The 118,649-nt window shown below is 48.4% G+C and overlaps 6 protein-coding genes and 1 long non-coding RNA gene across 24 annotated transcripts; 3 read left to right on the plus strand and 4 right to left on the minus strand.

The window, feature by feature from the left end:
• Window positions 1-14,158: 14,158 nt before the first annotated feature.
• On the minus strand, window positions 14,159-22,884 carry MRPL22 (mitochondrial ribosomal protein L22). 2 transcript variants are annotated; one of them, XM_087753655.1, is made up of 8 exons: window positions 22,815-22,884; window positions 22,685-22,730; window positions 20,663-20,798; window positions 18,638-18,703; window positions 18,025-18,102; window positions 17,129-17,198; window positions 15,699-15,927; window positions 14,159-15,569 (listed from the first exon to the last, which is right to left on the minus strand). In XM_087753655.1, exons 1-7 carry the CDS (start codon window positions 22,840-22,842, stop codon window positions 15,716-15,718), a joined length of 636 nt encoding a protein of 211 aa, XP_087609781.1. In that variant the 5' UTR covers window positions 22,843-22,884; the 3' UTR covers window positions 14,159-15,569; window positions 15,699-15,715. The 2 variants fall into 2 exon arrangements, with proteins under 2 accessions (XP_087609781.1, XP_009465117.1); XM_009466842.2 differs by having other exon boundaries at window positions 14,159-15,927.
• Window positions 22,885-22,900: 16 nt separating this feature from the next.
• GEMIN5 (gem nuclear organelle associated protein 5) lies at window positions 22,901-46,577 on the plus strand. Of its 7 annotated transcripts, none has more exons than XM_087753623.1 (29): window positions 22,901-23,147; window positions 23,399-23,577; window positions 24,643-24,824; window positions 25,337-25,488; window positions 25,701-25,832; window positions 26,022-26,154; window positions 26,627-26,786; window positions 27,408-27,620; window positions 28,264-28,349; window positions 28,861-28,955; window positions 29,596-29,732; window positions 30,926-30,999; window positions 31,383-31,564; window positions 31,666-31,805; window positions 32,254-32,425; window positions 32,688-32,915; window positions 33,424-33,537; window positions 33,985-34,113; window positions 34,704-34,799; window positions 35,076-35,213; window positions 35,756-35,903; window positions 36,026-36,145; window positions 37,012-37,222; window positions 37,846-38,103; window positions 38,761-38,923; window positions 39,559-40,135; window positions 40,582-40,678; window positions 41,354-41,462; window positions 45,951-46,577. In XM_087753623.1, exons 1-29 carry the CDS (start codon window positions 22,991-22,993, stop codon window positions 46,175-46,177), a joined length of 4,809 nt encoding a protein of 1,602 aa, XP_087609749.1. In that variant the 5' UTR covers window positions 22,901-22,990; the 3' UTR covers window positions 46,178-46,577. The 7 variants fall into 7 exon arrangements, with proteins under 7 accessions (XP_087609749.1, XP_087609750.1, XP_087609751.1 ...); XM_087753624.1 differs by having other exon boundaries at window positions 25,704-25,832; XM_087753625.1 differs by having other exon boundaries at window positions 23,399-23,553; window positions 45,951-46,576.
• CNOT8 (CCR4-NOT transcription complex subunit 8) lies at window positions 43,956-52,175 on the minus strand. 4 transcript variants are annotated; one of them, XM_087753639.1, is made up of 7 exons: window positions 52,154-52,175; window positions 50,078-50,277; window positions 48,235-48,428; window positions 46,601-46,762; window positions 45,630-45,774; window positions 44,842-44,952; window positions 43,956-44,508 (listed from the first exon to the last, which is right to left on the minus strand). In XM_087753639.1, the coding sequence occupies exons 2-7, from the start codon at window positions 50,192-50,194 to the stop codon at window positions 44,359-44,361; spliced, it is 879 nt and encodes a 292-aa protein (XP_087609765.1). In that variant the 5' UTR covers window positions 50,195-50,277; window positions 52,154-52,175; the 3' UTR covers window positions 43,956-44,358. The 4 variants fall into 4 exon arrangements, with proteins under 4 accessions (XP_087609765.1, XP_087609764.1, XP_087609763.1 ...); XM_087753638.1 differs by lacking the exon at window positions 52,154-52,175 and adding an exon at window positions 51,671-51,772; XM_087753637.1 differs by lacking the exon at window positions 52,154-52,175 and adding an exon at window positions 51,615-51,690.
• LOC148056140 (uncharacterized) lies at window positions 46,654-48,222 on the plus strand. Of its 3 annotated transcripts, none has more exons than XR_015703831.1 (3): window positions 46,654-46,792; window positions 47,190-47,328; window positions 47,642-48,222. It is a non-coding gene; the product is annotated as an uncharacterized LOC148056140 (long non-coding RNA). The 3 variants fall into 3 exon arrangements; XR_015703832.1 differs by having other exon boundaries at window positions 47,645-48,222; XR_015703830.1 differs by lacking the exon at window positions 47,642-48,222 and having other exon boundaries at window positions 47,190-47,439.
• A 974-nt stretch (window positions 52,176-53,149) lies between the features above and the next one.
• On the minus strand, window positions 53,150-71,748 carry LOC148056141 (uncharacterized). Its single transcript, XM_087753656.1, has 9 exons — window positions 71,639-71,748; window positions 67,547-68,066; window positions 67,192-67,269; window positions 64,648-64,706; window positions 63,748-64,129; window positions 59,392-59,981; window positions 57,603-57,805; window positions 55,690-56,335; window positions 53,150-55,160 (listed from the first exon to the last, which is right to left on the minus strand). The coding sequence occupies exons 2-5, from the start codon at window positions 67,640-67,642 to the stop codon at window positions 64,039-64,041; spliced, it is 324 nt and encodes a 107-aa protein (XP_087609782.1). The 5' UTR covers window positions 67,643-68,066; window positions 71,639-71,748; the 3' UTR covers window positions 53,150-55,160; window positions 55,690-56,335; window positions 57,603-57,805; window positions 59,392-59,981; window positions 63,748-64,038.
• Window positions 55,840-70,971, plus strand: FAXDC2 (fatty acid hydroxylase domain containing 2). Of its 2 annotated transcripts, none has more exons than XM_009466837.2 (11): window positions 55,840-55,949; window positions 56,085-56,205; window positions 58,755-58,819; window positions 59,951-59,998; window positions 62,831-62,922; window positions 63,026-63,129; window positions 63,864-63,985; window positions 64,312-64,517; window positions 65,466-65,571; window positions 66,646-66,812; window positions 68,027-70,971. In XM_009466837.2, exons 4-11 carry the CDS (start codon window positions 59,951-59,953, stop codon window positions 68,181-68,183), a joined length of 1,002 nt encoding a protein of 333 aa, XP_009465112.1. In that variant the 5' UTR covers window positions 55,840-55,949; window positions 56,085-56,205; window positions 58,755-58,819; the 3' UTR covers window positions 68,184-70,971. The 2 variants fall into 2 exon arrangements, with proteins under 2 accessions (XP_009465112.1, XP_087609761.1); XM_087753635.1 differs by having other exon boundaries at window positions 55,856-55,949; window positions 56,076-56,205.
• On the minus strand, window positions 69,182-118,231 carry LARP1 (La ribonucleoprotein 1, translational regulator). Of its 5 annotated transcripts, XM_087753634.1 has the most exons (21): window positions 117,682-117,808; window positions 116,358-116,729; window positions 101,105-101,131; window positions 87,079-87,140; window positions 85,351-85,416; window positions 84,379-84,550; window positions 83,639-83,770; window positions 83,297-83,440; window positions 82,422-82,584; window positions 81,992-82,136; window positions 81,593-81,767; window positions 80,554-80,723; window positions 79,898-80,251; window positions 78,577-78,700; window positions 77,762-77,967; window positions 77,560-77,666; window positions 77,023-77,174; window positions 76,574-76,718; window positions 76,229-76,338; window positions 75,583-75,710; window positions 69,182-75,010 (listed from the first exon to the last, which is right to left on the minus strand). In XM_087753634.1, exons 2-21 carry the CDS (start codon window positions 116,389-116,391, stop codon window positions 74,789-74,791), a joined length of 2,838 nt encoding a protein of 945 aa, XP_087609760.1. In that variant the 5' UTR covers window positions 116,392-116,729; window positions 117,682-117,808; the 3' UTR covers window positions 69,182-74,788. The 5 variants fall into 5 exon arrangements, with proteins under 5 accessions (XP_087609760.1, XP_087609757.1, XP_087609756.1 ...); XM_087753631.1 differs by lacking the exon at window positions 116,358-116,729 and having other exon boundaries at window positions 84,379-84,547; window positions 117,682-118,231; XM_087753630.1 differs by lacking the exon at window positions 116,358-116,729 and having other exon boundaries at window positions 117,682-118,230.
• Between the last annotated feature and the right edge of the window lie 418 nt (window positions 118,232-118,649).

Raw genomic sequence — 118,649 nt, forward strand, 5'->3', positions numbered from 1 at the left:
AAAGGAAAAAAAAGTATTTTACTTAAAAGCATATGATATAATTGACTTTTTCTGCTGTATTGTTGAAGTGAGAGCCGATAGCCAGTGCTAAAACAAACAGTGAGGCTGGGCAACCCCCAGGGCCGGTCCCAGAGCCCCGCAGCAGCCCAGCGGCAGCCCACCCAAGCCCCCTCCTCTCACCCTCCCAAATATTTCCCTCTACAAACTCAGGGCTGTTATTACACCAGTCACTCACTTTTGCCAGGGCAGCCAGGACTCCTTGGGAAGCTTCTTTGTGGGCTCCCGCTGCCTTCAAGCCTCCAGGTTAAGAGATGACTCCTCTCTAGCTGCAGGGGAGCACCATGGCTGGTGCCTTCTCCCTACCAGCCCCAGCAGCTTCCCACCCCAACAGCGCCCTTCCCTGCGGGGCAGCTGTGGGCAGAGGCTCTCAGCCCCTAATCACAAACCTTTTCACCTGGTTTGACCAGGTGCTTCCTCAGAACCAGAGTATTTCAAGGAGAAAAGGCATTTAAACAACAGGCACCTGGTGCACCTGCCTGCTTTGTTCCGTGTTCATGCCCTTTCCTTGCAGAAATCACAGCAGATTTTGCTATTTGTTCCCTAAGGCTTCTGAGATCTTTGTGGCACCATCTACCATCTTGAATCATAAACTGCTTTATTATTTGCTGCTTCAGGGAGTGTGTAGCCAAGTCCTGCCTTGGACTGCTCTTTTGATTGTCCCTCCATTAGGTCGTAGCCACTTTTAAATGAAAACCCTCACAGTTTTTTGTTTTAAGCATGCGTTGAACTGTTCTTGCTGGAGAGATGTATTTTCTCCGCAGCAATGGAACTTGTTGTATTAATGCAAAGCGGCCTTTTGTGTAACAAGTACATGGTAACCCTAACACGTTTCTATAGTATGTCTCAATAACTAGGTCATATACAGCAGTAAGAAAAATGCTACAGATCAGATTCCCATCTGCCATGCCCCACAAGGGGAACTAACAGCAGCATTTTATGAGTAACTTGATCTCAGTGTCCAGTTTTACATCTGAGAACGTATGTCCATATTCAGAAACATATTAAAGCAAACACTTAACTCCACCCCTGTCAGTTATCTCCTGCCTCTGCCTTCCTGAAATGAGTCATTAACTGCATTTCATCTGTTCAGTTCCAAAATCCTCAAATTCAGCTGCAAAAATGGAACCCCTTTGATCTTAGATTGCCGCTGATTCATAATTGATAACCCAGTCTGGAAGGAAGGGAAAAGCTTCATCCCCATTAGTCGTTCCACTTAATGCGTTCTGGTGCTTCAGTTATGCAAAACCCAGCTCTCAGGGTCTGACTGCCTTCCAAAATGTGAGTCAATGGGGGAAAGAGAAAAACCCAGATTGAATTATTCCAGCTGTAAATCTTTGTAATAGCACAGACGTCACGAGAGCTATATCCAACACTGAACAATTCTGTTTGTTTTCCGAGCTGTTGCTTTGTAGAATTCCTAAGGCATCCATTAATGACTTCAGAGAGCTCAGCAGAGAAGGACTCATTCCCCCTCACTTATATTTTTTTTGGTCAGGTCATTAGGCTGCTTGCTGTAATGACCCTTTTTGCCCCAAGGCACTAAAAGCCTTGCAGTAATATATGACCTGGTAAGCGAGTAAGCGAGAAGGAATAATTAACACATGTCGTTTTGCTCTTTATTTTGTAGAAAAGAAACTGTCACTTCTTTCTGAAGATGTTTGAATTATAAATGTTAAGAATATGAGCACCGTGAAGAAAACAGGAACGTGCAGACATCACTGGGCCAAAGCATGTTTTTCTACTGGGAGATTTGACGGAAGCAGGACTACAGCAGGGAACCCAGCTAAAAAGGCACATATGCCTACATCACCTCATATGAATAACCAGCAAAAATATGTATATGACTGTACCTGTGTTCTGTCACCCAGCAGGTTGTTGGGCTTAAAGAAGAATCATTTGACTTACATTTCTCTTAGACAAAACTGTACAACCATGCAGCAAATCCCAGGAATCAGGGGGAAATTAAAGACCGCAATTGCACAGGTGCTGTTCAAACGAGAACTGATTTTAAGCACAGGACGTCCCACTGAAATCAGGTGGATCACCTGTTTAGGACATTTCGGTTCCATAGTTCTCCAGAGTTCACCCACGTTGGCACAAAAAGAAAAAATGCCGTTTGATTTTCTACTGGCTTGTGTCAAGTGACTGACGGACTTCATGCTCGAGGAAGATGTGAACTCCAGTTGAAAGTTTTCCTGGAGCAGGACTCTTTTCTAGAGGTCATCACAGCTTTTCTTTTTCAGGTGCTTAGAGGATCTCTGCTCTACCTGTCGCTGATTTTCTGTAAACTACATTCTCTTCCACACTTGTGCAACTTGCTCAGCAGGTCCTGACACTGCTGGGAAGCCTGGGAGATAGGCAGAGTGCAAAGGCAGAACCTTCCTTTCTGCAGCAAACTATGCTAAAGAAAACCAAAAATAATTTGCAAGAGAAATTCACATCTTTTCTTTTCTCTTATGTACAGTGAGTTTCCCACAGTGACAGAGTCGAGTCCAAGGCTTAGAGCAAATGGAGGAAACATCTTCACATTGCATTTATTGCCAGAATGCGTCAAAGCCATCACATAACCCTCCTTGCATTTTCTGGTACATTTTAAGGGCCAAGCCATTAACCTCTTACAAGGCTAAATCTATTGAGTTCTCCAGGCTTCCCTTGCTCTGTTCTTACTTCCCTGCCAAAACCCTTTCAGTACTTGGAAATTGCGGGATAGACCATGTCCTTTATAAATAGACCGATGCTACCTGTCCTCACAGACCATCCCCTTTTTCCTCTTCCCTCTTTGTCATGTGCTGCAACCCTCCCACCGTTACTTTTGCCCTCTTGGCAGCCTCATTCCCCCCCAAATTTCCCCTTATTTCTCAAGAGAAAAATATGCCTCAGCCTTACACAAGCAGTAAACTGTCAGCTTGCTTCCTTGGGCAGCGCAGACCCTTCCCCACGCCCCCGGGTAGGGGCTGTCCTGCAGGCGACAGGGTTCAGAGCTCTGGCTTTGCTGGCAGACTTTGGGAATGCCGTCTCGTGGCCAGCAGGACTGGGACCATTGATCCCGGGCCAGTTCTTGCCTTACATTTTGCCTCTCCTGCTTTGCTGCATGTTCTCCTGTTGTTTTGATTTTTCACAGATACCTGGCAAAAGAAAAACAACCCTGCACCTCACAGACGTTTTAATAATTCATATTCAACTTCAGTTACTGCAAGTTTAATAAACAAGTACTTATTAGAATACAATCATTTCTTCTTAAAGCAGGCAGTTTTTAGGAATGAAATCACAATAATTACCTCTAAGAATATGTATGAATAATAAACATTCAGTCCTCCCGGTTTCATTGTTTTGTTCATTTGCATGAGAGCCTTCCCCACTGTTCCCCTTGCCTTTGCTTTAGCAGAGACTTTGCTTTAATTGGACTGAATATTCAGCTGGGTTCAAACCCAAATTTGTATGTAGAAAGCTATACATAGCAACCAGCTCATCCTGGAATCCATTAAAAATAACAAGAGGGATTGAAATGAGATTATTTCAAGAGCTCTCTTGCATTCATAGGAAAACAGATTTATTGCACTTGCAGAGAAGCTCTCCCAGGTAAGGGAGATGCAGGCGATATCATTGAGTCCTCCTGGATTTTCCTCTTGTTCACAAAGCGGAACCATGCGAATTTCTGAGCTAATTTCATACCTGAAAAATGGCTTGCCATGCACTGATACACCTGCTATCCACTTGTATACCGAGACCGATTTTACTTTAAGCACAGTGACATGCCAACACTGTCCGTCTCTGCCACCTCCTTCCTTCAGCCCTCCCTTGGGACGCTTTGCAGGCCCCCATGAAATTCAACGTAGCACTAAATGGAAGCAATGGAGAATACAGTAGCCCGTACAAACCTAAAATAAACCAGATGTTGTTAAGTGGCAACGACAATAAACACACCTGCAAGAGCCGGGAAAGCAGGTTGAAAAGCTGACTTAACTCTCTGGAGAAGGTAAGCCCAGCAGCCTCAGCATCACGCTGCAGCCGGGGGGTTGATCACATCCCTGCCACCCACCCTAGCGAGCACAGCTATCCTCTCACGGGGCTCCTATGAAATTTGGGCTCACCGCATAAAAAGCAGCATGTTGCCTGAAAAGCAGACCACAGTGCCAAACTGCAGCCTGCCACCTCAGCTGCCACCGCTCCTGGAGGATACAGGCTGTGTTTTCATTCCAGGGGAGGTTTTTTGTTATTTCTCTCACTTTAAAAATTACTATTTTCATAAAAAGCATTTTTCCTGCACTCCCACTCACAGCAAGAAAATGGAAAAGTGACCTGGAGACTTTAAGTGTCTCCTTCTAGCACTTGACAGGAGAAGTTTCCCAGTAAGAAAAAGAAACCCCACCGTAACAAGATAATGAATTGGGTTTGGGGACGTGTGTTGTGGAACTGTTTAATGGAAGAGAACACGGAGTGAGGACAATTTTGACTTTCTCAGCAGGGAACAATAATACCTTTGTAAGTCAGAGGCACACACCTCAAAGCTGTGGCTGAATTTTTGAAGGGTAAGTCCTCCACTAAGACTTGCCTTGCTGGTTGCCCTGCAGTGGCCTCATACAGCCGTCCCAGAAGAGGCCTTGAAGTCACCATCTCCAAAGGCACAGGCTCCGATGTGCCTCCACTGAGACAGTCTGCCTTCCCGGCGAGGATGTACGTTTAACTCCAGGGCTACAAACAGAGGCCAGGGTGAAGAAGCAGCATGTTCTTCTGTGCTGGGTAAAGTACGGCCTTTCAAGTTGCTCTTCAAAAGAGAACATCTTCCTTTGGACCACAGAGGCATACGCAGCTCCAACTTAGGTTACCAGTGAAAGGTCTGTGCTCGGAGAGACCGTGATTAGAGGCCAAATGAAACAGGATAAATCTGAAGTGGTTTTGAGAGCCTGTTTTACTGACTGTCACACACCCTTAAGCATTGAAAGTCTGTTGATCCCAAAAGGTTTAGGCCACTAAACAGAAGTCACAGGAGCCAAGGTGGTTTTCTTTGAAATCTTGCTTCTAGTTGCTTACAACTTCCAGCTCTCAAACAAAATGAGCTGAAGCTGGGCTCTCTGTAGATAAAGGTCTTACATTTGCACTACACCCAAAGAGCTCCCAGAGCTCAGAGTAATTCCTCTGCACCACGCAGATTCCTGTAGGAGTTAATCACTGTAAAGCACCGTGGGGTCTTTTGGTGAAAGGCACTAAAGAAGTCAAGTCCCGTTTTTTCTTACAGATTACGCATTTCAGGTGTGGTTTTTTTTTTTTTTTTCTAAAAGCAAACTGAAATGAATTGAACATTAGTGTAGCTCAGTTCTGTAGCAGATCCTTTGCTGATATAAATTAATAGCTCTGACCCATATTCCTAATTCACACCTTCTTGCCAAGCCAGGAACAGATCTTTGGTGGTGAAACACAGACAAGATGACTACCGTTGACTATAGAAGCCATGGCTCCAACAAGGTTAAGGACTCAACAATTCACTTTCATTTTGATAGCCCTTATTCCAAGTCTAGAAGAACGAGGCTTTTACTTCAGTATCCTAGCGTTTGTCCACTCTCCATATGAACTCACAAGCATTTTATAAGAGCCTGTGACTTGTGTCTTCTGCTAACTCATTTTCCCTGGTGTACTGGCACAGAAGCATGCTGGGCAAATGCCAAAAACAACCCCAAAAAACCCAACAAAAAATGATGACCATGTTTGGATCTAACCTAGTTCGGGAATCCCTGGGATGCAGGGGAATTTGAACTGGCTTCCCAGTTCTGGCTGTGTAAAAAAGCCCTGGCTTCTTTTTAAGCTTATTTATGTACAGATCAAACAAACAGACTTCCAAGTGCTTTCATTTAACTTTGATGCCAAACTTTGATGTCTTCACCATTTACAGTAATCATTTTTATGTGCATTTAATATTATTTTTTTAGTCCAAAACGCTACACATAAAAGACCAACTTCATTTGAAATATGCAGCATTTTTGCTATTTGAAAATTCTGCATTTTTAATTTGTTTCTTATCAGCAGAGTACTTCTGGGGCAAAGAGAACATCAAGTTTTTAATGCCTTTCAGTTGATTTAAATTAATATTTTATGTTTGTATTCAAAAGAGCTGGCTAATAGAAGGGCGCTGACATTTTTTCACACTCTTTCTCTGGCATGTGTTATATGCAAAGTAATGGTTATTTCTCAGATGTTTGGTGCTTTATTCCATGATGGAGTCCCCAAAAGATGACATTTCCACACAGTTTCATCCCTTGAATCATTGCTCAAAAGCCCCGTGCCCAAGCTGGGGAGGAGAGGTAGCCCAACCTCTCAAGATTAAGATTTAGATGGCAATACATCAATCCTTTGCTTTAGATGCAAAGGCCTACCTTTGTGTGCTTGAAAGCCCTGTCCCCCCAAACCGAAGCAGGGGAGCGTTTCTCTCCCTAGTTCTCTATTTCTGCCAAGCTCTTTCCCAAGAGCATAGAAAGACAGAGATAAGAGGAAAGCTTTTAACGAAAAGGGGGCTGAACGATTTCTATTGCATTTAATAACCACTTCATCACTGTCACTAGATGAAAGTGTACTGTTCCATAGCTGACAACAGTGGTGAGGTAGAGGATAGTCTTCGATTAGGAAGCTATACCCCTCTCCTTTTAAAACTGATGGAGGAGGACAATATTGAAGTTACCTTTTCACTGCTGAACACTCCAGCTAGCTTTAATCTAGGTAGCTCAGAGGCTGGTAGCAATCTAGTACCAGCAGGATGGAGCTCAGTTTGTTTTTATCATTGTATTTATCAAAATTAAGGTCAGAGTGATGCCATGGTCATATTGCCCAGAAATCTTCCAAGATTCTGTTGTGAAGACAGTACTAGGTGACTGCTAAGGAAGCAGGGAATCATTTTCAGTAGGCATCTGCTATCCAGAAACCGGCCGAGTTAACTTAGTACAACTTAAACACTCAGATTTAAACCTACAGGATTCACTAAACATAAAGATGAACCCTGGGCTTCCAAAACCAAAAACAGCTTTTTAAGTTGGGATTCCTGCCGTGCTGCTCCTGTTTGGAGCACAACAACTAACCTTCAGCTCCCTGAATCAAGAACATACCTTCAAGCAGTTAGAATTACCACTCTGTTCTCAACATACCCACATATCGTACCAAACGTTTTCTGTCTTTGTGTTTGCGTGTATACACTCTGATAGCCCTAAACTACCCTGTGGGCCTGACTACTCTGAGAATTTAATGGGCACACAAACTGGGTTTTTATGTTCCTCAGTTGAAACTACTGAAGTCAACCTGGACCAGCTGTGCAAAGGAGTCAGCAGAAGGTCACCACCCGCTTATGCAAAGACCTCACCGACAGCATCATCAGGAGGAGATTTTTAGAAACGCTCTGGAAGCATTAACTCTTCCATCACTTTGGTTACCAGGAAGGAGTTGAACAGCTCAGAGAGGAGTCAGCGGAGATGCAAGCTCTCAGACTTTCCCTGCTACAGTTAGCACAGTCACAGCCAGGACCTACAAATAAAGTCTGGAAAAGGAGGGAACTCAGAGGAGGAACGTAATTACATAGCTGAGTCCCACACAGCAGACTGCTGCAGTGTTAGCACCGCATTTTTACGGAAAGAATCCATTTATGCCATTATCCAAGAGGATAAAGTCCAGGGGAGAAAGTTTTTCCTCTCTAGGGCAGATGAAGGAGGAGGAGAGCACTGAGAAGCAATCATTAGTAAAATAATTGGCTGCCTGCTTTGCACAGTTGCCACAAAATGTTTACGCTGTCAGTGCCATGAATGTGTTGGCTTGCCAAAGCCACAGCTGTGCCAAGGAACTGTCTACTGCTGGGGCTGCTGTTGCATTTCACCTTGTAGGGATAAGACGCACCCCTGGGTCATCGCCTCTATTCCCCTGCTGTCCCAGGCACCATGTCAGGAAAATGTATTATTAGCCTCCTTCTGAAACCTAGAATTTTGGCCCCCATGATTCTTACCAGGAACAAATATAACATCTCAAACCTACTTTTAAGAAATGAAGATACTATGCTGTCTGATAAAGGATCCGAATTAAGTTGTGGGGGTTTTTTTGGTTTGTTTTTTTTTGTGGTTTTCGTGTTTGTTTTGTTTTTTGTTTTTTTTTTTTTTTTAAAAAGTAGTAATAAGTTGAAAGCTGCTGTGTCAGAGAACAAGATGACCTGTTGTTTTTTCCTGCTGTAGACAGAAAGGAATGTCTTATGTTCAGGGACAATGATACTGAGTTTATTGTATTGTGCTGGAGTGGGGTAGAAGTGTCACTTCATTAAAGTATTTTTGGTAGCTTTTCTCCCTCATTTTCCAGCTAACTTTAACAAAGCACACCTTGAAGAAGGAAGGATGCCTTTGTTTCGTATCAAAGATGATGGACACAGAAAATAACTCCTAAGAGACCCAAAAGGGGTTAACTGAGCACAGGCAGTCATTGCAAAAATTTCATGAAGAAGTCTCATTTATCAGAGAGAAATCGTATTAGAGAAGGATATTGTCTAGGAAGGAAAGACATGCACCACACAGTAACTTATTCACGTACTTCATGTGTAAAGAAAGCTTCTAAAGAGCACAATCCTGCAAGATGCTGCAGGCAAGTTACTGCTGCTCTCTGTTCCGGTGGTGTTGAGCACACTCAGCACGCTGCAGGATTCACCTCCAGTGGCTATCTGATCCAAAAGCCAAACTGTTAAATGAATAAAATCCCTGCGTGCTAGATCAGGACATGAGAAGATGGCCTGCGTTGCTGAGAGATTAAGATTATCTAGTGAATAAATCTAGCATGTGATAGATAAAACAAATACCCATTAAAAATATAAATCTCTCAACACTAGGAAGAAAAATACATTCCCAGCACAGACTCTAAAAGCTTTCAAAAAGACAGGCACACCCAGCATCATAACAGATGGAGAAGATGAACAATAATTGCTTTCCAAGCATCCATCCCCACAAAAGTAGCGAGCACAGGCCCCCAAAAGAGATAGGTAATAAAAGCAAAAGAAAAATGAAGAGTTATCTTTGAAACACCTAGGACTTGATGAGAACAGGTGGCAATCTCTGCTTTGAAATGCGACATACTAGAGACAAACCCAGACATTTCTAGCTACTTAGCAATAGCTTAGTTGGTATTGCTTTGGTCTCAGACAGAAATTTTCATGGACTTCTGTAGGTAACAGAGGTGTAACCGCACCAAACTTCTGACCCTTATTCTTGACTCCAGTCAGCGCAAGGTAAATCCAAGTTCCACATCATTTTGTCCCTACCCTTTACTGACTTTGGAAATCACCTTCCCCTTCAAAGGGCACCACAGTTCCGGCTGTTTCACACTCAAGTGTCTCCAGGTATGTCTTGGTCAAGAAGGTGCCATTTGTCTTCCCTCATTCAACCATCCGCAACCACATTTCTACATTTACCTAAAGCCCTGGGCACACTCAGGATGAAAGTTAGCAACAGTATTATTTAAAAAAGGTTGCTACCCACAGGAATCTTGGGTGGCTTCCCCAATTCACATGGTCAGGGCAGACAAAACATAGCTAAGGCATATGCACAGATATACCACTATAACATAGTTCTCCCACTACTATAATATAAGCTCTATGTAGAAGTCATCCCTGGTGACTGAACCTTTCCAGCTCAAGGTGCGGTATCTCGTCTTTTTCTCTCAAGAGCCACGTTACAGGCTCCAACTCGGGGCACCTCTGTCACAGCACAGACTGTTGCAGGTTGCTTCTGCCCTTGCTCTGAGCTGGCTGAATACGAACCCATCCAGGTGGCCTCCAGCCCCAGTACTAACCCGAGCAAAACCCTGAGCCCAGTCCTTCTGGGAGGACCCTGGCTGCGAACTCAGGACTGCCTTCCCCTGCCTGTGCAGTCAAGTTCTTCTTTATACAGTCCAACGTTCAGACTCACTGAATAATAGTGATGCATTTTAGGCCTAAAAGAAACAGAAAAGGACTTTAAGCCAGTGGAGAGAACCATAACCATAAGGAAAAGCTGAAAGCTAAAGCCATGTAAGTTACGATACAGCACATTGACAAAAAGCATTTAGCTGCTGGAAGAACTACCACAAGGCAGGTGTCCCACCTCCGTTCTGCACCACAGTGAGGTTCAGCTACATCCCCTTTCTGGTGAAAACGTCCATCTTCTCTGATTTGCAGCCCTTTTAAGAATTTTCCCGTACACCTTGCTGTACTGGAATGATTCAGGGAATTCAGACTCCAGAAGACAGAGGGCAGCAGGATGAGGCTCATTATTAATGACTGAATCATCCATTTGCGGGGGTTTCTGGGTTTGTGCCAACTCTACTTTCAGAGTTTTAGGATGCCCACTGCGTGAGGGAAGTAGGACTTCTGCGCACTCTCTCAAGCTGTTCCATTACACCTGATTTATAGCATGACACTACTTGTTCTGGCCCATAACCTTCAGCTTGTAAACTACACAGGGGAAAAATCTACTGAGTTCATCTTAATGCACTATTGGGAATTTTAAGTGGGAGAAAAAAGGCAAGGAATTGGGGGCATCTAGAAGAGCTGGTTTCGAACAGCAATCCTTTAATGGCCCAGTGCAGTGCACCTCACAGTCCACTCTGTTTTCGTTTAATTAAAAGTTTTAATTTACATGGCCAGCATACAGTAAGGACCTATGTTTGTCTTGCTCAGAAGGAGATAATCAATAGGAGAGATGTAGACACATTTCACTGCTTATTACCTGCACACATTGATGGGGTTTACCACAATAGCATGTGCAAATGCCTTTACTCCACTCTTAGCTAGCCTAAGAGTTTGATTAGTAACAGAAGCCAGAAAACTGTTTTGCAACTTTTCTATTAAGAAAGAAAATTATCATCTACATCACAGAACAATTTCCTAGTGGTAAAGGAGTCCTCATTAGTGTATACAGAAAAGCAATGAGAGCTGGAACACAGGTGCCACACGTACTTACTGCAATTCTGGTGAGCGACCTAAAAAGGACCCAGGAGTTGCATGAACACAAGGCTGAACGCGAGCCAACAACATGCTCTCATCACAGATACAGCAAACTGCATATTTGGCTCCATTAAAAGCATGGTCGGCAGACCGAGGGAAGTTATCTCCCTCTCATCAGCGCTGGTGAAGCTGTACCTGGAACACTGAGCCTGGCTTTAGGTCCCTCACTGCAACAGAGATGGGGAAACTGGAGAGGGTGCAGCACAAGGGCTAGAGAACTAGATTTATGAGAGGCTGAAGCTGGGCTTGTTCGTCCTGCGAAAAAGGTGGTTAGCGGGGTGATCTGATAGCAACAGGAGTTGCAATAGGATAGTCAACCACTTCTCAGTAGCACCAGGCAACAGAACAAAGGATGAGGAAACAAGAGAGTACAGCCTGGGAGGCCCACGCTGGCCTCTGCAAGAAGTTTCACAGGGAGAGCAGCACAGCATTAGAAGAGGCTACCAGAGAGGTGGCTGGATTTCCAATAGTGTTAGACAAAGACACAGGTGACTTGATGCAGCGCTGACAACGGTCCCAACTCCAAGCTAATTTAAAATAAAAATATCGCATGGATACAAACATGGTTTAAGCCTGCATTTCATTATTTTTGGAGGAAAGAAAAAGGGAGTGAATGAAGGTCCACATATGATAAAATTAATTTTACTACACAAAACTTGACGGCTGTACTACTGTGCGATACACAGAAAGAAGTAGCACCCACCGATGCAGGAGCTATTCAGATGCTCTGCCCCACATTTTGTCTTTAGTTTCAAGAATGCTCTGTTCAAGTGTATTACATAGACTTTCAGATTAATTTCCTCAGCTAATACTGAGGTGGATGCCTAATTTGTGCAAGATAAAGTTACACTCTCCTTGGCTCGTCCTCTTCAATGGCAGCCTGCCCTCTGTATTAGAGTATGACTTCCTTGAAACAAGGAGAGAGGGTTGATGTTATAGAGCAAATACAAAATTAGCTCTGCATTTGCTGACTACTCCCAAGAGATACCTTGTTCCTTACTTTAGTCTAAGTATTCAAAAGTCGGTTCCTGAAGCTTTCCTCTCCTTTCAAGTTATTTTCCCTAGGTAAGGCTGCAGCAAACAGTAATTTGTGTGATTATTATTGCTATTAGTCTCTTATTTTGTTTAATTAGTATTTATTTTTAAATTACAAGGCTGAAGTGCAGCTGGATAGATGTCATTCAGCAATAAAGGCTTGTTCTTTGAAAAGCTAGAAATGAGGGCATTTTCAGCAGGACTATAGCTCATCTAGTGAAGAACATCACACTATTTCTATGGTTCACTGAGAGTATTAGGAGTAACCTTATTTCTATTTAAAGGAGAATTCTGTTTGCAAATGACTTTCCAGCATCCCAATGGCGGATTTTCACAGGGACTGGGAGGAAGGAAGCAGTGATTCCTATTGTTCCTTCACTCCCATGACTGAAGGCTTTCCCAAGCATCTCCGCAACACAGAGGTGGCCGCACTGTTACACACTTCCCGTCTGTGCAAAGAGGGGTAATTAGATTCACACTGCGTGACCTTGGTCTAGTCAAGTTCATGCCAGGTACAGCAACACAGCTGAAGCACTGGGCAGAAAACGCCTGTCTGTGCCCAGGTACCACCCAAGTCCTAACATTGTCCATCTCACCACAGCATTTTCCAGTATAGACCTGACCAGAATCAGGGTCTCTAACCATCCAGTCATTGTCTATCACACTCACACATCTCCTCCTCCGTCTTCCACGTTTTCAAAAAAGCTGACAACCCCTTTATAACCATATTCAGTCTCTCCTAACTCTACCTTTGATGAAGTACCTCCTCAATAACTGCCCAGGAGTTTTAAAAAGGAAGAAAACCACATCCAAGAAGACATCAGGCTGTCTGACAGAAGTACTTCGACTTTCTCACTGAACACTTTAAAATGTTTATGAACAAGCCCAACAGCAGGTTTTTAAGTTTTCCTCAACTAAATCTCACATTGCTGAGCACAGCTCGCAGTTCTGCTCTCTTTACATTTCCCTGAAGCCTTATACACCTTCACACATACTTTCTCCTCCTCCAATTTCTCTAACATCAGCACATACATACACAAGTGGTGAGTTTACAGTGCCCCCAGATGTTGCTAATAAAATTAGCATCAAGTAGAGGCCTAGGTGCCTCTCCCCCTCCCTTCTGGTGATGGCTCATTTAAGAATGTTCTTTTATTGGTGGTCACAGTAATAAATAATCTTCTGCTAAAGACTTGTTGCAGTTAGCATGGAATTTTCTGTCTGAATCCATACCAAATATCGAAGTGTAGATGTACTAGTTACCAGGAAAGCACAGCAGAATCAAAACCCCCAAATTTTATTTATATATAGAATTGACAGCATAAAGCTTTATCACTAGATCTTAGTGAATTTGAAAAAGCTTCAGGCAGGTTCCCATACCAATGTTCTATCACAGAAACCACTTCAGACACTCTTACCCTCCCACCAGTGAAAGGCAGGGATCAAGCCTGTTCAAGCCCCTCACCTCACCAAATCTCCCATCATTGTACTGTTACGGCCACAGCTGAGGAGCTTTCTTCGCCAACACCATAAGGATCCACTATGGGTTACACATCTTTAAGGCAGAAAAGGGTACTAAGGAATAAGAGGAATGCTGAAAAGCATGTCAAAAAAGTCTTCCCACTTACTGTTTTGAGAAAGAAAACATGAATGACAAGCAACAGCCTTGCTTTTTGACTGAAAAAATTTAAAAGCTCAGGTCTGTGTTTAAAGGAGTGTCAGGGCCACCTGCTGCATCGTAAACACACTGGAAAAGACATCAGTCACATTCTCATTTCTCTCCCCGTCTCCAGATTCATAAGTAGAGCTACGATATCTATAAGGATACAACCTTCTCTGGAGGTCCAGAAGGTATCCAAAGGGAAATCTACAGCATGCAAGGAGAAACAGGTACTGGAATAAAGTATCTGGAAGACAGGTTTTACATGCTTAGATGACAAGCGCTTATTAAGCTTGCATTATTTTGCAATTCCTTAGTCTTCTCCCAGATCACTGACCCTCAAAAAGATGAAGTCATTCAAGTTTGCTACAACTTGTAAGAGATGCCGTACGACGAAAGAGTTTAACGGGAGCCGGCACAGTAAAGCACAGCTGTTTATCATAGCATGCCAGAAACAGTTCTTCAAACACACAACAGGGACCACAGAGATAGACAGTTTTATCTGGAACATACCTTTCAGACAAAAGTTACCAAATCGTGGCTTTAAAGCAAGTAATGCATTTGTAAGTGCACTGCAGAAAAACAGATTGCAACCAAGCACCCATTAACAGTATCGAGCCATGCATGTACTTCTTGTGTAACTTCACAATCCGCTAGCGCTCTTTAAGATCATAAGACCCTTTCTTTGGTAGCAAAAAGAAACAGCCATATGCCACCTTCATTAAGACAACAAAGATAATTTGTTTGCTTATAAGAACTGTCCCTTTGCCATCATTCAAGTACTGATCAAAGTAAAGACGTGTAAGAAAGGCTACCACTAGTTGGTGCGGTAAAAGGACCCAAACGAGGTAAGCAATCTATCTCCCATTCTCATGTTCCCAGAATGGAAAAGAAAGGTCTAAATATCAGACATTTGCATAAACAAGCAACTGCTCATTCTTTTTATGCTGATGCTCGTGACCTCTGGCCATCTGAGTCGAAAGCTTAACTGGGTGAAACGAGGTTCCCCCTATTGACCTCAGTCTTTTTCCTCTTCAAAGTAATGATAAAAATGGGATTGTTTTCAGAGAACTGAAAGCCTGATTTGTATATGCAGCAAGCCATTCCATATATTAAATCCATTGAGCATTTTACTTGCCTCAACATTATAAAAACAACTTGTTTCCAGACAGTGCAGAGTAATTAGTTCACTCTTCCCCAAGACAAGCTTTTCTCCGTATTGTGCCTGTTACCCATACTGAGTTTCCACAGAGAACAGCCTGAACTCCATGCACATATCAGACTATTCACGCCATGATCAGAATCAAGAACAGTCTCAACATGCTGTAAGTTTTCACTGCCACTTCCCTCTCTGACAAACTAAACATTGCCACCTACCGACTCAGTCAAAACCTGAACTTTAAATGATTTTTTTTTATTCCCCACTCCCAGACACAATGCCTAAGATGCACAACAGAGGCTGTAAGGAAAAAGCATTACGACCCAGATAAAGACATCATAAACTGATGCCAGATAATCTCAACTATTATTGTTGCTTGTTTTGTTCCACTGTTGTAGTGCCTTTAAGATGTCAAATTTTAGTAATTTTAGTCCAAGTCCTGTTCTTGCAACATGACTGTCAAGCACTTGTTTTTACAATAACAGACCCAACCATACCTGACAGACAGCTGCATGAATTTGAGGACAACATAGTCCCTTACAAGCTTTATAATGGCACCGTATGTTCCAGATTTGCTAGTCCAGGCCAGAGCATGAATGCTGTGGTCCAAGTAACTCAGAAAAAGTACCATCTGTAGCTGCTTTTCCAAGATTTTTCCATACCTATGGCTTGACAAATAACAAAAGAGTTTATGGTTGTTCTTGCATCATCCAGCTCCAGGAGCACCAAAGATATAACTAAAACATGATTTTAATTATTCTGTTATATAATTACATTGTCAAACAAGAAATACCTACACAGTCACAAGAGTTTGTTACAGTGTATTAACAAGGGTTCTACTTCGCAGATGCTGCACATATTCTTTTGCTTGGTCAAAACCAGTCCTTGGTGGCTCTGGAGGCGGAGGAGGACCTTCCACCAGCTTCACAAAGTAATGGCACCTGACGATTTTCATGATGCCAAACATGCCTTTGCCATGGTAACGAATCCGCTTCACATAGCGGCCTCTGCCCGTCATTGACTCAGCTGAAGGAAAAAGGCAGGGAGGGGAGAGAAGACTATTCAGTCAAGAATAAACTGCTGCCCATCTGCAACTGAAACACTGTCTTGTCAGTGTATTTTTCATGACTGCATCTGAAAAGTTAATTCTATTCAGGATTCTCTTCTCTGTCTTTCTTCTATTACATTTAGCAGATTACTGCTATAGAGGAACACGTGAGTTGAATTAACACTCTTCAGGAGCACCAAAAAGGTGAATTTAGAAAGCATGCATGCAAAGATAAATAGATAGCAAAGGACAAATCCAAAGGAAGCTACACTGAGCACTTAAAAGATTATACAGCTCTTCTGAAGGTGGTATTAATTCCATTGCTTTTCAGTAGTTTGTCTCATGAATTCCTGTAGAAGTCTTACAGATTTCATTTTCCCTCCTTTCTCCCTTTATTGCATTCATTATAAGTATTTTCATTATCTACACATCCAGTCCTGCACTAGGAGATAAACATCCTTATGGCAGAGGCCTGGAAGGCTCCAAAGAATTCTAATCAAATCTGCTCTACAATCCAGGTTACTTTAAGCTTACGAGGTCAGCTTAATAACATTTATACCATATTTGGCAAAATGGGAATTTTTTTCTTTGGGCCTAAAAACACCTACAAGTAGACATTTCTCTAACATTTTTCTAGGCAAGAAAGTGCTGTAGTTATTACAAGCTTATCCTGTAATCATCTATAACAAAGCCTTTTTAAGAAGTCTGTCAATATTCATTTTGTTTTATACTGTTTCTAAGGGAAGTTTAGATTCCGATCCTGCAAAGCTAGCAGTACTAGCCACGGACAAAGCTTCCAGCATCTATCTTCACTGGCAACATTAAAAAGTAATAACAGTTTGCTTTTCGTTGTCTAGTCTTGTCAGGCAGCTTTCTCTTCAGGACTTTGTTTTCACATAGGGAGCAGAAACTCCATTCTTAGATGAATGCATCTTAAAAACAGTGCATCCAGCAGATGCCAGAGGAACGCTAGTGGGACACCAGCTATAACAAACTGATGGCTGAAGGCTCAACAACCACACTAACTTCAGTTGTGCTGCGAGTCGGAAGCACGTGCCTTTAAGTCTACTAGAAACTATACTCTATTCATTTCTGCTGATTTGAAGCAACAAAACCTGAAGGAAGAAACTTTTTAAGGTAGGATGACAATTTTCTGCATTAAAATATGAAAAAAAGTACCTATATGTAAATTTGATTTGAATTCCACATTGTGTTTTTTTACAGCCATTTCCTGAGCTTCTAAAAGAACCTGTAATAAAAGGAAAAGAAATGGAAATACCAAGTAGGAATTTACGCAACGCTACTTCTTATCTCTGGATAACATGGAAGAAATGACAAGTTTAAGTCAGTTACAGAAAAAGTATTCTATAGAAGAGATCAAAATCGTTAAAAAGACAGACATCTTTTACATAAGCACAGTCTCTGCATACAGACTGAAAAGCTTCAGGGCACCTTTATTACAGTTTTCGGGGAGGAAAGAGAGTGGAAAAGATGGTTCCCATCAGCATTTGTCAGCCTTCCATCCATAGACCTTTGCCTAATTAGACATCAGACTAGAAACAAATTCCAAGGTGGACAAAATGAACTTAGGCCATTCAATATTTACAGCTAATACAGGATACTTCATCATTATTATGCCGGAAATCAATGCTTTGGCCAAGAAAATGAGTAATTTGAGACTCCTAACGACTACAGTGTATGAAGAGCTTTCATGCCTTCACAGAACTCAGTCCTTTCCTTGATGATATCCTTTATCTCTTACGATTTTAACAGCCAAAGCACATAGATGTAGCAGCCATTAATGACAAGGATTCTGCATTATTTACCATGAACTTAACACCAATCACTGGTAGAGAGGGTACCCACATGTAATTTATTGCCATCACAAGTTAATACAGCCAGCACAAGTGACCTCTGGATATTCATAAGTCACAACGTTACATAACTGCTACAAAAATATTTCGTTTGAATGTGCTCCCAAAAGGCTTAATAGAAACATCTCCAAACTTCTGGTGATAGGTATTGATTTTAAAGTTTTCTTGAAATTAGGAGTGTTAAAGAATACTACTACATACCTCTTTGATTACCTTTGCTCCCTTTTTATCATTAAATTCCAACTGAGCAAGAGCCTGATCAATGGACATTCCTTTTATCTGCAATCAAAGTGTTAAAGTTAACTTCTGCAATTACAAGTATTTCCTTTCTCTTATTCGGAAGACAGTATTGAAATTATTTTACCATTTTAAAGAGCAAACCAAAAAGGCTTCAGTTTCCTAAATTACCCTTTCTTCAATGTAATATCTTACATACAGAACTTCTGAACTTGTAATGGCTAACTATTGAATAAATCTTGATAAAACATCCGATTTTTTTTTTCTTAAAGAGAAAAACCAGCACATTACCATCCTTCCAGGTTCTCCTTACCATCTACTACTAGGCAGAAACCAGCACGAAAATTCTTCCACAGTGCCTAATCTGCATATGATCCTGAGTACACATTTGAGAGCATACTAGGATAAAGCAGCTAAACCAAACTACAAACAACTATTCGCCTGCACAGAGGTATGCTCCTCCCAGACTCTATTATGAAGATGCTGCTTAGATTGTGATTGAATTAGGCTGTTAAAGCAAATACAGCAATTAAATTTTGCGTTCTAACAAATACAGTACAAAGTACTTTTTGCTTACCAGTTTTGCCAGATACCACATCTTATCTTTGCTATATTTTATTTCCCTCCGACAGTGATATATTTCCTAGGTGCAAAAAAAAAAATAGAGGATGAGTAATTTTGCTGTGAAAACAAGAATGGAGCATACATGTCTGCTCCACAATCTATATTCGTACTAGGAATAAAATAAGTAAGACTCCCCCTACTATACCACAAACACACCAGATCAGGCATACCTTTGACATTTGAAGCTGAAAGCATTATCAAAGAAGTAGCTAGCACACAGAAAATTTTAATGCAATCTTATGAGAATTAGTTTATAAACAGAAGTCCCTGAAAAGGATAATCAGAAGATTTTTCCATCATCTTTTCTTTTCCTCCTCCCCACCTCTTGAAGCAGTCCAAGACTGACATGCCCATTCAGTCTTAAAAACATTACTCTGCTGTCAAGTCAGCTTACTGGGATAGCAACTAAACAATATTACCAGAATGAACTTAATTAGCTCTTCAGAAGTGAAGAGGGTTTCAAGTTTGATTGGCAGGAAGAGCTGTCTCCAAAGACCCATTTAACATTATTACTGTACCAACAGGGACCAAAACTAGCTAGTAGAATTTAACAGCAATACAAATGTGAAAGAGATGGCATTCTTTATGAACAGGTAAAAAAACAGATTTAATAAGCGAGTTGGTCGATAACTGCATTTTCACATACATTGCATTAGTCAGCACAGTACACAGCATGTATTTCTACGTCCTAGGCCATAACGTTCACAGAAGCGATAAATGCTCAGGGCCCACAAAAGCCCATGTCCAAAAAAACTCTATTCTTTTGAGATGCAAGTACTTTACTTAGCTGAGCAGCATGCCTAACAGAGGCCACAACACATTATTTCCCAGCGAAGAACAATTACAAAAATGGAATTCCAAAATATCAGTTCTCAAGACTGAGAAAATACTGAAGAATTCACCTAAAATTCTCCCAGGCTGTGGTACAGAGAAAGCAGCACTGAATGGTCCCTTCAGTGATCAAATATACAAGTTATCAGTCACACATGAGAACTAAGAGGCTTGCTTCTGCTCACATTTAACCTTACTTCCCAGTTATAAAATGATCAGTAAGAGGGGACAGGGAGAAACAGGCAGAAACCTGCCATTACCAAAAACTAATCTGTTATGACTGCATTTAAGAAGATGACCACGCTACTTATGGTGACTCTTCCAAAAGCTGACTTGAACAGCCAGCAGAAGGCCCCACACCGGGCATACAGGTAACAAAAGGATTTTAAATTCTTTGCTTCAGTTTATGGTTTAGTAAAACACAAGTTGTGCAACAGACTGAAGAAACAACCCCACTCTACGGTACAAAACAGTTTCCTAAGAAAAATCTCCTGCCACATCTGACTTGCATGTCTCTCCCTGCATAACTTTAGAACCTCTCAGTCCATATTAAACAGTTCAAGTAACCACTATGACAGAAAACAACCTCTGAATAGTTCCATCAAAGAGAGCACACAGCAAGAGGCAACACATTATCAGACCTCAGAGATCTATAACGCAGAGAAATGAAGAAATGAAAAGAGCGTGCACTCTATGGTACCTACATCAAACAGGCACCATTAGCTCCACTACTCAAGGAAATTTATATTTATATCTTCGTGCACAGAAACAACAACATAATCACGTTTTTTCTAGTTATCTACTGTCAGTACAAACAGAACAAGTGTATAATGATACATCCTTGGTAACTTCTACCTCCTTGTACTTCAGAGACTTCTGCAGAGGATGGCACCTCTGCAGTTTGCATCACACATTAGGTAAGTGATCAACTACAAGCAACTTGAAGCTCCAATACAATTTAGAAATGGAAAACATTCAAAGTGATGTTAACTTTTACAATACAAATATGCCAAACTGACTAAAATCTTAAATAACAGAAGAATAAGCTATCCAACTAGCACCTTGTGGAGTCACCCAAAGACAGTGACAATCTGTTGGGAAATTGCTAAACATAAACAGGTAAGGAAATCCACAGGTGAATACTTACAGCTGGTCTGCGAGGCTCTCCAGGCAGCTGCGGAGGGTAAACAATCCTGTTCTTTTTCTCCCACTTCCCAAATTTCTGCAGAGATGTGCTTGTGTGGATGCATGACAGAGGAAAAAGGCTACCAGATGCCAGCCACCTGCAAGACAAGACCACAGTCTTTGCTGCTGAGCACAAGAGTTCTTTGCTCCTGCCCAGTTTATCTGGAAAATTGTGAACTTACCTGTCTTTATCAAGAGAACTGACACATTTGACTACTCACAAAATAAAACTGTTCAAGTCCTCTATAGTTAATGTTGAAAGGGCTTTTTAATTCAACGAGAAGTCTCAGACTTCCTAAAGCAAACCATGAACCATAAGACACGTTTCTACAGCATGAGGTTGCACATTGTGTGACCATCTGGGGACACTTCAAGACACAATCACCTCTTTGTTCTTATGGGGGGTTCATTACTCACACAAACAATTTGTATCTTTTCCAGAACCAGCCGATACTTATTTAACTCTTACCAACAATATTTTTAGCAGTAAAAATTTCTAGTTTTTCAAGAGACTTAGTACTAAAGAAGTATTGGAAGTTTATAAACATTCATCTCTTCTGATATTTGAAAGGGAAGATGTTCTAAACTACTTTCAAAATGCAGTCAGGTCAATATAAGACAGCCAATAGCAAAAAACTCTCATTTTCAGTCAGTTCACTCACCTTAGATTCAGAAAAAACAAGCTACATTTTGCCCCCTGCTGACTAGATAAAGCAGTACTGGGCAGCCGCTCGTAGCTACAAGAAACAGATGAGTTCAAGACCAGATACTGTGAGCTTTAAGGCTTGTAACAGCTTCGTGTGGGTGGCCACACTGCAAAGCATTTTAAAAACGACTGGCAAACAGAACACGTTGATTCGTTTCAAGAGGACATTGTACACCTTAGAAAGTTTTCACTTCCTATCAATAGGGGGTAGCATAACATACAAGTTTAAATGTTATGCAATATTTTTTCAGATATTTACCAAAACTGGTTTATTTGCTTAATACTTAAAAATTTTACTCATCAAGACAACAAATCATCATCACCAGACATATCATCGATTGATACAGGAAAATATTTGACAAGCACATGAATATTATTTTGCAATTTAGCAACTTAAGCACTAATGAATTAAGTGTTGTCTTCTTGGTATTAGCAGAACACATTAATACATTCAACAAAGGAATCTTACGTTCCCTCTATCTTAAAGTAATCCAACCTGATGCAAAGAGCAATTCTATTCATCATAACTTTAGGAAAAGCAAGAGGACACAAATACATTGTAAGCAAAAGAAAACAGCGATAAGCAACAAACAAAAGTATATTATATATATGGGTAAGTAAGTGGAAGAGGAAAGAGAAAAGCTGAGCACCTTTCTAGAAAGAATCATGCATAAGCACTAAGTGGGAGATGTACAGACTAGAACTGAGTAAAGCAAGTGATTAACACGTAACTCGGTTCCACTGCAAAGCACAGGCAACACAAGCCTATTCCTTCAGCGACAAAGGTCTCTGCAATTTAATTCCACAGACTCTAGCAGACACCAAAGCTCTGTGCCTTGAGAATCCACACCAGCCTTTCTTCTGAAGTCAGGGATACAGTCAGCAGTGACCAACGCTCCCCCAGCACAACTCTGCCATTCCTCCAGGCTGAGGGGGAAAACCAGCAGCTACAGAAGAGCAATGACTGGGAAGAACGCAGAGAGGAGCAATAGGTACTGTGTTACTGCGACCGGCACCATAAAGCGGGAGGAAACCTGGATGCCCGGTAGAAAAGGGTCAGGAGAGAAAGAGGGACACTTCCATCGTGCCACAATCTCCAAATACATTGAAAGACGGAGGCACGGAGCGACCTGTTCCCCACAGCTCCGGGGCAGGCCGAGAAGGCCGGGCCAGGCGACCCGCGGAGCCTCCAGAGCCGGTGACTCCCCGAGCGAGGCGGCCCGACCCCACCGCCCGGGGAGCGGCCCTTCTTCAGGCCCACGGCAAAACCAGACTCACCTCTCCGGCCGCGCCCAGCCGAGCAGACCGCACACCCAGGCACTACCTGCAAGGAAGCAGCACAGTGAGCCAGAAAAAAGCAGGCGGGAATCCCCAACACCCCCGCTCCGCTCCGTCCCCTCAGATTCACCCGCGCCGACCGCCCACCGCGCCGCCATCTTCCCCGCCTCGCTTCACGGCAGGCGCTCTCGGCGCACGCGCCGCGAGGCGCCATGTTTGCGACGCTTTGCGACGGCGTTCGCCGCGATTGGCGGCCGCGCCCGGGCTGGGTGGCGTGTGGCGGGAGGCGCGGTGCGGCCCGGGGCGATGGCGGCGGCGGTGGTGCGGGTCCTGCCCGCCTCGCCCAACTGGTACAGCAGCCGCTGCAGCGACGCCAGCAGCGACGGCCGCCTCTTCGGCTTCGCAGCGAGGCACCGCGTCTGCCTGCTGGATGTCGGTGGTGCCTCCGCACCCACCTTTTACGGTACCACCACGATGCGCTCCTGCGGGAACCTCGGGCCTGCCGGCGGCCCTCCCTGAGCCCCCCGGCTTTTATAGGAGCCCCGCGGGGCCGCCCCCTCCGCCGGGAGCCGCCGTGCGCCGCTCGGGCACGTGGGGCGGCGGGAGCCCCGGGGCGGCGGGGGGGGGGTGGGGGGGGGGGTGGGGGGTCGGTTTTCGGAAGGTGCCGTGCGCTCACCGAGGGTCCCGCCGCGGTGTCTCTTGCTGTCGGTGCAGGAGAGCTCATCGGGCACACGGACAGGATCTCCGGGTTCGCCTTTTGTCAGTGCCCCGGGCAGAGCAGCCTCTGCGCCAGCAGCTCCGACGACGGGAGCGTCAAAATCTGGGAGACGGCGGGGCTGGCGCCGGTGGCGGAGCACGGCCTGCACCAGGTGGGGAGCCGCGGCACCGAGAGGGTGAGACGGAGAGGGCTCGGGGGGCGGGGGTGCTTTTAAGTCTTGCACACAAAGCAGGGCGATGTTACTTTAGCAAAGGTGATTTTCAAACGCGGTGAAATTAAAGCCGCTGAATGCTTCTGGCCAGCGTTTTTGTTCCAGCCTTAGGGCTGCAGCGTTGCTACATCGCCTTAATAAGCTGTTGGGTAACATCAAAGCCTCAGTAAGCAAGTATGTTTGCAGTGCGCGCTCATTGCCTCCAACCCAGCTCGCTTAAAATCTTTTCAGCAAGTTTTTGAGGGAGGGGGTTCTGCCCCTCTGCTCCACTCTGGGGAGACCCCCCTGGAGCCCTGCGTCCAGCTCTGGGGTCCTCAGCACGGGAAGGACATGGAGCTGTTGGAGCGGGGCCAGGGGAGGCCACAAAAGTGATCAGAGGGATGGAGCACCTCTGCTGTGAGAAAAGGCTGAGAGAGTTGGGGTTGTTCAGCCTGGAGAAGAGAAGGCTGCGGGGAGACCTCATTGCGGCCGTTCAATACTTAAAGAGAGCCTACAAGAAAGATGGGGATAGTCTTTTTAGCAAGGCCTGCTGCAACAAGACAAGGGGTGATGGTTTTAAACTAAAAGAGGGTAGATTCAGACTAGATATAAGGAAGAAATTTTTTACAATGAAGGCAGTGAAACACTGGAACAGGTTACTCAGAGAGGCGGTAGATGCCCCATCCTTGGAAACATTCGAGGCCAGGCTGGATGGGGCTCTGAGCAACCTGATCTGGTTGTAGATGTTCCTGCCCACTGCAGGGGGGATGGACTGGATGGCCTTCAAAGGTCCCTTCCATCCCAAAGCGTTCTATGATTCTAAGTTATTGTTCCACACAGGACAGGCTAAGAACACACATTTGAACAGTTACTGTGACTCAGGATACCGTAGCGGCAAATACCGCAATCGTGCCAAAGCCCAAAAGAACTGAAACACTGTATTACAAACTGAGCTGATGCTGGGGAGCACTCGCAGATTATTTTCTGCCTGTTACTCTGTGTTAGATGGCAGTAAGACAGCTTTAAATGTATTCAATTCTCTTCCTTCAGAACGCAATCTCGGCGTTGCACTGGTCACCTCTTGTGAAAGATCTGATTGTATCCGGTGATGAGAAAGGTATTGTTGTTTGTTACTGGCACAACAGGAGTGACAGCCAGCAGTTCTTCCCGGAGCCTCGGACAATTTTTTGTCTCACTTGTTCTCCTCATCATGAAAACCTGGTGGCGATTGGGTAAATATTCATTACGGTTTGATTTCCATTCTTCTGCAAGAACCTTATTGTGAATTTTTGCTACACAGTTGTAAGGTTAATTTTAAGAGGTTTTGGTGGCTGTTTTTTTCTTCTGGTATACAACAAATTAGAAATAACATTTAGATTTGATAGACCTGCAAGACAGAAATCCATAACAGCATAAGGGTCCAGGTTTGTTTTGCATCTTTGAAGTTTCTTAAAACTGTTATGTTTTAATTAGACTTGACTGAAAGCTGTATTGCTGATGAATTGCTGTCATTCTTGAAGCCAAACGTACTGCTTGCACTTCTTGAAAAGGCAGCTGCAGGTACACCCGTGCTATACTGGAGCTCCTGTTGACCATTAGTCTGTTAGTCCCATTGCTGCTTGTGATTTGGCTTCCGTGCTGTAACGCAGCGATGGTGATCCTGGTAAAGAGCTCGGAAATCGAGTCAGATATTCTTCCACAAGGATCCAAGAATCTCTTTGTTAATTTAAATCTCTCTTTTTAGCTACAAGGACGGCATGGTGGTTATAATTGATATCAGCAGGAAAAGAGAAGTACTTCATCGACTAAGAGGCCATGACGATGAAATACACTGTCTGGCCTGGTGCCCTGTCCCTGGTGAAGAAAGGTTGCCTGCTTGGCAAGATGAGCTCCAAGGTATGTAGAAGTGATTAATAGTTTGTGATTTTTAGTTCATGTAAATGTCCTTCTAGAGAATTGAATTCCTTACAGAAAGTCAGTAAGTAGCTAAGCAGAGGCAACCGATAGGTTCAATAAAGTATGTTCTGATACAAATCAATATGTTTTCAGTTAATTTTTATAAAGCTTTGAATTTCAAAGTATAATAATGTGACTTCAATGGTATTCAGTAGTTCCTTCAGAGGAAGGCGAAGTTCCAAATGGGGAGCTGACACAGGACACAACCACGAAGAAAGGTTGTTACCTGGCTTCGGGAAGCAAAGATCAGACCATACGAATATGGAGCTGTACTAGAGGCAGAAGTAAGTAAGATTAATAACATGAGATAAATAACAGTATGGTGGAAGAGCTCTTCTCTAACTGCAGCCTTCGTTTGCTAACTTGGTAGTTTAAAGCATGGGGAGCGTACTTAAAGCTTCAGATTCACAGGACTTCTTTTTCTCTCAGGATTTGGATGTACTAGGTTTAGGTGATCCCTCTTGGTTCCCTAGGTGTAATGACTTTGAAGTTGCCACCCACGAAGAGAAGAGGTGGAGCTGTTGATCCTGCTGTTAAAGAGCGCATTTGGCTGACTGTTCACTGGCCGCCTGGTCGTTCCACAGAAATTGTATCCAGCGGTTTTGGGTAAGTAGGGCACACAGCAGCCTGCAGACCGTCAGTAACTGTAGATTCATGTATTAATACTTAAGGAAGAACTGGGTAGGAAACGTTGACGCCCCCTTCCTCTTTCCTTCCCAGTATAACTGGAGAGAAGACAGGCCAAGAGTTGAAGTGGGAGTTCAGACTTCTAGAAAACTACTGTTTGTTCCATAATTTGTCTGATAATCTAACTGAGTATTGACTGCTAATGGTACTAATTGTGGTTTTGCCCATCTGCTGGGAGAAGATGACACGTCAGTTTTCAGCATGGTTAACTATGGATATCATTTGTAGGGTAGTGTTTGCGTGTGTGTATCTGGTATAGGCACATGGAGTGGATGTGTGTCTAGCTGTATTACTCTTGCACTTGCAGCATGTATACATGTAATATAGTTTATATATAGCCTATATTATTCTTTTGAAGTGAACAATGAAGTACATGCTTTAAATTTTGCAGAGGAGAACTGCTGCTCTGGGATTTGACCCAATCTGGAAAACGCAAGTGGACACTTCTAGGATCTTCAGAAGGACAAAATCACTCCCGTATTGTCTTCAATCTGTGTTCTGTGAAGCATCAGGACAAAGAGCTCCTTTTTTCCATTTCAATGGACAGAGATGTAAGAACCATTTATAAAATTAACATAAAAATAGCAGTACCTATACAGTTTAACTGAGCAAGGCTACCCCTTTTAGGGCCACATATTTTCTCTTGAAGTGGGTTTATTGCAGCATTTCATAACATCATTGCTTAACATTTGTTCTGAGCACAGGTTGTGTAGATTTTTGTTAGTTTATAAGCTCAAGCTCTTACCATGGTGGAGTGAATGATCATGACATTCTGGACTTGAATGGTGAGCATTTAGTAAAAGGATCTTACTGTCTCTTTTTTCCTGTATGTTTCATTTTATTTTTCCTTCTTAAAACCATTTACTCGTACAAACCAAAGGTTTGGGGTTTTTTTTTAACTTTTTGCCTTTTACAGACAGCAGAGCGCCTCCTATTTTGAAGTCAGAAGAGGACTGTAGTATCAAAATACAGTCATTTTGTCCATTCCATTACAGTCTTCCAACTATTACAGCCCTGTCTGTGACATGTAATCCTCTGGGTGCAGATCGCATACTATGTCAAGCCTTGAATTTGACCCTTCCATTTTCCGTCTCACTCGTGCTTTGTTTTTCCATGTCAGACCTGTAGTCACTCTACATTTAACCATTCCTTGTTCCTTAAATTTTCTTCAGGTGAAGTGCTGGGACCTATCAACTCTCGATTGTAGCTGGACCATGCCCTCGCTTGGGGGATTTGTCTATAGTCTTGCCTTCTCCCCTGTGGACACAGGCTGTCTTGCCATAGGTGTTGGAGACAGCATGATCCGGGTGTGGAATACTTTGTCCATGAACAATATTTATGACGTTAAAACCTTCTGGCAAAGCATAAAGTCCAAGGTTACAGCAGTAAGTGTGCTTTTGATTCCCTTTTTCTTTTCCATGTCTCTTCTCTTTTCACTCCATTTTTTTTCTTTCAAGAACATTTTTCTTTCTCTTTCACTCTGAAGAAGGTTTTTCCCAACTAAAAATATATAAAGCCAAGCTGTTCCTTTTGTACTTGATTCATTTCGTATACAATACATTTTAGAATTTGGCAACAAATTTTTAGACCTTTTTACAGCCCTAGATGCTTGCATTACCTCTAGTGAAAATCAGGTGAAGTCCAGCTGGCTGTTACATTACTCTTTCACTTTTGTCTTCCTTTGTGATCCTTCCTTGCGTCATCCATGGTTTCCCTTACTCTGCTAGGAAGTTTGACATGCACAAGTTTTCTCATCATCCTACAATATTCTCTATTTCTATTTTGTAATGTAGATGTCAAATAGCATTTTAATGATTTTAGTCCCTTTCATCTTACCCCGTGATGGCTGGTAGAGGGAAGCCTTTGATACTCATAGTGATGTGATCAAATCAAGTGGCTGTAGTTAGAAGGGTGGGTATAAGGGATGATGCTTGCTCATTGGTTTCAGTGCTTTCCTTTTGTTTATTATTTAGAAATAAAGTGTCTGTAGCTTGTGTCATTATGGGTCTCTTTCTATTTTGCTTGCAGTTAGCCTGGCATCCAACTAAGGAAGGCTGCTTGGCGTTTGGAACAGATGATGGAAAAGTTGGCATATTTGACACTTTCTCCAGCAGGTAAGAAAGTAGCTTTCAGATTCATTAGTGTCAGATCCTGCTGCTATGTTCCCCTGCGTAGGTGGCGTGGTCTTTCCTGAGGCATACTTTACCGTTAGACAAGAGTTGGATTAAATTAAAACTAGTCAAACAGTTGGATTTTCAGTGCATCTTTTAATCTCTCCATTATGTCTGCTAGCTTCTAAGGTAACCTTTACTTAAGGAAAACTTAAAATTGCATGACCAGAGTTCACCTGTGGGAGGGCATCAGTCAAGAAAAACTTTAGCCAGAAGGACATTTTCAGAGAATGAAGAGCAACAGGGAGGTGAAGGTCAGGACAGTTCTGTTATGATTTTCGTAGTGTCCTACAGGAGATGTTAAGGAAGGCTTGGTTGAGCCATGGCTTTAGTTTGTTAAAGCACCTGGTGTCTGTTCTTACCACTGGAAATATGTTGGTTTTATTTTTTTTTTCTTTTTTTATTTCCCTTTGCTGAAATCTGACTGCCCCTGCTTCTTTATCTTCCTGCCCAGTGCTAAGAATAAGCCACCTCAGATCTCCAGTACTTACCACAAGAAGACTGTATACACATTAGCCTGGGGGCCTCCGACTCCTCCTCTGTCTTCTGGTGAGTCTTCCAATGCCTTGTGACAAAGCAGGACATCCGTGCAGAGCACGCAGATGCCACGAAGTTGGTATGCCCTCCCTTCTTAGGAAAAGGAGCCCCGTTTGCTTGGTAGCAGTCCTTTCTAGCAGCTAAGAATGCATTCTGCTTGAAGAATTGTTCATAGTTTCACAAGGGACCAAAACAATCTCTTCCAGTTTTTGAATTCTGGTAGCTTCAAGAAATAGGTGGGAGTGGCGTACCACACCGCTGTGCTTACTTCAGGGTGTTACAGACCAGCACAGGCTTTCTTAACTGCGTTGGATCAAATATGGGTTCCTTAGCTCCAGAAGTATGTTTCTACCATTTGAACTAAACAGAACAGCTCCGTTAGCTCTTCTTACACAACTTGAATTTTTTTTAAGGAGCAAACTTAAAGAGAATTTTAATGCTTGCAGTGATTGTGCTATGGAGAGAGCTGTTGGGAGAAATGAGAGGGCCTTTCAGAGGATTGTATTGTGAGAATTTCTTGCTGCCGGATCACAGGCAATTGAAGCATTTATATAGTCTTTTAAAACACTGTTTTGATTTATAGTGGGAGTGATTACTTCTGGGCAGACTGATGAAGACATAGTATATTTAGCTTTTTTTCTCTGTTGGACAGGAGGAGACGGTGAACAGCCCTCTGTAACTTTATATAGTTGTGCTGGAGAAGGTATTGTTTTTCAACACAACCCCTGGAAGCTTAATGGAGAGGCAAATGACATTAACAAAGTCATCCGAGACACTAATTCAATCAAAGTGAGTATGATTTTGAGGGGATTTTATGGATTCGTGGTAACGATGTCATAGTTTCTATGGCCTTGTAGTTGTAGGTTTCTGGTTTTGCCTTCATGATTTATCTGTAACAAATAAAAAATCTGAAACCCGCCGTCTCCACAGATGAACTTCAGAGACACCTCTTGACTCAAAAACTATTTAAACCGTTTATGTGTTTGCCTCTGAAAAAGGGTCTTTTTTTCCCCCAATGTCAACATGGCACATCTGTTCTGGCATCAGTTACTTAATTTTCTACTGTGTAATTTACTTAACCAGAAAAGTTAAGTTGCAGTAGAGTCTGGTTTTAAAGCTGTGTGTGGCTATTTAAAATAATTAGTTCATATAGAGCTTTCCAGTTCCAAAGCACTTGAAGTAATATCCTGGATAACATCAGAGCTTAGAACATGTGGTGGGCATGCATGAGTTAACTACCTCAACTTCTCTAGTTGTTGTTTCAAACGTTAACTTTTTCTTTTTTAAATAAATTCTGCAGTAAAGGCAGTCATGATTTTGCAGGAGTCTGTTTCCCTTTATGCTGCAGCTAATGCAGAGTGGTTGGTGATAACTGACCATAGCATCTTCTCAAGTACGATCAGTCATTTCTGAGTTGAGAGTACAAAATAAGTGAAGCGGGTTAGATCTTCAGTTGCTTTAAGTCAGCGTAAGTCCACTGAAGTCAATCAAACTATATTGATTTATATCAGGTGGGATTTGGCTTCTTCCTTGAGTAGAGGACTTACTGGGGGTTAAGAGACTAATGTCACAGGCGACAAAACAATCATTTTTAGGTATCTAAATTGTAAGCTTTCATCTGAATTAGAAAGAATAGAAGTAATTACAAGTAAACTGATTTCTTTTGAAAGATGATAGAATTTGCTTGCAATGTCTGGGGCTTTCCAAGGAGCATAAGGAGATCAAGCATCAGGGTCCTCTTGGAATCCAGACAGACCTCCTTTGAGGCATTTCACTGAACTGATAAAAATTACCACTGGTTCTTGCATCAGTTCATTCAGTCCTTAATTGCTCAAGCTTATGTCACTGCTACAAAATGCAATGGACCCTTTTGTGACTTTGCAGACTGACTGCAACTCCGTGCAGTTGCCAGTCTTGCTCTGTTGAATGCATGCAAGAGAGATTTAAGAGGTTTTGGCAACAGTTGTGTCTTCTTTCTACAGCACAAACTGCCTGCGCGTACTGAGATCAGCTGGAAACCAGATGGCAAACTCTTGGCTCTTGGCAATGAAGATGGGTATGTTTCAGTTGTGTATGTGCTGATCCTGACTAGAATCACTGTAGCAAAGCAAACATACTTTTTGTTGCCCTGGTTTGTCTCTGTTCTTTCACTGCCCGTGTATTTGACTTGTGATAATACAGTATTCCTTGCTATTATTTGGTTTAGCCGCTCTTGGCATGGAGGATCCACATCATGTTAAATGATTTTTCAAGGATCCACTCACGGTTAAAACGCACTTTTGCTGATGTACTAAACAAGGGTTTGAGTTGAATCCAGAAAAGAAAAACTCTTTTAGTTACTCTGTTTCATGTTCTGTCATTCTTCTCATGCCGGATAATAAAAAAAATCCCATTTTTAGTGACTGGTGGTTTTCTTACATTGTTGTTCTCACATTTCAGCTCAATTGAAATATTTCAGGCGCCAAACTTGAAGTTGCTCTGCACTATCCAGCAACATCATAAACTGATTAACGCTATTCGTTGGCATCACGAGCATGGGAGCCAGCCAGAGCTGAGTTACTTGATAGCTTCAGGCTCAATCAATGCCACTATTTATGTGCATAATCTGAAGAGCGTCGTAGGTAACGGTTTGCAGATTATATTCCAATTCTTGGTGTCTTGTTTTGGTTTACTCATGGTTTGTCTTGCTGGCCATACTTGATCCTTTTCTTTTTTCTTTCAGAGGGCACTCCAGAAAGTCCTTTGACAATAACGGAGCCTTTTCGAACTCTGGCTGGGCACACAGCTAAAATCACAAGTCTTTCTTGGAGCCCCCACCATGAGGGAAGATTGGTATCTGCTTGCTATGATGGCACTGCACAGGTATTGCTCCACAGCCACTCAGAAGTGTATTTCTTTTAGTTTCAAATCATCCATTCTACAGTGGTTTAGAATCGAGCTGACTAAACAGCAAAGCTGCTCTTGTGAGGTGAACTACTGAAGTACTGCAAATTTACCCTTGGTAACCATCTCCTGGTTCTGGATACCTGATGTGCAGGTATCCCTATGTTTTTGTTTTGATTTGTAAGTCCAGTCATTATAGTTTTCATCCTGACACTTTTGGATCCTTAAAAAAGAAAGATGTTCTGCAAATGTATCGATGCAAACAAAGGAAGCCCTGAATTTTCTCCATTTGCATGTTGGTATTTGAAATACCTGTGCAAATGCCCTGAAAGAGAAGCTCCTACAAGTGCAAGTCACTGAAGAGAAAATGCAGAGTATTAGGGGAAGATGAGACTCTGAGTAATTGGATTTCTTTCTTGTTTATAAGGTATGGGATGTTATGAAGGAAGAGCCACTCTGTAACTACCGGGGGCACCAGGGCCGCCTACTGAGTGTCCAGTGGTCACCAGTGGATTCAGATGCTGTTTATACAGGAGCAGATGATTTTTCTGTTCACAAATGGCACATCTCAAAGCAGGAGCACACACGGCCTCCTCAGGGTAAGTATATTCAAACAGAAGATCCTTTCCTGAAGATGATGTTGGAGCTGGGAAAGAGAGGGTTGCCATGTTGAAAGGGTATGATAAGTTCTTATGCTGAATTCCAAATCTGCCTGCTACCTCTTCAGGAATAAACCGTGCCTAGGTTTAAATTGAGTTGTATCCGTATTTGGAAACTAAATGTTGATCTTGAGAGACAGACAGCTAATACACTAAAAATCTGTACAGATAATATCAGGGTAACTTTTGCAACCTTTTACAGGCAAAAAGAGTATAGAATTAGAGAAAAAAAGAAGTATGCAACCGAAAGTCAAAACCAAGAAGAAGAAAAAGCCCATAGGAAAGAGTCCAGCCAAGCAGGATCTAAGTGATGCCGTGAATGGAGATGAGAGCGCGAAGGAAATGTTGCCAGAGGAAAATGGAGTGTCGGACCATGAAGGAGAAAAAGAAGCTCAGGAGGCAGAGTTGCCCAATAAAGTCTCCATGACTGGTAGTAATCAAATCATCTCAGTTCAATGGTTCCCAGACTGTTTAGCCCTCAGAGCATCACTAAGTTTAATATTTTCATGCAGATTTTCTCACAATATGGTTTTATTGAAATAGTCCACTTGAAGGAAGTACAGTTCTGGAATGGCTTTCATAATTTTCTGAACTAGTTTGGGACTAATTGTCTTTAAATAAGAAGATTCTGGCCTAACGAACAAAGTTACTGTGTTTGGCTTAAACAGTGTCATTTTTGATCAGTGTTGCCTTCTGGTGATAAATCTTAAAATATTGCTGGACCTTTGTTAGTGTCTGTTGACATCTTATTTAGCTTTCTGACAGTTCTGTAATGTTTTCTTAATATTTCCTTTTCCTAAAAAGCTATTAAGTTCTATGGCAAAGCAAAGCTTGGTTTCTTTATATTTTGAAATTAATGTAGTAGAATGGGAATATGTCAAGTATTCTGCTATGCGCTTTTCCATGTATTGTTTTTCCTTTTTTTTATCACTCCACAGTGTCCAAGGATACATCTTCACCTGCATATGATTATTCTTCATTCAGCTTGCCAAAGCCTTTTGTGACCCAGAAAGCCATTCCTGTGAAAAAGGATCCACCTAAAGACAAACCAAGTTAGTATGTTTCAGGGACTTTTAACAGTCCTGCATCAAGGCAGAGTTTCTCATTCTAGGCTTCTGTTTGGCTGCAGCTTCCCTTCCGAATGTGACACCAAATAAGTGCCAGAGGAAGAAGAGCATGCTTTTAAAAACTTAAAGGTTTTAAGTTTCTTCTTTTATTTGCCCTGCTTGTCAGGTCAATTGAGTAGTTAATTTAATGTGGGCTTAGGTACTGCCTTTTAGTTGCTAGTTTCATTCCAGGTAAGATGGGCAGAAAAATATGCAAAGTGATCAGTGTTCAAAAGTCAGAGTTGTCATAATAGGGATGCATGTGGCACTTAAACATCTGGGCTTTGTTTTCCTGTGTGAGGAAGAGAGGGTTTTAGAATACGTTAGAGACTTCTGCTGTAAGAGACTCTTACAACTGTGCAGCAGTGACTAACATGTGTCTGATTTTTTCAGCTCCTGATGCCTCTCTGAAGAAGAGGAAGCCTCGTTCTATTCTACCCTTCAGCACATTCATGGATCACAGATCAAAAGATGAATTGCATCAGGACTGCTTGAGGCTGGCTACATGTCTGAAAAACAAAGGTATCAGTCTAATACTAAAATACTTACAGGGTAGGTGCTCTAAAGTATTCAGAAGCATGTGTCTAAGGACTTGACTTTGACCACTAGGCATTATTTTTTTAAAATCCTTACCTTTATCAAAGTGTGTGACTAGTTGAGGTCTCTTATCTAACTTCTCTTGCAGTGTTTCAGCACTCTCTAGCCGCTCCAGACAGGTTTTGAGTAGGCTCATATGTTGTGGAGATAGGGTAAGATTGTCTGCCTACGTGCAAAGTGTTTTTCACCTTCAGAAGTATAATATGAGCAGAAGAAAATAAGCTATGAGGGAGATGTTTGTATTCTCACAGTATTGTTCCTTAGAGCATGCAAAGGAACGTGCTGTGTTTGATTTAGAATGAATGTTCTGCACGAACGTGGTCCTTCTAATCAAACTTCGATGCAAGTTCTAAGTGTTGATCTGCAAATTGTTAAATCTGCTATACAGGAAAGAAAGCAGAAGATACAAGCATTTGCCGACAGTTGAGTGTAATGGAGTGGTACAGTCACTTGACAGGTCCCAGTTCCCAGAGTTGTACCAAATCTTAAACATTCATTCTTTTTATCTGGTTTAGATAATAATGAAGATGTGTCCCCTGACCTCAAGGATCGCATCCACCTGGGGCTGTTCGCAGACAGGGCTTCTCTGCACAAGATGATTGATGTGGAAGGTAAGTGGAATAAGGAATCCACTTTGACAATATGTCCATTGTAACTGTGACATTCAAGGAATGGGAAAAATATTTGCATTTTCTTTACTATGGATTAAGAATGCAGGTCTGTGTGAAAAGAAGAAAAGACCTATTTTTCCCAAATAGTTTTTACATCTTTCAGATGCAAACCTGCAATACCTTAAACGTGAATAATCTCATTTTGCCAAGTTATTGTACTATGGCAAATAATGCTGTTGCACTCATGCTGATAGGAAGTGTGTTTGCTTCCAACAGGAAAACATCACTTGGAGAATGGGCATCCAGAGCTCTTTCAGCAGCTTATGTTGTGGAAAGGAGATATGAAGGGTGTCCTCCAGGCAGCTGCTGAGAGGGGAGAGCTAACAGACCAGCTGGTAGCAATCTCACCCATGGGTATGTTTGTTCTTGTAACACGTAAGCAGATGATTAGCTGCGAAGGGTAGCCTCATTCTGATTGTTCTGGGCTGGAAACTCATGGTTGTTCCAGACTGGAAGGAAGCTGCTTCTTTAACTGCCTGATAACAGAAATCAAACACAAAGCATATCCTATTATGACAAAGACCTGGGTGTTTCCAGAAGCACCCTTAGGTTGGGATAGCAGGAAGTAGAGTGGTTTCCTTTGGGACTTCTTGAAGGAGCAGGCCCATCCTTCCAAGCACAAAGTTAGTTCTTTGTACTATGTAGCAGTCCTTCCAGCTTGCTGTTGGTTTAAATATGCTTTGAAGTTATTTTACTGGTAGTCAAGTCCTACAGTCGTGTTCAAGCCCTGGCTCTGCCCTGTTTCATTGCCTCATTGGCTTGTATTAGGATGGTTAAGAAACTAATCTGGAGCAGAGAAGAGGTACATGTTGAAGAAACCAGTGATGATGTCATCCCACAGGAATTCTTCCAGTTTTAAAACTTTGCCTCCAATTGTATTGCCTTCTCTTTTGCAGTTGGATATCAGGCCTGGGTTTGGACAGTAGAAGCCTTTGTGAAGCAGCTGTGTTTTCAGGAGCAGTATGTGAAGGCTGCCTCCCATCTCCTGTCCATCCATAAAGTGTACGAGGCTGTCGAGCTCCTGAAAGTGAACCATTTTTACAGGTCGCTGTATATTTATGTCTAGGATTTGCTCTTGTTTTCTGGTGGGTTAGATTTGACATTTTCGTTCACTTTTTGTGCACAGTCAATTAACTTTTCTGTCTGGTTTCTCTTATGTGCATTAGGGAAGCAATTGTAATTGCTAAGGCCAGGTTGCGTCCAGAAGATCCAATTCTGAGGGATCTCTACACCAGTTGGGCAGCTCTGTTAGAGAAAGATGGTCATTATTCCATGGCCGCCAAATGGTGAGTGTTACTGGCAAGAAGACAGAATTAGTTCCGTGCCTGAAACAAAGAAGGTTCTTGGTTTTGTAGCAGCTGAAATCTGTTAACCAGTCTGGTCGTTATTTGTCTGAGGTGCTTTCTGGGCCTGATCTCACTAGACTCCCTCTGGAAGCTCCAGAGGGCAGTTCAGAGCAGAAGGTCCAAGTGCCACACTACAGCAGAGCCATCTCTTTCCATAGACATTACTGGAAGTCTTTGAAAACTAGTCTAGCAAGACTAAGATTAGGATGTATATGAGAAGACTATGTGATGTTTCCAACCTTTCCGCTGGAAATGTGCAGCGCAACAGTTCATCTTGAGTTTCTTGAGGCCTTAGCTAATAGCCTAATCACTGGGTTATCTTCCTCCAACTAGAGTGTTTCAAATTTGTGACTACCAAAATTACTAATAACACTTGAAATATTTTGGCTGGAATAGTGTCCTTTGCTTGATGCTGATTTCAGTTCTGGCATTTTTGAGGGTGTTTACACTTGTGAAAGGATTCGGATGAAATCCAGAGAAATGCAGTAGGGATAAACTACTGCAGATAACCTTTGTCTCTTGAATCTATTTATTTCTATTTCTCATCCAAGTCGTGCGTGGTGTGGACACCACCAGAGGTTTCAGTCCAGATTATTAGGCTTTGTGACTTTCCATGCATAGCTTTGCAGCAGGTCAGGCACCATGTCCATAGTACAAACATTGGTAAAGCAAAGTGATGAGAGCTCTGAGAACCTGTGGAAAATGCAGGTTTATCTTCATTTTATGTTTGTGCTGTTGTGTTGCCATACAATTTAAAAACCATATCTTAGCACTAATCAAGCTGATTTACTTTTATCTCTTTTCAGTTATTTGGGGGCTTCCTCACCCTATGATGCAGTTAAGGTGTTGGCAAAAAAGGGGGATGCGACATCCCTTAAAACTGCTGCTGAGCTTGCGCTGGTGTCTGGAGAGGAGGAGTTGTCAGCAACTTTGTCTTTCAGATGCGCCCAAGACCTGCTGCTATCGCGGAACTGGGTGGGAGCTCAGGAAGTCCTTCAGCAACATAAAACTTTATTTGTGAGTCTGGTCGTTTCCTTTCTGCTTTCTTTAGCATTGTCTCTCTCCAGATTAACTTGGTTAACTTGGCATCACTTCCCATATGTTAATAGCCCACAGGTAGTCCTTTGAGCTGGTTTTGCCTCAAAATACTTTTCTAGAAGTTTATTGCAACGACCCTGTGAAAAAGCACGTGCCTTTGCAGAGGCAAAGGGCCCGTGGTGGGGAGCTCTATGCTTGTTAGTTATCTCAGAGGTAGTTGAGAAAAGTGGGATTTTTTTTTAAGTATGCAATACTGATCATAAGAAGAAAGAAGTGAAGGAAAGTATTTGCTGTTTACATTAAAGGAACACATGAGCTAACCGTAAGTCCATCTGCTGGAGGCTTAATCCAGAAATTTGTTTTTGTGCAGACTGAGAAGCAGAAGGCTAGCTTAGCTTATTCTGAGGTTTCTTTCTGACCTTAGAGCCTCTGAGTCTATCAGCATTGTTCTATGGTAGCTGCAGTTGTGAAACAGTCTATATCACCAACAAGCTGCTACTAGCCATGATGTTCTTAAATTTGTCTACCTGCTGTGGTCAGTAAGGGATTGTTTTTCTTTTAGCAGCAGCTCAGTGCTCTTTGTTTTGTTTTTCTTGTTAAAGGGACAGAGACTTGTTTTCTGCCTTAACGAACTGCTTTGCAAGTGCCTTAGTGAAAGAAATCCCTGTAACCGAAAGAGCCTGGTGCCTCCCTGTTACCACAGCTGGGAGCTGAACAGAGAGGCCTCATTTTTTGACATGGTGGTAGAAGTGTGGCAGAATGTATTGGGCATGGACACCGCTGAGCAAGCCACATGTGCACGGGAGCAGCTGCACAGTATTGAGCATCCTCCTTCTACCAGCAACACACCCCCAAAGCAGGTAAATGGATTTAGATCTGTACACACGCTGAGCTTTACTACGGCATACGCAGTGAAACACAGCCACTTTGTGGTGTTGTGCCAGCCATTCCCAGCGGACTGATGTCTGCACCCTGCTCCAGGATGAGGTTTTAGTCTGGGAGAAGTAGATGACATGCAGTTTCTGCATTTGTTTCTGTGCAGGGTAAGAACTGACATGTGGTGTCAGTGATGAGCACTGCGATCACGGAGAGGTGCTGGCCGGGTGGGAGTGATTGGCATAGCTGAGTCTTGGCAGCGGTTCAGGGTTTTGTGTTGAACTGTTAGGAGAGGCAGGGCTGCTCGTTGTTAAAATATCCTGAAGCTGAGAAGGTCTGTTCGTAGGCTGGTGCTCCTGCAGCCCTTCTCTCTGACCACAGTGAGTCACTGACCTTTGGTGTACTCCCAGCTCTCATCTGTTTAGCAGGACACATGCAAGCACAGCTGCTGATTTTACAGTTACAAGTAATGTAAAAGCACTGTATCTCCTGCATGAAGGAGACTATGTAAATTGCATTGTCGTTAAAATTGCTTTTGGTTAAGTCACGTGCTTCTGGGCTCTTCCACGGCGGTCATAAGCTGTGAGTAATTCACACTTTGCAGTAAAACTATTAATCATGCTCTCTGGTGCTTCCTGTAGGTGCTTTTCCGTATCTCCCATGACCTAACCCTTGCAGCCCTGAGCTATCAGACTGCTACCTGGGATGAGGCAGTGAAAAGTATTCTTGGAGCTGTGACCCGCAGTTATGATGCTGGCAATTTCACTCTGATGCAAGAGATTTGCAGTATCATCCTTCCTGAAGGTGAGTCTCTTCTTGTGTATCTCCTGGCACTGACCGATGGATCTTCCTTGTAAGCCCAGCTGTGTGTCCTTTAATATTAGTAGGGATAATAATGTTTGGAAGGAGCAAGACATACACATATATATGGAAACCTGTGGAATTTGGCTAGTGCAAGGGCCGTTGGGCAATCAAACTTCCTGCCTGTGGAAGGAAGCTCAGCAGTGTCAGCTGGTGTCGGTGATGTAGGAAACTGAGCAAATTCTGTTCTGTAAGGGAGATGGGGACATTGGAAAGCTGTGTTCATCTCGTAGTTACAAATCACTCCAACCGGCCCTTCCCTTCCTTCTCTGCAGAGTATGCAGTGTGTTTATTTTGCGGCTCTTGATCATGTGAATTATCTTGATGTGCAGCTTGGGACCAAGGAAGTCTGCTGTAGATGATGAAAACATGCAGTCTCATGCTAGCTAGAAAACTGAGCGTTGTGTTTAAAAAGATGCCAAAGATGTCTGCCTTTGCGGTTCTGCTTCCTGCACCACTCTGCCAGCATCTGAGTAAATCTCTGCTTTGGGTCTCCAGGATAGCCGTTCATTTACCAGATCTGGTCTTTTTCTTTGGAAATCTCTATAAACTGTTTGTAATCCTTTTGTCATTATTAGGCTGTGATAACCTAAGACGCAAACTGGACAGCACGAATTCTGAGAGCATGGACGCTTGCAGAAGTTTGGAGGGCTTTGTGGCTTACGAACGGCTGTATGACCTGTGGTGGAACCCACCCAAAGACTCCCTTGTCTTGCAAAAGGCTGTTTTGGATCCTGTGCTGTGTCCCAGTGAGCAGACGGCTCTTGAGAAGAGTTACGTTTCAGGTCAGTCCTCCTCTGAAGAAACTCCTGATCAAACTGCAGTTGAGATGGATGAAAATCTCTGCAATACAACTGAAGTTCATAGGTGTGAGACAGAAAGTGACTCAAGAACTAGCTCAGTCGATTTGGTAGAGGGACAGTCAAAATTGAATGGCTGCGAAGTGCTTCTTTCAGAAGAGATTGCTGCTTTACAGAACACCCAGAGAGATATAGCTGAGGTCCAGCAGATTTTAGCAGATATGATCCGCCAGCACCAGCAGCAGAGGAACAATCTCCAGGAAAACACAAATGGAAGCACCCAGGAAAGCAACCTGCAGCAGAGTTCAGAGACTGAATCAGACAAACCACGCTCTGACAGCAGCCAGATGAATTGGTAAGCTTGAGAACATGAATGAATGGATTGAAAAGCATTGCTTTTTTTGTGTGTTTGTGCAGCAGTTTTCTTGTTTAGCTCAGATTGCCTCTAATCTCAAGCTTGTCACCCAGGGACACTTCAACATACAGCCCAAAAGTCTTGCGTTTCCCTGGGGCTGAACTACCATGTACATAAACCTGCTACAGCTGAATAACTTCCTGATACACAGGGTGTGTTGGTACGGTGAATAAACAGGGCAGCTTGTAAAAGGGAGGATAATGAAAAGGAGAGGCATGATCTAAGAGGTCTGTCTCTTTGTCAAACAATTATTTGGGACTTTGGCAAGAACGAGCTAGAGCGTTTAACACTTGTCCAGCTCTCTTCTGTGCTCCCTGTACAGGAGGGAGGCTATGCAGTCATTTAAGCAAAACAGTTACTCATGACACCTGCTCTTTTCTTGACAGTAAAGATGAAGTAAAGGAACCAATTACGCTCCCTGAGCTAACAAAGCAACTTCTAAAAGCAAAGCAGAAACTAGCAGAATTTCCAGACAATTTAAAGGTAAGTGGCATTGTGGTTCTGAAAAAAAAGAGAGTCTTGTTTGTAAGGGCAGCCTCATCACAGAATCCCTTCCATACAGAAAGTAAGGAACAGTGACTGACTTTGTGATCCTATGGCAATTTTGAGAGAGAATTGACACATGGCATCGGGGTGACATTTTTCTTTCAAGCGTAACTTTCTCCGTGCAGTTGGAAAGTGTAGGTAAAGCTCCTGCATGGGCAAACTCAATGGGATATTCTGTATGCATCTCTCCCGTGCATTTTAAAAGTAATCCCTTGCTACTTAGAATTACGTATGCAAAAACAGTTTTGATAAACAGTGAAATCAGAAATTTAAGGTATAAAGTGGCCTTTATAGATTAGGAACTGCAGAAACTACACATCACATGTTTGAAAGCAATGTTTCCTAGGCTGTCTCATCCCCTCTGCTCTCTAGTCAAGTAAAGGTGGTGATTTGATAACTTGATGATAACACGGTGATTGTGCACGAGGGGGCAAACCTGGTTAAATGTGAGCTAACACACTGAAAGAAGAGGGAAAAAATGCATCTGACTCATGACTATCTGTTCCAAAGATACTATAAAGCAGTGTCTTTAGAGAGCTGGCTGCCTGAATATGTTGCAGTTGAACAATTATAATTGAAAGAGCAGACATCACCTCGTTCCTTTTTTTGCAGGTCTTCCCGTTCCCCGACGTGCTGGAATGCTGCCTTGTCCTCCTTCACATTGGATCCCGGTGCCCTCCGGAACTACACGAACAGGCGCTGGATCTCCTTAGGAAACACGGTAGCGCTGATATTTACAAAAAGGCTGGCAGGAGGTTCTTGACGTGACATTTTGAGACCAAACTGTCTCCCTTGAGCTGCCTACAGCTACTTAAGACCAAGGCTGTTCTTTCTTCAGGAAGGCTTGTTTTGATGGTTGTGGTTACTTTGGATAAAACTACAAAAAATCAGGTTTATATACAGGCTCACTTGTGGTCATCAACTAGTACTACTTCAGGAGATTGTGTTAGAAAATTGAAAAGCAGTAGGTTGTGGGCTTGAACTGTATGCAGGATTTTTGTATAGTCTTTTTTTATTTGTTGGAAGTTATCCTAATGAAAGCTCTTGCTACTTACATGTAAGAGAAACAGTTTTGAGCAGCTATATCAGTCTTTCAGCAGAGGAGGAGCAGTAGCTGCCCTCAGGAAAAGAAATGGTTTCCATAAGCAAACTGACCCTTAAGCCAGTACTGTTCTTAAAAGCATTGTGAGTTTATTTTCCCTCCTTTAAATAAAGTCTTCTACCACCATGATATGGCTTTTAATTTGATGGATAGAAATCAGTATCAATCAAGGGCAAATGCATTAAGAATAAGCCTGGTTTGGTTTTTTTTTTTTGTTAAACGTAGTACATAAACTCAGTAGATAAAACAAGTGCGTGCTACGACTTAGCTTTGCGTGGTGAAGCCACCTGTACATAAAAGGGAGGGCAAGATCTTCTATATTTGTTTCCAGCACGACTAGCAAGAGAGAAGGATTTCTCTAGGTCAAGAGAAATCCCTGCTTTTGGCAACATCCATGGCTGAACAAACTGCTTTCTGCTACAGTGATGGTAAATTTGAGGTACTATCGCATTCTCTGGAAGTGCCAAAAACAATCCTAGATTCTGGAGTCTTGCCCATGCAACATTTTGACCGGTCTTACAGCTTACCTGAAGGCTTTGTCTGTCTTGAAAGAACAAGGCTGCATAAGCCTTAGTGAACATAGCCTCTATCTTAGTAATTTCTAGAAGCAAGTTTTTAAATGCAGCAGCAAAGTTCATAGTAGGATGGGGGGGTCATGAATTTAGAAAGTTTGTAAGTACAATAAAGATTATTGTTTAAGAAAAAAAGTAGGAGGGATGGATTTTTCAGATGGAGCTGTTCCAGATTCTTCCAGCCAAAATGCAGACCTGCAGATTTCCTGCTCCAAAAAGGAACGCCTCAGAACAACTTGAAGAGCAGTAGATGAAGGCCAGGGGTTATACTAAAAGAAGATCCTTCGGTAGATGTGTTAATCTGGAAAACTGTTGCCACTACAACTTGCTAAATTCCATACAAAGTACGTGAAAACCAGGAGGGGGAGCTAGCGCTTAACATTTTAAGCAAGAACCACTGGAGTTTAGATGGAGCAGGAAAACTTCACGCAGAACAGATGAGCAAAAGAGATTTGTCACTTTAAGTGGCTATGCTGCACTGAAAGAATGCTCCACAATGCTGCTAGCTGTGCTGAGAGACGAGCAGAAAGAGAACACAAGACCCCCAAAGAGATCTTAAGCTCAACTTTCATCAGCTACTGTACAATAAGCTCAAAAGCAGATTTTACGAAGAACTACCCCAGTAGCACATCATAAGTGGTAAAAGAAACTTGAGCAGCTTTGAGCTCAAATATAGATTCCAAAGCCTGAACTCTGAGCATTTTAGTGCTTGATGGAAAATCCAAAACAAGACCTGGTTTAAAAAAAATTTATTTTACAAAAATTAAAAAACAAGTAGTATTTACAAGCATTTTAAATACCAGCTCTAAACCTCCACTGCTAATAATGGATCGTTTAAGCCTGTTTAAAATGCAAGACAAAGTCTTACAATTTTAAGTTTGCCACGTCTAAAAGGGTTTCTGGTTTTGTTTTTTTAAGAAATGTCATTACAGAGCTGTTGGAAAAGAAAAATACTATAGAATAGCTCATTTTTTTAAAAAGTCAGAATCCCAAGTTGTTCTTCCATCCTCTAACTACTTTTCAGCTTTTATAATGAAGAGAAATGGAGCTGTTTTGTCTGTTGTTAAGCATATAGTAAAATTAGGGGCTGGAGAAGCGGGGGGGGGGGAAGAGGAACAAATATTTATCCATCTGCTGAACTACTTGTGTTGCAAGGAGAAGAACAAAATTTGTAGGTTAAGTTGAAGAAAACTGAAGTAAGAGTATTGGTCCAATCCCCTGTCAAAGGTCAACTTTTAGGCCTCTTAATCCATTTCCAGAACAGTTTATTCATACCCATAAGAACTAAGCGGAGGCTCAGTGTGGGTCAAACCTGTACCATACAGAATTAGAAACTAGGGAGAGCTGATCATATCAGCTCCAGTAATATCCATTCCCGTTGTTGTTAAAGCAAATCTCTGAATATTTTTAGCTGCAAGGATCATTTTTAATGTCATCCGTTCCCAAACCTCTGCAGTGATCAAAGGGAGCAATTTCCACAGACTACACGAAGATAAAATAAGCAAAACATGAGGTGAAGCAGTGACCCTCACAACATGCAGAAGTTTTAAAATAAGCTTTATAAAGCACAATTAGCAAATTTGTGTGCATGTCTGTGTCCATTTCCACTGGATTTCCAGACCCTTAGCTCTACTGAATATTCTACCGTTAAGTCTTCCTTGCAGATTCTGTACAGTATAAAGAGGAAAAAAACAGAGGTATACACCGTAGGTTCTGTCTTTTGCCCTTGGTATTAAAAAGATGGCAAACCACAAATGCTGGCATTAGGAATTCAGTCAGTTCTCTTCTGGGTTTCAAATGAAGATGCAGCTCTTCAGCAAAACTGCAGGCCTTCTGCAGGCTGTATACTGTAGATGCCTTTTGTTTGAAACGCTATTAGGGAAAATGGCTGAGGACAGCAGCTGCCAATATGGTAACCACGTTCTGCTGAGGGGCACCGCTTATCACGGCTGCATGTTGTTGATAATAGCCAAAATGCTCATTTTCTCTTGGGCCGAGTCCACATCTTCATTTTGTTTCTGAGCCACTCCTGTGCCAAGGCCATACAGCCGCCCACAATACTTTGCATCATCAATTGTATCCTCAAAAAACAACTGCAGATTCAAAAATAAAAAAGGGAAGAAACAGGTATTGTTTAATTGTGCCTCTAAATCAGAAAGCTAATGTTAATTCAACAGCCTATTTGAAGTCAGCCACCTCGAAACTGGAGCGTGGGATTTAAAATAAGCGCATGAAAGAGGAGTAAACAGAAGAATTCTGTGCCAATATCAACAATTCTGATTACTGACAGTTTGAAGTGTGATGGCCACGAGGCTAAAAAAAAAAAAAAAAACAAACCCAAAACAAAACAAAAAACACATTGTGCATGTTGACATTTATGGATAGGAACTGGAGAAAGACCCCTAAAGAAGGGGATACCGCAGTACCTCTTTCATTCTGAAGAATGCCATTCCCGTGAGAAGAGAGTCCGATCCTGCCTGGTGTTGTCGTCCAATTCGCTGCAAATCCAGCTGATCTGCCACTTCTTGAAGGCCACCCTGCAATGAGAACAGAACAGAATTTATTTTGGAAGATCCACCTCTTAGCAAAATTGCCACGCTTCTCCAAAACATGAGGGCAAGCACTGGCTACTATGAATCGGTGCAGATTCCAGCAGTACACACACACACCAGCCATGAGTGAAACACAGTGGCAAATATTGTTCAAGAACACATAAATACTCCTCACAAATTTAGGTAGCTTGCTTTCCTGCTGCGGATACTTGAGATGACTGTGGGCACATTGGTAGGTTACAAATGCTGGACCTTTCCCTCCCTTTTCTCAAACAAGGCTGTGATTCAGTACATAAATTACTTTCAACCCTCCAAGTGTCTACCAGTTAATCAAGTCACGTAATAGTTCATGGAAGAAATACTCTGCCTTGCATAGGGAAGATAAACATTCTGTATTATAATGAGCCCTGAAATTACTGACACACAAACCGGAAGGTTATGGGAATGTCCCCTATATAATATACATATTAATAAGTCTAAAACCAGGGAGGCAGTATCTATTGGATACAAACTTAGTCATAGGTGCTTCTATGTGACTACTAGCTTTTAGACACGTCCCAGTTTTAAGACTTGATATAGGCAGCAGTTCTGTCATTTGGGTCACTGTACATTTACAGTGTTGATGCCCATCCATCAGTTGCTTGCTGGAGAGATACAAGTACCTTGAGGTTTTTGCAGCTCTTCATTAAGTACTTTACATCATAGATAGATGGGAAGAAAAGGTTCAAGATATGGAAAAATTCGTGTTCCTCTTCCGGTAACCTGGAATCTGTCAACAGCTTCACCATGTAGCCAAAGTCATAACCACTGAAAACAAAAACATACAGAAACCAGATAAGCAGGCAGCACCTATACTCCGTCAGTAGCAATATTTCATTTTTCACAAGAGTTTTACATGCTGTAGCTTTCAAACATTTTCTCACATTCATAAAACTCCTCTGGCTCAGAGCCAGAGTTCATCCTGACCATCTATGTCAATGTAGGACTTCTGAACGCTCCCTGGGTGCCTCCGCTAACCTCCTGTGGAACAGCTAAGCCATTGGGAAGAACATACTTCCCAACACTGCAAGTTTCTGTAGCTATGGGCAATACGGAAAAGCAGGAAACCCTAGAAGCGTCTGTTGCCACCACCTCCTCCTCCTTCCTCAAGTCCTTTCAATGGACTTGCGATGATATCAAGGACCAGAGGCTTTGTAGTCAAGTTGCCTGAAACACTACAAGAAAGGTATCTTAACTACAGAGATTTCTTCCTCTATGCAAACACAAGATGGAAGTTGAGAACACCACCACCATTGTAAGGAAAAAGAAAAACCATCCTTTACAATGCACACAAGTTCGTAAGTGTAGAAATCACATTTCAACTTGTTAATAACTTCTTCCATAGAGGAAGACTGTAACGGTGAAAGGATTTGCAAGAAAGGCATACACAAAATTCAGAACACAGTAAGGACCAGTACAAAATGAAGTGCCAAGTGTTCTTATCTCTTAAACATGGCCTTTGTATCTTTAAGCTTCTTTTAAGAACTGCAGAAGCTGCTTAAAATCTGTGTCAGTCTCCACGGACAAAAGCAGCAGTATTTCAATCAAAAAGAGATTTCTCTCTTCATGGCATCAGTGACCTTCTCGGACCTACCTGTGGAAGGACAGCCATTTCACACTGTCACTAAGGACGACCCCAGATGTCATAAGCAACTCAGCAAAATGCAGGGTATCAATCCCTTCTTCTTCGTGCTTCTGGAACTGCAGCCCAGAGCTGGCAAGGAGGTCTATGGAATCCTGAGAGTACATGTCCTCGCTGAAGGAGAAAAGCAGCTTTGCACTCAAGGTACTAACAAGTCAGGTTTATTTCCCCCCACACTGTATTTCAAAAATTGGAGAGATCAGTAGGCTATCTCTGGGTTCCACACTTGTCTCTCTAGAAAATTCAAACTGAATCAGTTTTAATACCACTACTGCAGCCTCCTACATACATAACAAGCTATTCTGCGATCGTAGCTAGTTAATAATACTGTTGCTAGTGCAAATTCCAAAGAATCCACATCCACTGTACTGTATGAAAAAATGTACTGTATGATGTTTTTCAAAACATCATTTCTGCAAGGTGAAAGGAAGCACCACAGATGACAACAGAGAGAAAAGGGGAGTTCTTCCAAGTAGGAAGACGTGCAACTCTAAAGCACTGGGCATCATTCCTGTCTACATTTTTCTTTTGCACTTCACAGCACATGCCACCGTATCATCATCTCCAGTTCCATCTGTGGGAGTAAACAAAATTGCCTAATACTTGACTCCGGAAGGAGGAGAGGGATGAGTGATGATACACCTGGTGGAGAGCGGAGCAGGAACCTGACTTCTGTACTGGTTTGTTTCGTTTGAGGCCAGTGGGGAGGGTAGCAGATGGCAGCACACAGAGCAAAATTCATGCCAAATATGGTAATTGAGTCAAATGAAGCAATCACACTGTGAAAACCACTTCACTCTGATTTCAATACTTTTAAGAGGCTCACAAAGTTGTGGAAGTAAATATTGCAACTTTTGGGTTCAAGAACTGTATGATCTGCACATACTAGCTATGAATTTTTGTAATGTTTTCCAATGACAGTTCCATAAAAGTACTGATTTATTTCCTACAAATGTGTGTTTTTGACAGATAAACCCTCTCTTTATTTCCCAGCAGCTCTAGTGGTAATTATGCTGAGTTTGTCTTTACAATCACGGGGGAAGGGATAATGAAACTTGTTTCAACTGTAACCCAGGATATTGCAGTATGGAGGAGATGAGAACAACTGCCACGCTCCATTTACCAAGACTCATTCTCCTGAAGAGGTGTGACGATTACACCATTCTTTTTAGACCCCAGTTGATATTTTAGCATGGATCTGTAAAGAAGTATTTTCCTTTTTGCTCAAAACAGCACATCCATTTCTTTTTAGCAGAAAGAGATGGATATTTATATATATATATATAAAATGTATAAAGTTTAAGACTATAACATTGTTGCAAGGAAAAAAGTTTAAGGTGCATACCATTATTGGGGATAGGCTATTTATCACGGGAAAAGGTGTTAAGGATAGGATTTTAGTATGGGTTGACTCCAGAAATATGGCAAACGCCTGTCCTGCCAAAATAGGTTCCCACATAATCTGTGTTAGAATCCGAATTTTTATTGCTCAGAACCAGGCACTGACAAACACCTGCATCTGCCACAGGAAAGCATCTCTTCAGCAGAAAAGAACAGGTGATTATTCCCTAGCTCAAGAGACTCACGTAAGGTTGAATTTGAAGTTAAACTGCCAGGTGTTGATGCCGGAAGGATATTCTCCTTTCTCATTTGTGAAAGTCAGACCCAGCTGGATAATTTTCAGAAGGTCAACGTTACACCGAAGGAGCTGATATTGATAGTCTATGGAACTGCGGAATTCACCGATTGGCCTTACAACAACTCCGGGAAACTCTGTGTCCTAGGAGAGAAGGAAAAAATCTTGTTTCACCACTTGCTCTATTAGCAGTCATTATTATTAGCCTACTAGGAGTCTATTCAGTTCCACACTTGCAGCACTGCATTCTGTGAATTCTTATGTAAAAATAACTTTTTTTTTTTCTCCTTTTCCATATATTCATACAGATTTTAAACTGCTACAAGTCAGACACTAAGAAACCCCTACACAATTTGTTAATTATTGCATTCATTCGTTTATTACAGGTATCCTTTCTTGCAGTTTTGTTTTACTCCAGAACAAAAATGTTGTAAAGTCATCCAATATGCACTGTTGCATAATCTAAACATCTCTCGCAAAGGACTCCCTCATTTTCCCTAAATCTACTAAAATGGACTTTTTAGAATTTATTCAGTGTTCCCTCATGCTCTAAACACAAGTTAAATTTAGCACTCTGACCACTCCATTTGATAGTCCAGATAGCGATAACCTTCACCGTTTTTGAGGAACAGCCAATGCCTACATTAACGAAAACTCCTGCCAATCAAAACAGACCTTAACAGCAGAGCAACCACCTACGAGATGAAAAACATTTTACTTGGCCAGTGATTGTGTGCTATCTTTGCTGAAACCCAAACTTCTAGACTATTTTTACTCTCAGATCAGGTCACGTAACTTCTACGGACTAGTGCATATGCAAAAAACTTTCATGAAGAATCCAGTGCTGTGTATCTGACAAAACGTTTCCCTTGCTCAAGATCTTTTTGCATCCACTCTTAACAGCAGAGCCACTAAAATATGTCATAAGCACGCTTTCAATGAGATCAAACAGAAGCAAGAAAGCTCATTTCCCATTGACATATGATAACGAAATCATATTTACTTAGACAACGGCGTTCTACACTGAAATACTATGCGCTCTGCAGGGGCATGTGGTTTTATGCCACACTTTTATTAAGGACTTTTCATACCTTGAAGTTTAGCGTTGCTAAGCAAAGCTGGCATAACTTACAGTATCATAACTAAAACCAGTTATTTATGTAACTAACTGGCTCCTGCCAAGCAGATACAGACTTTTAAGAGAAGGAAGAGATTCCTCCCACCTGGGGGAGATTTCTGGTCTTCCTAAACAAAGCTTTCTGAACACAATCATACCAACAGCCAGAATATTTTGCTTCCCTAAGAATCAACATCTGACCTCGTTAAAAGGAGGCAGCCCAGCTGACCAGTTGTCACTTGCGGGCCTTTTGTCCTACAGGACCATGGCATCTTCCATAACCGAATGGAGAAAGACATTCAAAGGACAAATACACTGGTGGAAAACTAAAGATTTAAACCCAATTACATTACAAGGATTTAAACCCAGTACATCTGACCTGTTTCCTTTTTCTGTTGCACAAACCAATACATTACGAATAGCTAAATATTAAATGAATCCAGGTTTTTAACGTGGTCTCTCTCTTCCCCATCTTTCATTCAATCCAAACTCAACACTACTTGTATTAAATTCTGGAAAGCTTCGACTGAACTACTTTCTAGTTTTTCACCACTTAACCTCTAGCTCAGTTTGACTGGGGGTAGGGGGAAATCATTTCTCACTCAAGAATCAATTTATTCCCCTCCCCAAAAAAATCCCTTGACTAAGGCAATTACGTCAAGTATAAAATATTTACCATCGCAATGTAGCTGTAACTTAGAACAATCTCTCGAATTTTCCTCATCTCTTCTTCCAGGTTGTTGGCCCATACTTCACAGATAACCTGGCTGTTCTCTGCAAGGGCTGCTGGCATCTTGCAGGGACCAGAGTAAAGACAGCTGATGTTGAATTCAGATGACAGCGTAGAATTGCAAGCTGTGCGATCTTATCAGTGTGCTGTGTTAAACAGATAAATAAGTAATGCTTTATATGAAGAAAGATCTACATATAAGAACGAATGCTCTGTTGGAGACAGTCACACTTCAATTTTCATCTTCAAATAGGCCATTTAAAGTTTACACCGAGTTTCTTCTTGCTTTTATCACTTCCTATAAACATGCTGAATGAGAAGAAAATCTATAGCATCTGTTCAGGTTACAAGAGCGAATGCACAATTAACAGTCCAGTTATTTACAAAGAGTCATTGCCCCTGTCTTTATTCTCCTGGCATAAGCTCTGAAACTTTGGGCGGAAGATGTACAAGCACAGAATCCTCACATTTAATATTCAGCTATTGCGATAGCTTTTAAAAGCAGTAACAGAATGCTTTATACACTACATAGAATCCTTTAGGTTGGAAAAGACCTTTAGGATCATTGATTCCAACCATTAACCTATCACTGCCAAGTCCACCACTAAACCATGTCCCCAAGCACCACATCTACACATCCTTTAAGTACCTCTAGGGATGGGGACTCAACCACTGCCCTGGGCAGCCTGTGCCAGTGCCTGACAGCCCTTTCAGGGAAGAAGTTTTTCCTAATATCCAACCTAAACCTGCCCTGGCGCAGCGTGAGGCCGTTCCCTCTCGTCCCATCGCTTGTTACTGGGGAGAAGAGACCGACCCCCCCGGCTCCAGCCTCCTGTCAGGCCGTTGCAGAGAGCGATGAGGGCTCCCCTCAGCCTCCTCTTCCCCAGGCTGAGCCCCCCCAGCTCCCCCAGCCGCTCCTCCCCAGCCTTGGGCTCCAGCCCCTGCCCCAGCCTCGCTGCCCTGCTCTGGCCACGCTCCGGCCCCTCCATGGCCGCCTTGGGGTGAGGGGCCCAGCGCTGAGCACCGCATTCGAGGCTCTCCGATGCACCTCGGGAGGCGCTGAAGCAGGGTGTTTCAGCCGATAGGAGCGGCAGCCCCAGCACCTACGGCCGGGGCAAACCGCCGTTGTTCACCATTTCCCACAACAACACGGGCGAGACGACCGCCCCTTTCTGCGGCCGGGGCTCAGGCCCTGCGCGCCCCCGTACCGGGGGCCGCCTGCGGCGCTCGGAGGGCCTCCACCCACCCGCCACGGCTCAGCCCGCCGCGGGGGGCGTCCCCCGCTCCCTCCGCCCGCCGACCACGGCCCCCGGGCCTGAGGACCCCCTCAACGGCGGGTCCCGCACCTGCTCGCGCGCCGCCGGGCCGGGCCCCGCCGCTCGCGCTCCGGGAGGCGGGCCGCCCGGCCGCTCTAGCCCTCACTCCCCCACCGCCACTCGTCTGCTCCGGCGCTCCCCATCGCCGCTCCCCGCCCCCACGCTACCTGCCCGGAAACCGGGGCCGGGCCGCTGCCTCCCGCGCACGCGCGATGCCGCCTACCGGCAGGGGCGGAACTTCCGCCTTTCCCCGCTGCGTTCTCGCGAGAGCTATGGGAGAGCGCCGCAGGCGGGGCGCGCGGCGGGGGTACGTTGCTGCGCGCGCCTGTCCGCTCGCGGCCGCGCGCGCGCTCGGGCGGAGGGGAGGGGCAAGGGAGGGGGCGGAGCGCCACGCGGGGCTCTGCCCGCAGTGCGCCTGCGCAAAGGCTTGCGATGATCCGTCTTCCACCGGCCACCCCCCCGCAGTCTAATGGACTCGCCCGGGCTCCCGGCTCTGGGGGCGGCGGGCGAGTCCAAAGTCCGCGGACGGGGGGGGATAAGGGAGGTGGGTGCCCTTTTCTCCCTGAGGGGACAGGGGCCTCGAGGCTCGGCGGGCTGCCAGCATGGCGGCCTGGGGAGCCCCCAGCAGCCCGGTCGCCTGGGACGGGGACAGTGCCAGGCCCTGGCTGAACGTCCCCAAAAGAAACAGCACCCGTCCCTCCCTCACCTAGGGCCCCTTCGGCTGCGGCCTCCATCGGGCCTGGGCTGCTGCGGGGCGCGAGTCTTCCCACGGGCTCACCCAGCCACGGCGCGGGGCAGGACGAGGGTGCATTTATCGAGGCCTTGAGGGCAAAGCGCTGCTCTCCAGGCACGAGTTGCTCCTACGCTGCGGTGCGCAGCCACCTCGTTAGTTGAGGAAGTTCTGCCTTGGAAGTTGCTGTTCAAGTACCTACTGTGTCTGCACACTTTGAGGCTGACTTCTCCTGTTCCAGAAATGCTATTTAAATTACATTAGCAACAGAAGTTTGTATCTGGTAAAGCAGCATAACATAACTTCTTGAGTAGCATAGCTGCCAACACGTGCTTTGCTGGCTGATGCTGATGGCAGATACTGAGTTTATTTGGAAGCTTGTCTACTGATAATTAAACTTAGATAGTATTTCCTTTCTTTTAGACTGCCAGCCTTCTGGACAGGGTTGCATCTCTTACAAAATACCGCAGTTCTGGTACTGCTGCAGAATTGTTACCTGCCAACCATTTCGGAGTCTTTCTTCTCACTGAATGTCAGCTCCTTGCCTACCATTTTGATACAAGTATCTGGAAAAACAAGTCTTGGTGCTTTTTACACTTCAGACATAGTTCGGTGCCTCAGCTTTGGTGTTCATACCTCAGCAGAAACATAACTTTTAGAAAAGGAGATGTTTTTCCAAGTACTTCTATCAAGTGACCTTTGTGCTGTCAGCATCTTATGACATCCCATTATTGAAGGTTATTTTGATTCAAAGTTTATCTTCATAGATGATGTTTATCTTCATAGGTGATAGTTACCATTTTGCCTTCTCAGCTCTGCAGTCTCCTGCGTTGCATAATTTATATATTATGCAATATGCTAGATTGGCAGAAAGTAATCACCGTTCTTCCCGTGGTCACTTGAGTTTGGGATTTCGTGCAAGAAAACATACATTGTTAGCAGGTAAATATAGCAGGTTAGATTACAGCACTCTGTAGATACAAGATTAGATATTTTTTTTTTCCCCCTAAAGAGTTCAGAGTAAAATACATATTTTTCATGCTCATAAACCCGGCACTTGAAGGTGCGTTGTATCCAGGGAAAAGGGAGGATGCATCTTCTCAGGACACCGAAAATATGTGTGCCTTGCTACTCTAATAAAAAATGTATTGCAGGAAATAATCACTTGTGATAAATTATGCTTGTAATGTTTGCCTATAGTTTAAAAAAAAGCTATTCGAGGATGTTTACAAGCACCAGTGGTGAGAGCGGGAAATGTATTTTGCTCAAGGAGATCAGAATGTGTTTCCTCAATCATGGCTAATTCTCATCGTGGCTAACAGAGATGAAGAATAGCTGGAAAAGGCACCCTGCTCTTTAAAAAAGTCCCATAGTTCTTGTATTTGGAAGTTACCAAACTTGCTTCCAGGTCCAGCACTCCAAAGCAGGTTCCTGAAGAGTCCTCACACCTCTGTATGGTCCTGTTAAGACCACAGTAACACAGTGCGTGTCTGCAGACCTGCTACATCCTACGGTGCCAGAGAGGGCTTTAGCTCAACCTTTTCACGTTAGTCAGCTTGAGCTGCACGTCCCGGATTGTGCCTCGTTCTAACAGTTGTGCATTTCCTTGAGGGCTTAGTAACGGCACCACGAATGGTAGAAAACCTACTTGTGGAAATCGTAACACGTGAATTGAGAGTTAAAAGATGCAACCGTTGCTGGACGTGTTTGAACCGTAAGGGCAAGGCCGTCATTTACGTTCTCCTAACCCTTCCGTTGCTCCACAGATGTTTCCAAAAGCGTACGGCTGCGGTACGAGCTGGTGGCACACGTGTGCCCTGGCAGATGGTTAGAAATACAGTTCAGAATGCAGGGAATTAATGATTAGGGGAGGTGCGCTAAGTTCAGATTCCTCTTCGACGTTAGAGGAGCCATCAGTGTGGGTTTGTACAATCCTGAAAGAGAATTCATAGATTTTCTCCTCCTAATGTTTTTTTTCAAACAGCAAAACGGACAGTGACTATTACAAAAACTGTGGAGAGTGAACAAAGAGAAGTTATTTTATGAAGTGTCTGGTCAAAAAGCCTTTCTGCTGAGAAGAAATCAGACTTCTTGCATGCCTCAGCAGAGATTGCACCAGCGTTGGAGGGTTTGTGGTGAAGACGCCAGTGCAGGGCACAGGCTAGCCAACAGACAGAAGCAGCTTTTAGATTACTGCCAACCTGCGCTAGGTACGGACTTGCAGCAGAAGGTAAATTGCGTTTACATCCTCCTGACAAATATGCTGAGCTGTCTGTTCCTATTGGGTATAAATATTTCAGAGATAACCCGTGTCGGAACTGAACAGCGATTAGAAAGAAACACTGAGGTCTCTGAAATTCACTGGCTTATCACCCACTTTTGGCTATTGGATGAACAGTCCACCCAGCGCAAGCTCAAGTTCAAGTAAAGACCAGCTCGGGACAACATTCGTGTGGCACTCCTCTTGAAATGCCAGTTTCCACTTCCTCCTCTCCACATGTGTAAACAGTTTGAAGGAATTGCATTCCTCCCTGTTGAGTCTGCTGTCTACGATAAATAACATGTAGTAGCGATGGCTAGGGGTTACAAACTCTTTCCCCACTAGGGAATAGCTAGGATTGGTCAAGAGAAAGTGTCAATGAAAACAGTAACGCAGTCTTAAATCAGAAACGAAGCAAGAGTGAGTGTTTACCGCACTAAGAGGACAAACAGCGCGAGGCTGGGAGGGGAATTCTGGGAATACTCTCCATCCAGAAAAAAAGTTAACTGATAAAAATACAGATGTAGGGGTGGGTACGAGAATCCAGGCACAGCCAACGAGGCACCACCATTATTCGTGTTTGCCGATCTCTCTGCGACTCCAGCTGCTGCTCACTTGAGATGCCGCTTACCGAACAAGAGCCTGCGTTGCTTCACCTGTGAGCGGCCATAGCAGGCTGAGGCAGGTGACATTCCTTGCTTTTCCTTGTGGGGAAACATAAATCTGGAAAGTTATGGTGAGTAACACCCTCAATTCTCAGAGCTGAGTTCAAATAGGGCACTGTATACTAGGTAGGTAACACCGATGGGGGCCACATTTGCATAATAAAGACCAGTACTACTGCAAGTTGCATCTTGCTCTCTGCAATATCATAATTACAGACTTTATGGTCTGTAAACCTCATATTTAAAGACAACTGAGCCCAAGCACATTCTAACCTGTTTGCATCTTGTCCTAACAGATGGAACCAGTTCCTGTAACTGGTTGAGGACACTATGTAGCAACAGCATTGCTGTAATTTATAGATTTAGTGCAACACAATGAAAACTGGACTGCTGGTTTTTTGCCAAATTCCACAGTAACCCTTACCTCTTTTAACAAATACACCTTTGACCCGTTTGGTTGCACTGGCACTAAACATTTTGTGCTCGAAACATGAGTTAGCACATTATAAAGACTACTTATCTTTAAGGCGTACGTGGCTTTTTTTATTCTCAGATACAGCCATTAACTCCTGATGAAAAGCTCTTACCTGCAGAGATGCACGCCAGACGTTTAACTGAGTGACAGCATGCGCACATGCACAGGGAAGACTGCCAGTACTGACAGTGACATGGCACCGGCTTCACATGACTCGTCTGGGAGGGGACAGCCAGCTCCTGCTTGGAAACACCCCCGCCGCCTTTCCCTAAACCCTCACAAAGCTTCCACAGCAGTCCTGAAAGGTGAGGAGTTGAACTCTGGGCTCTGAATAGACACAAAGGACCTCTCCTAAGCTGCCATCAGCAGGAGGTGAGCAAAGAATGGGCAGCCAGAGTTCAGGGGTGTAGTAGCTTGAAGAGATATGATTGCTAGAAACTTTGAGGAAATAATTAAAAGGCAATGATGTCATGTGTCTGTTTAAAGTACGATTGTAAGCTTTTCTAGGAACTGTGGTTGCTTTCGGATCGGTGCAGTGCTTGGCACAGCAGGACATCCACCAAACACGACGTCTAGCCCTGTGTCTGTCCGCACAGCGTGGCTGATGTGCGACTTTTCAGGTGACCAGGTAAGCTGTCCTTACGTTTTCCTTTCTATACATTCTGTACTTTCACGGATAGTCGTAGCCTTTTCTCTCTCAGGCGCGGTTGTTTTCCACTGTCAGTGCACTATAAAGGTTGGTTCCACTGAAGTAAGGTCTACAACAGAAGATGCAAGCAGGAGGGAAAAAGGAATACCAAGAAACTGTGGTGGGCAGCCCGTCCATCGCAGCAGACGTACCCTGTTACTCAGCTGCGCCTGCCAGCAGCAGGACAACGTGGCTGGTGTCAGAAGAAAGACAGAATAAAATCCAATACTGGGTACAATACAAGAAGCAGCGGGCGCTTGTGCAGCCTCAGCTTGGGACTGACTGGGCAGCAGAAATGTAAGGGGACAGCAGAGGTGGGACGTAAATAATAAAGTAAATGTTAAAACAAATGTAAAAAATCTGGTAGTTCTTTCCTTTTCAGATTATGTTGAGCATTTTAAAACATGACTTAGACAAACTAGCTTTTTCTGATACCTGAAGGGGAAAATTCAGTGAAGACAGGTCTATGACTTAATGAACAGTTGTTGGACAAACGAGGAAGTACATGGAAATAATAATAATAAAAAGTATTAGAATTCTTTATTGACTGGTGTATGTTTCCCCTTTAACATCACGAGACTGATTGGAAAAACAATTACTTTCACTTTAGGGTTGAGAATTTGGTTTGGATCAAATTTTGTGTTAACTAATTTGAAATAACTGAAAAGGAACTTTTTTTTTTTAAAAAAAAAAAAGCACCAGTTCTAGCTAATATTTGGAAATAGCTGCAGGCAGCTGAGATCTTTGCTGGTGGATTCAGGGCAGTATAACTTGCCAACGTGAGATCAGTGCCAAGCAGTTGAATAGCTTTTCTGTTTGCCGAAACAGCCATGGTTACACGAATGCTTTTTTAATGTATTTGGTGCATTCTGAATCAGAAGAGACATTATCCAACAAACAAAGAGTAGGTAATGAGATGCTGGGGAAAACCTAATCCATCAAAATTTATCTTGTTCTAATGTAAATAACATAAAATTTTGTCCTGTAAATGTGACTTAATAAAGGTAGTGTACTGTGATTTTGGGGGAGAGGGAGGTAAGCAGACGTGGCAGTACTGTTTCGAACTGGATGTCTTTGTCCAAGCAAGACTTCTATCATAATTTAATTATTTTAAAAGGAGTACTACTAGAAATGTGATTATAATTTTAACTCTTTCCTAAACTCACAGAATATGAGACTCAGTCAAGGAATGGCTCTTTCTCCTCCTAAAAGCTCAAAGCAGAGTCACATTTATGTGAAATTTATTTTATGAAAGGCAGGTCCTGCTTGACTAACCTGATCTTCTATGACAAGGTGACCACTTAGTGGATGAGGGGAAGGCTGTGCATGTTGCCCACCTGGACTTTAGTAAAGCCTTTGACGCCGTTTCCCGCAGCATTCTCCTGGAGAAACTGGCTGCTCATGGCTTGGACAGGCGTGCTCTTCGCTGGGTAAAAAAACGGCTGGATGGCTGGGCCCAAAGAGCTGTGTTGAATGGAGTCAAATCCAGTTGGTGGCCGGTCACCAGTGGTGTTCCCCAGGGCTCAGTACTGCGGCCAGCCTCAAAAAGGAATGGATTATTCAAGCTTGACGTATTTCAAGCATCAGTAGCATTTCCTTAGAGACAGTGGGCACACCTACACTGAGAGGAGCTGTGTGACAAGATGGGCGTATAGGGCATGTAACGTAAGATAAAACACATCGTTGTGATCAGAAGGTGGTTTGGAAATGAAGATGAAATTAATTTGTTCTGTGGCAAGTTATTTACGCTGTTCTGTTCAGGCCAGCAGGTTATTTGTGATTGCTACTTATAGGTATTCTTGATCAGATATGTTAGAGTCCAACAATATTTTTTCAGTAAGGTCGTGGTTGGCAAACTGGGTATAGCGGAGAAAAAAACCATACAGAAGATCTCATAGACTGGCTGTAGTAGCTCACAAAGTCTAATAGCGAGGAGCTCCGGATCTGGGGAAAGAGGAGAAGTCCTAGGACACTGTGACTTCCTTAACACATTCTCGTTTTAAGCAATAGCACCTTAGGGCACCTCCCAAACTACTTTTTTTGGCCAGGGGAGACAAAGTTAACTTGTTTATTTTTTTTTAAGGCTGCTACCAAAAGTTAGCGTTTCCCATAGGAGTGCATACAACCCTAGTGTCGAAATAGGGGGTTGGGAGTTCGGGCTCATTGTTTCAAGTTTCAAATCACTTTTTGCCTGATTTTTTTTTTTTCCTCAGAACCGTTTAACATCAGTTTTGTCCACTAAAGTACATAGTTAGGTGGACTGGCCTTGTCCTTTTCTGTCCATGAGTCAGCAGGAACCCAAGCAGGAAGAAGGTCCCCAATTTTTCTGTCTCGTGCCCCTTGGCCTGCATACTAACGTGTAACGTAGGGAAGCAAAGCTGAAAACAAGGGTAGATAGAGAGTTGCATTTGTAAGAATGAACCCATAAAGCTATCATTTCAAAGCTAAAGTATAACCTCCTGGCTAATACGGGGACTTCTTTTTGGCAGTGTATTCCTCCTTCCTGAAACGCTGCAAGAAGAGTACTCCCAAGAGGCTTGCTAGCATCATAAAGGTAATAGAATATCATCTTTCTAATGAATAATTTTCCAACTGTTTTCCTTTGTACCTTAGACAGGTGCCTTTCTACCTTCTTTGTACTTTCCTTTTTATCTTAGGTAACATAGTTTGCCGGTGCTTGAATATTCCTCTGCATATGAAAAGCGAAATGGATTAACTTCGGCAATCCTCAGTAATCTGGCCTTCATATTATTAGAATTCACGTGTTTGTTCTTAAAGACTGGATGAAACCAAGAACACCTTAAGGAATGTTTTGTTAGCTTTTGCTAATTATAATTTATGATAAGAGAGCAGCAATATAAAAACAGCGACTCAATAATCCCTAGGACAGCCACAGTGCATCCTGAAATACAGAGATCTTTCCATGGCCATGGACAGCAGTGAAGCCCCAGCACCTACTTAAACCTTGAGTTTGATAGGGTTTTTTTACCAAAGCCGGCAACAAATAGTCAAGCCAGAGCCAAATGCAGGGAGATGTGTTACGAGGTGGCCACCTGTCCATTTAGGACTTTAAAGGCTCAAACTGACCATAGCAGGACTTGAAGTAAAGATGATTTTCTCACTTACCGTGTTCTTACAGTTCCTCTGCCACGTGAGTGAAGGCTGTGTGAGGCTCTACTGTGTTAATTCTTCGTGGCACAAACTCACATTGTTGTAGTCGGATTTTTGTTTTCATCCTTGTTAGTTGAACAGCATGCCATCATTACGGAAGAGCGCACGTCCCATACCGTCATTTCCTTGCAGTCTGAAGGGCTGCAGTTCCTCCTGAGCACAGTGTATTTCTGGGCCAGATCAAGGGAGGCAGCCGTGCCACGACACACCAGTGCCACGATCAAAAGCTGTGGTTTCGGCTGTTCTCCCGTTTTTCTGTGTCACCCCTGCATCCCTGTTAGTCTTCTGAGACAATACTAACTCATCAGGAAATAAGGGGATTTGTCTTCTCAAGAGCCCAGCTTTGCTCCATGGCCAGCGTGAAGGAGGGGGCAGGACAGGACAGAGCACAGAGTAAATATTTTACAGTTTTGCAGCTGAGCTCAAAGTTGAGGGGATTTGCTGTTGTCAGCAGTGTATTCTTCCACTCTCCAGCTGTACAAGGTTCACTTACTTAGATCACCTCTTATTTCAGATGAAAAGAGACTCTGGATATTCCACCATGGCTGAGGAGCAGAAGCAGGTAAAGGCTCAAGGTCATCTTTTAAAGAACGTGTTATGCAGGTGCTTTGGAAGACTGGATGTGCTGAATCATCTTCTAAGAGAAGTGACAGACACATCCACGCTCTGACCACTTTAGCACAAGTAGGAGCTCATCTCTTATCACTACAGCAACATTTTCCCAGCATTTTTTCCCTTCCAGTGGACTGCAGCTACAGCACCAAGTGGTGCAGGGCCTTTTATCTTTGCTTGTGTGGCAAGAGACCACAACACTCGACTGTAGCCAGAAGCTGTGCCACCTAACTGGGCCCAGTTCTCAAAGCGGTCCTGCTAAACAGTATGCTTTCCCAGCTGATGTGCCCTGGTCTCTTTACCTTGCAGGCAGCAACCCTGTTCTGCGCTTAAGGAATTTGCCAACTTGTACAAGCCCTTTAAGGGCAAGATCTCAAGTGATCCATGGATCAGAGTTTGGAAACTACTGGGCTGGGGCTGTTGGCATGAAGAGAAACAGGGTGTTCACACTTGGGCTTGATGAACGAGACTTCTTTTTTTCCCTATGTAAACGTCTCTGCTTCTACAGCTCATGTAATTATACTGTGTGGGATTCATTCATGTAATCACTTCAGCACATGCAATGAAAACGCAGCCTCAAAACAAGACAGTTTCTAGCCAAAGGGCATTTAAAATAGCTTAAGTGCTGAGCTTTAGCTACTCTCTGTCCTGTCTCAAAGCAGGACATACACAGTGTCTGATGAGTATCAGGAGTTAATAGTTTTTGAAATTCTTTGAGTTCTTCAGCTGGAAGGTGCTAAAGAACCTGAAATACTCTTTGATCTAACTAAAAACTCTGACACTTGTAGGACATCAGAGTGTTTCTTTGGTATGTTCGTTCTTCAGCCCAGGAGAAACAAGGATTTATAGGATATGATTCTCTTAAAAAGCTCTAAGCTTTTTATAGCTTTTGTAACCTTTTTTCTAAAGAATATGTAGATGGTGTTCCAGGGTCTAACGATTAAGAAAGTTATCTCATGGCAGCATACATGAGGCATAACATGGATGCAATTGGAAGTATGAAACTGCTAAGAGAGCAAATCTCCAGCCCAGAATCCCACGTGCGCTATCCGAAGCTGGAACAGATGGCTTTCGCCAGCCTTGCATTTGTAGTTCAGTACACCCAGCGATAATGCTGGCAACTGATTGCATTGCTTCTAATATAAACCCATAGGGTTCACAAACATCAAGCTATAGGGCAAGAGTCCTTTAAATTACTTCCTCCCCAGTTGCTAACTTGGTTAAAAAAAAAGATATGATAGAAGCAAACGTTTGTTTGTTTTAATGAGGAAAGTTCCAGTGTTAATGAGCAAAGTTCTGTCCTGGGACAGATAAATACTGCTGACAAGTCCCGGGCGATGTTTAATACTCTGTAGCTGTTACAGAATCTTAAAGAAGCTCTTAGCACTGGAAGCCGTGTAGAGAGGATTCCTCTACATTGCGTGACCCTAAACACACCTGCATTCGACATTTATTAGCGAGCTGTCTCTCTTGTTTGTCCTCTCTGACAGGAGACAGGCAGGACGGCAACTATGAATCATACTGGTTTTACTCCAGTCTGGTTTTGCAGCACAGCACCCCAATGTAATGAACAAGACACTAGCTGGTTATTACACAATATTATTTTCGAATTGCATTGATTACTTTTTTAATCATTTATCCTGCAGATAAATGTAATACATATGCACCAAGTAAAACCCAAATTAAGATTCCTGCACTCCACAGCCAATTCCAATTTGGGCTGCTCTAAAAGACAGATAGTTAATTAAATGTTTGTCATATATTTGATAAATAACTTGTTTTTGAATATTTAAATGCTCAAATACTGCTTTCTGAATATAGTTACTCCTGGAATCAAGAGGTCTTACTGGTAATTTTCTGACCCTCTTGCAGTTACTTTGTGTAATTAAAATCCTCACTGTGATAAAAGTCATGCTAACATCACAGGTGCCCTTATGCCGTACCCAGGAGTATTTCTTTAGTAGATAACATTTCCATTTAGAGAACTTTATACTTCTGAAAAGTTGAGTATTTTAGCTCCTTGTTAATGTGCAGTTGTTCTATACAGATGGCACATGGTACCTACTAGCCAAGTTGTACTCTCAGTACTAGAGCTGAGTTGTACCTGTGGTGGCCTAAAGGCACAGCAGAGCGAATTATGCAAGGAAAGGTAATATCCTGCATTAAACCTCTGTTACACCTGGGGGGAAAAGGCAAGCTTCTGGGCACGTGAGCCTGACTTCAGAATCGGTCTTCAGAGCAAAGAAGAAAGTTGAGAGGAGTGGTTCTGGATTAACTGGAGCTGTTAATCAGCGCATCTGAGCACAACAGTTCCTGACTACCATCGGGAGAAAGCATACTACATACTGGGAGGGAGAATATACTGGTAGGGTGAGGGAAGCACTGAGATGGAGCACTGTTCCTTACCCCCAGGTCTTCCATGCCTACTGCTCCGAGTTATCCAGAAGCCCCTTATATTATAGTCCTCCAGGTACCAAGAAGCTTGCCCAATAAACATGGGGAGGGGGAAAAATAATCAGTGGTCCTTTCTCTCCCTGTGGTTATTCCAGAGAAATTCCATGTCAGTGACACTTCAGGTGACATGGCAGATGGATGTGGGTGTACTCCCCACCTCAGCTACACCCAATATCCCATAACAGCTTTGTTATTACATTCTTTAGAGCGTTTGTGAAACAAAACGGGCCATCATAGGACTGCCTCGACCTCCTGCATTTCAGATAGATGCAAAAAATGCTAGCGTAGGACACAGCAGCACATGCTTACTCTTGTTGCTTGCTCACAGGAAAAGAAGCTCTGGGATGCCCTGAAGATCGCTGCCTGTGCCCTTGGTACAGGCCTGCTCATATTCACTGCCTTAGTGAACTCTGTTTCTTGGTAAGGTTGTTCGAACAAAGGGGCTTGGGGAGAAACTTTTCTGCGGAGAGGGGAAAAAGTGGATGATGAAAAGATGGGCAACCAAGAACACTTATTCCCACAGGTACGTGCAGAGTATCTGGGACACTTCAGGGCATTTCTGGCAAACAGCATGGCTGAAGTTCTACTACCGGTTTGAGGGAAAGGAGTGGACAATCTTCCTCCTCGGTGAGTTACTCAGGTTAACAACCCTCAGCTCTAGGAGGAACTATCCATGAATTCCATCTAAAAGGGGGACACGGAGATGCCTTCCCAAACTCGCTAATCCTCCCACTGAAAAAGCACATGTAGGCTTCAAAGCCAGCCACAGCTGATGTAGTGCAACTGTGCTGCCCTTGGTGCATCATTAGGCCCCCTATACAGACTGAAAATTTGATCTTTTTGCTGCTGCTGCAATGGCTTCCCTTTGAAAACACACTCTCTGCTCCTGTGAGAACTGACTCAGTAGAACTAATTACTGAAAATTAAAATTAGTGAATTTTACTCTTGCTGTAGCACCTATAAAACTCTTCCCTGCCTGTGATTAACAGCTGGTGAACAGGGCTGGTAGGGACGGTCAAAGGTCCCAGGGATCAACTTGACCTGATCCAACTTGTATTTAAAACCCACCCATGACAGAGATCCCCCAACCTCCCAGAAAAGCCCTTTCTTAGCCTCAGTTGTGCCAAGTTTCAACCTACAAGACACTTGTCCACTCTAACCTCCTCCCCATTCCCCAGGTCTTACCCGGGTGTCAGAACCTACCCATATTCCATTTTAAAGCCTCTCAGGGCAGGGGATACGCACCTGGCACACCTGGATCCCGGCAAGGTCCTCTGGATACTATGCCACTGTATTTTGTTTCCGATTCAGCCATAGCTCTCAATTTATTCACACATCTCTGCCCTTTCCCCATGCCACAGGAGCTGCATTGGTTCCTAGCCTCGCTTTCTGGTGCTTCAATGGAATCCTCATGGTGGCTGATGTAACAGGGAAGCCAACGTTCATTACTCGCTATCGCATTCAGCTGGGCAAGAACGATCCTGTAAGTATTTCGCACTCTGCCTCTTCTGCTGGCTAAACACTTCCTCCAGTCTCTTAGGCTAGGAGCGGGGAGAAGAACCCGTTACGCTTTTCTCTTACAACCAGATAGGATTCAAGGAGAATCAAACTGAGTCTTGTATATCCGCTGCAGAGAGGAAGGCAGTTCTTGTAATTAGGCTACTGATCAGATCTGGATTGCCAACTTGTTAAAAAGTTGATCCCCAAACTGACACAGAAACAGCCTATGAATCTTTAAGCTCTTTATCCTCCCAACTCAGAGCCACATTGCTTCTGGTGTAGCCTCAAGTCCTAACTTCTCTTTTGCAGGTGGACACAAAGAAGTTGCGCCAAGCCATCTACACAGCGCTGTGTAATCAGTTCTTTATCTCCTTGCCCATGCTTGTCCCCATGTTCTACGTCATGAAATGGTGGGGCAACACCTTCAGCAAGGAATTACCCACCTTCCACTGGTTTCTTGTGGAGCTAAGCATCTTCACCTTAATAGAGGAAGTTCTCTTTTATTATACACACAGGTGAGCTGAGCACAGAAACAGGACTCTCTGGTTTTCCCCCATGACTTTAAGCTTATACCTGTCTCCTGCAACCGCAAGGGTCCTAGTCCCACCTCTTTCACCAATCTTGTATTTATGTGGGAAGACTCACAGGTCCTGGAATCCATGCTCACAACACGAGGCTTGGGTGCTGCAACGCTGCTGGTAACTCTAGTAAGCAAAAATGGGTAAAATTACAAAGGTGGAGCAGCTTAGAGGCTAAGAAAAAAAACCAGAACAGCTAGCTTCACACAAAAGCTGTAACCCAACATTCTTCAAAAAGAGGAGAACAAGACTGACTATCCCGAAAGAAAAAAAGCTCAAGAGGTCAGTGACTGATCTCCCGGTCGCTTGTACGGCACCTGCAAAACAGGGCCTGGCTCCTGACGCTGCAGGCTTTCTGAGCACTGACACCAACATTAAAGGCAAAACCTAAAGCAAGGAAGAAAAAAGCCTGCAGGGCTGTGCAGGAGCAAGCACAGCATTTTCAGAACTATGTAGGTTTCCCTTTTGGACAAACGCACACAAAAAAAACCCCATAAAACAGATTTCTTCAGGGCCCACAGAATCTAAAATTCTGCCTCTAATAGTTGCCAGTATGTAAAGTCAAAACAGTGAAAATATAAAGCGAGTCTTCCCGTCAGAAGTGCTCCCAGGTTTGAGCAAATCAGTCATTCAGGGACTTTGATTTACGGGATTTATCTGGATGCAAGTTTAACATCAGTCAGTGGATGCATACGTTAAGCGAGGGCCCTGCGTTAAAGAAAAAGAGAGGGAAGCCAGGAGTCCTACGCTCCTATTCCAGCTGCTCTAAAATCTTTATGTTAAAGAAGAGGCACGAGCAAGTCCCCAGCAGAAATTCTGTTAGGTTCCTCTACGTTCCCTTCTTATGGAGCTGAAAACCTACATTTCTCTGTTTTCTCTCCTTAGGCTTGTTCACCTCCCACTCCTGTATAAGCACATTCACAAGAAGCACCACGAATGGACAGCCCCCATCGGCGTGGTCTCCATTTATGCTCACCCGGTAGAACACATAGTAAGTGGATTCCCCCCCAGTCGCTGTGCGGAGTGTGATTTCTGTGGGCTGAGGAGGAGTGATGAGAGAAGAAAAGCAAACGTGCCCTTAGACTCTTCTTTCTTGGGAAGAGAAAGCTAAGCTGCATTGCCAAGGAGCCCAGCTGTAGGAGGGCTGCAGTACCTGTTTGTGTTGAACTCCACTGGCTTTAAGAGCACAGATCCGAGGGCCTCCAACAGATTAGGAACTGACTGAACGGTGCTGCCTTGTGCCCAGAGAGGGCTGGGAGCATGGACGAGGCTTTCAGCACGAGCTGTGACGCTTACACAACCCAGGTTGCTGCATGGAGTCAGAACTCTGTCAAGATTTCCATGCTGGTGGCTGGGATCAGTGTTCGCAGGAGTCTCCCAGCGCTGCTCCAGCCCAGGCTTCTTGTGCAAACACATCCCACCTTCAGAAGCTTCCACCTCTCCATACCATCCCCTGGTACCCACAGGGCTGGGCTGCAGCACCAGCTCTGCCGGTATCCCTAACCGGCAGCCTTTGGGCAGCAGAATGACTTTTTATATTCGAGAGCCCAGGGAGCCTAGCTGGGGCAGGAGGCTCAGCCCGGGCAGCGACAGCCGTTTGTGCCACTGGTAGGACACAACAAAGTGATGCAGCTGGGGTCACGGCATCACTGCCTGTGGCTGCACGTGGCCCCGGGCCAGGGCCCGTTGACGGCTGGGTGTCCCAGAGCAGCTTCAGCGTTGCTCCGAGATAAAGCTGAAATTCAGACCTCTGACTCCAGGGTGATTTACTGGAATGACGCTGCCCTCGCACCCCTGGTTCGGTCTCGCATCTAAAGCTCTACTACAAGCTTAGGGAGCCTGGGCTGCGACTGTGTTTTGCGGTGAGTAAAACTCAGTTAGCTCAGAGTAAATTATTTCTTTGATGCTTACATAATTTTAGTAAGGTGTTTGCAGAGGGGTCTTCCCTTTATGCTGTTTGCGCAAAACTAACGCGATCTATCACCCGGGTGAAACAACTCAGCTCCTAGAGGAGTCAGCTTGTTGTGGATGGATTAATGAGGTAGAGTTTGCTTCTCATTTCTAGCTCTCCAACACCCTGCCTGTCATGACCGGCCCGATGATCATGGGGTCTCATATTGTGTCAATCTCAGCGTGGTTCTCCCTCGCTCTCATAACAACAAGCATTTCGCACTGCGGCTACCACCTGCCCTTCCTGCCGTCGCCGGAGTTCCACGACTTCCACCACCTCAAGTACGTCTGGGCACCGCTCACCCTCCCCCCCTGCCCCTCCTGCCTGCGCCCGGGCGCTGCGGAGGGGCAAAGCTCCTTTCTGAGGGCCACGGGGGTTTGCGTAGCTCGGGTACAAGCAGAGCAGCCTACCCAGTTCGCTCGATAGCGGCTGAACGCTGCCAGTTCTTGAAGCAGTTAAACAGAGAGCGGGATTTCGGAGGACTCCGGCCCGCTGCCCACACAACTGCCAGCCGCCGCGCTGCCACCCACCCTCCTCCATCAGCTGACTTGGAAACTTTCTCCAAAGCACAAACACGGCAGCTGGGGCCGGGCGTTTCAAGTTTCCTAAGATTACATGGGAGGGAAGACAGCACATAGTGTCTGAAGCAGCAGGTATCACCTGGACCTTCCCCAGCCAAGCACAGAGACGGTTCTCTGCAAGGCTCTTCCTAGAAGTACAGCAGGCACTGCCCGTGATCTAGAATAAAGATAGAGCAAGGGCAAGTCACACAGCTGAAATAAATTTGCAGAGAGCCTCCCTGTCTGTCCCTTTCCCATACCCTGGGATTAATAACACCTTGCCCAAACAATTGCGATTAACCCTTCCTGGCAGAGATTCCCAGCCTCCTCCTACACGGGAGAGAGCGGAGCTGCAGCAGGTTGTTTAGGGATACATACCACAGCAGCAGAAGCAGCGTTCCCGTCTCCCAGATGTGCACTAAATTCATGGACATATTCCCTTGAACACGGTTTACCTCTCCTGTGGAAACAGCCCGCGTGGCAGCTCTGTCACCACCCGAAGCACGGTGCCGGTTCTCGTTATCAGTCATTTCCTCCGAAACTCGGCTCATGCCAGGGCACGGATCCCCGCAGAGCTGAGATGCGCTCTGGGCAGAACGGCTGTGCCGGCATCCCAGTGCTGGATGCACGGCAGCTCCGCATCCCGGGGCCGCTGGGTCCCGGGAGCACAGAGACACGGCAACGTGGCTGTCCGGCTGCTCCGAGCTGCCTGGGGAGATGGCTGTTCAGTGCCGCCATTTCTGGGTAACGACGGCACCAGAGAGGGAAGCGGCCGGAGAAGCTTCACCCAGGCTTCGTTAGAGCGGCGAGGGAGACGGCTGCAGTGGCAGAAATCGCGTGGATGGATGATCAGGGCTCTGGAAGGAGATGGAAATGGGAAGCGCGAGGCAACCGCAGTAACTTCCAGTGATGTTTATTCTCTGTTCGGTTCCCAGGTTCAACCAGTGCTACGGAGTCCTGGGAGTGCTGGATTATCTGCATGGAACGGATACAGCGTTCAAACAAACCAAAGCCTACGAGAGACACAGGGTCCTCCTCAGCCTGACACCACTCTCCGAGAGCATCCCCGAGGCACCCAAGAGGGCAGAGTGAACCCAGCAGCCTGCCGTTCTTGCAGAGCGAGAGACAATGATTTATGCCAAATAGTATTTTAATTGGGAAACGAGTTATTGTTCACCTGTAACAAAACCCAAAGCTGAACTTAAACACGCTGTTTGAGATGACTGCACTTTTGCTGCCTCTTATTTTCTACCTAGGGCACAAAAAACCCTGCTATTTTCAAAGTTTAGAGGGCTTTTTCCTTCCTTACTTGCACCATTCCTTGGTTCTAGCTGCCTGCGCGTAAGCCAGATGCGTTCTGGGCCACCTGGCTTTGGGGAGGTCCTGGGGAGTCCTCCTTACTACGGTTTTAACGCTTCAGTTTTCACAGGCCACGCTCTGGCCTCCTTCAGCAGCATTCTATAGAAATACCAGCAAGGTAACTACCTAGGATAGGAATTAAACCACTATTTTTCTGAGACTCGGAACACCTCAGATACGGGATGCAACCCCATGGAAAGTCAGTGGGGCTGCAGCTTTAGAAACACTCTCCCCTGCACACGCAGCAGAGGCCCGACTTCCCCGGGCAGTTTTTTCTTCACGCAAGAGGTCGGTACAGGTCTGAATTAAGGGCTGTCGCATCCTCAGCTCCGCTCCACAAACCATGTCTGCAAACACAGCGCGTTTCCCCCTCGGGGGCCAGGGAAGCAGAGCTGGGAGCTGATGTGCCACGTGGCAAAGCCCCCGTACGCCACCTCCTCCTGCTGAGCCTCGTCTCGCTCCCCGCAGACCGAACGGAGGCACAAACCAAACCAAGCAGCTCTGTACAACGATAAACTATGGAAAGAGACTTTCCAGGGAATGTCGCTGCTGTCCCGTGTGGAGATCAGGGAAGCCCTGCAGGAAAGCGCCCAACAAACAGGGATGTGCGTGAAGGTGGGGGTGCTAAGTACCTACGCAACCCACCTCGAGCCATGCCGGGACTCTTGCCCCTTCATCCCCCACAGCCCCCCGGGGAGGGCAAGGCAGCAGAACAGAAAACCCAGGCTGCATTGTCTTTTGAAGTTTTTATTTTTATACATTTTTTTTTGTATTAAAAAGGAAAAAGCATAATTACCACAAATTACAAAGGACTAAAGCATTACTAGAATAATGAATCACATCAGCCTAGAAAGCAGATACTCTGAATAATATTAATGTTATAATACAAGCTCTCATTCAAGTATTTTACATTTTTCTCTTTTCCTTTTATATGTGATGATGATCCTAGCACATGGGTCAAAGATTATGTACTATCGACATGATGGATCATGTACAGCGGGCCATATTAACAAGATTTTCCTCCCAAGTGATACATGGTCTGTGATGAGTCATTTTAAGTTTGTCTCTACGATAAATGCAGCTGAAGAAGGTTGCACACACTTTCTAGTTTTGGGAAACAGAAGGCTGAGGTTGGGACACACAGGGTTTGAGAAGGGCCAGCACATCGAACCATCACCCCTTTTGCTCCGGGCGAGCGAGCAGAGGGCCACGCTCGCAGGGTGCAGCTCAGCGGGGGTTTCCGAGCCGCAGATCCAAAGGTTTCCAACCCCGACGGGACCGGGACAGGCTGGGAGAGGAAGAGGGGGAGCGGGGCCGCACCCGGGAGGCTCGAGGGACCAAGTGGTACCAAGCACCCCCTCCCGTGAGGGGCAGCACCGGGGCTGCGACCCGGGGAGCGAGCCGCAGGGAGGGCGCGGGGAGCCCCGGGCTGGCCCGAGCGCGCTCCCACGGGGGGCTGGCCGGCACCCGGGGCGCTCCCCGCTCCTCTGGGGCGTCCCACCAAGGGATGTGCTTGTCACAGATACATCGGTCCTATGTTCAAGTGTCTGCAGAAAGTGAAACTGTAAACTACTCATTGAAACACTGCCCTCCAGCCACCCGCTCCACGCCACCGAGATGAACATTTTCGTTACAGGAGAAAAAAAAAAAAAAAAAAAAAGTCATTCATCTATTACCTGTACTGGAAACCTTTTAAAAAAAAAAAAGAAGTCAGTGAGGCATTTAACATCAAGTGTAGCAACCCTCTCAAGAAGAGCCTAACATCCATTTCAAAACAGTGACAAAGTGACATAACCGGTCTCAGAGGAGACAGGAGAAAATAAGCATTGCAAACACAGCTTGCTACATTTACAGTTTTCCTTTTTTTTTTTTTTTTTTTTTTCCCCTCCGTTTGATAAAATAACTGGAAAGGCATTAACAGCTAGAAGGCCCCCCCCGCACTGCTGTGCTGATGTGTACCGACACGCGCAGAATACCGAGGTTAACGCATCATTTCGTTACAGTACAGTCAACCAGTCCCAAGCACGACGAGCCACTGCCGAAACTCAAGGGACCCCGAGGGCTACAGGTGACGAGCCGCCGTCGGGGGTGCGAGGGGGACAGCAGGAGAAGGGACAGACAGGCGAACAGAGCAGCAGGATTATTACTTTTTTTCACTTTTTTCCCCCCCCCCCAAATGAGCATGGAAAGCAACAAAGCCTCCTCCACTTCCACTCCCGACCCCACGCTGGAGCTCTGCACCCGTCGCAACCGCCTGCGTCCCACAGGCGGGCTGACACGCAGGACCTCGGCAAGGAGCCCCGGCTGTCGCTGCCTGCGACCTCCCGAGAAGAGGGGCGAGATGGGGAGCGCTCCCCCCACTCTGCCTTTCCGAAAGCGGCCGGGGCTCCCCCCGGCCATGCTGGTGGCTGGGCACCAGCACCGCACAGCCCTCGCGAGCTGCGAGACGGATCAGCGTTCACAGGAGTACGCGCGCCCGATCGCTCAGAGCGCTAAAATTAAAAAAAAAAAAAAAAAAAAAGGCGCAAAACATGATTGTGGTGAAGCATCCAAGCTAAAAGCAAGGCCGAACTCCCTCCTCAGCAGGAGGGCAAGAGCTTCCTCAAAAGCAAAACCCCTCTCTGGACAGCTGTCCCTTTGTCCGGCGCCGTGTGCGATGCCTCCTGTACGCAGCAAGAGGGAAAGCGCCTCTGCAGACCTGTCCCCCGTGCAAACCACGGGACAAGGGAAAGCCTTGCTGTGGCCAGCGCTTCCTCAGCCTGGCACCGGCCTCGCCGGGGCCACCGCGCAGCGCAGGGGCGCTGCCCGGTAACCAGAGCGCCGCGGAGCTCCCTGCCCTCGGCCACCACCCGCACCGTGACCGGCGGGCATCGCGCCCCGGCAGAGAGCAGAAGCGAACGGCCCCGCGTTCCCTCAGTCCGGGGGACAGGCGGGAGCAAAACAAGGCACACAGTCCACGTATCTGGAGGGTGCTGGGACCGCTGGGGGTGTTCTTCTGACCCACCTTCCCCTGGGAAACGGGGGTTTCCCGCAGGGCCCTCGGCCACACTGATGTGACAAACCACTGACTCGGCAGAGGGGGGAAAAAAAAAAACACTCTTCCATGCCAAGACTAGTCTCAGCCTTAGAAATAAAAAAATAATTTAAAATCAATTCAGATTTTGGGAAATTCTCTGGGAAATTCTTACCTCTTCTGTCACCCAAGCAATTCCACAGTCTGCTCCACAAGCAACAGCTCCACAGCAGGAGGTTGCTCCTCCTCATTTCCTATTTCGTTTGTTGCTAAAACGCAGACAACTGGCTCCAAACGAGAACACGCACTGATGAGAGGAGCACAGGGACGCAGCAGCAAGGACCACCCGCGGCACAGCCAGACCCGCTTCCACTTGCGAACAACCAGCAACGCATCTCCAATGTCCTTGATCAACCCTCACCTCCAGCCTCCGAGGCTCCTTCCCAAATCAGGGGCAAACCCGGCCGCATCCTCCGCAACCTCAGAGATTTGACTCTGGCTCACGAGAGAGGGGAAATCCAAAGATAACAGTCACAGCCGCAGCACTGTACAAGCGTTACTTGCCCGTCTTGCCTAGTTACCACCCCGCAACCCCAGAGCACTGCTGCTGTAACGGAGCAAGCCACGGACACGCCGAAATCGGGCCTGCCAGCGGTACCAAGCTGCAGGGTGATGTGGTAGGGGCGGACAGACCCGGGCAGGATCACACCACCGGGAAACGGCAAAGCAGCAGCTGCCCAGCCTCACTCCAACCCAGCTGTGCTTTCGATTCTAGCAGCAGTTCACGAAGCTGCTCCACGCGGACCAGCCCACCTCCCCCCCACCCACTAAAGCAGCATCTTCGACGCAGTGTCAGTTCAGCAAGGCGACAACTTCAGCCAGGGCCCCGCGAGCATCCACAGCCACTGCTGATCAACAACTTGCCCAAGCTCACCCTGATCTCTGCTCTCAGCTCCTGGCTGCTCTCATCCACCAGCCCCGCAGCCATACTGGGACAGCCCTGGAGAGATGACGACTCCTCCCCGCTATGAGACGCAGCTCTGGATCAACTGGATACTTTGGGAAAACGCTGTTTGTTACCAGCTTGTGATTTTGCAGAGAGGGTAACGCAATTAGCTGCATTTCCGAGTAGCCCGCTGCGGTGCCCGCTCCATGCTGCGCACAGGAGCACGCTTTGCAGCTCACAAGGATGGAGTGCCAGAGCCACAACCAAGCCAGCAGCAAGGCAGGTATCCCGAGCCCGGAGACGGAGCACAACAGCAGCAAGGCAAGCAGCTCTGGCTGAAAAAGAGCTCCTACCCTTACAGTGGGAGCGTGACTTTCCAGTGCTACTTCTGGGCCCCAGGAGCAGATCTCACCGCTCTGACACGTGCCCCCTGCAAGGGAACGCAGCTCACCAGCCTGGGGAGGGTTTGCCCGCCAAAGCCCACCCGGTGCTGGGCAGAAGAACCAAGTAAACGCCGCAGCAGCTCTACCGCCATCCCCTTGCCTCAGCCGAGCAAGGAGCAGCACGGTGTTCTCAGTCCTTGGAGACACACAGGGACGCTGCCCTGAGCGGGAAACTCCAGACAGCCGCCTGCCAAGACACGATGCACAAGGAAGCCCAGGCGAGAGCCCTCCTTTACCGCTCGCACGAGTCCCACTAGCAGCCCCAGGCCAGTGATGGCTGCGAGAGATGGGTTCCCCAGGGCTGCGGCGCTCCCTCATCAGGCTACAGCATTAAGCGGCACCAGGGACATGCCAGCCCTCCTGCTCGCTCACAGCGAGCGCCAGTCCCTCCAGCTGCTGTGATGGGTCTCCCTGCTCACCCCCCGACCATGCTGGAGGCACAGACCGGAGCAGACCGGCCTCCTGCCCCAGCTGGCGCCGAGCGAGGCCGTAAGCACGTACAGTTGCTGTTGCGAGGAGGATGCTACAATGGTATATACAGAACGTAGCGGCTTCAACTACTTCGTGAGCACAAGTCTTGGATTTGACTGCCCTCGGCACCTTCCCCCACGAGAATCAGGGCTGGCAGGGGGTCTCCGCAATGGGGGGGAGGCATCCGAGCGAGCTGCGGGGTCAGAGGAAAGGCTGCAGGGAAGATCAGCTCGGCAGCAATGCTGTGAGGAGTCTCTGGGCTGGGGGGGCCGAGAGCCCAGCGCGCCCCAGGGTGCGGGAAGCCAGCCAGCCTCCCTAGTCTAGCTCCACCATAAGGCAACTTTTTTTTTTTGTGTGTTTTTTTGTTTGTTTGTTTGTTTTTTTCTTCAATAATATTTCCAAGGAAGAAAGCAAAGGGAGATATGTCTTTTTAAAGAGTTTTTTTTGTTGTTTTAGAGGGGTTTGGTTTTTTTTTTGTGGTATTTTGTTGGTTTTTTTTTTTTTTTTTTTTTGTTGATTCATTTTTCCAAGGGAAAAGGAAGAGAAAACCTCCTTCAGCAAAGTCCTGTCTTTGCATGCGATGGGCGTTCCTGGGGCAGCGGGTGCACCGTCCACGCAGGCTCAAGTCCAGGTGCCTGCTGGCCTCCCACCAGCCATCCTCACAGGAAGGAGTCAGAGCAAGCCTATCCTTGGCAAAGGTCCTTTGGTTGACTTCCAAATTGTCCGTGATGGAAGGGAGAGGCGGGTGGAGGGAGAGCCAGACCCTTGGGAAGGCGGGAGGTGAAGACGCTGGGAAGGAAGGACCACGAGGACGAACAGGGCGATGCTCCTGTTGCGGCGGTGTCGGGAGAGGCACCGCCGTACGTGGAATGGGAGACGTCAGCCAGGTCATGGAGATCAGAGGCTCCACAGCATTGCGACACGCTGCGGCTTCGGTCCCCCACCGGGGAACCTCGCTCCTCCAAGCTTCCTGAGCAGGCTGCCCTGCGATTCGAGGGGGGACACAGAGGGGAGTTGTTGGGGCCGCACAGAGCAGACTTGTTTTGGTAAATCCAGGCGAACTTCTAGCAATAATTTAAAACTTGATATATATATATATAATAATAAAAAAATCTCCCCTTTCCAACCCAGCCAGAACATTTTTTTTTTTTTGAAGAGACGCTAAGACATGAGTGTGTGCATAAGAGGGGAGGGAAGGGAAAGCAAAGGGTGGGCCTGCTGGGAGCGGGTCTGGCTCTGGTCAGGGTTGTAATAGCAAAATGGTGTTTTAGATGCAGATCGTCTTTGCTTTCCAGCCACAAGAGAAAAAAAATCGTGTGCGTTGAAGTTTCTCCCAAGCAGCCTATTCCTGGGCACTCACCTTCCAGCTCCCTTCCTGTCCCACCCCCTCACGTCTCCCCTTCTCCGACCCAGTCCCCCACCAACCCACCCTGTCCCCCCGCAGGAAGCAGCCGCCACAGCCTCTCTACTTCCCCACTGTCTGCGATTCGGCAGCCGATGGGGCGGGAGATTGCTGGCTCAGGTTTTTGGCATCCTCTTGTGCAGACTGGCTGGGTGAGGTGTGGGCTTGGCTGGATGGGCACTGGCTGACCGTTTTGCTGGAAGACTGGGATGGGTAGCGCTTCCTGCCATCTCCCCCTGACGTTGTGGGGTATCTCTTGTGTCCACCTTCCTCCCCCATGGGTGGCTGGAAGAGAAACACCCCAGTATCAGCACAGCCTCCTCCAAATACCGGTGCCCTCCCCCCTGGATCAGAGAACAGCCTTCCTGCAAACCTCTAGTTGCAACCTCTCTCCCTGACCCACAAGGAACACCCGTCCCAAGCACACAGCTGCCCTCCTCTCCACATCTACTGCTGCCAGATTTGCTGCCAGAAAGACAGACTGACTTCCAATCAAGCACAGGGGTGACAACTTGCTCTTAGGCACCTCCTTCCCACACAGGGGCACAGTCCAGAAGTCCGGAAGCCAAAGCTCCACACAATGCTGGCTCCGCTCAAGCCATCACGGCTCACTTTCCTCCTCCCTCCACAGCTCATCAGGGAAGATGGGCTCACCCAGTTCCCCAGAGCTGCTCTGAAATGGGATTTGCAATATTTAAACCCTGCAGCTTGTTCCTGGCCTGGCTGCAATGACAGGGCATGACACTAGGTGTCACTGACTTCCCCTGCCTGGCACCAGCCCCCAAAATCCTCCTTGGAGGGGGCCGAGGGGTGTTCGCAGGGGCCAGCAGTATGGTGCAGGCATTGAGTCTACTCACATCCACTCGGAAGTCCTCGAGGCGCTTGAACTTGCTGAGGTATTCTTGCAGTTTGCTGTTAATGTCCAGATTTTTGGCTTTGGAATATTTTAAGAAGGCCCAGAACTTTTCCAGCCCATAGAGCTGTCCTAAAGGGGGAGAAAACCAAACCAGATGTCAGCAGGACAAAAATCAAAACAGATGTCAGAACCGTTTCCTCCAGGCTTCCGCCCCACGGACCCTCCTGTCCCACTGGTGGGCACAACCGAGGCAAGATGGAAAACCTGGAGGGAAGCAACCTACATCAGTACTGGGCAGCCTTCTGGACAAGGATGTCCCCAGGCTTGGCTGACCAGGTGGTGACAAGGCTCAGCCACTGCAGGGCCTGGAGACACCCTAGAGGAACTGGTGCCTCTAGAGAAACGTTTTGGGAGAGCTACAGCCTCCCATTGCCCCCCTCCATCCCCTCAGCAGTCTTCAGGTCGGTGAGCATCCACTCAACGCCATCCCGTGAAGCAAGCAACAGGACATCCAGCCGGTCCCCGTCACAGACGTTAATGTACGGCATGACATGGCTTCCCCAAAGTCATGAGAAGAGGCCCAGGGGCAGCCATGCAGCTGGGCTACATCACGGCCAACCCCAGGGGAGGCCAAAGGAGACACCTACCAGCTTCATAATCCTTGATGGTCTCTTCTTGAAAGTCCTTAAATATGTCTGGCCGGAATTTCTTCTCCAGCCCGTAACTGTAGTATCTGAAAAGGCACTCCAGACCGTACCTGGGAACAGAGCAGCACATGGTGGTCAGACATCGGGGCACACAACACCCGGGCAGAGAGGCTCTTGAGGCAAGAGCCCTGCTGCGTACCAGCAGCAGGAGGTGCCCGAGGGTGGCCCCAGTCCTACCTTCAAGCAAGGCAGAGATGCTGCCTTTGTTTTGCTGTGAGCCCTGCAAAAGGCTGAACCCTTCTTCCCTCCCTCCCAGGAAAGGCCACTCTGCCCCTCCTCTCCTACCTGTATCCCTCCTTCCCGTCCTCCACAGCCAGTTGCTTGAACTCCTCGTACATTTTCTTGTTGAAGTGATCTCGGAGGAAGAAGGACCAGAACCGGAAGAGCGTGTTCATCTCCTGGGACTGACCAATGCCCAGTCTTTTCCGCTCTGTTTCAGGAAGAGGGAATGATGACAAGGCAGATCCTCTCCCAGGGAGCCAGCTCTGCACAGGGGCTCATGTACAGGAGGGCCCTGTGGCACCATGGCTACCCCCAGTCCCAGTGCTGGACACCCTGAGCCACAGCTTGTGCTTGCCACAAACTGGCGAAACATCAGCTACCAGCAAGGTTGTCCTGTAGGAACCTGCTTATTTCCCCATTTAACTCCGTGGCCGTGCTCAGCCGTACCCTGCTCCCCAACGCAGCAGAGCACAGACACCCTGCCCCACGCCCTGCGGCGCGGGCATCCTTACCATTAAGGCAGCGCCGACGGTACTTGTGGTAGACATGTTGCGTGAAGCCGTTCTCCTTGAGCAGCTCATGCGAAGGATGCTGAAACTTGGGCAGGGACTGTGGGGTGCAGCCGTAGCTTCCGACGGCTGGGGTCCCCTCCGAGGGGCTGGAACTGAGCACGAGACACCCATCAACCCCCTTCCTTGGCATCACTCAGCTGATAGCAGAGTGGGGTCACGCTCCACCCCACGGCACGTGTCTGTCAGTCCCACCAACTCCCTGTGACTGTCTGCTCTGGGTTTGGGACCTTAGCCATGGGGTATCCTACTAGAAAGGGAACCAATGTTTCCAACAGAGTCTCATCTCGTTACTCCAAGGCTTCAGACTTGCCTCAGCTCCTTCCAGGAGGGACAAGTTGGGTCCCAGTCCCTTCTGCAGCCACCTATCAGGAGACCTTCCCTGCAAGACCAGACACTGCCTTTCCCCCTCCTTCCCACACTCACTCCCTTTCCCATTTCTGGCTCCTCCGTGACCCCACACATGCCCGTATCCAGTACCTGATGGAGGCAGTTCGGGGCCTGTGCTCCCGAGAGTCCATCACCCAGCCCACATGGCACTCCATCGGGGGGTTCGAACTGTGCCTCGTCTTCCTCTTCCGTGGAGTCTGCAAGACAAGGTGCATCAGGGACGTGTCCCCTTCCTCCCCAGGCCCCACTGGCAAACCCCAGCTCCCGTCCCGCACCCCAGCGCTGGTCCCACCTTGGCATCTATCGTCCTGCCCTCTTTCACCACCGGGTAGAACCGGGGCGTCTGTGTCGGGTCCTTCAGCTGAGGTGTGCGAGGGGTCCGGGGGGTCCTGGCGTTGCGGTAGTTGGGTGATTCTGGTACAGTTGTAGGCAAAGACCGGGCGATGGCTGAAGGCTCAGGGACTCCAAACAACTTGTTAGCCAAAGCATCTGTAGGTACTGCAGAAAGAAACCCCCCACCCTGGGTCAAGCTGAGCTCTGAGCCCAAGAGCATCATCACAGCCAAAGGACACCCATCTGGCAGATGGGAAGCAGCAGGGGCAGGAACGCAGGGACACATCCCAACCCACCGATACAAGTGGCTTCAAATCCAGCCTGGCTAGACAGCCCAAAGCCTAGCAGCACATCCAAGGACTGAGCTTCCAGCGATTCCACAAGGTATCCACTTCCCAGTGGCTAACAGCAGTGACAAATCCCCCATCCCCAGGAGAAGGACAGGGCACCAGGCCCCACACACAGGCAACCAAGGCCCAGTGGGCAGCTGCCTTCCAGGTACTCCAAGAGGGTCCAAAAGAAAAGTCACATCCAGGGAGCTACATCAAAGTCCACCAGAGTTTCCTCACTCTGCTGGGACACCTCTGCTTTTCAGCCTCCTCTTCTGGAGCCCCAAAACATTCAGCTGGGAGAAAAGCATTGCTCTGGCAAAGATAATCCCACACACCAGTGGCCCCAACTCCTTCTCCCCAGCTGCTACCCAACCTCCAGGGACCTGCCACTAGGAGGAATAGGGGCAAATTCAGTCCCTCCTGCTTGTGTCCCGTCTCTTACCTTGCTGGAATCTGGGGGGACCAGGAGGGACTTCCTGGTTTGGATCCACGGGGGGCTCTGGGGTCAGGGTGTCGAACTGCTCCCTGCTGATCATATTCACCTTCTTGAAGTTCTCCACTTCTTGCTGCATTGGAAGACAATGAAGCAACTGACTGCCCTCTTCTGCCCTCATCCCATCAAGTCATCGTGACCACCGCTTTGCTTGTGCAATAGCCACGATGCTGGGCACCAAGTGCAGCCACGAGGCCTCGGTGCCCAGAAGGGCGATGTGCTGCACGGAGGTAGGAAGGGGAGATGCAGCAGCAAAAACCAGGGCCCTGCATGGGCCAGATCTGAGCTACTTGCTGCTCCCGAGCTTTCAGGGATCCTACAAGGCAGGTCCACTAACCATCGCTTGCTTCTTTCAGGCTTTTAACCGCCTGTGTCAGCACCAGTGCAGCAAGGTCCAAGGCAAGCTTGGCCAGGACCACTGCTCCTGCCACCTTCTCGTGTCCCTGGAGCCTCCTCCCTGCACCCTCACCGCCACGCCGGCAATGGGGCACAACGCTCCCATGTATCTGAAGGACCCATACCCCCAACACACACTGTCCCTCTGTCACCTGCTCTCCCCACACCCTCAGCTTCTGCCACCTCAAAAAGCAGCGCTGCTTCAGCAACGTGCCAGGTACCAGACGTGGGAACACTGAGCCCAGCTGGTAGCTCCAATGGGCCATCCCACCTTGCAGCCGAAGTAACTTCAGTTGCTGAATGAACCTAGGCAAGTCCCCAGCTGTGAGAGTCACCAAGGTGGGACTCAAGTGTTTCAAAACAGCAGATGGGCTTTCTATAAAAAGCCCAAGTCCATGCAAACTGGCAGCAAAGCAGAGAAGAGAACAGGCCAAGTGCTGCCTAGCCATCAGTGAACTCATCCCCAGTAAGTGCGATCTCCAAGAGACCATGCCATGGCACGGACAGTGCAAACACCCAGTCCCCTCCATAGATCTGGCACTGCCTGCCAAGACCCTGGCAGACAGCGGAGCAATGGACCTCATGTTCCAGGTCACCTCGTTACTGGCACTTTGTTTACCTGGCTGCAGCCTTACGCCATGTTATAGAGCTGTGTTTATCCCCGACGCCGCAGAGCGTGACAGCGGGAGCCAGGAATCCCGAGCTCTACAAGAGGACTAATCTCAGCTTAGCTCTACCCGATGAGTGGGCTGTAACCCGCTGTACCGCCCATTCCACCCCACACCACCAAGGCAGCCAGTCTGCTGCACACAAAGCTCCCCATGGGGATCCCCACACCCATGTGCGCTCCCTTCCTTGGATCAGCTGCTCTCACCTTGATCTGCGAATACTCTGGCTCAAACTGCTCTGTCCACAGATCCTGCTCATAGTAGTACAGCCCATCATTGATCACCTTGGCCAGCTCTGAGCTCATTTTAGCCCTGGATGTGTGGTTGCCAGTCCGGTCCCCGCCAGGATGCCGGCGCAGGTAAGGAGGCGTCTGCGTCACGATGAGGATCTTGTTCACATCCCGATCGTCGATCTCATAATCCGAATCTTCATCTGACCAGTCGGTGAAGGTGTTCTTGCGGCCATCCATTTGCTCCATCTCCTCATCAAAGAGGAAGTCTAGCTCCTCGGGTTCATCTTGGTCCTTCTGCTTCTGCGGTGTCTTTGACTCCTCTGGTTTCTACAGACAGGGGAGCAAGGGTGGCACAGGGTAAGGACTGCATAGTGGCACAAGCCTACTGCTTGGAGAGCTAACTATTGCCCCGTTTCCTTACCGCAGCCAGAAGCTGCCCATCTGGGGAGAACACCCTATTTACACCACTGAGAAGTGGCTCCAAGGGGGTCACGTGGGGCCAAGAGAGACTAGGATATCACTCCCATGACCAACAGACCTTATTTGATCTGAAACCTGCCTACTTATGACTCAAGACACCCAGACAACTGGGAGACCCCCACCCCAACAGCTCCTACATCACCACCTACCTTGGGCCTGGCTGGGGAGGGCCGAGGTCTCTTCTTCACTTCAATCCATGTCTCCGAATCCAGGTCTGGCAGACTTGCGGACAGGCCCTTGGGCATCGTCTTCAGGTTACTGACCTCCTCCGTTTTGGTGGGGACTGGGCTGGCAGGACGCGGGGAGCCGGGAGCAGACTCTAGAGCCAACGAGAGCCACAAGGTGCTTTAGGGGGAGGGAGGGAGCCTGGGGGGTTGTGTACTTAAAGCACCTGACTGAAGAGGGAGTTATTTTGGCAGCATGGCACAGCTTGCGGGACTAGCTAGCATCCAGTGGCCAAGGCTTACCAGCACATTGCCCACAAGTGCTGGCAGGGGGAAGTGTCCAGTTAAGGCTGTGATGCCGGTGGTGGCGACAGAGCTCTGCAGGTGACAGTACCCCAGGCACACAGAGCCCTAAAGCAGGTGGTGACTCTGCTCTCGGGGAAACCTTCCCAAGACAGCCTGGAGCCAGTGGGAACGGATCTTCTCCTGCCAAAACTCTTAGGACAGCACCAAGAAGATTCTCCGCTTGGCCCCTCAGGCCCAGCCCTGGGCTCCTGCCAGCCGCCACGGGATGGTGTGACAAGAGCAGGGGGCAGCCCATGAAGGACAGCAGACCCTTCCCCAGCACTTATTTGACAGCTCCACACCTGCTGCCCCATTTGTGCCCAGTATCTCCTCACCCATTAAGGAAAGGCCAGTTTCACGAGTGCCCTCTGCTCTGCCCAGCACAGGCACAGTATTCCAGGCACAGCCAATAGACTTCCATCAGGACTGACCCTCCCTGAATCCCTTCAGCCCCCGCAGAGGAAAGGCCACAGACTCAGTCTCTTTCACATTTCCCCATGTACAGAGGCAGCAGCACTCTGGGGGTCTGCGGACAGAGCCCACACCAGCTCCCACCACCAAACAGAAAGCAAACAGCAAAGCCATGCCCTGGGGAACACTCCTGACTCTCAGGGTCTCAGTCCTGCTGCAGTACCAATGCTGCATCCCACACCTCCCTCCACATCCCCCCAGTGCTCACCTGTCTCTTTCTGGAAGCTTTGCCGGGGCACAAACTCAGGGCAGTTGATGAACTGTGAGAAGTCTGTTTGTGTGTAGTCTGCCATAGGAGGGCCAGGCAGAGCCCATTTTTCTGGCTGCTCTTTTCTCCTGATCTTCTCGTCCACAATTTCCACCACCTTACTGTCCTTCAGAGCCTGGAACCAAGCAATAGGCAGTTAACTTAGGGCCCTGCCTTGGCACATTGAGTGGCTCAGCCCCAGCCCTTCCTCCCTAGGAGGACCAAGAAGAGGAGAGAGCAAGTCAAAGACAAGGGAAGGCTCCACTTGCATCTCACCCATAGCCACTCTACAAAACAGGCCTCAGACAGGGGTGGTGAGAAGCAGAACAAGAAGGAAAGCTCCTCTTTCCTTGCCCTCACCTTGATGATGAGGCTGATGTCAGTGGTCAGCGCCTGCACCCGGTGGAAGCTGGCGATCAGGGTGATGGGGAGGAAGCCGTCTGAGTCCATCTTGCGACGCAGGAAGAAGTCTCGCTCCAGGTTGTCCACGCTGAAGTAATATTCTCTGTATGGACAACATGTCAATGAGAGACAGCTCCAAGCCACCTTCCTCTGGGCACCCCTGAGGAAATAATCCCACGCACACACTTCTACTATAGCGAGGCTGAAGACAGACATCGTGGGGAGCCCAGACTGGGGACAAGCTGGTGCTGTAAGCTGCATGGCACAGAGCCAACACGCCTCGGCTCTAACCCTACCCACGGGATTAGCTACGCGGTCTCTAGGGAGGGCATCTGCGAACATCCCACCACCAACCAACACTCAGACAAGGAGAAGATGTGGTGCTTACATCTGCCGCTTGATGTAGTCCTTGAGCAGTTCCTGGTCCACGCTGTAGAGCTCGGCGCTGCTGATGTTGTCGAAGTAGTAAGTGATGTTGCTAGCGTACTTCTGGGTGCGGGAGCCATCCGAGCCCTCGAATTTCCGGTACCCATACTGGTAGTCGAAGTGCCCTGTGGGACACCAGTAAGGGTCAGCACAGAGCCCCTGGGATCTGCCAGACAGGCTGTGCTGCCAGATGCGGGCTGGACTCCTGCACAAATAGCTCACTCTGCACTGCTCCTGGGGCCCCCGTGGCAGCCCACAACGGGGCATCACTGACCCACACCCCTCATCTCAGCCTTTGCCACAAAAGGGATCCCAGAGAAGCCTCAACACACCAAGCCAAAGAAAGGCCAGGAGTCCCCTTACCCAGGAGCAACTGGGCAGCCCAGGTGACACACAAAGACCCTACGCTGAAGCTCTGTCAGGGTTAGCACAGACACTGCCCTGCCAAATGCCACTGCAGACGCTCTTCCCCACCCAAGCCAAGACTCCTGTGTGGCTCTCAACATGACATAAAGCCTACGCAGAGTATCAGCATGCTTCAACTCCTGCACACAGAGGTACTGCAAGGGGCAGAAAACAGGTGGAAGAGCTTGGCCTGAGTAGCGGAAAGACATTTGCCTTTGTTAAAATACTGAGAATAATTTGCTTTTATTAAAAGCAGCTCAACTTATCAGCTGGGATGACCTGCCACAATATTTCCCTGTATCCCTACAGCACTCTGCCCTCCCCAGCCCACTTTGGAGCCCCTGCTCTCACAGGCACACAGAGAGCCCTGCACACTTTGGCACATGGCCTGTTCTCTCCTTGCTGTCACAAGACCACACATACAGTCATCACCTCCTCTGCCACGGCCCCGGCCCCTGCCACGGCCCCGGCCTCGGCCCCGGAAGGTCCCTCGCACAGCTCCTCCCTCACTCTTCACGCTAGAGGTTTCGTCGTGGTCCTGCCAGCTGCGCTCGTGCTTGTTGTCCGGGTGCCAGCCTGCAGCAGATGGGGAAGGAGAGGGAGGAAGAGGAGTGTTATGGGATGAAGGCACCTCCCTGGAGCAAGCCCACTGCCCCCAGAGCCCTTTGAACACAGGAAGCATCCCCACCACCCCATGCCATGCGCGGGCATCGGGGCTCGCTCTGCCCCATGGCCGGGGCACAGGGGGAGCAGCTCCCCAGCCCAAACCCCCACCTTTCAGCTCGCTGCGGTTGTTGGAGGGGTGCCTGTGCTGCTCGTTTTGGCGGTTGTTCCGAGAGGCCGTTTTGTCCCTAGGCACCTCTGACTTCATGTCTATCTGCAAAGGGACCCACTTGTGTTTGTTGCCTGCAAAAGGACAGGGTTTGGGTGTGACACAGGTTCAGAGAGCATCTGCTTCCTTCCCCGCAGCCCCCTCTTACCACACAGCCCCTATACATGGAGGAGAGAAAGCAGGGGGGCCTTTTGGACCAACCGCGTCCTCAGACATCCCTCCAGGCCTCAGTGGATGCAGAAAGGCTCCAACCAGGACTCTCGGGCATGGCGGGACATGACACAAAACTCTCCTGTTGCTTCATGGCACTTGTCCTTCCTCTGCCCCTTTCTGCCTGCCGAGGCTCAGGCCAGGCTGAGCCCACGTGTCAACCATGGCTGATGCAATCCACAGTCAGGGGCTTTTCTGCGCCACCATGGAGCGCATGTGAGAGGGCAGACTACTGCCATGCTCCCCAGACAGACGCACAGATGCCCCTACTTGGGCCCTGCTCCACCTGCTCCCACCAAAACGACACTTTGTCCCACTGAAGCCTGCAAACACCTTTTCACCGCAGCTGTCCCTGCATTGGGACCACGTCCTGCAGCAAGGCCCCAGGGAAAGCGGTGGATGCTACCACCTGGCTGTGGGTCGCAAAGACAGACTGAGCCCGGGGCACTGTCCCTGCCAGGTCCTGCCTTACCTTTCTTCTTCTGGGCTGACTTCTGGTTGTCATCGTCACCATTCTTCTCCTCCCCAGACTCATCTGATTTGGTTTTCAGGCTCTCTTTGCCGTCACTCCCATCCCCTTTCTCCTGCTCTTTCATGTCTTTCTTGACAGGCAGTTTCCGGAGGGACGGTGCTTTGTGCGGCTGCTAGAGACACACCAGTGCAGGAAAGATGTAAGAGGTGACAGAAATGAAGAGCTGGAGGCAGACCCCAGCTGTCCCAGCAGGAGCAGGAACAGGAGGACCTTGCCCTAGGCTGGGAGCATCCCTGCTCCGTGCCTCCCAGAGCTGTCCTGTTCCTGGGAAAGGGCTTATGTCTGAGCAGGGCAAGGGGCTCTACAGATGCTGGGAAGTGCTCAAGCTGAGACACAAGCTTCAGGCACAGAAGTTACCGAGATGGACTGTCAGGGAGGCCTGGTGCTCCTGGACAGGGGTATCCTACAAGGGACTGGACTGCCCCAATGGCAAAAGGGTGAGCGACCCTCATGCCATGACAGCCAGCCAGGAGCGGCAAAGCAGCATCCAAAAATAGAAAAGGTTTCAACAACACCCACGTCTGTTGCAGGAAAGGAAGGCCATGCCCCTCAGGCACGCTAGCCCATTCTTGCACGTGTTTTCAGTTTCTCCTGTGGAAGTCTTGGCTTTTGCCCAGGCCCCTTCTTGCACTGAGCAGCCTTGGGGAGAGCAGGTCTGGGAGCTGTCCTACCTGCTTCACCCAGCCCAGGGGTTTAGACTGGGCTCCAGGCTCCCAGAATAGCACCAAGGGAGGGAGCCCGACATACGGGGCAGCCCTAAAAGGAAATCCCCTGCACGCTATTCCTGGCTGCCTCTGCGCTGACACTCAGGACCCCAAATGGCCTGGCTCAGCCAGCGCTCCCAGCACTGCAGAGGGACGGGAGGTCTGCAAGGGCCTTATGCTGCTCACCGGAGCGATTTTGTGTTCTCACCTGGACGCTCTTGTGGGCTATTTCTCCAGGTGTTGGCCAATTTGTGGCATCACCGAAGTCACCAACCTTGTAACCAAAGAGAAAGGTCTCATTAGCGCACAAGCTGCGGGTGCCGTTCCCCGCAGCAGCGGGTAGAAGCCCTTCCAGCCACGCTGTCACAGCCACCACCCACTGCTGTCCTGCAGGTGGCTGTCCCTGGGAGGTTTGGGGGTGGCACCGAAGCTGCACATACACAGCCCCTCTCCTCACCCAAGCAGTGCCCCCAAAATTAATCCCAAATAACTGCAGACAAGTTTATGTCTATCAGGGATTGTAACAGGACTGCCACCAGCCCTGTAAGCTACCAGCCTCCCAGCTCCCACCAAACTTTTTGCCCCAGCAGCAACATTTAGCATCAAGCCACCCAAGGTAACTCACTCATCACAGGCACTGTCCCTTGGACAGGGAAAGCACGTGGCTTTCAGCATCCTAAACCCACCTGAAGCAACCACATCCCATTAAAGAAGCTGCCTCCACCTAGTGGCAGGTTACAGCCAGGCATAGCTTCACCTACGTGCCCAACTGCAACCAAGTGCTGGCAACCACAAAGCAAAGGGATCATGTAGCAGAATCGGTGGGAAAATGCAAGCAGGTATCTGATGGTGACAGGAGCTCCCTCATTCCAGACACACCATGGCCACATGGAGGACCACCGGTCACTTCTCTGCTGAGTAAGTGACCTGGCCACTACTATCATTTCTACCTCTTCCAGGTTTCAGAGAGGTTTCCTGCAGGACAGAGGGGAAAGGACCCAAACAGCTGCCCAGGTACACGATGAATCACAGCTGGGCACCAAGTTTAAGATTACCTGGGCACAGAAACTCCTCCTTGCCCCCGTGGGGTTATTATTTCTAAATTAATTTGGAGTCAACCAAGTCCCCCATGAGATCACATCTCTACATTCAGGCGCCATGCTCCTCTCTCCAGGAGGCAGGTTTCCTGGGAAAACCACCTCCAGTGCAGGGCCATGCCTGTTTCACAGACAGGAGCACCTTCTATCCAGGTGCCCTCCTCTCCCCGAGATGGAACAGATAAGGAAAGTCCTATTGAGTTTCAGATGCGTCTTCACTGGCTGCTGGGAGCCAACATCAACACCCCATGTCCCTAGCTGTGCCCCACCTGCATGCAACATCATCAGAAGCAACTGTCCCTCAATCACATGTTCATCCCCGGAACAGATTGCCTCGGTTCCTCCAAAGGAGCCTCTTTGTTTGAAATCAATTACCCTGGCTCTCCATGTACCAGTAAAGAACAGATCGCACAGGACAGAAAGGACCTGCGGACACAGTGCTCTATCACACCACCACCCTGTCTGCACTGCAAAGCAGGGCACTGGCTAAGCCCACAAGGGACTTGGGGTGTCCCTGGGGTTGGGGAAGAGGCTTTCCACATCCAGCACTGTGCCCCAAGTGTCTCCCTGCAAGAGGGGAGGCGAGAAGGTCTCCCCTAGCCTAGCTGGGCAGAAAACCAGTCCAGGCAGCATGCAAGACCACTAGAACACTGAAAAGGAGATGGAGAATCAGGATGTTCTTCTCCACGCTCTCGGAAGCGGCCAGGCCAGCACGTCAACCCCTCCACAGGCTCATGAAGGAAGCGGTCTGCTCACCAGACCCTCAAGATGCTCATGCAGCGCTGACAACTGCACCAGAAGCTGATGGCCAGCGAGGGGGGTGGCAGGCACAGCCTTACCTTGCTTCCCTTCCGCTGTCTTGGGTTGGCAGCCCTCACCACTTTCGCAGGAGTTGTGTGTTCTGCAAGAGAAGGAGAACAAAACTGTTAAAACACAACTGAGGGTTGTGGAAGTGTTAGGTCTGGAGGGAGGCAGGTGGGAAGCAAGCCCACTCCCCCTTCAGCAAAGGAGGGCTAAAAGGAAAAGGTGAACAGAAAACAGAGCCAGCTTCTGATCTGGGTCTCAGAAGGGCTCCATCACGATCAGAAGACTCCTGATCAATCCAGGTGGCCAAGAAATGGACCTTTAACCCCGTCCCGCCGCAGGAAGGCACTCCCTGACTTAGCTCAGCCCTCCCCGCTTGGCCCTACCAGCCAGGGAGGAGGGGTGGCGAGGAGTTCAGCTCGCTCTGTAAAGCGCCACGCAGAACTTGATCTGCTGTTATGCACAGCAAAACAAACATGCCCTTGAACAGGCAAGGCCCATCACCACGCTGATGCGGCTGGCCCTCCCCAGGGAGCCGAGGAGGGCTCTGACGGAGGGAGGCGCAAGCCTGCAGCAGGCAGGCACTGCTCATCTCATGCTTTGATCTCCAGTGCATCCCAGCACGGGGCGGCAAGTTCATGAGAGGGAACGTACACAGAGAAGGAGCCAGATCTGGGAAGTGCCTAGATCCTGCTACAGCCAAAAGTATTTAGGCACTTGAGTGCCTCTGGGGTGTTTTAAGGTATCAAGAGTGCAACTGTTGGGGTTCACACCACCATGGACCTCACGCAAGACTTGCAGCAAGTCAAGACCTCAGCCCCCCCATGACTTGTCTCGCCTCCTGCTCACACACCACTTGCTTACAAGCAGAAAAAGAAATTAAACTTGTTTTCTCGCTCCCAGGTTTGGCTGCAAGGTCTCCAGATCAGGAGCAGGCTCGCGCAGGGCACGCACAGAGTCCAAGAGAGCAGCACGCCGCTGCCTAACACAATCCAGCCCCGCGAGGACCACGTACGAGGGTCTGCTCCACGACAGCAGTGCTCTGCAGGGAGAGGAGAGCCCAACGGCCCCTGCAGGAGCAAGCATTTCCGCTGACTCTGCTAGTTCTGTTTCAAAGAAAAGCACCCCAGACTGGGGTGAGGGGCAAGGGTGGGAGAGAGGTGAAGAGAAGAGCCCCAAGGCACGGCAGAGGCTATCTGGGGACGCCCTGGGAAAAACCCTGAATAGCCTACCCAGCTCCACTCAAAGCTGGCTTTGATCTCCTGCGTAAGGCAGGACAACTTTGCCTAGATGATCAAAACCGGTCCCCTTCCTAGCCTCGAAACCTGTGATTCATCCTGCTGGCCCAGCCTTGTTCAGAGCGGGAGGCTTTGAAGTGTCAATAAGGCAGAGTCAGACATGGCATGGCGGAGCAACGTGCGCTCCTCTTCCTCGGTTACCTTCCCCAAGGCTTCTGCGTGGGGATTTCATCCCTAGGAGAGTCCAAGCTCTCAGCTGGATCCCCAAATCCTCCCCTTTCCCCCCAGGACCTCCCCAGCCCACCTGCACTGCCTCCCCCCATGAGCAGCAGCAGTCCCACGTGTCCCTCATTTATTCCACATGCACCTCATTGAGAATTCCAGTTCCACGGCACAAAGCTTGCCACAAGGCTTTTAAACTTTCCTGCTAGCGTAGGAAGAGCAAGCGCTTTCAAAACAGCCCCTAAAATCCTCCACTCAACACCCACAGATGTCACCAACCAAATATAGCTTCAAAAAGCACCAAGTGCTACAGCACAAACCCGCAGCCAGCCTGGTTTTCCACAGGTACGGAGCACCCCTGCCTGCTCCGACAGCACTGACATGCCTGTCACAGCGGGGGGGGGGGGGGGGGGGGAACAAACCCAAAACTGAACTTGCTCTGCAACCTGATTAGGCATCGATCTCTCTGGCTGGGGGAGAGCAGGGCTGAGAGCAGGGCTCCCTCTCACTGCGAGCATCTCACCCGGGTGCCTGCTCCCACCGCACTACAGCCCCGGGGCTCGCAGCAATGGCATCCAGCCCTTTCCTCCAGCTGCTTCAGCTCAGAAACCTCATGGCCATAGATGTTCTTGCGCTTTTTTGGGGACCAGCCAAAGAGAGGCCCCCTCACAGCCTCTAGTGAAAGAGGACGCAGGGCACAGGCTGCAGGGGTGGGTGCCACGGACTCCATCATCTTTGCAGGGGAGGGAGGAGATTGTTTGAAACAAGTTCTGCTGCTTTCCTTATCTGCAAGATAGGAACAGGGATCCCTTATCCAGCTGAGGTGCTGAGAAGACTAATTAGCATTTGCAGAGCACTGCTGCAGAAGACAAAACACAAAGCAAAGCAAAGCTGCAGCCTGGCGGGGAGGCTGCTCCAGGGAGCGCAGCCAGGCCAGCACCGCGGCGGGGGCTGCAGGCGGCTCTTGCCAGCGTGGATGGAGTCGAGATCTGCAAGTCATGGTGGAGACTGCTCAGACCAAGGCAGGAGATGGACAGGGTGTGACTGTGCTAGCAGATAGACAGACAGACACACCATCTGCAGAGCCAAGAGCCATGGTGAGCAGAAGCTGTGCATGCCTGGCACCCTCCAGGGCACGCCAGCCTAACCAAGGGCCCCAGCCCCAACCCATCAGCGATTCTGTAGTCAGGCTCCTGCACATCAAACCCAAAACTGCTCTTCATGTTCCCCTGCGGAGACTCTAGCAAACCCAAGGGTTTAAAAAATCAAACCCAACCCACCCAAAACACATTCAGGCTAATCCAGGTGCTCAGGCTTCAGAAGAAAACCTTCCTACAAGGACAGCAACACATCTTGTAGTGCACAGCTGAAAAGATCCCCCTGCCCTTCATCACTGCATCAACCTAGGAAACAGGGAGCAAGTGGGAGTTGCTCACCCCCACCCAGGTGCTCAGGACAAGCAGTACTACCGAGGGATGCCAGATACTGCCCTGGTTGGCAGCCGAGCCCTTCAAAGCTGCTGACAGATGTCTCAGACCTCCTGGCATTTCACAAACCTCCTTTTGCATTTATTTGGTGGCAGTAATTGATTTTCAGTTGCACCAGCACGACCTGACCACTCCCCCCCAAAAAAGAGGGCCCCTCCATGCAAGGGGACAGACAAAACACCTGCAGCGGGAGCCAGGGCTTCAGTGGTGTGAGACTGGCAAGGGGACAGAGGCAGGGAAGGAAGGAGCAGCTTTGCCTGCAGCCACAGAGCAGATGCTGGCACAGCTGGGAACAGAAAAGCAGGTCTCAAGTTTTGATCCGCTGCCTGCAGCCAGAACCAGATTGTTTGCCTGTGGGGTTGCCCAGCCAAGAGGTTATTTCTTAACAACCGAGGGGACAAGGCACAGGTGGGAGCACCATGGCCTAGATGCCAGTACTGCAAACCCCTCCCATGGCCAAGGCACAGGCTAAGCATTCACTGGCTTTTGACGCTCGCTCCCTGATGCGCCCGGCGAGCACCAAGAAGGGCAAGGCTGAGCAGACATCTTGTGTTTTCCTTCCAGCCTGCAGCTGGCTGTGGCACAGCAGCCCTCGAGGCTGGAAGCTCACGGGGCGGGGGCATCCAGGTGAGCAAACACCTCGTACCTGGAAGGAGAAGAGCCACTGCACAAGGGCCAGACGGCCAGGGCGACAGCAGCTTCACAACTAAATGCGCCCCCCCAAGAGGGACGCATGCTGCAGGACGACTGTGCTCAGCCTAGGAGACATATTTACCTACCTGGGGAAATCAAACCCAATGCCTGATGGCCTGGTTCCCTGCCTTTTCTTACATCCAGTGCAGCTTGTAATGGATTTTTAGAGAAGGCAAAAGAAGAGGTGGAATAAATCTGCAGGGCTGAGCAAAGACCTGGTGTTGCACAGCAGAAATACCTGCACCTCTAACAAAGAAGCTGTAGCGCCTGCTCCTGGTGTACCACTCACGTGCAGTGTGGAGAAGGGCTCAGAGCACCCCAGCACCAGCTGGGACAGCCTCAGAGGGCAGCCCAGGCTCCCAGCAGGAATGCAGAGTCCTCAGCTCCGGCATGCGCTCCGTCCCTCACACAGCACACCCCTCCTTCCCTGGCAGCCAAGTCAACAGAAAGGAGCCGGCCTGCCCCCGAGCCGCTCCAGCCCACAGCCTGGCACCTAGGAGAAACTGCTGACGAAGGCGGTTTTCAAGCCAAGAGCCCGGACTTTGCACTGGAGAGGCTGAGGCAAGGGCGCATGCTCCGTGTCACAGGTCCTGCTGGGGCTGCAAGAGCCGAACTGGTATCCCCAGTTTCCCCAGAGCTGGGGGGAGCCCAAGGGCACCACACAGGAGAGCCAGCCATGCGCCCAGCAGTCCAACGGGATCCACTTCACCACTCGACAGTCTCCAAACGATCTTCCCTCCTCCCCGGACTCCATGGGATGGTCCTGGCGCAGGTAAGGACCGCAGCCCACACCCAGTGCTAGGGGACAGCCGCACCAGGAACGCTTCTTCGAGGTCTCCAGGTGAGGAAGAGCAAGTGCAGCTTGGGCAAGGGTGAGCTGAGCCCTCAGCAGGCTGCGGGTCTGGGCAGGCTGCAAGCGAGAGGGGGAACAGTGCCCCAGCCAAAATGACATGGCAAGGAAAAGGTATTCCACTGACCTCCTGAGAAACCAAAGGACACCCAGGTATGACAACTTCTGAGAGAGTAAAGATAGAAACCATTAGACAGCTTACACCTAGAAGGACTACTACTCGCTCACACTATTTGTACGTATGCACTCATTGTCCAGGCACTGAAAATCAGCCCAGGGATTAGCCGTTTCCCCCAGAGGTAGCTATCTCCTTCAGAGTCTTTACAGGAGGGCAAGGGAGTCCCTCCTGGGGGTACGATGCACAGGACAGACGTGGTGGGACAGCACTGACCTGCAAGGCAATTCCCACAGGAACGAGGGACCCAGCAGGCAGCAAGCCACAGCCAAGCCTGCCAGGACTCCCTGTGGCTGCAAGAATCCCCTTGCTGGTCCCAAAGGAGACCTAGGGAGCCAACAGATAACAACTGCGTGAAGGTGTGGTGTGTCCCCACCTTGCCAACGTGGGAAACCCAGGGCGCCAAGCCCATCTCTGTCCTTCCTCCAGGTCTCAAGCAAGCTCTCTCCCAGGGTCGCCTGACCCACACAGCAGCAGGGGCAAGACATTGATTCGGAGGCCCTCCCATGGCACCCATCCCTGCCCATGCACTCAAACTACATAACCCAGAGTCTGAGCCTGACCGAGCCATCAGAGGACACAGCTGGGAAGCTTCGTGCCCACCAACACCACACCTTCTCCAGAGACATTTGCAGGATCAGTCCTGCAGGCCAGATGCAACTGAAGCCGACAACAGCCTTCTCCATCCCACCAGCAGCTGCGGATGGAGCTGAAGGTTTTTCTTGTTGAGAGCCTGTCCCACGGAGAGCCCCCCTGAAGTTACAGGCAGAGGAAGCCCTGACGAACAGGCAAACGCTTTCTGCCCACCACCCAGGGTTGCTGCAACCTGTTTCTTCATCAGCAAGACAGCGGTGGTGGGCAACACATCCTTACTGTAAGAGGGCTGGGAAGCATGGGCAGACGGGAACGCTCAGCACAGGGGAGCAGGGGGGACCTTGGTTGCCCCGGGGAGCAATTTGGTAGCACCCCTCTGTGCAGAGAGAGGTGCAGATACCCCCAGAGACCAAGTAGCAGCTTCCACCTCTGCCTGCCTCCCAAGGAGCTGCTCGCAGCACCGCCTCAGCCACGTGTCAGAGCCAATGCCTGACCGAGATGGGAAACGCTTGCCTCTGCAGGTCCATGCACAAGTGGAAAAGCCTGGGATTTATAGCACTGACTGCTTGGCATGCTCACGTTCTGCTGAAGACATCACAAGGTACACAAAACCAGCAAGGGTCAGGGCAAACTGGGCATGCAGACTGCACCTCCTCTAGCTTTGCAATGTTTTATAGCTCTGCCTCCCACCAAATCGCGGCTGTAGCCGGAGGTGCACACATGGAGGGGGAAGTCAAGGGAGCACTGGGATGCAGTTCTCCAACAGCTTTAAATACAATGCTATCACAAGGACATCTTCCAGCATAAAGGAGTCTGTATCTCCACAACAGGGGCTCCCACCCACTCCAGGGGACTGCGAAGAACCACAGCTGACCCAACTGCTTGCAGCACACGGTCTCACGGCTCCCAGCAGGCAGCACAGCACCTGGCCTTGACTACAAAGGCAAGAGGGTTATTTGCAACACCTCTGCAATATCAGAAGTTTCTTACATGTGCAAGAAAAACTGCTGTAGAACGGGCAAGGTCAGGACCAAGCAGAAGACCGGATCCTTAAGCTGCATGGCTGAGCGGGATTCGGGCTGGTAAAGTATGTGGGAAGCCTGTTCAGCAGGAGCAGGACACAAGCTGCAGGCACCATGGCTCAAAGCCTTCCAAGCAATTTTCTGCAGCTCCTCGGCAGACAGCTCCACCTTACAAGCCCTACTGTAAGAGCAAAGGAAGCAGGGAGCTGCCTACACTTCTCTGCAATGTAAGCTCTGCAACTGCTGCAAAGATCACTTGCTAAAAATAACTTCAAAAAGGGCATCTGACAGCTCCGCAGAGAGCATGAGAACACTTCCACCTGGGTGTCCTAGGCAGGCTCCGAGAGCTCAGGAGTTTGCCCTGGAAAAGGGCAGGGAGAGAGGCGAGGGGTACAGGTGGGGTCAATACAGCGTGCCGGGGCAGCGCCGTCACCGGCTGGGAGTGTGGGCACCTGAGTTACATTCCCAGCTCTGCAAGCCCTCACATCCCTCAGCTGATGCTCCCAAGACAGCCCTGGAGCAGGGGGAGGCAAAGCAGCTCAAGACACTTGCAGAGCCTGTCTCTGCTGACAGCACCCTCCAGGCAGCGCAGACCGGCACAGAGACCTTCAGAGCAAGCAGGGGCACCAGATGTAACACCGCGTCGGTCACAGGGAGCTGACAAACAGCGTTGCTTTTTAAATGCACGCAACTGTTAGAAGCTCTGCACACACAAGTTCTCTACAAGGTCTGACTTCTATTGCTAGGGCAGGAAGGGTTTGGACTTACCGAAGATGCAAAACCCTCCTCCCCGTAGCCTCCCAGTCCAAGACAAAAACGCTTCAACTTATGGCCAAGCTACACTCTGGAAAGAGCGGGTTAAGAAATGCCGACAGACATTTCTAACGTTAACAGCAATAGCGAGGGCACCATGGATTCTTCCTGGCACAGATGGCTACTATTAAAGGTAGCAAATGAACTCTCTCAAGGGTGAGTGACATCTTTCCACCGCCTTTTCAAGCAAAGCTCTTCCCTGAAGAGGATTTCTAGGAAACTTTTGACACACGGTCCACACTCGGGCACCGCACTGATCCCTGAGATGCCAGGCTCAAGCAGAACAAGATGGCACAGGAACCCCGCCCAGTTTTCTAAGGAAAACCAAGGCCTAAACTAAAGGGTTTCTGCTAGGAAAGCCGGTGGTTCCCAGACCCCAGGAAGCATCGCACTGGGGATGCAGCCAAGGTCACCCAGCTGACCGGACTCCAAAAACTGTCAAAACCAGGGGGCTGGGCTGGCTCAGGCCCCCCCAGTTGTTGAGCCACCCTGCTCTCCCTGAGCAGGGAGAAAGGCACCCATCACCCCACCACCCCTGCGGGAGAGGCTCCTCCGGCACCAGTGCCTCACCCAGCTTGTCTGGCGCAGACAAGTCTCCAGCCAGCAGAGCATTCAGCCAGCAATCCCCCTGCCATCACGGAAGAAAGAAAAGCCTCCAAGGACACCTGCAAACACTCTCCATCGAGTTAAACGGTTCACAGAGGGGCTGGAAAAGCCGGCGGCGCTCCTGGGCAAACGCCGCGTCAGGCTGCCACGGGCGGGCTGGGGCCCCTGAGAAAAGGCGCGAGTTGATCCAGCTGCCGCTCAGGGCGGCCAGGCGCAGCAAGGACACCTCGGCGCTGGGAGAGGAGGGTGCCCGCGGCAAGGCTGCAGGGGCCCGGGGGCATGCAGGTGGGCCAAACCGTGGAGGAGCCGGAGGGTCAAGCTTTCCTCCAAGCCAGCCTGGAGACCAGCTGATAGTTCATGACCTAAAAAAATCAGTGGTGGGGGAGAGGGAGGGGTGACATGAGCAGGAACTACAGGAGAGCAAGGACAGACACACAAGGCATGGCAGGACTTGCGACTCCTTATCAAACACAGCAAAAAAATCCCAAACCCACTCACCTTTGGGGGCAATTGATTTGCAAATTAAAAGGGGGGTGTCCACCCTCCAGGAGGGACCGGGAGCAGTTTCCTCCGCTCCTGCTTACCTCTGCTGCACCGCTCTGCCTGTTCTGCCAGGCTCTAATGAAAAGCTAGTTAACAGTTAATTATTACCCATTCAGACACACGATCCCCTACTCTGACCGACTGCAGGCCGGGAGGGATAAGACAGTCACGTGATGCAAAAATCCCAGCCTTATGAAAGCACGGGCAACTATATTTAGTTGGAAAAACGATGACCTAGCGAGCCCGCCCCTCCCTGGCCCCCCCTTGGGGGAGCTGACCTGCCACCTCCGGAGATCCTACCTCCACAGTACCCGGGATGTCCCTCATCCAGCCAGGAGCTGTAACGCTGAGATGGGGACGCCGGGCACGACAGCGAGCCCGGTGTGCGTGCGCATTCACGGGCTGTCCTGGGGCTCCAAACCAGTGCGCAGCTCGGGCTGGGGGGACCTTCCCTCCCCATCCTCGGCGCTGCGCAGCAGGTCACCTTGTCAGCAGCGAAAGCTGATAAGCACCAAGAGCAACAAACAGGGCCCAGCCCAAGGTCCTGGACCTTATCTTGAACACGGGAAGCACAGTGGGAACCTGACCAGTGCAGGGGCAGCATTCAGCAGTGACGCTCCAGCTGCTGGCCTCTGCATGCCCAGGGCTGGCAACGCTCAGAGCTGGCAAGGGGAGTTTGCCTCGCCTGGATCAGCCCAGCCCTCTCCACAGGGCAGCTGGGACAGACACGGCCATGCCGAGACCGGAGAGCGAGCAAAGGCAGCCGCGCAGCGGTCACACACACGTGCCACCGCCGCAGAGAGAAGGTCCCAGAAAAAAGGTGTGCGGCAACAAAAGCCAAGAGCATCACCGCTCCCCCTCCCACTGCAGTGCAAGAGCTTCAAAGAAAAAAAAAAAAAAAAAAAAGCCTGAGGACCAGACATCATTAATCTCTTGTCATCAGCAGAGGGGTGCTCTCCGCCCACATCCCACCGCAGCTGATGAGACAGCACAACCAGCAGTGCCCGTGGCACGAGCGAGAAGAGGTCACCGCGTCGCTGCCGAACCCAGGGCATCACACTGATGCGATCCCTTTAATGGCCGTCAGCCTCTTCTGCAGCTGCATCTGGGGACTTGGAAGCTGACAAAACCCTTCCTGGGAAGCATCTGGTACATCTCACTGTAAATATTTAACAACGAAGAGAGGGGAATTGAGAGCCAAGCGCCTGCCGCAAGACCCTCCAGCTCCACACATTCGCACTGTCTAGGAGGGGAGCGTGTGGCTCCCACTGCCCGTGCCAGCGGAGGGGGGCGAGGGGTCGTACAAGGCAAAGGTGCAAACTCTGCACAAAACATGCCTCTGGACAGCCCATCATCTCAAAGAAGAGAGCCAGAAACTGCGTTTCTAGAAAGTTACATTATTTATTTTTACATGAATGTAAATAGCATCATTCTTAGTTCCTCCCCGCTGTAATTCCTGTACCCAACTTTGGCTACTTCTGCAGAGGGATCTCCGCAGGACCAGCGTGTCCCCTGTGCCGTGGCCACTTGCAAAGTGACTGCTAGACCTCGCCCTCGAAGCCTGCACCAGGTCAGCTGCAAACCTGCCTCCTCGGCTGCGTATGACAAAAGGAGACTGAGCAGCAGCTCAGCTTGCGAGGCCAAGGAAGACAAAGCCACCACCAGGCAGAAATCCAGCCCCACCTCCTGGGGCAGGGGAAAGCGACAGAGATGTGCTGGTAGGACCAGGTGCAGCAAACATTCCCAGGAATTTAGGGAGGCCAAACCTACATCACCCACTAAGCAGGGTGTCTCCAGAAATGAGGTGAAGGTATCCTACAGTCCCATAACCACCTGAATTAAACTAAACACGGATATGGGAGCTTCTTCCCACCAGCGAATCCAGAGCATTAAAACCATGACAAAAACAAGGCAGCCAAGCATCCTTGCAATCCTTGAGAGCAGGCAGAAAGGCTCCTTTTTTGCTACTTAAGGATTACTGTACCTCAGATGAGCTGATTTCAGGGCATGATCTCCAAGCACAAGAAACAACGTCCTCACTTACACCCTCCACCTTAAGCCAGACGCAGTGAAATTCAAGATTTTTCTAAATAACTTTGATATAACAAATGCTGCCAAATTCCTTCCTGAGTGCACAATCACGTGGATCCGGCTGCATAAACCACTCTCTCCAATCCAGGTAATTCCAGTGCTACAGGTGGCTGCCTCCCGTCTCAATACATAGCATAAAAGAGTAAAAATACCCTGATCAGAGTGAGCCTTCCCAAAGGAGTCGGGAATACCCAGCTACAAAAGAGTGCAATACAGCACTTTCTCTCCTAATTTAAAGATCCAACCCCCTCCTGTTCTTTATAAAGGATTAAAAACTGCTTCCTTACAGTGGGAGCATCACCCACATCTCTTTACGAAAAACTTCATAGCATATAATTCAAAGTGGCATTTATAACTCAAGAAATATCTCAGCCACTGCTGACAATCCTCCAAAACAATCAGCAGAAGATGATAAAATCAGGAGTAGTGAGACCAAGACAGAGCATCACTTGCTGCTGTGTTGAACACCAGCACATCCACAACTGCACCCTGTAGTCAGCTCTGGTCTCTGCATTTCATCAAGGGCACAGCAGTGTTACAGATGCACAGAAAAAAAGCAATTAAATCGCCCAGAGGCAGCCCCTGAAGAGGTGAGACTAAAAAGGCCGGTATCCTCCACCACTGAGGAGGACCGGCTGTGGTGTACCATGCCAGGAGGGCACCTCCTGACCAACTGGAACCAGGAACAGCACATGAAGTTAGCAGGAGATCTGTTTAAAGCAAGCAAAAGTATTTCCTGAAATAGCAGGCAGCAAACTTCACATCCCAGGACTTGTTGCCACACGGGGTGGTGGACAGTATCAGCAGCCTCGCAGAAGGTTTAGATGTTCACAGCCAACACGTCCACAGAGGTCCGGGTGGAGATGCACCCTCACAGCCCTCCTCTAACAGCAGAAATGGGGAGTACGAGAGTCCACCCCTCCGCTCCACCAAGCCCAGCACCGCATCTCTCAAGGGTGTTGAAACCTTTCCGCTTTCTACCTGAACTCCCGATCACAAGGTTTGAAGTGGCTTCTTCTGAACAGCACCCTACAGCTGCCGAAGCCTAGTCGCTGGATATGGGAGAGGACTGAGGAATTGCTGTGCTAGACAGAAGGAAAGTCAGTCGCCTCTCTCCGAGAACAGCTTTATTTCCAAACGCTGTTAGGTAACCGGGACGCAAACACTGCTGCCCTTCCACCTCCACAGCGCTTGCACGTGACACAAGTCTGAGGGGAGAACGCCTCCAGCATCCATACGCTAACAAGCAGGAACACGCTTTGGGGCATGCTGCAGCTGCTGTGCCTACAAAATGGCTGATTTTTGGCTCAGGCTCCCCACCCATTCAAGTCCCAACTCTGTTACTGCAACTCAGCATCCTCCATCACTATGCTAACCGCTTCCTTGGACAAAAGAACAACGGACTTCTCGCCAAGAGGGGAAACCAGCCATGCAGACCCACTTGGCCTTACAAGACTAACCTTAAAAAATAGGCACTGCCATAGATATGGGAGTCCTGGTGATTTGCAGGAACAGACTTGAGCAAATTAACTCGTTAAACAACCTCAGTAATGAAAGGGAGGCAAGGGAGTCAAACCCAACAGCCTCAGGAGTGCACAACTCCGGTGCTAGGAGCAGGTACGCTCCAGGCAAGCCTGCTGCCCCCCGCCAGCGGTGCTACCCTGCCGTCGCCTGCTGCGTTCACTCTTCACTGTGTTTTGAGATATCAGGGCTTCCAGAGAAGCTTAGTGCACGGGAAGAAAAAGCATGGCACCAGCTTTATGGTTTTTCTGGAGAAGGCATGAGAAAGGACTTTGCAGTGTCCTGTGCAGCTATCACTAAGAGGAATCCTGTTTAAGCTTTCACTTATCTCCTTAAAAATATAAAATTGTAAAAAAACAAAAACAAAACAAAAAACAAGCTCTGTAGGTAATGTTTTCCGCAACACTATTGACATCTAACATGCACTTACTGAAACGCTATCATTTGCTGCAGACACGCACTCATGCCCCACCCTGGAGGCAGCTGCACAGGTCCCCCACCAGCTGGGGAGCAGAGGATGGAGTTGTGCCAACCAAAGGACATCTCTGAGTCTGTGGCACAGGCAGACAAAACCCAACACCTGATGAAGACAGACCCTCAGCAGGGCGGAGAAAAGCCTCTTACGAGGGGAAGGAAGAAGAAAAATCCTTTAAACAGCGGAAACTTTTCTATGCATTCATTGCTCCATCCCGATTTCACACCTGTTGTACTCAACACATGGGAATACACCTTTGCTCCTTCAAACCCAGTCTTAATATTTCACTCCCACACATTCTGAAAGCAAGAAAATAATGAAAGACTTAAAAATGGGTTGAGTTACTACCTAGGTTACTTCTCCAACACCTACAGAGGCATCTTCTGCAATGCTTCAGTGGATCTAGTTATATACCATGATATCGTTAGCTGGCTAGAACTCTGGAAACACATACAGGCACATACGCACGACTTCCAGCAGTTTGTTCAGTTCATGAAGTCAAATTACACTGTCTCCAATGTTACACCAGACCACTCAAAACCAGTGAGCTATGTTTACTGAAATCAGCCTTCAGATTTCCATACTTCCAAATCCTGATCACACAATGCCTCCACAATCAGCAGCGATTTATCCTCACACTATTGCGTGAGCTGGGGAAATGTGATCCCATGCAAAGCCAAAGATGCAGGTAGGAGGTGGACATAGTGACGTGTCCAAGGCTGCACAAGGCCAAGTCAGGCACTGACTCCCATTCCCAGTGCCTCTGCTATGGGACATCTCACAAAGCACTACAGCTCCAAGACAACAGGATCTTACTGACTCGTCTTGGTATCACTGGGTAAAACATAAACCTTTCCTTCAGTCTTGGCGCTTCAACAACATCAATCTGGATGAAGAGCTCCTGGCAGTTTGGGAAAGGCAAGAATTGAGATCAACAATACCTGCTTTTAAAAATTACCTCCCCTTTCTGATTTGGGAAGCCCACCCAGAGTAGCCTCCCCTCCCTCCTGAAGCTCCCTAGGAGCCCAAACCTTTTCTGTCGGGTCCCTCCTGGCGAGGCTGCACACACTGCTGGGGCCAGGAAGTTTTCATTGGTCTTGCACTGATGGCAAGGCAGTGTGTATGTCGGTTGTCATTAACAGCAATACTCGGCAGCAACACACTGACTAAACAAGCCAAGGGGGAAGTCTGCGTCTTTTCAAAGTATTGCAAATTCAAACATACATCTTCAGGTTCATGGGCACATCAAGCTGTACACAACTAACATACAGGCTAGCAGCAGCAATTCTCAGTTACATTTGCATCTTGAGACGTCAATGTTTTCAGTTATGTCTGATGATCAAGACCTACAAGTTCCCAAATGCTTTCACCCCAGACACCCAAATTTGCCATGCTACAACGTATGGGAGGAAAGTAACCTTCCAGCAGCTGTAGTCATCACTACATGAAAGCGTAAAACATGTCACTGCCATATAGGAATGGCCAAATATTAGAGGAGCTTTTTTTGTTTCATTTTTTGGGAAGGTTTTTTGTTTGGGGTTTTTGGGTGTTTTGGTTGTGGTTTTGTTTGTTTGTTTTGGTTTTTCGGTGTTTGTTTTTTTAAATTAACGTCTGTTGCATACTCCTGTACCAGTCTTCTAAATCTGGTTAGCGCTGACTCTGCAGAAAGAGAGCGCAGGGAAAGCATGGGACAGGGAGGTTTGAAGAACTCCATTTTTAATTAATACATACCAGACTGGCCGTCAGTTGGAAATATATCTGTAAAAGAAAAAAAAAAAAAAGAAAAAAATCAGTATTGGTTGCAACTGGAGTGCGAATCATTTAAAAGATCCCTCCTCTCTTGATTTGTTTGCTTTAGCTAAACAGAGGAAGTATTTTCTTAGTATCCCAAGTTAAACATCAATCCAGCTTGGAACCCACCTCAATTCAACCACTTGTTGCGAGAAAGATTTTGAAGGAGACAGTGTTTACCCGAATGTATTGCTCTCATAAATAACTTTCTGTATCGGCTTCTAACAGACAGCAATGAGGATTAAAAAGCTCGTGAGGTGTACAAAGCTCCACGTAATGAGCTAGTCGGTGGCAACCCCGTGCTCCCCCGGCCAGCATTATCAAATGGAAACCAGCACAGAGAACATCTAACATGGTGACCAGCTGGGGAGCACAGGTGGCAGCCAAAGCAAAAAGCAAAATGAGCTTTTTCCTGATGGGTCTTGGTTTTCACAGCTGCAAGGGACATCAACAGCTGTGCCTGGCTCCAACACAGCACCCATACCGGAGAACAGGCAGCCAGGAGCATGCACCCATCACTTGAACGGGCACCCGGTGCCTTGGCACATCACCCATCACCCCGAGGGAACACCTCTGCCTTCCCATCTCATGGCTGCTGGAGTCTGGAGAGTTTCAGATCCTGAAACAGATTACTCAACCTTCCCACCGCCCAGGCTCTTTCCAGTTAGAAGTACAGGTCCTTCTCCTGATGGACCCTATTTATTGCTGGGAGGAAGACATTCACGGAAGTAGCTAGGAAGGATCGAATAAAAGATTCGATCTTTTGAGAAGCACGCAGGACAGCATGTGTGGAGAAACCCTGTTCATAAAGGCTCCCCAAGAAGCTTTAAAAACAGCACTTTTGAGAGCAATACACTATGTTTTCTTCAAGGAACTCGTACGAGGGGGAAGGGAGGCTGCCAGCAAGCCAAGGTCCTCCTAGGACAGGGGCAGGCCCCTGGCTCCTGCTTATCAGCTGCCCAAAACACACATTCTGCTGAAAAGTCACAAGAATTGCAGCAAGGGCTACCCCTTGGACAGGGCAATGCTCTCTGGCCTGGGCTCAACGGCTGCAGAAACAGCAAAAACACACGTCTACCAAAGAGCTCCTATTTCTCTACCTTTGACAGTGCACAGTGTTCAAGGCATCTCGGGCAGGGATGCCTTCATCCCACGTAGGAACAGCAGAAGCAAGTAAGGAGGTGTGTGTGGGGGGGGAAATAAATCAAAATTCCCCATCTGTGGCCACACCAAAGGTATGATCTCAGGGAAAAACCAACATATCCAGAAAATCCTCCAAGCAGCAGTCTGGAACATTTGCAGACTGCATGTTCTACTGCAACCCTCCGCCAGCACATCACCCAGGTGCATCTAAACATCTTGTATTTCCGTGACAGTTGCCAACAAGGTCAGGCTCCTACAACAGTGAGTAGAAACACCCTGTACTTGATCTAACAGGTCCCAAACAAAAGGCAATTTCTGCATTTCCTTACTTGGGCAACTCCCAGACAGCTTCTCCACAGAGGAACAAGGTGGAAGCCCTGGTTAACGTGTATCCCACCTGTTTGGATCAGCTAGCTGCAACGGTTATTACCAAAACCCAGAATTTTAATAATAATAAATAGTAATACAATGGCTGAGAAAAGGAATTCCTTTGTGCCAGCCAGGAACTATGGGCCTTGGCAACCATTCCCCTTGCTATATGCTGCCAGGTGCAGTTCTCCGGTTTGCATTCCTACTAGGCCATCCAACCAACTCTTCATCAAATGCACACCGCAGCCCGGCCAGCCATCTGCACAACCACCCATCCACAAGAGGTCCCTTCTAGAAACCACAACTGCCACCAAATCAGATAGCACCTGCAGGTGACCCCTCGGGGACATCTGCTATCAGTCATGCCACCGATGCAACTCCAAGCTTGCGTTCCCTCAAGGCCTCCGCTCAGCTCACCGCTATATCACCCACTGCCCCATCTGGCTCGAGAGATGTGCACCAAGGTTCACCTGGCTTCTCTTGAGCTTAGCCACAACAACTCGATAGCAGATTTGCCACCACATTTGCTAGAAAAGCAGTGGAAACTCCTCAGTTGCTTAGGTCAGTAGAAAGCAAGGGCCACACATGATGGCCAGGGCAGATATTGCTCACATTCACCTTGGGAGGTCTGCCAGTGCAACTCCTGCTGAGGAAGGACACTTGCTTCCAATCCTCAGCCCTCTTGTCTGGGAGAGGCTGAGCTTGTCCAACTCATCACACCTACAATTAATGCAGACTTGACTCCAAGCTCTCCAGAGCAGAGACCCAGGGCGCTGGGCTTGCAGGCAGCTTTCCCCACTGCCGAGAGCGAGCACAGAGCAACCCAGTCTGCAGGACTTGCTCTTCTGAAAAATAGGGTTGCTGGAAGGACACATATGAGGCAGGGCTGGTCAGGGACCGCCAGGCACAATGACCCTTTGGGACGCCGCCTTCCCTTGCAAGCACAAGTGACTAGATTAGAAATTAGCCTGCCAATTAAGGGCAGCACCTGAGGTGCCCAGGAGAAGTCTAAATCAGGCAGCACTTTCTTTTCCCAGGAAAGCCATGGTGCGGAAGGAGGCAGAAACGTGCGTGGCTGGCAGGGCAAAGATAAACCCCCAGGGCTGCTCTCCAAGGAGCCCGTCTAGCACACCGCAGGACTGAGACTGCCTGTCCAGGTCAGCTCCCTTCCCAGCACTCCCAAGGTTAAAAATCAAACACGAAAGACCCAGGCCCGGAGACCAGGCTGGGATTTTGCTCAAGCAAAGTCCCAACATGGGAAGTCGAAGCCAGCAAACCAGCCCCCCAGATTTCTCCCACCACACACACCGCTTTCCCACCTGCCTCCCGCCAAGGCACCCCAACGCCAGGCATCCTGACGCAAGCCCGATGCCGCGGAGGGTGATGCTCTCTGCACGATGATGCTCTCCACCCTCCAACCGGCCACCTGCCCAGCTGTGGGTACTCCCCGTGTAGGAGCCAGGCAGCTCTGTCCCTGCCTGCACCACACATCCCAGCCAAATCCAGACTGCCACACTGGGCCGATACAAAAGAGCCCCCAGGCAGCCAAATGGGAAGGAGCAAGAAGTAACAATATCGCGATGCAAGCAAGGAAGACCCATGTAATTTGGGCCCTGTGGCCTTGCATTTCCTTCCCGTTCTTGCATGCAGACATTTTGTTTCTCAGCACGGGCCCAAAACCAGAAAGACTTGGTGTCTGAACAGAGGGATTATAATCACCACAGCGACCAGTGATCTCTTCACCGTAGCGCCAGTCTCTGCCAAGCCAGGTACTTCCCAAACCCTTCACCATCCTCCTCGGCTCTGTACATTATCCACACAGCCTACAACATCTCAGTGGAAAAAACGTTTCACAAAAACCCCTGTTATCAGCAAAAGGGGGTGGAGGAAGGAGCGAGGAGGAGGTGGTCAAGGGCACATGTTGCAGCCGACAGGATATCGGGACGGGTGCGGAGCATCCCCGTCAGGACTGTCACGCGAGGGTGCAGACAGCGTACGGAGGTGCCTGCTCTGAACACCAGTACCCAGAGTTGCTGCACAAAAAGCCCAGGAGACATAACTAAATTGAGGGCAGTCATCCTTATTTTAGGTGGTGCTGGGGGGGTGGATACAGAATCCCAATTTTTTCCTGACGGTATTTTTGTGCGCAGGAGGAGACCATATGCTAAAATGGGGCGTTTAAAGAGAAAAGCTGATGCATCCACACACATACCCCCTCCCCAGGGGCTATCTGGACACCGCTGCTATTCTGATATCTGGGACAGGTCCAGAAAGGCTACCCCATTTACGAGCCCACATCTCCCCTCCGCTGCTCCCCCCGCTCGCTGCGGAAGCACGCTGCCAACCCAGCTCCTCCAGCAGCCACGCTTTGGTGCTGAATCCAAACACCCTCACGGACAGCCTGCCTTCTCCCTGCTCAGGAGCTGCAGCCGGGAAGGGACCTCCACCACCCGCTGCCTGTCCCCAGCCCCTCTGCCAGCAGCACCCCTTTTCCGCCATGGATGGTGCTTCTTCCCAGCAGGGCCCGGGAGGCGGCAACTGAAGAGCAGCTCATTAGCCCTGACGCAAGAGAAATGCTGACTCGTTATTACAGCAGCCCGCAGGCGTAACTGCCGAGAGGGGCAGCAAGGCCGCAGGCAGAATGCCAGCGAGAACCAGCTCCCGGCACCCCACTGCCCCCCCCCCCCCCAGCTTCAATTACCCTTCTGCTCTTCAAACTGGGGGAAAAATGACCTCAGTGCACTTCATGTCACCTGCCAGTCACCAAAGCACACTGCACTGGGTTGCTCCTCTGCATGCACAGGTACAAGCATACATGACAGCACGCTCCTCGGCTGCTCCCGGCGGGACACGGGGCTCATCCACACTGCCAGTGCTACGGGAAGACACCAGCTGATTTATTCTGGCTTTCGACCCATGAAGTTGTAACTAAATCATCCTCCACGTTTTGCAGACAAAAGACTCGTCAGCAAAAAAATGACCTCTCCAAGGTCACACGGGGACTCAGCAGCAGAGACGTGACCAGAACTTGGCTGCGATGGCTTGAAAGCTGCAGGGCTGCGCGGAGAGGGACGAGGAAGGGAAATGCTGGCGGACAGCAGGATCGCTGGGGATCTCTCCTCCTAACCTGACCTGCTGCCCAGCAGGAACGATTCAGTTCTGCTCCTCTGGCTAATGGCAATCCTCCCAGTGCCAACAGCACAGGTAGGGAAAAGATCCAAATTACATAGTCCAGCGTGTGCTGCAAAGAGACCAGTGCTGCTTGAATCTCTTCTCCGTCCCCAGGCAACATTTCAGCTCAAATTGCTATCACCTGGCTCCCCCTCAGAGGCCAAGGCAGTGCCTGCAAAGGTTCCCGAGACAGTTATAGGCCTCTTCAAAGCAACACTCAGTGGAAAAGACAGCGAGGTCTGCTAGGAAAAAGCAGCAAAGCAAGAAACCCCAAACCCAAAGATTAGCATGGCCAATTAAGTCCCTCCCAAGATCTTGCTTTGCTTCCTGCTCCCCTCCTTCATTACCTGCCAAGCAGGCTCGGGGAGGGTCCAGCTCTCAGCCACCCAGATCTTCCCAACCTTCCCCAGCTGCCAGGTACCGGCAAACACCTCCCATGCCTCTTAACAACACTCGGCTACTATAGTAAGTATATTTACCCCCTCAAAGAGAAGCTGAAGCTTGAGACAGATGGATCAACCCTAACCTGATGTTGGTTAGGTCCTAAGACACCAATAAGGTCTGTGCAAGAAAAAGATGAAAAGCTACAGAAGCATTTATCAGCTCCCAAATCCGTTTCTCTGCAAGGGTATCCAGACCACCGGACCCCGGTAAGCCATTTTCTGCTCTCTGGCTAGAGGAGAGGCTTGGTTCCTTCTCAGACACCTCGATCACCTACACTGGCTGAAGAGCTCTGACATTGATTTCCCACAAACCACATGGAAACAAATGCTTGAAATAAGTTTTCAGCGTATAAATGACTGTGGTTTTGGTGAAGCTCAGCCGAGGTGCCCCTACTAACTTCACACACTTGAAAAAGGATGAAGACTTCCAGCATCACCAAATTGCAAGAGGAACACCCCTGGAAAAAAAGTCACCTACTCCAAAATCAGAGCATTATCCATTCGAGATAGCTCCCTAGCTTTAACTGCACACCACACGCTAAACTAAATTAGTACCTTAATGCTGGCGTTCAGCCTCTTCTGGACAGAAGGGGAGCAGAGCTGACCGAGCAGGGCCGCGACTCTGGCTGAATACACAGTGACCAGTGGGACCAGCACTGTGCCCGGCAAAAGCACCTTACAGACAGATCTGCTTGGAAGAGGATCCAGGTCTCTTTTCCGAGCACCAGAGATGCCAACAGGGTTCTGGGGAATGCATCTGGTCACCCCGAGCAGAAAAAAAAGCAGAACTCTCCAAACAGACAGTCGTGCGAATCCGACGCTCGCATATGCGCGAGCACACAAGGAATAACTGTAAGGTCACGGCTGTTTTTTCTCCTATCCACTTATCAGTGCTTGCACTGGAGAGAACAAACACTGGGTGTTCTCTCCCATTAACCCCTTCTCCCCCCATCTCCAAATGGAGAAGCAGCAAAGCACTGCCGCTCCAAGCATGAGTCCTAACACTCCTGTTGGCGCACCCAACAAAAAGCTGCAGGGAAAGTACAAGGCACCTTAAAGGTGCTTGATTACTGTTCCCGTGAAGCAGCTGGTGACCCAGCTCTCTGCCTCACATCCTTTGATCACCAGTAAGCCTGAAGTGACATTGCTGGAAGTCTCCAGCCTTCCAGGAGACCAACCTTAGATGAGTCTGGGCCCAAGGATCACAGCCACCCTCCCCAAACTCTTCTTTAAGCTACTGGATATTGAACAGGCAGGAAAATTTCAGGCATGATCAAGCAAAATTAACGTGTCTCAGATTCTTGTTGAAATACAGGGACGATTTTGGTGTGGCCCAGAAGCCAGCTGGATCCCACGCTACGGAAACAGATATGGGACGGCATTTTCCTCTGACAGGGTTATCACACACTGCGCCGCAACACGCTTTTCTGCGTGCACATCAAGGGCAGGCAGTCTCAGACACCACAGCGATGCTTTACCTAAGGACAGCTCAACAAGCAGGGGGCAAGACAGATCCTTCTCCCTACAGAGGAGAATCCATTACTGCAGCCAGAAATCCAGCCTCTCCATGAAAAGAGGATTCCCCCCCCCACCTCCTCAAAAGCACTGGTGTCAGGGGTATGCCCTGTAACATCAGGCAGGGATGCCATAAATCCCTGTGAAAACCCCAGGAACTGAAAATTGCGAGGCCCTCTCCACCTCAGGGCTGTGGGCAGAGGGCCAAGCAGGGGGTCTGTAGGATACGCAAGGCAGCACAGTGAAGACAACATAATTAAATCTCCTAACTGAATTAGAAATCATCAGACTCACAGTCTGAGATGTTCCCCCCCTCCGATCCAGGCTATCTGGTTGGTTTTAATCAAACACACAGCTTTTCCAATCACCCTCCAAGCTCCATCCTCGCTTGGTTCCACTTCTCTGCTGTTAATTAGATCAACTCAGATTTCAGCTCCAACTGAAGTTAAGAGGGTTGTCTGCTTGTAATCTGCCACGTCTCTTCCAAATCATCTTCACAGTTGTACTTACAGGTTTGATTTTACATTTTAAAAACATGGGTCACTTACAGCAAATTCCTCCCTGCACGGTGTGCAAACGTCACATCTGTCATTCTCAGATTAAAAAAAAAAAAAAGGGGGAGCTAGAAGAGTTCACCCAAGATTGGGAAGCCAAAAGAAATCAGTCCCCCTTTTGTTCAGCTCAGTGCAAGACCCTCTGCAGTGGCAGAGGATTTCTGAGCACTCAGAAGATGCCTTACATCATATTAGGTATTCCCCCAAGCTCTCAAGGTTTAGCTGGGAGTTGGGAAGTGAAATTTAATATGGTTACAGCCAAAAAAGTCTCATGTTTTGTCATCAGAGCACATGGTGGAGACACCTCTGTGATTCGCTTTTCTGTCTCATTGGGTGGAATCTCGTGCACAAATATCCTATCGCTTCTGTTTCAGTCAGAGTAAAACCTCCCAGCAACATTTTTGGGATGCATTTATCCACATTTCAGTATCTGTCGCTACAGTCACATAATTTCTCAGCATCATGCATACTGGTGCCACTCTTTACACTTAATTCTTTGCTCTGTTTTTCCCTTTACTTGCCCCCTTGCACAGCCTTCTAGCTGACTTGCCAACGTGACCCCGCCTGGAGGTACACAGGTAGGACGAAGTGCTTCAGTCACTCCTTTAAATATCTCTTTTTGTACTAGATGAGGCCAAGAGCATTGCTATTTGTTATTATGGTCAAGCCTTTACTTTCAGTAGGCTTGTTTTGTGAGGCCAGGAGAGCTGACATACACAGACACTGCTCCTGAGCTCTGCTGACTTTGTGACTATTTGGAAGGGCTACAGTAAAGGTATAAAATTGTTGTCATGAGAATCTTAAGTGTCTTGCAGGAATAAACTCAGTGCTTCTTTTGCAACATTTAATACAAAAAATGGAAGATCTGACCTTGGAGAATCTGGAGAAATTAATTTCCTGTAGTTTGAAGCGACGGGAATGTTGGCTTATCAAACATTTGAGCATTGCTTATCAACCCTAAGTTCTCACTATTTCATTCCATCACTAGCTTCACCGTCTGTAAGCGTGCAAACCAGATAATTTACCAAATGTTAGTTACCGAACTAATAATCACTCATTTGCCCCACTGACCTTTCAAAAAGCACAGTTATAAAAAGAAAAAAAAAAAAAAGGCAGAGTGAATCCAGTGTGAAGGCTGAATATACATTACAAATAATTTGCTTAGAGACAGTGCTAAGTATTTAGCAACGTACCCACCTTCTGGCAGCACCAAGTTACCAGGCAAGACACCAATCTCCCCACACACCTTTTCTCTTACTTTCCCATCAACAAAACTCTACCTTTTCCTCATTTTTGTGGCTTTTCTGATTTCATACTTGTTTCCCCACATATTTAGTCAGGAAAAACTCACTTCATTTCTCAGTGTTTCAGACTTCTTAAAAACCTAACGTATCTAGCCCTGAAAACCCTCTGTTCTCTCCATGCATGCATCCGGCAGGCGAATCAAAAAAGCCAAATGACTGCCAGGAAAAGAGAAGAGATAAGCAGCCCCCTGCGCCCTCCCTCTTGCTGGCGGATCCCTTCCAGCGCGCAGCCATGCCCTGCAGACTGCAGAGTCACTCTGCAGGAGCGCGGCACACGCTGCCGTTCAGCTGGAAAAACGTGCTCAGCAGTGTGCTCGGGACAGACCCTGCTTCCTCCCACCACCCCCCCGAGCCTCTGGGGCTGTACCCCCATACCTGGGCAGGGAACAGCGGAGCAGCACCGGGCTCCCACGTACGCGTTGCCCCCCAGGCCTACACAGCCCCTCCGGCTGCACCGGCGCCCAGCGGGAAGGACACGCAGCACATTTCCGTCCCCCCGCCCAGCTTTCCAATCACAGTTTAACTCTGGCTGGCGTGTCAAGGACACGTGAGGTCCACAAGCCCCATCCGAGCCCCCATTTCTCCCCAGTGCCCCCCTGGCCCCTCACCATCACCAAGGGATGTCTGCAGAGCCTGCCAGAGACCAAACAAGTAACACCGCGGAGCACCAGAGATGCTTCTCCTCCACCACCTTCCTTGTGGGGCAGGGATGCCTCTCCTCAGCCCCATCAGAGGCCAGGGCCACTCTGGGGAGCAAGGCAGGAGTGAAGCACCTGTGGGCATGTGGCCAGGTCACAGGCCAGCTCTGCCTGCTAAAGCAGCAGGTTGCAGACCTGTTTCCAGCCACTTCAAGGGGTGCCTGGCAGGAAGCGAACGTGCTTCCCCAGGAGCGCAGGTCAGGGCAAGCTGCGCCTGCCAGCACATTGTGCGTGCCACGCACGCTCTGGAGGGAACCGGAGTGCTGTTTTCTAGATCAAGTGAAGAAAGGGTGCCTGTGTCGCCTCTGAGTGCCACCAGAACCAGACTGAGCGGCACTGACAGACCTCCATCACACCAACAGCCGCCTCCATTGGCCATTTCTAAAGCAAACGGAGGCTTCCACCTGACTAGAGCACCCAACCCAGCCAGGGCCACCATGGTCACCTCCCACACACCGTCAGCCCCAAGTTACCCGCAGCAGAGATCTCAACCAATCCTTCCGACTTGTGACCATGTAAAGGAACGGGATGACTCAAAACCAAAAGCACAAAAATAAAATCACAACCACCACAGATTACTGAAGCCAGCTGCCCGCTGCGCGTTCCCATACAGCGCTGCAACACATGGAAGTGTCGAGGCAAGCTGCTGCTCCTAAGTCAGCTTTGCTCCAGAAGGACACTGAAGGTAAATCACTGATAATGCAGGTATTAGATCAGCCAGTTCACAGCCCTTCCTCCCTCTCCTTGCATGTCATAGCAGAATATCCCCCAGCACACATAGCTTTAATGCTGCAGGAAGAGCTCTTGATCCACAGCGAGTGTCACACCGAAGCTGGGCCGGACGACTTGCTAAGGATGGCTCCGGCAGCAAAACCAGCATCGGCAGCCCGGTGAAGTACTGAAACCAGCAGAGCTGCAACACATCACATGCCAATTTGCTCAGAAAAGGCAATCCACCCAGGCCTGCCCACAGAAGCCCCCCAAACTGTACCACAAATGCGTACTCTGATAGAGGAAAGTTCAGTTAGGAGGATCTTCTGGGAACCTGTAATTACAGGACGAGCCTCTGTTTAGAAACATGTTGACACTTGACCACCATTTCCACAACCCTTCCCAAAAAAAACCTGTGTACCTTGCGCAGTACTAGAATTGCCATCAGCAAACCTATTTTCACCAAATGCTTCATGCCAGTTTTTACTCCACAGCTGTGGGACCTTCACATGTGCACCCACTTCTACTTGCAGCCAAGCAATGGAGACTGACCCTGACCTGGGACCTTCCCCACAAAGAAGTCTGGTAATTGATTTATTCAAGGCCAAGTTCAGTTCCCCTTTTGTTCTGGTCACCAATTATTGGTGCTTAAATACACAAGGAGCTGCTTTAAGTTCTCACAGCACTGCATTAACTTCTTCGAAGCCTTTATTTTACCTCTCCTCTGAGCTGCTCTATCAGCTGTATCATTTGCCACTAGATGTTCAGATTAGCCAGTTATTTCAATAAAAGAAGAAAAGTCTCCCAACTCCACTCGGAGATCACTAACAAGGGCCTGGACCTGCAGAATGAGTTTGGAACTGAAGCCCGGTCTCAAGCGAAGAAAGGGACAAATGCAGAGCTGGCGATGCCAGAGACCACCCATCCACACAGAGTAGCCAGAGCTTTACCCAGCCCCAGGAGGTGACTTCTTGCCCGTGCAAAGCTCCACCTAGATGGCATCACCACCACCAGAGAGCCCAGTGGGTGTCACCAAGGTTGCACCACCTCCTTCCCTGAGCTCCCTGGGTGCGCAGCAAGCCAGGGGTCTGACAGAGCCAGCAGCATGGAGACTTGGTAGGAAGTCAAAGGTTCCAATGCCAAAACGACCAGATTTTAAAGACCATAATGTAAATGCATATCATGGTTGGGAATGAATAAAGCTCACCACTCCCAACTGGACTTACGGTAAGAGCAGAGGAAAAAGCCTGCCTAGCTATCCTATCGGTTATCTGCCAGATCTACAGCAAGGCCACCGTACCTCCGTTTACCTGGTTACCGAGATGGGAGCAGACATCCTCCAAGAGGTGCACCGCCATAAAGGACGCCACAATCCTCTGGCACTATTCAAGTGTATTTAACTTTTCATCAAGATTTTTTTTTTTTTAAACCCTTGCTGTTTGCAGCTGTAGTAACTGTAAGGACTAAAACATCCAACCTGGTCTAGACAGCATGGCTTTCTACTAAAATGCCCATTCCTTATTTAGCCAAACAAGCGCTACCACTGAGGTGGTGTCGGAGATTCATTACAAAGTAGTTTCAAGCATGCAAAGAGCAACCTAACTCCATCCAAATCGGCATTTGGCGTTCCCCTGAGGATAATTTCACACTATTCGAGCACAGCAAAAGGATCAGGTGTCATAATTCAGAAAGGAGAGCAGAGCATTGCAGCCCCAGTGCCCCCATTCCCAGCTCTGCTTTTTGCACTTGATTTGTCTTCACGTCTGACCCAAGTCCATCCTTCCGCTGCCCAGTCCAGTGATCCCGGATGCAATCCTGATGCAAACGCTTATGGCACCACAGGCAATGAACAGCTTAAAAGAAGAGTTGTGAAGGTAAGGAGGTGATTGGTGAGAATCCTCCAGCGACGCCTCGGACCTGGCAATCTGGAACGGGAGGTCGCGGCAGAAGCAAGCGCCGAAGCCCAGCAACCAGGGCCAGTGAGTCAGCTCTCAGGAGCTGCGCCGCATTCCCCAGCCTTCCCGAAACAAACAGTGCAGAACAGGGCAAAGGTCCAGCACAAAGCTGAAGAGCAAAGGTATGCGGCGGAGGGAAAACACTAACCTTCACAGGTTTTTTGGAGAAGCGAGTCCCAGTTACCCTCATCCTCCCCGACAAGGTGGGAAGAGTTACTCACACATGAGTTGTGGGATCAGAACAAAACAGTATTTCAGAGAGGAAACTTGGGGCGGACTCCTGCTGCGATAGCAGCTCTGTTGCAACAAACGGCCAGGAGAGCTCCACAATTGCGTGCCACGACAGAGCGAGAATTGCCCAACGCTTTGGAAATAGGTGTGTGCCGCGCTACAGAGCTGGATACCCAAGCAAGCAGATGCACCCGTCTACTCCGAACGCAATGAAATACCAAAGGTAAAATAAGCTTCCCATACATCTTATCTGCTGTACTGGAGGCTGGCTTCAAGGAAAACCCTATGGGGAGTTAGTCAGCGAGGGGTGAGAAGCTAATGAATCTTCCCCTGCCTTCTCCTCAGTACCGGTAGCCAACCCAGCCTCCGCTCTGGCATAAAGCAACACGTGCTCTCTCCGAACAATAGTCAGCTAACCTCCGGTGCTTGCTGCTGGCAACTAAGGTGTGCCTTCTGGAAACTACTGCTTATCCGCCCAGCACATTTGCCAAATAGCAAGCAAGAAACTCTCCTCAAGAAAATAAAAACGCCTCCTGCATCTCCACTAGGAAATACGCCGCTTTCTCCTGGCTGAGCATTTGCAACCAGAATGAAAACCGGCATAGAAGTTAGTACGGGCAAAGCTTGGCAACTGCAGTGCCAGTCATTAAAACCTGCATGTTCTTACTTCCAAGATGTAAATGGCTTTAAAAATTAAGAAGTGCCAAGTGCCTTGATGCAACATTTCTTGAAATAAATCCAGCCGGTTTTCAAAACGGGGTGCTGTTAACACCTGTCTGCACCAATGCTTGCATCAGCACCAGCCCCGGTGCAGGGCACAGCGGCGGCGAACAACATGTTCCAGAAGGTCGAGCTGTCTTAACTGCAAGCCACACTTCTCCTCTACAGAAGAATTTGAGAGAATACTTTGAATTTGGTTTATAGCCAAAAGTGCAAAGCTGTTTTTGCCAGAAAATGTTTCCTTCGCTACTGCAGACACACACACTACCATCACGCCTTCGCCAGTCAGGCTGCTGGCTGCATTTATTTACATGATAAGAAGAGAACGTACAATAACGAGGGGACAGTCACACACACAGACCTCGCTACTAGATCATTAGAGAGCAAAAATGAGGCATCATTACCAGCTCTGCCAGCGTCCCTCACAAGCGGTAAGCAGTGTCAAACACAAGCCTCGCCACATAGGACAGGACCCTGCGTTATCTCGGGACTCAAAAGGATGCCCCTCTGCTCTCTCGTACCCTGACTCCGAAACGCACAGGAATAGAAGCGTAACGCGCATCTTGCCAAGGCACCAGGGAAGATTTTCTGGTGTGCCACTCCAGCAGAGCCTCAGCCTCCACTCACAGCATCAGCAGTATCGCTGTTGTCTGACTCGATCTAATGGTTGCTCCACTTACTGCCACGCCGTTGTGCTTTTGGGAGGAGGGGTTAAGCAGCAAGGAGAGGCTTTGCTTCAATAGTCCTCCTTCCCGAAAAAGCAGAAACGTTTACTCAAACACCCTATTACAGACCTCACTGCCAACCTCGAGTGTAAAAACGCTGCAGCACGTAGGCAAGACACCAATTTCTGAAGATAAATCCTAATCCGTCAAAAAAGGATGTTGTTCTTCAGTCCCTACATCAGCCCCCCAATGCATTCAACTTTCCCAGCTGCAGCAAATCAAACAGTTCAAAACAAGCAGAGGTGGATTTGTTAAGCTCTTCCCTACCCATGTTCTGACATAGACAGCAGAAACTCACAAAGATCTTGAAGGTGGCTCTGTTTTCTCTGGGCCAGAGCTCAATGCCTTTACTTTTCAAGCACTAATTCCAACACAGACCATTACAGAATGGGTGAACACCTAAGGAGCAGGTCTTGTCCATTATATCTGCTCTACGGGCCTGTAATTAATACAATCATTGTAAAAAATTAGGGCTTTCAAAGCCTGTAAAACAAGTCATAGAGGGATCCCTTTATCTTTACAGAGCTGTCCTCACTGGGCTCCTCAGTCTCCTCACTACCTCTGGTAGGATCAGGGATGGAAATATTTAATATCTCCAGCACACAAGCACTGCTCTGGGAACACTGCTGGATCGGGAGCCACGGTTTTCTAACCTCTGCTGAAAAACCAAAAACATCCATTGGTGACTTTCCACAGTTTAAAAGCTCTCGATCCACTTCAAGTGTACAAAGGAGTCACTTTCCTTAGGCGATCTCCTGGAGGTCACCGCAACACGACAACTCACCTCACCAGCACCGTCTTTCACACAAACTCAGGCTCCGGATCTTTTTTTCTAACCATCTGCCAAAAGAAATCCTCCATCCAAAGCAGCGAGGACATGACAGGAGCCTGCAAACTCTATGAGAAGGTACTTGGGTGAAGTGCCACCAGGCAAGGTCAGCTGCCAGCCTGCCTCTCGTGGGAGTTCGCCAGCCGTGTTTATTTTACACGTTCTCTCTTCTGCTAACGAACGGGCAGCAAAAGAAACAAGGCCCCAAGAGAGGAGAACCAAGCGGCAGCATCTGGGGCACTGCAGGAGCCAGTCGCTGCTGCCAAGCATCCCAAAATACACCGCTAACCAATTCCATTATTTAAACACCGTTGGGAATACCGGGACAGTTGTGCCGGGCCCAAGAAAATTCTGAGTGTTGCAGTATTAATCTCTTACCCTACCACAGGGTAGACACGCTACTGACATACTCTCTCCCTCAAAAAAATCGTCTCAGGAGTTGCAAGGGCCCCCTCCTCGTGTTGGGCGGGCTGCCCCGTGCCTGCTCACTTTGACGAGCCACCCACCTTTGTGACGGGCCTGGTAACAAATCTGGATGTGCCTTAGACGTGAGCTTCCAACAGAACGTTCAATCTTGCGGTTTTACATCTTTTGGTTTATTTCTAGGGACTGTTGCCCGAGAAGGCAGCGTGATAGAGCACAGCTTTCACACAAAGGAGCGATGTGACTGGTTTTATGTCATACCGCAAGAGGCAAATGCGGACAGCGATGTTAAGCTTTCGTTTAGATGTTGAGATTTTAAGTGATGTTAAGATTTCATTAAGCTTTGCTTATGGTGGTGCGTACAATGACAAGCCACCAAACACTCCGAACACGGACTTTTACCTGGCACAATTAACTTGTCTTCGCTATTTCCCATTCAGATGACAGCTTTCCGGGTGGAAATTGCAGAGCTGTCCATCTTCCAGAGATCGATACCTCTGATAAACCGTCACGCTAGGCAGTAACAGCTCTTGCAAAACACTAGCACGTACGGTAATAGGGAATCTGATGTCCTATCTGGCAGCGCGATTTTAGCGTTAACGGAGGCAGGCCGGAAAAATTAAGAGTCTTTCCCAAACAAGATGCTTAGTGAAAACTTCTGTGTTTTCCTCTTCGTACCGATTCACTCGAAGCAGGTATGAGCGATGCCCTCCCGGTCCGAGCAGCACCTATCCCAGCTTCCGCAGAAATGGTGTTCTGCAATTTCAGCCTTTGCTGACGACAGCAGCGGGTTACAAACGCGATTTGGACAGCGTCACCCCGCCGCTACGGCTGGACGCTGCCCCTCTGCGCCTCCCTTTCGGGGACACCCCCCCCCCAGAGCCGTGGCTGCTGACAACCTCCCTTCACGGCCGCAAGCGTGCAGGGGCAGAGCCGCCCTCGGCCGCAGCCCCCAGCCCCGCCGCCGCCATGAGTCGGCAGAGAAAGGCGGCGCGGCCTGCGCCTCCGGGGAGCCGCCGCCGCCGCACACGTGGGGCAGCGCCGGGCCGCGGAAGGGAGGGAAGGGCCGGGCCCCCCCTCCCCGCGGGGCGCTGGCGGGGAGCGGCGGGGTGGCCGGGCCGCGCTCCCGGGGGAAGCCGCACGCTGTGGCGGAGCCCGGGGAAGCGACCACGTTGCCTGCGCTGCGCTGCGGCGGAATGCTGGGAGCTGGGGGGGGGGGGGCGCGGGCGGGGGGGGGCGCTCGGAGCGGGGCGGGCACCGCCTGCCCGCCGCCCCGTCCCGGCCGCCGAGCGCCTTTCGGCCACCGAGCGCTGCCGGCCGAGCTCCTGCGGCCGCCGAGCGCCCGGGCCCGCCGCGCCGCCGCCGGGCCCTCAGCGTCCCTCGCCCCCCCCCCCCCACCCCGCCGCCGCCGCCGCCTCATGGCCGCTGCCCGGGCCGGGCCGCGCTCCCTCCCCCGCACACGCGCTCCCCGCCTCATGGCCACGGACGGCGCCGCCGCTTCCGACTTCCACCGCCCCCCCTCACCGCACACCGCCCCCGCGCTCCCCTCACGCCGGCCGCGGCCCCGCTCCCCGGCAGGCCGCAGGCGCGGCGCCGTCCCCACGCCGTGCCGCATGGCGCGGCCGGCCGGGGCGCGGTCGGCGGCGCAACCAACCTTCCCCCCCCTCCCCCCGCCACCGCCGCCGCTCCTCCGCCCTCCAGCCCCGCTCCGACCCCCGGCACCCACCTGGAGGCGACTGCCCGTTCACCGCCGGCGCGGCGGCGGGGGCGTTCTTCGTCCAGGGGTTCACCTTGGGCGGCGGGGCCTCGATGAACTCCCGGCGCCCGGCGCCTCCCGCCTCCCCGCCGTCCTCCGCCTCGCCGCCCGCCCGCAGCAGGCTCTCCTTCTCCTGGTTGTTACTCTCCTCCTTCTGCTGCTTAGCGCTGGGCGGCCGCGGCGCCGCGGGGCCGCCGTCGGGGCCCATGGGCGCTTCGCCCTTCTCCCGGCCGCCGTCCTGCGGCGGTTTCAGCACCAGGGCGCGCTCCTCGGCGGGCAGCAGCGGGGCGCCGGGCAGCAGCGCCTCCACCTGCGTCGCCATCTGCGCGCCCCCGCCGCCTCCGCCGCCCGGCCCGGTGCCCCCCCCCCCCTTCACCGCCGCCGCAATATGGAGACGCGCCGGGACCACGCGACTGCCGCGGGGGCGCGCACCGCGCCGGCCCGTGCGCGCCGCCGGCGAGGGGAGGGACCGGGCGCGCCCCCGGCGGCGCGCACGTGCCTGATGCAACGCCCGGGTTTCTTAAAGGGGCCGCGCACGGAGAAGACGGGGCCCCTGCGCCGGTTCGGGTGCTCCGGGGCTCCCCGGTGCGTTCCGCACCGGGGAGCCCCGGAGCACCCGAACCGGCATCGACGCGCTGATAAAGGGGAAGGGCGACAGCGTCAAGGGGCTGGCGGATCCCAAGGAGCAGGTCCTTCGGTGGCTGCAGCCAGGGGACGCGCAGCCCAGCGGGGCTGCGGTCCCGGTCCCGGTCCCGGTCCCCAGCCGGGCTGCGGTCCCGGTCCCCAGCCGGGGTGCAGCGTTTCTGCCGCTCGGTCCCTTCGGGATGCAGCTCTGCCCGCTGTGTGAGCGGGAAGGAGCCTGCGGCGGCTGAGAGCCAAACTGGCTCCAGCTGGGAGCTGGGCGAGTCGCACCCTCCACGCTTGCTCGCTGGCCAGCC

Source organism: Nipponia nippon, unplaced genomic scaffold (assembly GCF_047370975.1).
Source record: "Nipponia nippon isolate SJK-2023a ecotype South Korea unplaced genomic scaffold, ASM4737097v1 scaffold_17, whole genome shotgun sequence".
Taxonomy (NCBI): Eukaryota; Metazoa; Chordata; class Aves; order Pelecaniformes; family Threskiornithidae; genus Nipponia; species Nipponia nippon.

What these genes read in the sequence shown, in the direction of transcription:
- MRPL22 (XM_087753655.1), bottom strand. Translation starts at nt 22,842, where the DNA reads ATGGCGGCGCGGTGGGCGGTCGGCGCGG. An exon ending in GAGAGCCTCGCAGACCAGCT is followed by an intron (nt 18,704 to 20,662) that starts GTAAGTATTCAC and finishes TTTTGCACCTAG; the next exon opens with GAAATATATCACTGTCGGAG. An exon ending in GAGCAAAGGTAATCAAAGAG is followed by an intron (nt 17,199 to 18,024) that starts GTATGTAGTAGT and finishes CTTTTATTACAG; the next exon opens with GTTCTTTTAGAAGCTCAGGA.
- GEMIN5 (XM_087753623.1), top strand. Translation starts at nt 22,991, where the DNA reads ATGGCGGCGGCGGTGGTGCGGGTCCTGCCCGCCTCGCCCAACTGGTAC. An exon ending in TAAAGTCCAAGGTTACAGCA is followed by an intron (nt 27,621 to 28,263) that starts GTAAGTGTGCTT and finishes TTTTGCTTGCAG; the next exon opens with TTAGCCTGGCATCCAACTAA. An exon ending in GCTCTTGGCAATGAAGATGG is followed by an intron (nt 31,000 to 31,382) that starts GTATGTTTCAGT and finishes CTCACATTTCAG; the next exon opens with CTCAATTGAAATATTTCAGG.
- CNOT8 (XM_087753639.1), bottom strand. Translation starts at nt 50,194, where the DNA reads ATGCCAGCAGCCCTTGCAGAGAACAGCCAGGTTATCTGTGAAGTATGG. An exon ending in GTTACAGCTACATTGCGATG is followed by an intron (nt 48,429 to 50,077) that starts GTAAATATTTTA and finishes CTTCTCTCCTAG; the next exon opens with GACACAGAGTTTCCCGGAGT. An exon ending in AAATGGCTGTCCTTCCACAG is followed by an intron (nt 45,775 to 46,600) that starts GTAGGTCCGAGA and finishes TTTTGTTTTCAG; the next exon opens with TGGTTATGACTTTGGCTACA.
- FAXDC2 (XM_009466837.2), top strand. Translation starts at nt 59,951, where the DNA reads ATGAAAAGAGACTCTGGATATTCCACCATGGCTGAGGAGCAGAAGCAG. An exon ending in AGCTGGGCAAGAACGATCCT is followed by an intron (nt 63,986 to 64,311) that starts GTAAGTATTTCG and finishes TCTCTTTTGCAG; the next exon opens with GTGGACACAAAGAAGTTGCG. An exon ending in CTCTTTTATTATACACACAG is followed by an intron (nt 64,518 to 65,465) that starts GTGAGCTGAGCA and finishes TTCTCTCCTTAG; the next exon opens with GCTTGTTCACCTCCCACTCC.
- LOC148056141 (XM_087753656.1), bottom strand. Translation starts at nt 67,642, where the DNA reads ATGAGCCGAGTTTCGGAGGAAATGACTGATAACGAGAACCGGCACCGT. An exon ending in CTTGGCTGGGGAAGGTCCAG is followed by an intron (nt 64,707 to 67,191) that starts GTGATACCTGCT and finishes TTTGCTTACTAG; the next exon opens with AGTTACCAGCAGCGTTGCAG. An exon ending in GAGCATGGATTCCAGGACCT is followed by an intron (nt 64,130 to 64,647) that starts GTGAGTCTTCCC and finishes TCCTCTCTGCAG; the next exon opens with CGGATATACAAGACTCAGTT.
- LARP1 (XM_087753630.1), bottom strand. Translation starts at nt 118,033, where the DNA reads ATGGCGACGCAGGTGGAGGCGCTGCTGCCCGGCGCCCCGCTGCTGCCC. An exon ending in GACTACATCAAGCGGCAGAT is followed by an intron (nt 82,137 to 82,421) that starts GTAAGCACCACA and finishes TTGTCCATACAG; the next exon opens with AGAATATTACTTCAGCGTGG. An exon ending in GACGGGAAGGAGGGATACAG is followed by an intron (nt 76,339 to 76,573) that starts GTAGGAGAGGAG and finishes CTCTGTTCCCAG; the next exon opens with GTACGGTCTGGAGTGCCTTT.